This window comes from Thamnophis sirtalis, unplaced genomic scaffold (assembly GCF_051295495.1).
Source record: "Thamnophis sirtalis isolate CommonGarterSnake01/CBP01778 unplaced genomic scaffold, rThaSir2_p1.2 scaffold_2, whole genome shotgun sequence".
Classification (NCBI taxonomy): Eukaryota; Metazoa; Chordata; class Lepidosauria; order Squamata; family Natricidae; genus Thamnophis; species Thamnophis sirtalis.
In genome coordinates, this window is record NW_028261382.1 from 63,184,208 (window position 1) to 63,328,386 (window position 144,179).

A 144,179-nucleotide genomic window follows, 5' to 3' on the forward strand; every position below is an offset into this window, starting at 1 on the left:
AAGTGGCTCAACAAACCTGCAATCCTGAATAGTTGCCTCTGTAATGTTGAGACTGAATTAACTGAGTAGTAAAAGTGCTAAATATTTTTAGATCACAAAACAGCGTCTCACCTCTTTTGGGCATTGTCGGGTCCCATAGATCACTATCGGGATGTGGCCATTTTGGTGGGGAGGGGGCCTGGGTTCATTTTTTTTTTGCTTATAGCCTTTTTCCTGGTGCCTATCTATCCTGTACTTTGATTTACCCTCTTGGGAATGTAAGGGGGTTGGGGGAAGAGCCATCTGTTGTGTCTCAGTTCTGGAGCCCCCAGCAAGCGATGCCCAAGAACAACTTACTACCTTCTCAACCTGTGTCATGCCCCCATCCGGAGCCCGAATCTGCAGAGGAAGAGGAATCGGAAAAGGAGCCGTCAGAGATCAAGGGGGCACCTCTATTGGCTTTTGAGGAAACTGGAGGACAGGCTCTTCGGGATCAAAAAGGCTTGTAGACGGGGAGGAGCAGGACAGAGCTCAGGCGATGAGCAAGCACCACCCCCTCCTGATCCTAGAGCACAGAATGAAGAGAGAAGGCAGGAACAGCACAGACTGAGCTAGCTATGAGGGAGGAGAGTACCCCGACCCCCTTCATTGGGCACACCTGGGGACTGGGATGTAAGGAGATGCTGGTGGGAGGGCCTTGGTTACTGGTTTGCAAACCTTGCTTACTGGACAACTCACAGCCAGAGGCTCTTGAAAGTGCATGTGAGAGCTTTGCTCCAGGATTTGTAGTAAATGTGGGGACGTTTGGGGGCAGTTGGAGCAATAAAGGGGAGTTAGACCTGTTCTCTGGCTGTGTTGTTTCCGTGCCACGCACCGGGTCATCACAGTCTGGTTCTCAAAACAACCGCACCTGTGGATTGGCTTATTCAACACCGGACTGAGGGGAGGGTTTCTAACTGCTTTAACCTAATTGAGCTGTGTGGGAATCCTCAGATCCTGCTTCCTTTGTCTTGCTATCATTTCCTCCAATAAAAGGCTTTTTTTGAAATGCTAATTGTTTCAAGAGTTCTGCTTTCTTGAATGGGAGAGAACAGGCAGGTCTTTACAACCATGTTATGTGGGGAAATTCACTGGAGAAATGCTGATTACGTTTGGAAGAGTTGGTTAGGAAGGAAGGAAAGGACACCAAAGAACTGTTGTGGCCTATCGGAGTTGGCAGCAGATTCAGACAGTGAATCTGGGGAGGAACATGGGCCAGTCCTGGAGTCTGAGGGAGGCTCTGATGAGAGCTCTATGTCAGAGGTAGAGGAGGGCAGAGCCGTATACCAGTTATTAGCTGCCTTCAGAGTTAAACATCTGTGAGGCAGATGAACAGCTGCAGCCTGTTCCCAGTGTGTGCGTACACAGAATTGCCAGACAAAGGGAACAGCTAAAGAACAGGGGTTGACTTGGGAGTAAGGCCACAGATGGATGATGAATGGCCCCTCCCAGAGAAAATAAGAGGAGTGAAAGAGGAGTGGAGTTTGCAGGAGACAATTAGTTCGCTTAATTGGTTCATGACTCTCCGAGACTCCTTGCCAAGTTCTGCAGATATCAGCCTGGCAGCTCTCCAAGCCAGATCAGGTCTGTGACTGTAAATCCTCCATTGAAAGTCTTTGTTGGATGCGAATGAGCAGAAGTCACAGTCAATTAATAAAAGGGTTTTTTGTTGGGACAATGAGTTTGCTTCATGCTCTGGTGAAACCTAGGTCAGAACAAGAATATGGTGGCTGGACACCAACCATCAAAAGTGACACCGGCCAGAGCATAGAATAACTTAAAGTAGTAGTGCAAGAGCAGAAGATGTGGAGATAACTAGTCCATAGAATTGCCAAGAACTGGACATGACTGAATGGCCATCACCACCTTACCATCATGCCTGGAACTGACCACTGTTGCAGCATCCCAAACATAAGAACTTAGTGGAAATACTTGAATTTAATGGATAAATCAAACAAGGAACTAAATATTGGCAGTTTGTCTGCTGTGATGCCCCCCTTCTGTGCAGTTATCACTCTATAAGACTGAGCGGAATGTATTTGTGCTCCCCTCCCCTTTAAAAACAAAAACAACTCTCTGCATTTCGATCTCCGATAAACAAGGCGATCTTATTATCCGAAGCTGGGAAAATCTCTTCCCAAACAAGACTAAAGTGTCTTACTTTTTTCATAATGCAACCTGAGGCAATTACAAAGTCGCTCAAGTGCAATATTGGGGGTGGGGGGGGGGGGAAGCAAAGAAAGTCAGGGAACAAACAGAAAGTGTAGCTCGGTTCCCCCTCCCTTTAAATAGGGAACGCATTTCAGAGAAGGGGTGGGGGTGGGAAAGACAGGCCATTAACAGCATCTCCGAGCGCTTTGGAACAGTGATGCACTGCGTAGGGATAGAGGAGACAAAGGAATTTGCCCCTTGGGAAAAGAGTTTGAAAAAACACCCCTTAAAAGATCTCTCGAGATGGTTTTCTTCCAGACTTCTCATTACCAAACCAGGTAACATCATCAGTGCATTTGTCCCTTTCTCAACAAGATTTGTTGATTTTTTTGAAGGCAACACCCTACTTGAAAAGCTCCATCACTATTCCCGAATTTAGGATATTAATATTCAGGGTTACCAAATTTTCTTGATGATCCTTAAATATATCCATTTCATTTTGGCAATGATTTTAATAGTAAATTACATTAAAACCAAAGTAGCGTGGAGGATAACTTAATTTCTGCCTCCCGCTGCAGCGCAATTGTCCGACTTCTTGAGCAGTCAATTAAAAGATTGATAAAGGTTCCCCTTGCACATATGTGTTAGTCATTCCCGACTCTAGGGGGGCGGTGCTCATCTCCGTTTCAAAGCCAAAGAGCCAGCGCTGTGACTCAATGCCGAAGGCGCACGGAACACTGATGCCTTCCCACCAAAAGTGGTCCCTATTTTTCTACTTGCATTTTTACTTGCTTTTGAACTGCTAGGTTGGAAGAAACTGGGACAAGTAACGGGAGCTCACTCTATTACGGGCTAGGGATTCAAATCACCGAACTGCCGAGCTTTCGATCGACAAGCTCAGCATCTTAGACACTGAGCCACCATGTCCCTAAAAGACTGAAAAATGATCTCCGAAGAAAAAAAACAGGGTTGGATCTCCTTTATGGAGACCCTAAGACCACTTGAAAAATACCTGGATTGCAGCCTACATCTTACAATGGCCAATTTGCTAAGAAAATGACAATGGATGTAACGCTGAAATCACAAGGATTCATGCTGGCCTGAACGATGGGCAAGTTTTAAAGCAAAATGTTTGAGCCTTTTAACGGGAGGATTTCCTTGCCGTTCCTAAATACTTTTTAACCCCAAGGCCTCCAGATTTAAAAATAAATAAATAAATCTGGGAAGTCAAAAGGCTTTGTCACGCGCTATCTTATAAAACTCAATTGTTCCACCCCTTAAAAGCAGAAACAAATTTTCGTATTCGAAATTTTAATCTGGCTCTTGTTCAGAGCCGCCACTTAAAAACCCTCTTGATTCCTTTGGGTTTTTAAAAAAGGTATTGTGCTCCATTTGTACAAGCTATAATTATAGGAAATTGGCAAGATTCAGTGCATAATTGCGCTTTGCCAGTCGCCATTTATAAAGGCAAGGCAACATCTCTAAACTATTGAAACTCTCCTGATTTTCTGTTGGATGAAACGGTGCAATGCAGGATAGCAATTTTTGAATCAAGGTGCCTCAAATAGGTTTAAAAAAAAGTGTCCAAAATCTGGGATCCAAGACTCCTGTTGGATTGAAATTGGAAAGATCTTCAGGCCAGCTGCTTTGGCAAAATTGTACCCCCTGTAGAACCACCTTGCCACCCTGCATTATTCCACACCCATCTAACAATCATGTGATTGGGATCTCCGATGTGATTTCCCACCAGCAAAGTCAATGGGGAAGCCAGCAGAAAATCAAAACCCCTCCCTTGGGTCATTCGGTTTATCGGTTTAGGTAAGGAAGTATCTCTGAAATGATGACCCAGCAGACTGTGGCTTTTTCTAGTGTTCCCTCATTTTTAACACTGTGTTTGGGACCTGGACAAAGTTAAGCACGATTCACAGCAGTGGTTTTGTGTTTGGTAAAGTGATTGTAAAAATAATAATGTGTCAAGGAAAAATAGGTCAGTGAATTCATTTACTATTAAATTAAAGAGGCTCCACGCACTAAAACAAACTTGGAAACAGCTAGCATTAAATCACCCGTCCCCTCCCAATGCCTAAAGCTGGCTGAGATTTTATTATACTAATTTTATTCCTTTATGACTAATTTCAAAATGGATTACGCATCAACCCCTTCTTCCCAAGACTAATTTCACAAGGATTCCAGCTGTGGTGTTTCTAGATCCTCACACCAACAGCCCAGCCCCAATTCTGAAGCGGTGGATTTGGGATGGAGCGTCCCAGATAGTTCAAGAATTGCCCCTTGAAAATTTGGCAGAAAAATGCAAGTCTTCCACCCTTGCATTTTCAACAAGCATTGCTTCAAGAAGTGGATTATTATATCCACCAAGCTCCCAATATATGTTTAATTAAAAGTCCAAATAAATTGTTTGTGTGTGTGAGAGAGAGAGTTTGCCAACTCCATGGCTACAACATCCACCCACCCACCCACCTAAAAGCAAAATACCACTCACGTATCATCACAAAATCTCCAGAAATGTAAAGCCTACAAACTTGAAATTTGGCACATACGTTCCTCTTGGCTTCTAGGTACTCGCTAAGAAAGGATTTTTTGAAATGACCATCAGATCATTAGTATTTCTTATATTATTAACATGCTCTGATGCTAAGGAGTTAGACGTTCTACTCCCTCTCCCCATCTGAAAAGAATTCTGTTCCAACTGCCACTTGAGCATGAGCATGAACATGAGCATGGGCAGTGTATGACTCATCCTGCCTACGGGCTGGGAGTTTAGAAATTCTACCCCCCCTCCCCACCTGAAAAACGCTGATGCTAAGGAATTAGACTGAGGGAGAGAAGGGGATAAGATAGGAGAGGATCAATGGGGCCAGCCTGAGGGAGAGAAGAGAGGATTCTGTGGAGCAAGCCTGAGGGAGAGAAGGGGAGAGAGAGGCTTCTGTGGGGCAAGCCTGAAGGAGAGAAGGGGAGAGGAGATGATACAAGACTGAGGGAGAGAAGGGGAGAGGAGAGGCTGATCATAACTACTCATTAATTTTCAAGCAGTAAGTGTCAATTTATCAAGCGCATTTTATGATAAAGTCAAATAAATTGAGGTTTACCTTTACGGGCAGAACTCTGGATATCTGAAGGATCCCGAGTTCTTCTTCCAACAAGGTATTAAGAAGTCTTATTCCAAATCTTAGAATGGTTGTCACCAAGTAAATAACTAGCTTTTTTTCTGACTGGAGGCCATAAAACCCTGCAAGTCAGCTCCCAATTACAGCCTGGAGAATATTAGAAATCTGCTCCCTTCGACCCCTTTTGCATTATTCTCTCCAAGCAAAATCTATATAGCTCAATATGTGTCACTCCTTTGGCCTAATTACCCCCCCTCCTCCTTTTCCCGGTTGCTTTTTGTTAGCATTTCTTCGCTTTGTTCTGCTCAATTCAATTTATACACACTACCTTAGAGGACCCTGATTGAAAAGCGAGTATAAGGTCATCTCAAACAAAGAAAGGGAGAAAAAAAGAAAAGAAAAAGAAAACAATAACCAACCAACCTCCAGAAAGTCTTTAGCTAATAAAAAGGATTTCTCTGCATTTTTATTTGTGTAACACTCGCCGGAATGTCCTATTTACAAATATACAGGCACCTCTCGTCGTAAAATTCTTACTGAGAAACCAATCAGAACATAATTTACAAGGCTCCCTTCCCCGTGGGAGGAAGTTTTGCAACTCAACGGCATCGCAGGAAGACTCGTCTCCCCGCCACTAACAAGGACTTTCTGTTCCTCCTGGAGCTTCCATCCTTCCGTCTCAGGAGGCACTGGTTGAAATATTTTTAGAAGCTGCAAGCATCGCCCTCACCTTGGCCATAAGATCCTGCACACAAAGGAAGCATAGAAACTATGTCAGACAGCAACAATAACCAAACAAATTGTCTGCCCAAGGTTAGCCGAGGACCTCTTCCACGGCATGTATTTTTCTTACCACCCAAAAATTCCACCTCACCAAAGGAAGGGAATATCTGTAGCTCAGGGTTGAATTATGGGCCCTTCGGTGCTTTCCGAGCTCAGTGGTTTTCTTGCAGATGTTTCATTACCCAATTAGGTAACATCATCAGTGCTAGAAGGGAGTGGGGCAGAGGTGGGATTCAGCAGGTTCTGACCAGTTCTGAAGAACCGGTAGCGGAAATTTGGAGTAGTTTGGAGAACCGGTAAATACCTCAGGCTGGCCCCTGCCCCCATCTGTTCTCTGCCTCCCGAGTCCCAGCTGATCGGGAGGAAATGGGGATTTTGCAGTAACCTTCCCCTGCCACTCCCACAGAACCGATAGCAAAAAAAATTTGAATCACACCATTGGAGTGGGGTTTGCAGAGTGGTGGAGGAGGAGGACTGTGGGGTCCTTGGTGCTATCTCAGCTGGATTGTTTTCTTGCAGACGTTTCATTACCCAACTAGATAACATCATCAGTGCTAGAAGGGAGTGGGGTTTGCAGAGCGGAGAAGGAGGAAGAGGATTGTGGGATCCTTGGTGCTATCTGAGCTTGGTGGTTTTCTTGCAGGCGTTTCATTACCTAACTAGGCAACATCATCAATGCTAGAAGGGAGAGGGGTCTGCAGAGTGGAGGAGGAGGACTGTGAGGGCCTTGATGCTCTCTGAGCTGGGTTATATTCTTGCAAACATTTTGTTACCCAACTAGGTAACATCATCAGTGCTAGAACGGAGTGGGGTTTGCTCTCTGTTTGTACCTCAATATAATTTCTCCAATCAAGGAACTCAGTAAAAACAAACAAACAGCTTAATCAAGGAATTACTAAACACTCCCATCAACACTGATAGGGAGCAAACAACCCCACTCTCTTCTAGCACTGATGTTCCCTAGTTCAGTAATGAAACATCTGTAAGTAAAGATACCAAAGCACCAAGGACTCCACAAATCCATCTCCATGAACAAAATGTAAAATGGATATATAAGTACGTAGCTCCCAGTCTGCTTACAAATTCTGCCAAGGATAACCAGCAGGCAAAAAAAAGAAAGAAAAAGAGAGGAAGGGAACGTGTGAATGAGAGAGAGAGGGAGGGAGGGAGGGAGGGAGGGAGGGAGGGAGGGAGGGAGGGAGGGAGAGAGAGAGAGAGAGAGAGAGAGAGAGAGAGAGAGAGAGAGAGAGAGAGAGAGAGAGAGAGAGAGAGAGAGAGAGAGAGAGAGAGAGAATGGGAATGAGAATATTTTAGGTAAGCTAAGTTTGGTTAGCCGTCTCATTTAATTGCTTGGGATGGTTTGACATTTCTCAAAAGCAGTCTTTTTTTAGGGCTACTCCTGAAAAAGATCAGACCAGGGGCGAGCTGTGGCTTCAGAGACACTGCCCCAAAGGGGAACAACTTTGTCAGATCAGAACAATTCCATCAAATCTGCCAATGCACTTTCCAAAGCTGTCTGTCCTTAGGTTCTGCATTGCAGGGAGTCTACATCCTTGAATCTCTCACTGTGGCATCTTAAAAAATTGGGAATCAGAAGTGTGCGCTTTTTTTCCCTCCAGAAAGAAATAATTCTATACAGTTCTACAGAGGAATTATTCAGTCTGTCATTTTCACCCCCCATAACTGTCTGGTTTGGCTCTGCAACCCAACAAGACAGACACGGACTTCAATGGATGATTAGAACTGCAGAAAAAACAATGGCTACCAACCTGCCTTCCATTGAGGACGTACACTGCACGAGTCAAAAAATAGGGCTGTGAACATATCTACAGACCCCTCACATCCTGGACACAAATTGTTTCAACAGCTACCCTTCACAATGACGCTATAGGGCACTGCACACCAAGACAATTAGACACAAGGACAGTTTTTTCCCCCGAACGCCATCACTCTGCTAAACAAATAATTCCCTCACCACTGTCAAACTATTTACTAAGTCTACATTACTATTATTATTAATCTTTTCATCGTTCCTATCACCCATCTCCTCCCACTTATGACTGTATGACTGTAACCTTGTTGCTTGTATCCTTACGATTTATATTGTTTCTTAGTATGATTTGATTGCTTATTTGTACCCTATCACTGTCATTAAGTGTTGTACCTTATGATTCGTGACGAATGTATCTCTTCTTTTATGTACACTGAGAGAGTATGCATCAAAGACAAATTCCTTGTGTGTCCAATCACACTTGGCCAATAAAGAATTCTATTCTATTCTATTCTATTCTATATTATGATAGCAGAAGGCTGGTTATAATAAACACTGTAAACATTATTTATAAAAACATAAAAAGAGCAATGGCAGGAATTGAGTTATATCTAGTTTAGTGAAAAGAAGGACCAGGAGTGACATGATAGCAGTCTTCCAGTATCTCAGGGGCTGCAACAAAGAAGAAGGGGTCAAGCTATTCTCCAAAGCACCTGAAGGCAGGATAAGAAGCAATGGATGGAAACCAATCAAGGAGAGAAGCAACTTGGAACTAAGGAGAAATGTCTCGGCTAGTGAGAAAAATTAATCAGTGCAACATCTTCCCTCCAGAAATTATTGGGTGCTCCAACATTGGAAGTTTTTAAAAAGAAACAGGACAACCATTTGTCTGAAATAGTCTAGGGACTTCAGCTCAAGCAGGGGGTTTGGACTAGATGACCCCCCCCCCCCAAATGGCTCTATTATTCTGTAAATAACCGTGCAAAGCGGTTAACTAGCATTGTGTATCAAAATACAGTGTGATCACATCTCTACATTTTGCAGAGAAATGTGCTTTAAGCAAATTACATGATTTTTTTTTTTGCTTGTCTTTTTGCAACTAGAGGAAGCAAGAAATTTTGGCTCCCCAAATTCAAATGGCCAGTTTCAGTATGCAGGGAAACATTTCCTTGGCTACATCTGCACTGCAAAATGGCTGGCTTTAGTTCAGCCACGCTGGAAAATGTAGCTAACAGGAGGATATCCAAGATTTTAACTACGGCTGCCCCTAAAATGTATACAACGTTTTTCTAACACAGAAAAGTCTATCAGAACACGCCGTTTCTTGTGCCAGTTTTCTAAACAAGGAAGCAAACAAAAGTCTATTTTCTGCATTTTTTTTCCTCAATAGGGAGAAAGGAATCTTTTCACTGGTGATCATTTTCTAAGGTCTAAAGTTAAGACTTCCTTTACGAAGCTCGACTGCTGCTTTATATCTCTCCTTGTCAAAAGTAAGCAGCCACTTTGGACAAAAATCCCACATTTCCAATCGATTCATTCATCTGAGTATCAAAAATCCTCTTTCTTTCACCATTCTTGCTGCGGTCAGGATGTGTCAGATATATTGTCCCTTTATCATCAAGGGACGTGATGGCTCAGTGGCTAAGACGCTGAGCTTGTCGATCAGAAAGGTTGGCAGTTTGGCGGTTCGAATCCCTAGCGCCAGGTAACTGAGTGAGCTGCCGTTACTTGTCCCAGCTTCTGCCAACCTAGTAGTTCTAAAGCATGTAAAAATGCAGGTAGGAAAATAAGAGCCACCTTTGGTGGGAAGGTAACAGCGTTCCATGCGCCTTCAGCGTTGAGTCATGCCGGCCACATGACCATTGGACAGCGCTGACTCTTTGGCTTTGAGACGAGGATGAGAACTGCCCCCTACAGTCGGGAACGACTGGCACAATATTTTTGAGAGGAACCTTTACCTTTACCCTTTATCATAGCCATGTGATATAATGCCTAATAGAAATAATTCTGGCGAAGTTTATGATGTATGCGCAGCAGTGGAAGAGTGAAAACACCCCTTTTCAGAGGAGGAGATAATAAGGAAGATACTGGTCTGTGCAGAAACGGATAGACTAACGTTAAAAATAAAATGCAAAGGAGAGACAGAATATTATGACACATGGAACAGATTCTATCAATGGTTAGAAGCATGAGGTGGAGGTTGTAATATGAAAAAATTAGGTTAGGGGGACTTGGAAAGAGTTACTATATATGGATCGTTGTATTAGAATGAATAGGATGGTCAAAAATAACTGTACAACAGTAGCACTGTTTTAAATAGTATATATGTTATTTGTTTTCACGTTGGTTTTTATGGCAAGTCAAATGTCAGGACAATTGCACTATATTCAATATATTTATATGCAAACAATAAAAAATATATATTTTTAAAAAATCCTCTTTCTTTCAGAGATAAACATGCATTCTGTGATCACGCTTAGGAAAAATGATGCAAATTATTAAAATTCATCCGTTGCAATGCCTGGAAATTAACGTATTTAGAGAAATGCCAAAGCTCATTTAGAGGCAATCCTATCAAGTCAAATTAAATTTGCAATAAACCCAAGACAATGGGTGTTTTTGTTTTTTTTTAGGAAAGGGAAACCGAACAGGGTGATTGTTAAAATTATTGTTTTCTTGACCAGGTTGCGTGAAGGAAAACTGAACACAGGAGAAGGCGTTTTATATGCACCCTGCTTAGTGTGCTGAAGGAATAATAGGCCAATTTAAGCTATTTTCAACAAAGATGATTAGGGAGCTGGAGGCTAAAACATATGAAGAACAGTTGCGGGAGCTGGATATGTCTAGTTTAATGAAAAAAAGGACTAGGGGAGACATGGTAGCAGTGTTCCAATACCTCAGGGGCTGCCACAAAGAAGAGGGATTAAACTATTCTCCAAAGCACCAGAGGACAAAACAAGAAGCAATGGATGAAAACTAATCAAGGGGAGAAGCAACCTGGAATTAAGGAGAAACTTCCTGACAGTGAGAACAATTAATCAGTGGAAGAACCTGCCTCCAGAAGTTGTGAATGCTCCAACACTGGAAGTTTTAAAGAAGAGATTGGATAGCCATTTGTCTGAAGTGGTGTAAGGTTTCCTGCCTAAGCAGGGGGTTGGATTAGAAGACCTCCAAGGTCCCTTCCAACTCTGTTATTCTATTCTATTCCGTTCCATTTCTTATTCTATTCTATTCCTTATTCAATTCTATTCCATTCTAATCCTTTGACCAAACAAGAACACAACACCCCCGCAGCATTGTTATTATATCCAAATCTGTAAATGAACCTTATCACAGTTTTTCAGTGTCCTTGTTTTTCCACTGCTCTTACCTAACAGTGTTAAGATAATTAATCTTTAAAGCATTTGATAACTTTAATGAGGAAAAAAAATGTTACAAAAAAGACAGGGTGTTGTGGGCTTTGGAATGGATTAAATTAAAAGCACCAAAATGCCAAAGGAAAATGGCAAATGGACTTTCTTGTTTTTTTTTTTCTAGAACTCAAAAAGCTTCTTGGATGAGAAGCGAAACATTTTCAAGGGGAAAATAACCAAGGACGTCTCTTTGACTTTTGGAAAAAACAACTTTGAGACAACCATGACTGGGTGCTAGAGACTCTCCATAGATGATTGAACTAAGACTTTTTAAAAATATATATTGCAAGGACCCAAAGAAAAGAGATTTAAAGTTTCCCATTGTTGGGAACAGAAAAAAGTTTATGTCTGTAAAAAAACAGAAGAAAAATATGGATAAGGAACTGGTTTGGGGGCTGGGGCTAAACCCACTCATTCCTAACCATCTTTTAAATTTTTATGTATTCCTATCCTGCCTTTATTATTTTTACAATGATTTTTTCCAGTTCAGAAAATAACTCTATTTTTCAGTAAAATTTTGGTGTAAACCTAGCCGTGCTTCATTGAACAACAGCTTAGTGACGGAATTTCTGTTGTGGTTGTGAGTGGAGAGCTGCCTATTAAATCACAAACACTGGCACCAAAGGATAACAAAGACACTCCCTCCTCTCACAAAGCAGAGGTCCTATTTTAGGCATCTCCTTTGAATGTTCAAAACCCCGACACCTCACAAGATGCAAGGACTGCAGTAACTGTGAAGCCTTGTAAAATCCAGAACACACTTAGTTATACCTGAGTGATTTTACTCTGAACAGACGACACAATCGCAGAAGAGATCTGGCCCTCTTTTTCCAAAGGCACTCCCCTAAAAATTTGAGAAGAAAAGAAACAAATCAATTGACAGGTGATTGACCACATACCTGAATTACCGTATTTTTCAGAGTATGACGCACTCCCCCTCCCTTAAAAAAAAGGGTGAAAATTTGGGTATGTCTTATACACCGAATGTAGCCCTGCTCACCTGCCGGCCCCCATCCTTTGGCCTTTGCTTCCTTGCAGCAAACAGCAAACAGCCTGTTTCAGTTTCAGCTTTAGCATAAACAGCTGATTGTTGGCCTCCCGATGCTCAGCTGTTTCAGGCTGCAGAGATCGCCATTGCCTATTGCTGCCTCCGTGCACCCCATTTTCAGCCTCTGCATTCCATTTTTGGCTTCCGTGCGCCTCATTTTCCGTCCATTCTGATCCTGGGGTATGCAGAGGCCGAAAACGGGATGTGCAAAGGCGTAAAACAGGAGGCGGAGACTGAAAATGAAGCTCACAGAGATGGCAATAGGCTATGGCAATCCCTGTAGCCTGAAACAGCTGATAGTCAGGAGGCCTATCCAACCGACAATCAGCTACTTGTGCTAATCAGGCTGTACTGAAACTGAAACAGGCTGCTTGCCGTTTGCTGCAAGGAGGCAAATTGCTGGGAGGCAGAGGCAGATTATTTTTTCTTGTTTTCCTCCCCAAAAGCTAGATGCTTCTTATACTTTGGCCCGTCTTATGCTCTGAAAAATACGATAAGTCGAGCGATTGCAATTAAACATGAAAAACGATGGAGGGCAAGGACTGGAAGGAGGTTTCTTTTACTGCCTGCCTTTTTTCAGGAAATGAATGTGATCAGTCTGCCTTTTAAACAACTTGTAAGATCAGTGGGGGAAACAAAATATAATCAGAGGAATGTCTAGGTTGGACTCTGACACGAGGCATGGACCCTCCCCCCACTGCAAATTCTCATCAGTGGTGCATCCTTAGCTTACAGCTTCTCCACAAATATTCCCATATAATTAATAATTAAGATTAAGCTGCTCCTGCAACATTCACTGATGACCAGTTTTCTCACACAAAGCCATGCTGGGGGTGTTTTGGGCAGAGAAACAATTCCCTAGAACATCTCCCAAAATAAAGAAGGGGGAAGAAGAGGAGGAGGACAAGGAAGAGGAGAAGAAGAAAAAGGAGATGATAATAATAACAACAGCAGCAGCAGCAACAAGACGTTTCCCTTCTTTTGATCCCCAAAATAAGCACTTGGCCTTATTTTCAGGGTGGTCTTATTATTTTGGAGGTGCAGGAGACGGCGAGCATGGTCACCTCATGGCTGCTGCTGTGTTGCAATATTTTCAGGGAGGGCTTATTTTAGCGCATGCACTCAAGTCTGATTGGGCTTATTATCCGGGGAGGTCTTATTTGTGGGAAAACGGGGTAATAGTAATAATATTTTTTTTTAAAAAAACCCAATGTTCTGGGGTTCTCACCAGAGGTGGGATTCAGCAGGTTTTGACCAGTTCTGGAGAATTGGTAGTGGAAATTTTGAGTAGTTCAGAGAACCGGTAAATACCACCTCTGACTGGCCATGCCCCCATCTATTCTCTGCCTCCCGAGTCCCAGCTGATCAGGAGAAAATGGAGATTTTGCAGTATCCTTCCTCTGGAGCTGGGTGGAAATGGGGATTTTGCAGTAACCTTCCCCTGGAGAGGGGAGGGAATGGAGATTTTACAGTATCCTTCCCCTACCATGCCCACCAAGTCACGCCCACAGAACAGGTAGTACATTTTTTGAATCCCACCATTGGTTCTTACAGAAATGCAAGAGAATAAAATAAAAAAATGCAGCTCTGGGAGACGAGCCAGGCAAAGCTTCAAAGGGGAAAATCGGGATTCCACGGAGAGCCAGTCGAATCATTCTAGTCACACTGAACCTTCAAATTGATTCGAGATGTCAGAGGCCTTCAAATAACTTCAGAGAGATTGCAACGCAATCCAGAGATTGGACAATCTCAGTGCGGTTTTGTCATCTCAGACATGGCTGGGACTTTTTCCCCCAACTAGGGACAAAGATGGGTGGGTGGGTGGGAGAAACTGCCTAGGAGAGATTTCAGCTGCGCTGGGGGTTTGCATCTCACTCTGCTGATAGAACGTGCTTAGGCAGGGTTGCTAAGACCGAGAGAGAAATTCAGATTTACTCTGAAGCTCTTCTTCAATCTCATTTGCGCTTTCTGGCATGGTCTTTAACCACACAACCCAAATCTTTTCCTGATACCCTGGTAACTTTCTGGTTTGTTTTTTTAAAGGGAATATTTTAATAGTTTATCAATTCTTAACTCTGCAAGGTTAATTTCCTCCAAAGGATCTACCATCCTTACTGTTTTAATTCATTCTTCCGCCCCAAATGAAAAAAATGTTCCCTACTGAGACCTATGATTGAACCAAATTGGTGGAATTGGGATAAATCAAATTGGTGGAGAGGGGACCTTTTTGCTCCTGAAAATGTATCTTGCCACAGTCGAACCTCAAATTATATCTACAATCCAAAAAATTGGATTGGAGACAATACAGGCTGGTCAGAGGTAACAAAACAACTATCTATCCATCCATCTCTCTATCTACATTTCCCTATCTGTCTCTCTAATCTGGTTTAGTCTGTCTTATATAACTCCATCCATCCATCCATCCATCCATCCATCCATCCATCCATCCATCCACCCGCCTTACCTTTCTATCCATCCATGTGTAGCTATTTATATCCCATCTCCATCCATCCATCCGTCCATCCATCTAACCTTTCCATCCATTACATGTCTGTCCGTCCGTCCGTCCGTCCGTCCGTCCATCCATCCATCCATCTCCCTTCGTTTACCCCGCTCCCTTTTTCCCCACCTCTGCTAGGAGAAGCATCACACATAAAGTGTTGGTATTTCACTGGAGGTCAGCAGGGTTTCCTTTCCCTTTTCTGAACAGAAGAGTATATTCCTTGCACTTCAACCCCACAGGCCTAGCCCCTCCACAGAGCTGAGCAATCTACATAACCCTCTTCAACTCCTCTTCGATTCTTCACAAGATGATGTAGAAGGGCAAGTTCAAACAGGTAACCAGCTAAACTACCGCAGCGCGCCCCTTTTGTGATGCTGGAGCATTTACAATTCCAACACGCTCAGCACCTGCTCGCTGCGTCTCCCCTCTCCCCTATCCCCCAAGGTTTCAAGAAGAAAGGCAACCAGAGCTTGTATTTTATTTTATTGGGCAGAGAATCAGTAAGCATCCTCCCTGCCTCCCCCGGGGCATCCCCTGCTTTTACCATTATTTACTTTCCCAGTTTGGATTATTTATACACTCAGCTGGAATTGGGGGGGGGGGGGGGCTCTTGGGGGCTCATTACCCAGAACGCTCTTGGCTGGATCCTCGACTCTCCACGGGAGAGATGCTGGCCGAGTGACTGGAATTCTTATGGGCAGGTTGTTTTCCCGGTGAGACGGACGGCGAGTGGGACCTTGCTTTGGACTTGATGTGGGAGTGGGACCGCCGCTTCTTCTTTTCGTGCGGGCTTCTGAAAAAGGAAACAGGAACGCACAGAATGGCCCCGTTAGACTCAACCAGGGCTGTTGAACTTGATTTCCTTGAGGGTTGTGTTTGACCTCAGGGGGTGGCCATGGTGGACGTAACACGGGATCTGTGTCGGAGACACTTGTGGTAGCCAAGTCCTAAAGTAGGACTTCCCTGAGACCCTCCCTCACTCCCATTATAATCTCCTTCCTTCTCCTTTCTTCTTCCTTCCCCTCTTTCCTTATTTTTCCTTCCTTGCTCTCTTCCCATCTTCCCTTCTTTTTCTTTCTCTTCCCTCTTCCCCTTTCTCCTTTTCTTCTTTCTCCTTCCCTCTTCTTTCTTTCTTTTTCCTTCCCTTCTTTCCATCTTTTCCCTCCTTGCTCTCTTCTCATCTTCCCTTCTTTTTCTTTGTCTTTCTCCTTTCCCTCTTCATTCTCCTTTCTTCTTCTTTCCATCTTTTCCCTCCTTGCTCTCTTCTCATCTTCCCTTCTTTTTCTTTGTCTTTCTCCTTTCCCTTTTTCCTTCCCTCTTCATTCTTTCTTCTTCCTTCCCCTCTTTCCTTATTTTTCCCTCCTTGCTCTCTTCCCATCTTCCTCTTTCTCTTCCCTCTTTTCCTTCCTCCTTTTCCTTCCTTCCCCTTTCTTCTTCCTTCCCTTCTTTCCATCTTTTCACTCCTTCCTCTCTTCGCATTTTCCCTTCTTTCTCTTCCCTCTTCCCCTTTCTCCTTTTCCTTCCTTTTCTTCTTTCTCCTTTCTTCTTCCTCCCCTTCTTTCCATCTTTTCCCTCCTTGCTCTCTTCTCATCTTCCCTTCTTTTTCTGTCTTTCCTCTTTTCCTTTTTCCTTTCCCTTCCTTCCTTCCCTCTTCATTCTTTTTTCTTCCTTCTATTCTTTCCATCTTTTCCCTCCTTGCTCTCTTCTCATCTTTCCTTCTTTCTCTTTCTCTTCCTCCTTTCCTGTCCCTTCTTGCATGCTCAAATGCAAAAGGGGAAACGTTTCTCCTTTTGTTTAGTTTTTAGTTTGTTTTGATAGCCCTCTTCCAGTGAAAACGGAGCTCGGGGTGGAGGGTGGGGAAGAGGCGCAGACGGCCAAAATGGGGTGCAGGGTGAGCTCCATTTTTTCTGGCAGAGGCACCGTGGGGTGGTCCTTTGCTGTTCTAGGCTGGCCACGTGGGCAGGATCTAAGTATCCCGGCGGGCGGGAACCGGCCCCTGGGCCTTGAGTTTGACACCCCTGGTCTAAAACATGCAATCACAACAGACCCCACAGTCCTTCTCCTCTTCCTCCCCCATTCTCCTTCTAGCACTGATGATGTTACCTAGTTGGGTCATGAAATGTCTGCAAGAAAACCACCAAGCTCAGAGAGCACCGAGGACCCCACAATATTCCTCCTCCTTCCTTCTAGCACTGATGACGTTACCTAGTTTGGGTGATGAAATGTCTGCAAGGAAACCACCAGACTCAGAGAGCACAAAAGGACCCCATTGTACTTCTAATCTATCCTGAGAGCCTGCAGTCCAAGACGGATACTGTACAGCAAGCAACACACTCTTTCTTGCAGAGATAAATCTTTTTAAAGCTCAGCAATATGTAGCCGAGACTTAATGTACGCTGCAGGGGATCTGCAACATAAACAGCTTTCTTCCTTTCTTCCCAGCTTGTGTGAGGTTGCTTTGACCAGGTAGCACCACCAGCCAACGCCACTCAAAATTGCTGCTGTTAAAATGGAGATGTTTTACAGAAAAAGCTATCTCCTTACAGAAATGAAACAAGGGGATAAGCCTAAACACTTGGCATTCGGCTGAGCTGTTGAGATAACACCCAGCTTTGTGGCTGGAAACATTTTCTCCCAATCACAACAGTGTCCAATTCTGTTATCAACTGCAAACCTTGGTCCTTAATCTCCAAGTCTCTGCCTTGAGATACAAGGAGGGGAGAAAGTACATGCTGGCTGAAGAAGGAAGAGGGAAAAAAAGGATAATTTCAGTGGAAAGAGTAGGTGATGCTTCTTATCTGACTCAATCCATTCTTTTTTTCCCTCTAGCAAAGAATAGGCCTCTTAGTAGTTTGCACTGGAAAGGGCTTCACAGGTCCACCATGGACTGGTTGGTGTCCTTCAACTTCATACTGTAAGTTATGTTGGCAGAGCTATGGGCTCACATTGTAGCCTCAGCCTTCTATCCTTCCAAGCTTGGTAAAATGAGGACCCAGATTGTTGGGGGTAAGATGCTGACTATAAACTGCTTAGAGAGGGCTGTAAAGCACTGTGAAGCGGTATATAAGTCTAAGAGCTATTTCTCTCTCTCTCTCTCCCCCTCCCTCCCTCTCTCCATGTCTGTCTCTCTGTCTCTCATCCACCCACCCACCCACCCATTCATCCATCTATCCGAATTCAGTACTGTAGACTAATTCTGCCCACAAACTGCAATTCGATCTTGACCAGCTCAAGGTTGACTCAGCCTTCCCTCTTTCCGAGGTGAGTAAAAGGAGGACCCAGATTGTTGAGGGCAATGGGCTGTGTAAATCACCCAGTGACGGGTGTAATGCACTGTGACGTGGTATGTAAGTCTAAGTGCTCTTGCTATTCTCTGTCTTTCCTTGCACAGTGGTTAGAATGCAATATTGCAGGCTAATTCTGCCCACTGCCAGCAGTTTGATCCTGACCGGCTCAAGGTTGACTCAGCCTTTCATCCTCCTGAGATGGGTAAAAGGAGGACCCAGAGTGTTGGGGGAAATAGGCTGGCTCTGTAAACCACTCAGAGAGGGCTGTAAAGCACTGTGAAGCGGTATATATGTCTTAAGTGCTAAATGCTATTGCTATCCTCCTGTTCCTCTTTGGTCAAACAGTCCCTTTGAGATTTCAGCACCTTGATTGCTTGGACAGCTTCTTTGTTGTTGTTAGTTGCGAAGTGATGTCCGATCCATCGCAGCCCCATGGACAATGTTCCTCCAGGCCTTCGTGTCCTCTACCATCCTCTTGAGTCCATTTAAGCTTGTGCTGACTGCTTCGGTTACCCTAACCCTAACCCTATTGCTACAATTACACCACTTAAAAAAAAAATGAAGATGGGATACACATTGGGCAAACGAATAAGTAAAGAAGCCAATTCTAAGGAGGGCAAAGATTGAATGAGAAGAAAGAATGGCTCTGCTTCTAACCCCACACCAGGAGGGACATGAAGCGCTTCAGATCGATGCATGCACAGGAGGATGTGACTGCAGCATCTGTTGGGGTTATTGTGAAAAATTCATTAGTTTTCATTATAGGGAGGGAGGAAGGAGGGGAATTCAGCCCGGCTTAATTTACAGCAGGACCTCCTTGCCCTCTGCAGACAAAGGCGGCTCTGACTCGGCTGCACCGGAAGAGCCTTGGACCGAGTCTTGATAAATAGAGATCAGCCGATATATCATGATTGCTCAAATCTGACTCTTCTCACATCGGATACCCGAAGAACCGACGTGCTGTTAACGTCATCCTGTTTCAGAGTCGCATGCTCGGAATTTACAGGCTGGCAAAGAATATTTTGAGCTTGCAAGGTGTTCTGACCCAGCTCCCCAAACAGGACAAACCCTCTGCAGTTAAATCAAGGACTCCTTTATGAGGAGCGCCAGCAGCCCCGGCAAAAGGTTTCTCTCTCACCGCAGGCTAACAAGTCTGTCCGGCAGGGAGATGAATAGTTGTCTGCCACACCTATTCATCTCTGCCCCGCCTTTTATCCCCAGAGCTAGGGTGGGGCTTCACTAGCAGCAGTGGCTCTTCTGTCCCAAGGACTGGCCATAGATTTCCACTGTTCTCCTCTCCTCTGCCTTCTGCACGTCAGGCACTGGACCCAGCTCTCCCTCATCAGCCACCTCCAGGCCTGGGGGCTGTTGACTCTCCATCCGAGGGAGTTAAGGATAGCCCAGACTCTACCTCTGCCTGCCAGTGTCAGCTCCATTCCCTCTTCCCCCTCGGAGCTCTCAAGCTGCCCTGATGCTGACCCTGACTCCCACATCTCCTCCTCCTCTGATTCGGCTGCTGGAGGACCACAAGACAAGGATGGCTATTCTAAAGACACCGATGTTGAGTTGATTATCTACCTGAGACTGAAGGCTCTTCCTGGGGGCAGGCGTGGATTCCACTAGGGGCCAAATCAACGAGGGGAGAAATCTGGCCCTCTTAATTAATTAAGAACCCTCAATTCTTGGGCCACTGTACAGGTAGTCTTAAGGGGTGCATTTCCCTGGGTGGTACTTCAAATGCACATTGAAAAAAGGCAAACTGAGAACGAGACACACGCAAATAAAACCAGCACAAGCAGTCCTCGAATTACAACCTCAACCGAGCCCAACACTACCGTTGCTAAGCGAGACAGTTGTTGTGAATTTTGCCCCATGTTATGAGCTTTCTTGCCACCGTTGCAAAAGCGAATCCTTGCAAGGTGTTAAGTTAGGAACACGGCAGTAAAGTGGACTCCACTTTGCTCTCTAGGAGGTTGTAAAAAGGGGAACACATGACCCCAGGGCACTGCAACTGTCATAAGTACGAACCAGTGACCAAGTGTCTGAATTTTGATCATGGGAATGCTGCAACGGCCGTTAAGTGTGGAAAAACTAAGTCACTTTTTTTCCAGTGCTGTTGCAACTTTGAACGGTCACTAAATGAACTGTTCTAACCTGCAACTTTTAAGTTGGGGCTGAAGGACAGGAGTTAAGATCTCCAGCATGTATCTCACTACTCTTTTACAATGATGGATGTAAACGGGTATGCATTCCTCCGTAGAGAAGGTAGGACGTAAGGGAAGCATGCATCCACAGGGTAGCCCACAGAGCATATTTTAAAACCTTGGGCAATGGAGATGGACGGAACTTCCTTGTTCCATAATAAACATTACCCTCCTTGGGAAGCATCTTCCCTATCAGGGCCGTTTGCATTCCTCCTAACGGAAGCCTCCTAAATCAGAGAATAATTCGAGCCATAAAGATGCTGAAAGGCGCCCAGTCTCACTCCTGCTTCTTTCTATATATCACTCTCCTGGATTCGTGTCTCAGTCTGCCAGCATTGTCTCTTTTGCTTTCTGGCTGGTTTATATTTGCAATGATTAACAAAATTGGGATCCGTGCTCAGAAGCGTCTACTGAAAGGATGTCAAAACAACAACAACAATAATCATTACCATCCAAATAAATATCTCAGTTTTTATGCCCTTTGGAATCGGGGTCTCAATGCTGCAACCTAATTTCACTGCTCATCTGTAATGAAAAAGGGGTCAGCGAATCTCCTACAAAACCTACGCAAGGAAGATAATAGGGTTTTTTTTCCTAGTCCCTTTAGTAAAATTGATGGAGAAAGCATCCCGAAGAATGTCTGGCCTCCTTTAAAAAAAAAAAAAACCAAACAAAAAAACAACCCCAAACATGTCCTTGTTTAGTGAATGCCTCTTTTAGCGACCATTCACAGTGGTGACGTTGATGAAAAAATAACTTTGTCACTGACCCACCCACCTATGAGCTTTAAAAGTCTGTAAACCTGAAAGAAAGCTGAAGATGGTAAGGCGTGGTTTTACTTTGCGACTGGTTCACTTAATAGCCGTGCTGCTGGCCTCAACTGTGGCCGTTAAATGAGGACTAACTTATATTTTATAAGCAAATGGAGAAAGTGACGTGAAGAGCTGGACAAAAGCACGTAAACCAAGAAAGCCTCAGGATGCGCATTCTGGAGCAACACAGGTATGCTGCAAGCACAATAGTGTACCTGGAACGGGTGCGCCTTCTGCTGATGCCCGGGCTGTTGCTCACACGGTAGGCAGTCGGGACGCTCCTCTCTTCTCGATGCCTTTCAGGGGTGTGTGCCCGTCTTCTCGGCGATCTTGAGCGAGACCTGAGTGGGCGACGTAAGAAAATTAAGTTCAGCTTGGAAGGATTTTGAGTTTCTTGATAGGGACACGCCACCAGGATTATCAAAGAGGAGTACAAATTCCGGCAGATCCATATAAAAGGAGAAAATGTGGGTTTGTTACACTATGAATACATAAGGAAAGAAAGAATGAAAGAAAGAGGAAGAAAGGAAGGGGGAAAAAGAAAGAGAAAGACAGAAAGAAAGAAGAGGAAAGAAAAGAAAGGAAATAGAAAAGAAAGAAAAAATGAAAGAGAAGAAAAAAGAAATAGAGGAAGGAAGGGAATAAAAAGAAGAAAGAAAGAAGACAGAAAGAAAAGAAAAAAGAAAAGAAAGGAAGAAAAGAAAGAAAGACCACCAGATACGCAGCATGGGGGTGTGCTCCCTGAAGATGCCTTATCCACTCACTCCCCCCCCCCCCCGACTTACTGTTTTTAAAATCCCAAACAAAATAATTCAGCCTTTAAGTGCTTAAAAAGGCAGGACGCAGATTATTAAGTGCTCTCCAGATGCAAAACAAATCATACTGGAACTGATTTTAGCCAAGAGGGTCGATTTTATTTTGTGCGGCAAGCAGGACAACGTAAAGCTCCTCCTTTAGGATAGGAACTTGTCCCAGGGAGCTGACAAAAAACCCAAATTTGCTTGTGAAATGTTGGCCTCAGCCCAGCCTTCCAACCAAAAAGTGCTTAGAACTTGCCAGAGGGGAAGGAAAGCGAGTGAGTTTTTTTTGAAGCCGCTTAATATCAGAGAGCCTTAGCAGAGCTTCTGAATTAAATTGCTAAAAACCTTTTGTGGCCCGCCAGCGGCTAGAGGAGCTGGCGGCAGACTCAGATAGTGAGGAGGTTGGGGAGGAACGTGGGCCAGTCGTGGAGTCTGGGGAAGGCTCCGATGAGAGTTCTGTGTCGGAAGCAGAGATGGGGTCAGGGCCGTCTGTCAGTTATCAGCTGCCTTCGGAGTTGGAGATCAGTGGGGCAGAAGAACATCTGGAGCCTCTTCCCAGTGTGCGCATGCGCACAGTTGCCAGACAAAGGGAACAGCTAAGGAACAAGGGCCGACTCGGGAGTGAAGCCACAGGTGGACGGTGAATGGCCCCTCCCATAGGGAATAAAGAGGAGCAAAAGGGGAGGGGAGTTTGCAGGAGACCATTAGTTCAATTCATTAGGGTAAAGATCTATTCCTGACTTCTTGCCAAGTATTGTCTGCTACAGCCTGGCGTTTGGAAGATATCGGCCTGGCAGCTCTGTTTGCCGGGACTTTGCTGGAAAGGAATTCCCCTTTAATGTAAATAAAAGAGGTTTTATCGGGTGGAGGAGTCTGCTTCACAATCTTGGGAAGCCTAGGTCAAAACATTCCCATTCTTAAGGAGCAGCATCCGAAAGACTCTGATGAGAGAAAATAACTGGTTGCGAAGTCTTTATTTTTATTTCTCTCAACAAGGGGGAAAATACCCACACATTTTACAAATTAACACTACTGACTCTTTGAAAACAGAGACCATGAACATGCAAAGTTTGCTTATGCCAATCAAGTCCTCTTACACGCTAAACCCTTTAATGATGCCTTCCCTTGCTAATTACTACATACAGATCATTAGCTGGGTAAGCAGAGTAGGTGGATTAGCACGTAACCTCTTAGGAAACATACTCGGAAAAGTAATTGATGCCAAATGAAATTTAGCCTTTAAACAAAACACAGGCATGCAATTTGTCCAATCTACTTCATCTATCCAAAGCAGAACAAAGGACACAGAGATACATGATCTCCTAAAACTCATTTTTGGGGAGGATAGATAGATAGAGTGTGTGTGTGTGTGTGAGAGAGAGAGAGAGAGAGAGAGAGAGAGAGAGAGAGAGAGAGGGAGGGAGGGAGGGAGGGAGGGAGGGAGGGAGGGAGGGAGGGAGGGAGGGAGAGAGAGAGAGAGAGAGAGAGAGAGAGAGAGAGGGAGGGAGGGAGGGAGAGAGAGAATGAATGAATATGAATGAATTGGGACTTTCCAGGTTGAGGATCTCAGTGGTAAAATCTTTACTATAAAACCATTGGATCACTTGCTATCTAATTTTAATTTTACAGTTTACAGCCCTAGGAGCTGCTGATTCTGTTCTATAGAGGAATTGTTGAGTCTGTCATCTGCACCTCCATAACTCTGCAACCCAACAAGACAGACACAGACTTGAATAGAATAATTAGAACTGCAGAAAAAACAATGGCTACCAACCTGCCTTCCATTGAGGACCTGCACACTGCATGAGTCAAAAAGTGGGCTGTGAAAATACCTACAGACCCCTCGCATCCTGGATATAAATTGATTTAACATCTACCCTCAAAATGAGGCTATATGGCACTGCACACCAAAACAACTAGACACAAGGACACTTCCCCCCGAACGCCATCACTGTGCTAAACAATGAATTCCCCAAACACTGTCAAATTATCTACTAAGACTGCATTACTATTATTCTTCTCTTCCTTCCTTGTACCTATCTCTTTCCACTTATGACTATAACCATGTGCTTGTATCTTTTAAAATTGATATTGTTTTGTTTCCTAGTATGATTTAATTGCTTATTAGTAACCTATGGCTATCACTAAGTGCTGTATCTTAGGATTCTTGATTATTGTATTCTATTTATTTTTCTTTATGTACACTGAGAGCCTATGCACCAAAGACAAATTCCTTGTGTGCCCAATCACACTTGGACAATAAATAAGTGTATTCTATTCTATTCTATTCTATTCTATTCTATTCTACTCTAATTGTATTATTCCTCCTCCCTTCCAATCTGCAATGTTGGTTAAAAAAAGAGAAAAGAATACCTATTGACTCTGGTGCTGTTATTACGTTTCTTGGGTGTGACATACGTAGATGATGGTGGCAGGGTGAGGAGTTTAAGCGAAGCAGGGGCCAGAGGTTGAAGATTAGATTGGCAAGTTGGAAAAAAAACAAAACAGAAGGCAATAAGCAGACCACCTCCATGCTCCTGCAGAGAACATTAAAAACCCAGATGCCTCTATGTAATGGTTTGGAGCTGACCCGGCCTTGAAGGACATTTTACTCACATTACACCGTGAAATTATAAAAACCTTTCAATTAAAAGCATCTCAGAAGCCCTTCAAGATCGACTCTGCCCAGCTGCTAAAGTACTGCACTGCTGATCCTTTCTCGGGGTTGCCGTTTAACCCAGGATTCGAAGACCTCGCGGGAAATTTCATGAGATCGGGATCTGAACTCGGACGAGCAAAAGGTGACCTGAATGTACAAATGAGCTCAAACAGCTCTCCTATGAGCTATCGGGCGATGGGAAAGGTGAGACTAGAACGCTAATGAGGACGAAGAACTGGGTTAGGAGTTAATCGGTGTTTCTTCTTCTTCTTCTATTACAAAAGGAACAATAATTGGAATCTTACTGTTCTAGTGAAGAAATGTGTGAGTTTTAACACAGGAGTCCCCAACCTTTTCAGCTTGGTGGCCTGGCCTGGGGCGGTGTCTGTGTGTGTGGGAGGGGCACAGGTGCACACACAGATCTACTTGTGCAAGATGGATGCTTGCCCATCCCTCTTGCGCCCCAGTTTTGAACAGGCCACAGTCCGATAGTGGGCCTTGGCCCAGGGATTGGGAGACCCCTATTTTAACACACTGTTCTGACCGAGGCTTCCTAAGAGCCTGAAGCAAACTCCTTGTTCCAACAAAACCCCCTTTTATTAATTTGCTGTGAATTCTGCTCATTCACATCCAGCAAAGTCTTTCAATTTACAGTCACAGATCTTATCTGGCTTGGAGAGCTGCCAGCCCGATATATGCAGAACTTGGCAAAGAGTCTCGAAAGTCACGAACCAATGAAGCGAACGAATGGTCTCCTGCAAACTCCACTCCCCTATCGCTCCTCTTTTATTCCCTCTGGGAGGCTTCTTAGCCTAGAGCATCTTATAGAATGGACATTACTGCAGGGGGCTGATTTACAAATCAGACCAATGCTCAATTCCTCAGAAATCGGAAGAGACGCCTGGGAGAAGATCCTTCACCCTCTTGTTTTACCCAGCAGGCTACCTTCAATCCCAGCTCTACTTAGTGAAACCAAGAGTGTACAAATTCGGTCTCATTGGACTTTCCTGCCTGCCCTCTCTTCCTTCCCACAGCTTTGACCTGACAGCTCTTGGGTCAAGGAACTTTGCTTACCGGGGGAAGAAGTCATCAAAATAATCTAAATTGGTTTATGGGGAGGGAGCCTGGAGCTCGAAAAATTTGCAGTGGAGACGTTGAAGAGCTGTCAAACCCCCACAGTACACACCTGAAGCCATTTTCAGAGGTATGTTATCCTGTCAAAAGCCATTGAAAGTCTCTCTCTGTGCCGCTAAGCAGGAATTTCCCTTAGCCGAGGTCTTAACATCTCTCTTTCTAGCCCAGGGACGGAGAAGGGCTTGGAAGAGAAGTCCCTCTTCTCCGTCATTTGCATTGTCTCTTTCATCAGAAGATCTAAGCGTGGATTTTCTGCAGAGAAAGGGCATGTTTTCCCAGTGAAACAGCGCCTTCCCTTAAGACGGATTGTTAAAAACAAAGCAATGGTTTCCCTACTGTGTTTCCCTCTGTTAGGAGGCTAAGGGTGGCACGTACGAAGGTTGTCAGTTGTCTCTTCCAATCTAAATTTAAAAAAAAAAAAACTAATCCTCAGATTCAGTTAGGCGGAAACCTCTTTTATGTCTCCAAGGCTCTGCTTTGGGGGACTTGGGACGGTAATTGAAGAGACACGGGGTGAAAGAGCCATATGATTTTTAACAAGAACATGCAAGATTTGACATTTTTAAGGGGGGAGCTTCTTGTTGTTGTTAGTTGTGAAGTCTTGTCCGACCCATCACGACCCCATGGACCATGTTCCTCCAGGCCTTCCTGTCCTCTACCATCCCCCGGAGTCCACTGAAGCTCACACCGACTGCTTTGGAGACTCCATCCAGCCACCTCCTTCTCTGCCGTCGCTTTCTTCTTTTGGCCTCAATCATTCCCAGCATGAGGCTCTTCTCCAGGGAGTCTTTCCTTCTCATTAGGTGCCCAAAGTATTCCTCTTCAGGATCTGGCCTTCTAAAGAGCAGTCAGGGTTGATCTCCTCTAAGACTGATCAGTTGGATCACCTTGCAGTCCAAGGGACTCACAGGAGTCTTCTCCAGCACCAGAGGTCAAAGGCCTCCATTCTTTGGCGCTCAGCCTTCCTTATGGTCCAACTTTCACAGCCATCCATTGCAACTGGGAAAACCATCGCCTTGACTAGATACACTTTTGTTGGCAGGGTGATGTCTCCGCTTTTTAGGATGCTGTCTAGATTTGCCATGGCTTTCCTCCCCAGGAGCAAGCGTCTCTTAATTTCTTGGCTGCCGTTCCCATCTGCAGTGATCTTGGAGCCCAGGAAAATAAAATCTGTCACTACCTCCATTTCTTCCCCATCTATTTGCCAGCAACTGAGAGGGCCGGATGCCATGATCTTAATCTTCCTAATGTTGAGTTTCAAGCCAACTTTTGCACTCTCCTACTTCACTCGCCATCCAGAGGCTCATCTTCCAGCATCATATCTTTTTGCCTTTTGGATACTGTCCATGAGGATTTCATGGCAAAGATACTGGAGTGGGTTGCCATTTCCTTCTCCAGTGGATCATGTTTTGTCAGTCTTGGGTGGCCCTGCACGGCATACCTCATAGCTTCACTGAGCTACGCAAGCCCCTTCGCCACGATAAGGCAGTAATCCATGAAAGGGGTGGGTGGGCTAACTGTTAAAAAGAAATTTCCTATCCCCATCTCCTCAACTTAAAATGATGTGTTTAAGTGTATTTGCATTTTCCTAAAATACACATGCCAGCACATTGCCCTGCCTCTTCTCTGTGTGTTCTTTTTTAAAAAAAGAAAAATTCTCCAAAACTGTAGCTTTTGAAAAACCTTCATTACGGATTTTCTAAAGGCTGACAAGACCTCCTATCGTTTCAATCAACTTCTCCCCAACTTAAGAGAAATTAGAGCACTCTTGAAGGCAAATTTAGACATGATACCGAGAATTGCATTACTGTTGCTGGTGGAAAAATGGGATGTAAATGAAACAAAAGAGAAAAAAAAAGTAATATATTGTATATTTGGTAATGGCAGCTAGATTAGTGATGGCTAAATATTGGGGACAAAATTGGGATATTCAAAGAAATGAGTGGTATAATGAAATTTGGAGTATGGCAACGTTGATACATTTAACACTGGAAATTAAATTTAAAAAAGGGACGGCCAAAGCGAACAATTATAATGAAATATGGAGGGATTTTATAAAGTCGGTTTTGGTGGAAGGCAAAGGGAATAAACCTACTCAAGAATATATGTTGTTTTGGAGGGGATAAGGGCACAAATGGAATATATTGTATATTCCTTTGTTATTAAAGATGAAGAAATATAAGGGGGGGGGAGAAAGGGTCTTTGGGGGATGGGGGTGCACTGTAATATTAGTTTTATCTCCCTTTTTTCTTTTTTGTATTTAGATGTATATGTATATTATTTGCATTTAAACAAAAATAAAAATATTAAATTTAAAAAAACCCTTCTCCCCAACTTTATACCTTAATCTTGTATCCTAAAGAGGCGTGAAGCAGGCATGGGAACCATCTGACGCTCCCTGTCAAGCGACGCGGAGGCTTTGGCAACGCCATCTTTTTGCCCCTGGCAACTGACAAGAAGCTGTCTACACTCTTAATTGGCGTCAGCCAATCTGCCACTTATTGTTTTTCTTTGGGGGGGGGGGGAGGCGAAGCCCTGGCAGATGCACCAAAGAAAACGAAAGCGTTCCTCGTTCTGAACATGTTGCTTTTAGAAAGCGCATCGCGCGCCTTTAACGTGATAGCGGTTAAAAATAATCAGGCGGCAACGAAACCCGCAGGACACCGAAAAGTTTTCAAGCATTTCACGAGTTAGGAAGAAAACGCTCACCTGGAATGCCGGACGGTTCTGTACGCCGTGGGAAGCGAATGCTTTGCTTTCGAATGGGATCGCGATTTGGCTTTGGAGGAAGAGGAGGAGGAGTAGTATTTGGAAGGAGGGGTCTGGGACCGTGATCTGGATCGTTTCTTGTGTTTCTTCTTCTTCTTCTCTTTCTCTTCTTCTCTGGGGAGATCTCTGCATTTGCTGGTAGGCCTTTCGGGCACCTTGGCTTCTAGGACTGGTAACGTCCGGATGCCGGTCAACAGAGCGCAGGGGATATTACTGACTGTCTGAAAGGAAGGCAGTGAAGAGTTAGGGTTAGTGGGTTCCTAGGAATCTGGGGTTGCAAGTCACCTAAGGGAAACAGCAATAGCATTTAGACTTATATACCACTTTACAGAGCAGAGTCAGCCTCTTGCCCCCAACAATCTGGGTCCTCATTTTACTAACCTCGGAAGGATGGAAGGCTGAGCCAACCTTGAGCTGGTCAGGATTGAACTGCTGGCAGTGGGTAGAATTACTGCATTCTAACCATGGAAGAAAAGGGAGGGAGGGAAGAAGGAGGGAGGGAGGGAAGGAAGGAAGGCTGCAACAGTCATAAGTGTGAAAAATAGCAATAGAAATAGAACTTAGACATATACCACTTCGCAATGCTTTTACAGCCCTCCCTAAGCAGTTTACAGAGTCAGCCTCCTGCCCCCAACAATCTGGGTCTTCATTTTACCGACCTAGGAAGGATGGAAGGCTGAGTCAACATTGACCTGGTGAAAATTGAACTGAGAAATTGCAGGCAGCCCCCAGTTAGCAGAGGTAGCCTGCAGTAGTGCACTCTAACCACTGCACAACCATGGCTAAATCCTGGAAGACGAACATACGTCCTTGATCGATAAATTGCTTTCTGGCAAGCAAGCAATTTAAGTCTGGCCTCTGTAAAAAGAAAATATCCTCCCATACCTATTTTGAGAATTAGAAGTAATTAGCTACAGGTTATCAGTCTGGTGTTGTTGAGTGCTACGTGCTGGAAAATTCTCTTCTTGTTCTACCTTGCTTCTATTTCTTATCATATAGAATCACAGGGCTGGAAGGGATCTTGGAGGTTTTCTAGTCCAACCCCCTGCTCAACCAGGAGAGCATTCCAGACAATCTCTTCTTAAAGCTTCACAACCTTAATTCAGGAAGAAGCTCAAGTTCATTTCATGAACCGAAGAAGCTACGTGGATGAAAAGCAAAATGTCTTCAAGCAAAAACAAAGGAAGTCCAGTTGCCTTTTGAAAAAGCACCTTTGGGACAACCATGACCTTGAGGACTGAGAATCTCCATAGATTTCTAACTAACAAGAGATGTCTCCCCCACAAGACGTCTTTTTATTTGTAAGCTTCAGGCATAAGGCATTTTTTTGATGAACAGAATTGGAAGGGACCCTGCAGGTCATCTAGTTCAACCCCACCCACCCACCTCGCCCAAGCAGGAGACCCTACACCATTTCTGACAGATGGCAGTCCAGTCTCTTCTTGAAATTTAGAAATGAGCCGTCTTCCACAGAACACGTCCTGACTGGATGCAAAGAAACAATCTCTCTCTGATAGACAGCCTGTTTTTGATGAGACACCTTCTGCCACCCAGAAGGGACAGGCTGACTCTCTAATTTCACAAGCGTGGGATAAACATTCAGTAGGCAATTCCTTGGCCACCTAAAAAATTTCATATTCAGAGATGTCTAGACAATTTTTTTCCACGCTAACTGCAAAATTACAGTTTTGGGGAACAGCTTCGGATGGGCAAAATGCATAAAACTCCTGGGCAGGTTAAAATGCAATTACGATTTTGTTGGAAAGGACAGTGTGGGGGAGGTTGAAGAGGAAAAGCAGCATTTGTTTAAAAAAGTCTTTCCGAACTTTTATGGAAAGCAATATAGACTGAGAATATATCCCTGAAAAGGAACATAAAGCTGAATCACCGACTCGCCCAAGTAATCAGTATTTCTTACTGACTTCAGTCCGTAAATGTAAATTTATGGATTTAATTTAAATTTAATTACTCGAGTCCGTAATTTGAATATTCGTTATTTAAATTTCTGGCCGAAGCTTTCCAGGATTTTAAAGAAATCTTTCCTGGCATTATCTGGAAATGCCTAGCAGAGAAGATGGAACTATTATTAACGTATAATCCTTTCGGTCCATCTGCAAGCAGAAGATTCTTTGATGTTTGGTGAAACTAGGAAATACTATTTCACATCAGATCTAACTGCATCTATCTTGCTTTGGATCCAACCCCCCCTATATTTTTAGCCAAGGTCAGGCAGATGGCTAAATTAATGAAAAGAAAGACTAGGGGTGACAAGATAGCAGTCTTCCAATATCTGAGGGGCTGCCACAGAGAAGAGGGGATCAACCTATTTTCCAAAGCACCTGAAGGCAGGACAAGAAGCAACTTATGGAAACTAATCAAGGAGAGAAACAACTTAGAACTAAGGAGAAATTTCCTGGCAATTAATCAATGGAACAGTTTGAATCCAGATGTTGTGAATGCTCAAACACTGGAAGCTTTTAAGAGGTTGGATAACCATTTGTCTGAAGTGCTGTAGAGTTTCCTGCCTAGGCAGGAGGTTGGACTAGAAGACCTCCAAGGTCCCTTCCAACTCTGTTATTCTGTTCTGTTCTATTCTATTCTAAAGAAGAGAAGAACAACAAAGATGATTAGGGGACTGGAGGCTAAAACATACGAAAAGCAGTTGCAGGAACTGGGCATGGCTAGTCTAGTGAAGAGAAGGACTAGGGGTGACATGATACAGTATTCCAGTATTTGAGGGGCTGCCACAAAGAAGAGGGGGGTCAAGCAATTCTCCAAAGCACCTGAGGGCAGGACAAGAAGCAATGGATGGAAACTATTCAAGGAAAGAAGCAACCTAGAACTAAGGAAAAATTTCCTGACAATGAGAACAATTAATTAGTGGAACAGTTTGAATCCAGATGTTGTGAATGCTCCAACACTAGAAGTTTTTAAGAAGAGATTGAGAAACCATCTGTCTGAAATGGTGTAGGGTTTCCTGCCTGAGCAGGAGGCTGGTCTAGAAGACCTCCAGGGTCCCTTCCAACTCTGTTATTCTGTTATGTAACGAAGTTCCTGAAGCTAAACAACTGAACCGAAGACCACTGCTTAAGTTTGTACAGCATGCTTAATCTGAATGGTTAAATTACCACTTTTTCTTGATGCATTCAGGACACGGAATCTCAAACTCAACAGAAATAAATGGGTTTGCATAGCAAGCTCAAACATAAACATCCAAAACCAAACCACAACCAAGGCTAAAATTCACATTTGTGTGAGTGCAGCAACTCCATTTCCAACTGAGGTGGATAAGAGGACTGTGTGAGCACAACTGGTTGGCACCCAATCACCCTTGGCAACTGGGGACTGGTAGTCCTCGACTTATGACTATTTCTTTAACAACCAAAGTTATAATGGCACTGAAACTTACGTAACTTACAACAACTCCTCGCACTTATGATTATCCCAGAATCCCCAGTCATGAAATCTAAATGTTAGGATTCAAAATTGATCAAAATCCAGATGCTTGGCAATTGGCTCATATTTATGACCGTTGCAGCGTCCCGGGGTCTCGTGATCCCCTTTTGCGACTTTCGGATGAGCAAAAGTCAATGGGGAAGCCAGATTCACTTAACAGCCGTGTGACTAACTTTAACGGCTGTGGTGATCCGCTTAACAACGGTGGCAAGAAAGGCGGCATAAGATAGAGCAAGACACACCTAACAAATGTCTCTCTTAGCAACAGAAATGTTGGGCTCAATTGAGGCTATACGTCAAGGACCTTATTTGCGTTGGCTGCATTTTCGGTTTGTGCTTTTCAATGCTGCATTTAAAGCTCCAATCCAGGGAAAGGCACCTCTTTAAGGTAACAAGGAACGTGGTGGCTCAGTGGCTAAGATGCTGAGCTTGTCGATCAGAAAGGTCGGCAGTTCAAATCCCTAGCGCCACATAATGGAGTGAGCTCCCGTTACTTGTCCCAGCTTCTGCCAACCTAGCAGTTCGAAAGCACGTTAAAAATGCAAGTAGAAAAATAGGAACCACCTTTGGTGGGAAGGGAACAGCGTTCCGTGCACCTTCGGCGTTTAGTCATGCCGGCTACATGACCACGGAGACGTCTTTGGACAGAGCTGGCTCTTCGGCTTTGAAACAGAGATGAGCATCGCCCCCTAGAGTTAGGAACGACTAGCACATGTGTGCGAGGGAACCTTTACCTTAAGGTAACTTCTGCTGGGTCTGGAAATTCCTACCACTACTGACAGCAGGACGTCTGAGCCAGCATCCAATTTCTAGTTCTTTAACTGTGAGCTGGAAAGACTTCATCATTAGGCTGAAATCCCACCATCACCACACCTTCAGCCCTGCACGACCTCTGACCGGATGGATCAATAAGAGACGGTCTTCCTTGATGCTGGAAGTGCGGAGGGTAATTGTTGGATCCATCAAACGCTTCTAATTTTAGCTGCCTTTGCAGGGTTTATTTTAGAAGATCAGCATGTTCGTGAAAAATTTAAAAGCGCCTCTTTCGGGGGAAAAAAGAAAGAAAGAAGGGCCTACATGATGAAGGCACCTATGTTCACAGCAATGCGCTCAGGTAGGATGCTCACACGACCTGGTAACCTTGGTTTGATTCTGATTTGTTTTCGGGCTGTGATGCAAAGCCACCCTGTTGGGTTCGCTTGATGCTTTACACTTCGAACATCCTAGAGCCAGTCCCAAAGGTGCTTTTTTTCAGGTGGCAACTGGACTTTCTTGTTATTCTTTGAAGATGTTTCGCTTCTCATCCCAGAAGCTTCTTCAGCTCTGACAGGATAGTGGGGAATGGAAGGGTTTATACTCCTTGCAGACAGATGGGCATTTGCATCCTTTTAGAGGGATGTTGAAGCAACTTGGAGGTTTATCTCGGTCTTCGGGGTCACCTGAGTGGTGCAAATGGTTCCTGCAGTCTGCAATCTTTCCTCTGGAAATCCATTCCAGTCAGGTAACCCTGAGGACCTGGATGACTGAGAATCTCTACAGATAAACCTCCAAGCGACCTCAAAGGCCCTCTAAACGAATGCAAATGACCAGCTGTCTGCAAGGAGCGTAAATCCTTCCATTCCCCACCATCCACTCACAGCTGAAGAAGTTTCTTGGGTGAGAAGCGAAACGTCTTCAAAGAAAACCCCAAAAGTCCAGTTGCCTCTTGGGGAAAAAAAGCACCTTTGGGACAACCATGACCTGGAAGACTGAGAATCTCTACCATATTGTGGATGTTGTGTGAGAATCTCTACCATATTGAGGATGTTTGTTTGTTTCCTTTGGTGCTATTCTAGATTCCTGCCTGAGCAGAGGTTTGGACTAGAAGACCTCCAAGGTCCCTTCCAACCCTATTTTTCTATGTTCTATAATTATCTGCTGCCTGGACAAATCCTTGTGTTTTTGGTCCCTTTACCGTATCAAGAAAAAAATTCCTCTTCCCGAAAAGGAAGAAGAAATGAGCATGACAGTGGTCAGCCCAGAAGAGATATTGAAAATGCGAAAGGATAGAAGTCTGCACAATTTCGAAGCACGGATGAAGCGAGTCCTTTCAATGCATGAAAAGAACCAAAGGAGGGGAGGGGGGGTCGTGAGGAGGGGGAAAATGACCTTTTTTTCTTGAACAGCATTTTCTGAAGTTTCACAGCAGACTCTTGAGAAAGCTTTGCTTAGGATTAAAAAAAGAAAAGAAAATCAAAGCGGGTCCCCAGTGCTGAGACATCTGTCAAGGGAGCCGAAAAGAGCTCTAATTAAAACGCCAAAACGTTTGCTGAAGTGTAGAAGACAGAAATGCACAAGAGACACAGTCAGGGCAAAGAGAGGATAAGATGTGATTTTTTGGGGACGGGGCGGGGAGAGAATGATGGAAGGAAAGTTTATGTCCAACATTTGCAGAAATAAGTCACGGGGGCTCGAAACTGTCTGGTTATAAAACCAGTGTCAAAAATGTGCTTGTAAAGCACTCTCCCTCCCAACCCCCGATTTTGAAAACGCACAATTTTTTTGTTGTTCTGGCAAAGAGCTTCTTGATTTGATCTTCAGAGAAAGGTCCCGTTTTTAATATTGCCAGGCAATGCCCTGGACTAATCGAAACACTAATACTATTACTAAATTTCGCAATCGTAATCTGACTGACTACATACACCTATGTAATGGATATAAAATATAATCGCTGTAAGATCTGATTACTATATGGAAACGTTTATGCCAGAAATGTCGCACTATGTCCAATGTTTTTAATGTTTATCTAATAAAAAACTTTTTAAAAATTAAAAAAAGAAAAGAAATACGAATACTATTACTGAATTTGCAGAATATACACCAGTGGTGGGACTAATCTCTAGGGGGGATGAGTCTGCCTATCGAGATGAGGTGGACCGCTTGATTTCGTGGTGTGGAGACAATAACTTGGTCCTTAACACCAACAAGATCAAAGAGCTCATAGTGGACTACAGAAGGAATAGATCAGATATCCAGCCCTTGCTTATCAACGGAAACTGAGTGGAGCAAATGGCCAGTTTTAAGTTTCTGGGTGTTGTTGTCATAAAAGAGGAGCTGACCTGGGGCATCTCACATTGCAGCCCCGGTCAAAAGGGCCCAGCAGAGATTATACGACCTGAGACTTCTCAGGAAACAACAACTGAATGAAAAACCGCTGGTGACCTTCTACCGCTGCACCATAAAGAGTATTTTAACTCACTGCACCTGTGTCTGGTTTGCCAATTGCACTGGGGCAGATAGGACAGTGCTACAGAAGGTCAACATCCTTGCCTAGAGGACCATGGGTTGCCCTCTCCCCTCTTTGGAAGAGCTTTATAGCTCCCGCTGCCTTAAGAAAGTCCAAAATATCCTTAAAGATCCATCTCATCCTGGGCACCCTTTTTTTTCTGAACTATTACCATCTGGCAGCCGGTACAGGGCAATAAAGACAAGGCCCAATAGGCTGAAAAACAACTTCTACCCCAGGGCAGTAGCTATATTGAATTCTACTGCAGAGTGCAATATTAATGAAAATATCAAAGTTTTCAATTTCAATTATACAGCATGCGAAGGATGTGTGCTTGTGTTTTTATTTTTATAGTTATAATGTGCACTGAAGATGGCATTTAATTTCGCCGTATGGTGTGCAATGACAATAAAGTAAACTAAACTAAACTGAAAGGAGTAGGATTTGAGGAGTGGATTACTCTGAGCAATTAGAAGAATTAATGGGAGCGAATGCTGGTCACTCAGGGTTGAACTGTGGGGTCCTTGGTGCTCTCAGAGCTTGGTGGTTTTTTTGCAGATGTTTCATGACCCTACTAGATAACATCATCAGTGCTAGAAGGGAGTGCATTTTGCAGAGATGGGGGGAGGGGGGAGGAGAAGGACTGTAGGATTGTTGGCACTACCCGAACTTGATTGTTTTCTTGCAGACATTTCAAGACCATATTAGATAACAACATCAGTGCTAAAAGGGAGCGGGGTTTGCTCTCTGTTTATATACAACCGTTTGCCCTGTCAGTGTTGGAGGGAGAACTCTTGAGTAGACTATTGTTTAATGTTAGCTTGCTTGTCTAGTTGGCAGTTTCTCGACTGGGCTGCCCAGGGAAAAGCCACTTGTATATAAAGAACGGCCAAACACTGACAGGTTTCTAGACTAAGATAAACAAATGTAACTTAAATTTATTTGGGGCAGGGGAAAAAAAAAGGTTGATAAGAGTAATAAAAAAAAACCACCCTGCAGCCATCGCAAAATAAATAAATAAATAAAAACAAAGCCGTCGGAACGTGTTTGGGAAATAAAAGGCGTTTCAGGCGAGGAGTCCTTAAAATGTCAAAAAGCTGAAGCACAGAAATGTTTTTATCAGCCGTGTCGAGGGAATCAATACTTTGTTTGAAGGCAAGGCGGAATTCGGCAGTGCCATTCAAGCGCAAACAATGTCGCTTTCCTTCAAGAAGCATTTTAATCGCTGCAAAATCTGATAAGGCATGTTTTCCTCTCCTTGTCCCCCCCCCAAATAGATCGGTGATGGGCGTTTCTTGAGCACCCTTTGATGTGCCAAGTCTGGGGGGGAAAAAGCCGGGGCAGAGCAGGGAGAAGAGATGATCATCTGGACAAGGGAGAACGGAGTTGTTCTGACCTAGGCTTCTCCAGCAGCACGAAGCTGAGTCCTTGTCCTGATAAACCCCCTTTATTCAACTGACAGGGAATTCCTCTCCAGCAAAGTCCCGGCCCACAGTCTTTCAAGATATTTAAACAATTAACGACCTTTATCAGGCTTGGAGAGTGGCCAGGCTGATATCTTTCAGACACTGCAATTCTTGGGCAAGAATGCAGGAAGGAACTAATTGTCTCCTGCAAACTCCACTCCCCTTTGGCCTCTTTTATTTCCTCTGGGAGGGGCCATTCATCGTCCACCTGTGGCCTTATTCCCAAGTCAACCCCTGTTCTTTAGCTGTTTCCTTTGTCTGGCAGCTCTGCACATGCACACATTGGGAACAGGCTCCAGCTGTTCCTCTGCCTCACTGCTGTCTAGCTCTGTAGCCACCTGATCACTGCCAGACGGCCCTGGCCCTCTCCTTGTCTCCAATGCAGAGCCCTCATCAGAGCCTTCCCCAGACTCCAGGACTGGCCCATCTTCCTCCCCAACCTCCTCACTCTCCAACTATACTGCCAGCTCTGCTGGCTGGTCAAAACAGGAGCCTGAGTCTCTTTAGGTAGTCCTCAACTTACGACTGTGACTGAACCCGCAATTTCATTTGCTGAGTCACCAGAGTTGTTGTGAGAGTTGCTAACACCACCTTACCGAATTCAATTTGGTGACCTTTGGGACAACAGTTTGTTAAACGAATGCTGCCGTTTTGTTAAGTGAATCAATTGTTGTCTATGGGCCATGAGGTGGTTTTTTTTGGGGGGAGGGATTTTTTGGGGTGGAAAACGGAAGGAGATGCAGGTTTCTGGGGGGGGGGGGAAACACCTTGTAAAACTTCACGGGATTGCAGGACGGTTTAAGTGTGGACAGCAGATGTGGTATTCAGCTGGTTCGGCTGAAGCGGTAGTGGAAATTGCAGGTGGGCCTTCCCCGGCTCTATGCCGTCCTATTTAGGCATGTTTTTGAGGCCAGGCGCATATGCAGAAGGCACGTGTGCGACCAAAGCGCATGCGTGGAAGGTCGGTGCATGTGCAGAAATGGTGCGTGCACCTGTGAAGAAGTGGTAACAAAATGTGAAGCCTACCGCTGTTGGACAGGTGTGTTGGGTGTCCAATATCTGGCCTTCAACTTTGAAGTCACTAAGCAACCAGTCATAAGTCAAGGACTACCTTTACTTGGTCAACTGACCTCGCGTGGGGAGCCCAAAGAAACACACAGCTGTGAGGTCCTCAGATAACCTCCCTTTGTTGTTTTAAGCCTGGAGGACTTCAATTCTGGGAGTTGAAGTCCGCCAGGCTTAAAGTTGCCAAGACTGGAGACCCCTGCTTTAAACTAACTTTAATAGGGTCCAGCATCCTGGCCTCTTTTCCACTCCTACATTTTAAAGATTTTAATTCAATTCTCATGTGCTGTTTTTGTATTTTAACATTTTACTGGACCCGGCTAAGGATACTTCTCTGATGGAAATGGCCGGTTCAAAAATGTAAACAAATATCAACGCACACTCAGGGAATGAATCGTGTCAAACACATATACACACACACACACACACAAAACACGTTTAAAAGTGATGATGGACACAAACGTACAAAGCACACACATTACAAAGGGGAACGCGGGCCAAGCCGAAGATGCTTCAAAAGATATCGTCAAGAAAAAAAAAATATATTTTCTCCCTTGAGGAAAGAGGATCTGCCTCTAGCTGTCAGTCAAGATTTAGCCACAAAGATAAATGGAAAGTTATCTCAGGAAGGATAATGAAAAGCATAAACGAGGAATGGGATGAAATAAAAGCAAGGGGCGATTAGCTGGCCCATTCTGCAACCTGGAGCCCTCGGAGTTAATGCTTGCTAAAAGGAATTTGAGCCGCTCTTTTGAGCGTTTTATGTAATCAATTCTCTCCCTGTGAATGTCAATTATCCCTGGTTTATGAAGGAATGCAGGCATCCTTCCAACTTCTATTAGGTGCAGAAACCATTTGCCGGGGGTCGAGGTATTGACCACCTTGGTTGATATACAGCAAATGGAAACTGCAAAGTTAAACCCTGGGATGCAAAGCTGGATAAGTGCTTACTAACATTTATAAACCTGTAGCAAATCAGGGTTACGGTGACAGCCCAATTACCATATTAGAAAGCGCAGAGGAAGAAGGTGGACAGGTATGGAATCTGAAAGTTTCAAAGGCTATAAACTTCAAGAAAAGCCACACTTTGTAATGTCAGAGACTGTTCTGACCTCGGCTTCCTCAAAAAACACAAGGAAGAGTCCTGGTCCCCTTTTATTAAACGAATGTGAATTCCTCTCATTCACATTCAGCCAAGGGCTGGCAAACAGTCCTTCAAAGAAATATTTATGACCACAGACCTTATCTATCTAGGAAAGCTGTCATGTAAATGTTTTCCAAATAAGGTGCTGTGCAAGGAAAGGCTGGGCACAGAGTCTCTGAGATTCACGGACAGATCTTTACACTCCAAAAATGACTGACCGAATTGTTTCCTGCAAAAGCCCCCTCCCCTTTGCTCCTCTTTTATTTTCTATGGGAGGGGTCAATCACCTTCCACCTGTGGCTTTACTCCCAAGTCAGCCTTGATTTCTGAGTTGTTCTTTTCTTCTGGCAGCTCTGTGCATGTGCACACTAGGAACAGGCTCCAGCTGTTCCTATGCCTCACTGCTGCCTAGCTCTGTAGGCACCTGATCACTGGCGGACAGCCTTGGCCTCGTCTCTGCCTCCGACGCCCTCCTCTGAGATTTCCCCAGTCTCCAGGACTGGCCCATGTTCCTCTCCAATCTCATTACTGTCCGATTCTGCTGCCAGCTCTGCTGACCATGGGCGGCTACAAAAGAGCCTGTTTCAAAACCTTGATTCGAGAGGAGGGATCCCTTCCCGCCATATGGCCATTTTGCAAAATAGGTGTTTTGAAATGAGTCCCGCGTAACGAATTGAAACCAACATCATGAGGTGAGGGATAACAAAGGGATGATAAAATAAAGCCAACCGTTTCGGAGAATCTTTTGCGTATTTTCAAAAAAGAAAAAAAAGAAAGCCCCAGCACAATGGCAGTTTCTGATGTGGATTTCCACACATTAACTAGGTCTGCACAACATCTGGGGTTGGACTAGAAGACTGCTGAGGTCCCTTCCAGCCCTATGATTCCATGAATGCCTGTACCATTTCATGGTTCACACAACACGCTAGGCCCACCTGGTAAACTTGCAAGATTTATTTCTCTTGGTACATGCATATTTATTTATTTATTTTGTCATGTTTATGTTTATAGTAGAGGTAGAGAACCTGAGAGCTATATGCATTGTAATTTCATTTTAATGTATGCTGATTAGCGTACATTCAAAGTGACAATTAACTATTCTATCTATTCTGTTCTATTTTGTTCTATTCTTATTTCTACTCTACTCTATTATTTCCATTCCATTCTGTTCTGTTCCATTCTTATTTCTACTCTATTCTTATTTCTATTCTATTCTGTTCTGTTCTTATTTCTGTTCTGTTCTATTCTAATTTCTACTTTTACTCTACTTTCTATTCTATTCTCAAAATAAAAACTCCGTAATATATTTTAGATATGTGAATGTTGTCCCTTGAGCTATTCCCAAGCTACTACACATGATGAACATTTTTTTTTACAAACGTATTCCAAACCTATTGTTTTTAGGTTTTAAGGTATCTAGAAAATATTCCGGGAAGAGAAATCCATCATCAAAATACGAGGTTCTTCAGCCTCCTTAAAGCAACCTCCCTTATCTTGTTCTCCTTCCTCCCTGCCTCTTCTCATCAGAAGCTGTTATGTGGAGCAGACACCTACAGAAGATTGTCTCATCTCCCAAGAGCTTGAAGACGAGCGAGCGAGCGAGTCCAGGTCCACCTATCTTAGGACAGGACGAGGTTTCAAAGATTCCAACTTTCAAAGATTCCAATCTGATGCCATGCAGCTCACATGTCCTGCTCTACTTGAAATGTCCTTCTAAATAGCAACCGCTACCAATACTACCTATTGGCACCTCCCCCTCCCAAAAGAGGGTGAAAATGTGGGTGCATGTTATAGACCGAATGTAGCCCCACCCACCCACCGTCCCCCACCCTTTGGCCTCTGCCTCCCAGCAATTTACCTCCTTGCAGCAAACGGGGAAAATGGGGCTTGCAGAGGCTGCAATAGGCTATAGAAATCCTGCAGCTGATGATCGGGAGGCCCATGCTGAAATTGAAACCGAAAGTTGCTGTTTGCTCCATGAGGCAAACTGCTGGGAGGCAGATTTTTTTTTCTTGTGCTAATCAGGCTGTTTGCTGCCAGAATGTAAGTCAATAACTATAAATGCCTATAGAATGTTCAAATTATTAGACTTATTTTTTAAAGACTGCTTTATTATTGTTCCAGACAGCTTAACAAAATGAAGAAGCTTTTTAAAATAAATGCTTGATCTGAAGAGGCCTGGTGCTATTGTATCTTCTTTTAAATAGCATAGAATTATACTTCCAGAAAGTACATCAATTTTAACAGCATCTGTACGGCTGAAATGTAACACCACAAACAGTGTATATTGTCTGTCCTATTTGCTGTTTGCTGCAAGGAGGCAAATTGCTGGGAGGCAGAGGCAGATTTTTTCCCCTTGTTTCCTTCCCCAAAAGCTAGGTGCGTCTTATACTTTGGAGCATCTTATACTCTGAAAAATACGGTATTTTGCCATCTTTGCCAAAGAAGTGTGTCTTCTCCAGTTTCAGATCCAGACCCAACTCCAAAAAGAAGGTGAGTTAGGACTCTACACTGTCATAAATTCATCTAAATTGCCAACAAGGTGCATGCTCTAATTCTCAACGACATCAGACGCACCATGCATCATCTGGACAACCAACCGTAACAAAATAATCAAACTTGAAGATTGCTCCACTGGAAGAACAAGCTCTCAAAATACTTTTCAAATGAAGCGAAGGAAGGGCGGGATGGGTGATAGTTGACAGGGACCCTTGAAATTTGTTAGTGGGCTAATAATATACAATTGAATATGTCATTCACACCAACCGCCTTAAATTACAAGAATTGTTCCTTGGGAGCAATTAAAGATATTCATTGTCTCTTGAAATCTGCATTTCCATGTGCTTGTTAATAACAGCAAAGAGGGCTATTAAAAACACAAAAGCTATTAGAGGAGATTTAAAACAAAGAAGCCTCATTTACATACAATTCCAGTTATTTTTAGCAGAAGCATTGTATTTTTTCCCCCCTTGAAGCCTCCGATTCATGGAGAGTGTAGGAATCTCTCCCAAAAACCACCTGAAGGAACTTCATTTGTAGCTCGGAAGCTATCTCTGGATTGATAATTCACAAACCATCCACGGACTCACAGAATTAAGCTAAGAATTTTAATCTTTTTGGGGTTTAAGCACTTTACTCAAAAATACCTAAGGCACATTGTCTGTCTAGATAAAAAAAGCAAACTTATACACTCAGATGCTCTCGCTGCTATTCTGCGTACACAAAGTCTTAAGTTTAAGTCACTGGCCTCTGATTTATACTTCAATCCTTAAGCTGATGTACTTTCACGAGCTTACAAAGTACGTGATGGAAATTTTAATTGAATCGGATTTTCCATCCCAGGAAGGGGGAAAAAAAAAACCCTAGGTTTTAAGATATAGCTCTGTCTTCATTACTGGGAAACAGACGCTTGTAATATAGATCCTCCCAGCAGCCGTCACATTCTTGCTAAGATAATGTTTATTCTCCCCTGGTGATGGAGAATTTACGATCCTTCTACTGAGTTTGCTCAAGATGTCATTACCCAAAGATGTGTTGGAAGTTTTACACCACAAAAAAGACCTCTGCACCAAGAGCAGAACAACGGCCTCAAACATGAAAGAACAAGTAGAGGGAAAAAAAAAATCTAATAAAATCAGAAAAAGAGAAAGAACAAGATAATAAGGAAGCTCAGGGCTGGGAAAACAGTCCCTGAAATTGAGAACCAGAAAATGATGCATCTGAAATTACTGTACAGCGTACACGTATAATGATAGGATTCAGATATCAGGGTCAGGCCATCTTCTGCTTAAACACAAGATTGCTGAATAAACCACTGTCTGGGCTCACCCATTCGGTTAGCTCACTGATCCTCAAACTACGACCCGTGGGGCGGATATGGCCTGCCAATGCAAAGTATCTGGCACGCGGAGTGGTGGGATTCAGCCCCACCCCTCACCCCGCCTTATCTTCCATTGAGCATCAACTCCAGCTGCACTTCTGGTTAGTAATTTCACCAGTTGGGCTGCACTTCTCATCACACCGCTGCTGCCGAAGGTAAGGCCGAAGGGTGCTGGGGAGGACCAGCTGATTAATCTCACCAGTGCAGCCACATGGTCCATGGCTGGTGGGTGAGTAGGGGAGGGGCTGCTGCTGGCTTGAAAAGTAAGTGGTTTAAAAGTCTTTAAAAACGCTTTAAAAACAGCCTTTCAGGAATGTTTTTCACAGCCATATGATCCAGGGCTGGTGGGTGAGTAGCGGTGGGGCTGCTGATGGCTTGTAAAGTTAGTGCTTTAAAAGTCTTTAAAAACGCTTTAAAAGCAACCTTTCAGGATGTTTTTCACAGCCATATGATCCGGGGCTGGTGGGTGAGGGGCAAGTATTGGCCATGCCCACCCAATCACATGACCACATAGGCACGCCCACCCCGCTAGTCCTGGCCCCCTCAATGGTCTGAGGGACTGTGAATCAGCTCCCTGTTTAAAAAGTTTTAGGACCCCTGGGTTAGCTGGTTGCTACAAGATTTTCTGTTTGTGATCCTCAAGTTTTTGGTCAATGATCTAAGAAACTGTCAGAAGGCTGAAACTAATCTCATAGAATTAGATACTCAGCTCCAGCTTTGCAGCAGCAATTCAGACCCGATAACCCATCCAACAGTTTTATGGGAATCTTTGCCAAAGCTTGCAGAGCAATTAAGTTTAAAGACTTAAGAGAAGTGCCCCCCCCCACCCTTATCAACACAAAACACGCCTGCAGTTTAAAGCTTGTAGTTAAATTGAGTGTAATCAAAATCTACGGTAAATGATTGCTAAGCCGCCTTTCCAGATGGTATCCCAAGGGGAATGGTTGTGCCTTTCACACGATCTCGCTGTTTTACGTGTCAGGTGGAAAGCATTTCTCGTGCCTTTGGCTCAAGAAACCACAGGAAAGCAGTCCTAAGAATTTGCCATTAGGAACATTCGCAGAAAAAATATTCTGACAAACCAAATTTTCTCCCCCCAAGAGTGAATTTAATTATGGTTTCATCGGCTTGAAAAAGGAAGATGCAACGAAAAAGGAAGATGCCCAGAGATTAGATGATTGTTTTGGGATAGGAAACAAACCATGATCATCATGACACTCTTTCATGAAAACTAGAAATATCGGCTAATCTTTTGGAGGCATCTTAGCCCAATGTAAGTCATTCTTGGATTCCAACACTGAGGCTGCCTGGGGTTCATTGGAGTTGGGAGGCTAAAGCATCCATGGGAGCTTTCCATGGGAGAAGTTGCTTTAAGAGGAGTATCTTTTGGAAGTACGTTGGCCTTAATCTTAAGACATGTTGGCTTGGTGAAATTTAACTAGGGTCAGAAATATTCTATATCTCGTACTGGATCTGTAAACGTTCACTGGGCACATGATATAAAGCAGGATTTTGCCACCTCTGCAACTTTTAAGATGGGTGGACTTCAACCCAATTAGAACAATTAATCAGTGGAAGAACTTGCCTCCAGAAGTTGTGAATGCTCCAACATTGGAAGTTTTTAAGAAGATGTTGGATAACCATTTGTCTGAAGTGGTGTAGGGTTTCCTGCTAAGTAAGGGGTTGGACTAGAAGACCTCCAAGGTCCCTTCCAACTCTGTTATTCTATTCTATTCTATTCTCGACTTCAACCAGCCTGGTGTCTAGGGAATTGAAATCCACCCATCTTAAAAGTTGCTAAGGTTGAAAAACACCGATCTACGATAAGGAGAGAAGTACTTATTGTTCCACTTGGTTTGACATAAGCTGGGTGGACTTTAACTTCAGCTTGCTGGCTGGATAATTCTGGGAGTTGAAGTCCACCCATCATAAAGTTATCAAGGTGGAGAAACAGCAATCTAAGAGAAAGGAGAGGGGTACTTATTGCTCTATTTGGTTGGACTTGGTTTGACGCAAGATGGGTGGGCTTCAACTCCAAGTTGTTGGCCAGGGAATTCTGGGAGTTGAAGTACACCCATCTTAAAAGTTAACAAAGTTGAGAAACAGTGATCTAAGAGATCTAAAAGTACTTACTGCTCCACTTGGTTACAGTAGCTTGGAAACCAACTACCTCGCAGCTTTGACTAGGAGAATCTGTGCCTACCAGAGTCTCTCCCACATACTTCCGAAGCTTTCCCATTATAGGCACGGAGGAGTGGGCCCTTTGCAAAATGCCAACTTCTCTGCCAGCCTCCCAACTGCAGGCAGGGATGATTAAATAAATAGATCGGAAGAGCCAAAGTACCACCTGCTCCTTGGGGGTTTCGGCTATGACTGATCATCCCTTAGAGGGAGGGAAAAACATTCTTATTTTCTCAATACAGGCTATTTTTTTTTTTGTCCTAATGAGAATGCTTGGACAGCTGCTGCCAGCTCTTGGATGCCAAAGATCAAGCACAATACACTTTTGTTCCTTAGGAATTTAATTTGATTTTTTCTCTGCCCTGGTTTGGAGGCCCCCAAACTTGTTTTCAGGAGCTACGTTAGCGCTAGCAAGTCCCCAAAGTTTCTGGGGACAATTATTTTCAGAATCGTAGTTCTTAGGTTGCCCCTGGCAACACTACGTCCCCTCACAGCTTTTTAGGTTTTTTTTTTTTTTTACCTTTGCTTCAGACCCCCGATTCACCCATTTCTAAACAAGGAAGATGAAGAAAAGCCGCAATTAATAAAACAGAAGCTTCTATCGGTTCTAATGCACTGCCTCCACGGAATTAAGGGCGATGCAGTTATTAGCAAAGTGTGTTTCTTGCCTCTGGTTTTCCGAGCAGTTTTTTGTACATGCTGAGGGCTAGAAACACCCTCATACTTGTTCAAAAATAGTATCAGTCCCACCGTTGGCTTTGCTTTTAGCGTGCAATTTTAGCCTGAAATGCCTGACCTCAACTGGAAAAAAGATCTTAAGATCTCAAATCTTAAAAAAACTGCAGGACTGAAGAAGATGAGGAGAACTCGGAAGGATGTTTGCCACTATTTGCAATTAGCACAAATGTACTAAGTCTTAATGAGGGACTAAGTGGCTAAGATGCTGAGCTTGTCAATCAGAAAGGTTCGAATCCCTAGAGCCGCGTAACAGAGTGAGCTCCCATTACTTGTCCCAGCTTCTGCCAAACTAGCAGTTCGAAAGCACGTAAAAAATGCAAGTAGGAAAATAGGGACCCCCTTTGGTGGGAAGTGAACAGTGTTCCGTGCACCTTCAGCGTTGAGTCATGCTGGCCACATGACCACGGAGACGTCTTCGGACAGCGCTGGCTCTTCGGCTTTGAAACGGAGATGAGCACCGCCCCCTAGAGTCAGAAATGACTAGCACATATGTGTGAGGGGAACCTTTACCTTTATCAAGTCTTAAGTAAATCTTAATAACCCTGGAAGGGGAGGGAAATTCTTCATTTCATCTGGCATAAATGCATTTGTCTATGTGTCTATGGATTGATCCTAATATGCTCCATTATGGCAAGCGGTCACTTCAAAACGTGATAATTTTTGACATGTCTTGGTGTGCACTTCCCCCTACGCAATGCCGCCCCATGAAAAAAATATGTTATCTGGAGAGATAATTATACTCCGGTTCACAGATGTGTTTGGGAAATGCAAATAATGTACGCTTTTATTAGAAATGCAAATCTTAGCATTTTTTCCTCCTATAGTTTACCAAATACAAAAAACCTGCCCTTTAAACATGGATGATTTGCCTCATTTTGGAGGCATCAGGAAGAGTGGGACAGGTCCATTTATCACAATTCCTTATATTCCCCAAAGACCAACGTGTGGTTCATTTTAGACTATTTTTTCCCTTCCTTTCTTTAAAGAATACTTCTAATTCAATTTCAGTCAACACTAATGTTTTCAGCAGTACTGGTAGCTCTCCCCTTGCCCGTCTCAAAACAGCTTCTTGGCAATTTGGTTAGCCTTACCAGGTGGACCAGACGGGAAATACGGCCAGAGGAAGTAATTCTACTTTTGTGGAATAGAATTTACATGAATAGAATTTTACAAGTCTGAAAGTAAAAATTTCCCATTGTCTCCTTTACAGGCTGAGAAACTAGGGAGGGTCCCTTCTGAGTTTCTTTCTTCACCTATTATGCAGCTGTGGGGTGAGGGGCATGCCTTCTTTTATCTGACATTGCCTAAACACCTTATCTCTGTCCTGTTTCACAGTGTCTTTCTCATACACCATTGCAGCCATCCCCTTTAAAGGATAAGAAACTAGGGAGGGTCCCTTCTAAGCCTCTTTCTTCGCCCTTTATGCAGCTCTGGACTATGCTGTCTCTTATCTGACTCTTCCCTAAGCAGCATCTCTTCTCCCTGTCTCCCAAGGTCTTTCTCACATGCCATTACAGCCTCTCCTTTGCAGCCCAAGAAACTAGGGAGGATGCCTTCTCTTTCTCCACCGATTGTGCAGCTCAGGGCTACAATGCAGTTATCTGACCATTCCATAGGCAGCATCCCTTCCATCTCCTGAGGCCTTTCCTACACTACCATTATAGCCACCCCCTTTACAGCTTGAGAAACTAGGGAGGGTCCCTTCTGAGCATCTTTCTCCATCTTGTATGCAGCTCTGAGCTATGCAGTCTCTTATCTAACACTTCCCTTGGCAGCGTGAGCCGAGGTAATGCAATGATTAGAGAGCAGTACTGCAGGCTACTTCAGCTGACTGCTAGCTGCAGTTTGGCAGTTTGACTTCCCATCTCAGCCAGGTTTGAGTTGCATTGAGGTAAACGTTGTGTTGAACAACAAACAGAAGGGAAGTTGAACTTCATGCATCATTGCATCAAATTAACGGGATGCAAGTCATGAATTACACAGTTAGTTTGTAATTCATTTTCTTCACATTGTAAAGCTAATTAAGGACTGTATTTTTTTTCTGGTGAATTGCTCTAGCTTATGCTCACCCAAAGCATTAAACCGCTTAGAGAGGGCTGTAAAAGCACTATGAAGCAGTATATAAGTCTAAGTGCTATTGCTATTGCTATCTCTTTGTCCACTCTCTCAAGGTTTTCTCCACCTGCCATGACAAACTCCCACTGCGGTGTTAATCATGTCTCTTTTGCTCACCTCTAGGTTAAAGGCACTTTCCTCCATTTTTTCAACTTCCATGTCTGCCAGTGGATTCTTCAGATTCTGCAAAAAGAGGGCAGCTTTTCTCTTCCGTTCTGCTTGAAGCTGCTTCTCTTTCGATTCTTTGGAAGCCTGGGCTAGTTTTTCTCTGGCTGCAGCCGCCAATCGGTCTTCCAATTTCTGTTTTGCTGGTGGTGGTGGAGGAGGAAAAAGAGAAGAGACCGTCATTTAACTTAAGATGTTGGGAGATCCAACCGTTTCTTAACGCCAAGCTGCATGATCGTCTGAAAAATCAGGCAACTTAATAAAAAAACAAAACACCACCATCCAAAACTTACATGGCCTTTTAAATAGTGTTTGGAAGAACACCTTAAAAATGTGTAAGAGGCAGAACAAAAGTTTCTTTAAAAAAAAGAAAGAAAGAATGCGAAGTGCTGTGACTGCTCTAAAAACATCAAACAGCAGGGGTTTCCAAAGACGGCTTTTCATTAGCTAACAAAAGAACAAAGGACTAAGACAAAATAGCAAAGATGAAGCTGCCATAAATTCTGAGAAAAGGTTATCAGGGAGTGAGACAGAGACTAAACAGAGAACAAACCCCACTCCCTCCTAGCACCATGGAAGTTATCTAGTTGGGTAATGAAATGTTTGCAAGGAAACCACCAAGCTCAGAGAGCACTAAGGACCCTACAGACCTCCTCCGCTTCTTCTCCACTCTGAAAACCCCATCCCCTTCTAGCACTGATGATGTTACCTAGTTAGTGTTGTGGCCTGCTAGTTAGTGTTGTGGCAGCAGATTCCAACAGTGAGGAGGTTGGGGAGGAACATGGGCTGGTCCTGTAGTCTGACGAGGGCTCTGCGTCAGAGGCAAAGATGGGGCCAGGGCCGTCCGACAGTTATCAGCTGCCTTCAGAGTTGGAGATCAGTGGGGCAGAAGAACAGCTGGAGCCTGTTCCCAGTTTGCGCATGCGCAGAGCTGCCAGGAGAAGGGAACAGCTAAGGAACAAGGGCCGACTTGGGAGTAAAGCCACAGGTGGAAGGTGATTGGCCCCTCCCAGAGGAAATAAAAGAGGAGCAAAAGGGGAGGGGGCATTTGCAGGAGACTGTTAATTCGCTTAATTGGTTCCTGACTCTCCGAGACTCCTTGCCAAGTTTTGCAGACATAGCCTGGCAGCTCTCCAAGCCAGATAAGGTCTGTGACTGTAAATCCTTCCTTGAAAGTCTTTGCTGCATGCGAATGAGCAGAATTCACAGTCAGTTAATAAAAGGGGTTTTTGTCAGGAAAAGTAGTTGCTTCACGCTCTTGAAAAGCCTAGATAGAACATTTAGGTCATGAAACACCCACAGGTGTTTCCGAGCTCAGAGACCATTAAGAACCCTGAGCTACAAACATTCTTTTCTACTGGAGGCATCCAGATGTTAGGCATGACCAGGGACACATTCTGAAGGAGCAGCAGATCTCTTGAGATGGAGCTACGAATAGAACTACAGAAAGAACTCAAACAAGGCTGGGACAAGACTTTGAAAAAAGAGCGCCTCAATCAGGACAGAGCAAGCTGGAATGTGGGAGTAACCATTAGATCCTGGCTATTAAGAACTAAGGCAGAAAAAGGCAACAGAACTAAGGTTTTGTTGTGGCCCATCAGTGGCCAGCAGAGCTGGCTGCAGATTCGGACAGTGAGGAGGTTGGGGAGGAACATGGGCCAGTCCTGGAGTCTGGGGCTCTGATGAGGGCTCTGGGTCGGAGGCAGAGAGGCGGCCCGGGCTGTCTGACAGTTATCAGCTGCCTTTGGAGTTGGACATCAGTGGGGCAGAAGAACAGCTGGAGCCTATTCCCATTGTGCGCATGTGCAGAGCTGCTAGAAGAACAGCTCAGAAATCAGGGTCAACTTGGGAGTAAAGCCACAGGTGGAAGGTGAATGGCCCCTCCCAGAGGAAATAAAAGAGGAGCGAAAGGAGGGGGGGGGGCTTTTGCATGAAACAATTTGTTCATTTGTTCGTTTCAGGAGTGTGAAGATCTGTCTGTGAATCTCAGAGACTCTGTGCCCAGTCTTTCCTTGCACAGCACCTCATTTGGAAAATATTTACATGACAGCTTTCCAAGATAGATAAGGCCTGTGGTCATAAGTTCACCTTTGAAAGACTGTTTGCCAGCCTTTGCTAAATGTGAATGAGAGGCATTCACATTCGTTTAATAAAAGGGGTTTTGCCAGGACCAGGAATCTGCTTCGTGCTTTTTGGAGAAGCCTAAATCAGGACAGATTTAGGCTGGGTCCAGAGGTGTGCAACATGAGACCTAATCTATGGTCTCTCTTTTTCTGGCTCTCATGCAGAACTGTTCTCACCATCTCCTATTAAGCTAAAGATTGAGCTTAATTTATTTATTTTGCATCGCACAAATTCAAAGAACCCAACTCTGCCCTAATGCTGGATGAACAAAGCAGAAGGCAGGTAACCCAGCTACCTCCAAGGCCAAGCAGAGACTCAAGGTTAAAGGAAATTTAAGCATTATACAATACAGGGGAAGATTAATTGGGGCATAAATTGGAGAGGTGGAAAACAATACTTCTGAGAACTACTTTCTAAACTAAGTTAAACATTCTCGCTGATTGCCATCACGTGCGTCTTGCCTTGCTAATTATTTCTTATTCTAATTATTTCTTAGTTGTTGCAGCTCCCTGCCTCTTCTACGATGGGTACAATTACCATGGAAATGTTTTCTGCTTACGCAGACTTTTTCCGACGCTGTGCTAGAACCAAGCGATGGAGACAGAAGGGGGGTTAGCATGCAAGTCCCGTTAGCGGCACGCTCAACAGCTTTCTTTGTCGCTAGCTGTGCTAATTAAAGTAGCCTCTGTGTGTTTGTGCGTGCAACAATGGCAAGATGTGTGTTTAAGCCATGTCATGTTATGAATGCTTCTCTTAGCATGGGTTGCTGGGAAAAAGAGAAGAAGAAAAAAGACCATTGATTTTATCAGGCAATGGTGCCCTCCACGTTTTAAGTGTGGATGGACGGTGGATGAGGCTTCAATCACTCAAGAGTGCCTTGTGGAGGAGTGAATGCACGGTCCCGGTAAGGCCATTGCGACATTGTTGGCGCTGCCGTTTTTTTGAACAAAATGGGAGGAAAACATGCAGGGGAATAACTGCCAAGAACCAAACCAACACAGGACTTTGTGTTTCCAAAGCGGAGACCGACCGTTCAGATGTCTGCCCCTGGACACGACCTGCCTCTGAATCATTACTTGGTTGGAGCTATAAGTCACAATTAATTAAAGGGCTTCCTGCCATTTATAATCGCTGCCCTGCCCTGGTAAAATAAACTCTCCTGAATACACCCACACATGTAAAAGAGCTGTGGCTTAAATGAATTAAGGCTTCTTGTACAGTTTGTCAATGCACTTTTAAAAACCATTTCCTTATGTTTGCTTGCATACAATATTTTGACTCTATTAAACAGTTCTAGAGCCGTGGTGGCGCAATGGTTAGAAATGCAGTATTGCAGGCTAACTGCCCACTGCTAGCAGTTTGATTCTCACCAGCTCAAGGGCGATTCAGTCTTCCATCCATCCAAGGTTGGTAAAATGAGGAGCCAGATCGTTGGGGGCACGATACCGACTTTTCAAACCGCTTAGAGTGGGCTGTAAAGCACTGTGAAGCAGAGGTATTGCTCTTCCTGCCATCCCTCCCTTCCTAATTCAGTGATATGAATGCAGTATTGCAGGGTAATTCTGCCCACTGCTGGGAGTTCGATCCTGACCGTGTCAACGTTGACTCAGACTTCCATCCTTCCAAGGTCAATAAAATGAGGACCAGATAGTTGGGGCAATATGCGGACTCTGTAAACCGCTTAGAGAGGGCTGTAAAAACACTATGAAGTGGTATAAAAGTCTAAGGGCTATTGCTATGGCTTGACTTAGCCCCCGAGAGTCAGATGATTTCTCATAATGTGGGGTTATTCAAATGGTGTATTTGAACCCCTCTGGAAGCCACTTTAAATTTCATGTATTGTTTTTCTTAAATTCATATGCCGCCCATACTGTGGTTGGAGGCAACTCTGAGTGGCCTTGGCATGTGCAGCATTTATTAATAAGAATATTCTGTATAATTTAGGTCAGGGGTGTCAAACTCAAGGCCTGGGGCATGGATTCGGCCCGCGGGGTGCTTAGATCTGGCCAGCAGGGCTGCCCGGGAAACAGTGAAGGACTGGCCTGCAGTGATTCTGCCAACAAAAACGGAGCTTGGGAGAGTTACTTGCGGCCTTCCTGAGCTCCATTTTGGCTGGCAGAGGGTTGCAGGAGGCTGTCGGAGCTGAAAGCAGAGCTTGGAAGCCCGTTTTCACTTGGAGAGCGCTTGGCTCATCACCTGCACCGCCAACATGAGTGACGTCGAGCTGGCCTCACCCACCATGGCCACACCCTCCACGCCCCCACAGAGTCAAACACAAACCCGATCTGGCTCTTAATGAAATTGAGTTTGACACCCCTGATTTAGGGCATCCATTCACACTTCCTGGATTAATGATCTGGGTTTAAACAGAACCATTAAAAAAAATATAGTGAACTCTGTTATGTCTGGTTTCCCAGCAAGCTTCGCATTTCATTGGTATTTTACAAATGAAATGGGCTTTGGTGTCTTTAGTGCTGATGTACATCTGTGAGAGGATATTAAAAAGGGACTTTATCAAGATTTGTAAACAGTATTTTAAAATATTGTCTATTTTCCGAATATGAAAGGAGGAGAATGATTTCCCCTGAAATTCAGCCTGCCATGTCTTCCTTTTTTTTAACCTGCAGACATGGGATAAAGTACTGAGCAGTAATTCTCTGCCTCTGGAACCTGATACCCTCTCTCTGCCCTTTAAGACTTCTTGTAGGATATATCTATATATATAAAAGCAAAATGCCACTCACATGACATCACAAAATCTCCAGAATCGTAAAGCTTGCAAACTTGAAATTTGGCACTCATGTTTCTCTTGGCTTCTAGGTGCTTGCCAAGAAAGGATTTTTCGAAATGACTATCAGATCATTAGTATTTCTTATACAGTAATTAACATGCTCTGATGCTAAGGAGTTCTACTCCCCCTCCTCACCTGCAAAGAACTCTGTTCCAACTGCCAGTTGCCTTATATTAACACGCTCTGATGCTAAGGAGTTAAGAAATTCTACTCCCCCTCCTCACCTAAAAACAACTCTGTTCCAACTGCCAGTTGCCTCACATTCTGTTACCTCAGTTCAAACTGGCAGACGTTCCACTCCTTCACGCAGGAGCGGTCTGGGGCTCCTTACAGTATTAAACATCGGTACCTCACCAAAATGTCTACGTTTTCCACTTATGGAACTGGTTCCGGACTCAAGGCGGCGGGAACGATATTCCCTTATGTGTTTCAATCACCAACCACCACTGAGCCAACGGATTGAACAGGATTTCTCCTGCATTGCCTGATCACATAGTATTGCTGCAAAGCACAGGTATCCAGCTAGTATGTATGTATGTATGTATGTATGTATGTATGTATGTATGTATACATACATACAAACACATACACACATTGAAAAACAGGTAATTTTATTTGCAAATGACTTCACAATTTTTTTTAATTAGCAATCATATGTTTGCACTTTGTGGAGGAGTCTTTGCAGCAGCTCAAAGTCAACCCTATCACTGTGGCTGCTTCGTGAGACTTCCCTTATCAAATTACGCTGCTGCGTTTTATTGAATTAGACACACATAAATGCAGATTTAATTATCACCTGGCGCCATTCTTTCAGGAAAGGAAAAATGGAAAGGAGAGTAACGTTTCCTCTCCTCCTCTGCCTCATTTATTTTGTGTCTGATATATCAAATGTCAAGGACCATGAATGGCTCGGTTACTTTACTTGCAAGTACATTTCGTGTGTGATGGCTACCTTTGTATAAAATAAGCCAGCATTGCTGTTTTAAAGTGAATATTTCATACAGGTAATCCTCAACTTTAAAACCACAATGGAGCTCTGTTGCTAAATGAATTAGCTTTCAAACGGGGTGATATATAGCAATAGCACTTAGACTTATATACTGCTTCGCAGTGCTTTGCAGCCCTGTCTAAGTGGTTTACAGAGTTAGCCTCTTGTCCCCAACAATATAGATCCTCATTTTACCCACCTTGGAAGGATAGAAGGTTGAGTTAACCTTCAGCGGTGAGGATCAAATCGTTGGCAGTGGGCAGAATTAGCCTGCAATACTTCATTGTAACCAATATGCACAGGGAGGAAGGAAAGGAAGGAAGAACAACAACAACACTAGTAATAGCACTTAGACCACTGTTTCTCAACCTTGGCGACTTTAAGTCCTGTGGACTTCAACGCTGGCTGGGGAATTCTGGGAGTTGAAGTCCACAGGCCTTAAACTTACCAAAGTTGAGAAACACTGACTTAAGACTTATGTACCGCTTCACAGTGCGTTTACAACCCTCTCTAAGCAGTTTACAGACTCAGCCTCTTGCCCCCAACAATCTGGATCCTCATTTGGCCCACCTCAGAAGGATGGGTCAGCCTGGAGAGATTTGAACTGCCAAACTGCTGGCAGCCGGTGATCAACAGAAGTAGCCTGCAGTACTCACTCTAACCACTGTGCCACCACAGCTCTTATAAATCCCAGTCGGTCCAGACCGTACAATTCTTACCTTGCTTGGCTTCCAGCTCTTCCTGGGTCAGCTGGGGCTTTTTTTCTTCCGGGGCACTGCTGGAGGAGGCCAGGAGGGCGGCGCTGTTGGAGGTGCTACTGGCGTTCTCCTGGCCCTCTTTGCCTTCTTCCTCCTCCTCGTCACTATCGTCATCGAGCTTCACCCGGTTCTTCTCCAAGGGGAGCATATCGTTTTCTTTGGCCCGGATTGCAAAGCTGATGGGTGCAAATGACACTGTGGGAGAGGAAAGGATTATCTGTAAAGCAGTCACTGCAAAGTTGAAAACTGTTTGGTGGTTGAGGTGGCTGGCTAGGAAACAGGAGACGGTGAGTTCTTGTCCCAATCTTAGGAATGAAAGTTAGCGGGGTGACTTTAGGTCAATCGCCAGGCGACTGTGTATTCTAGTCCCATCTTAGCTGTGATCGCTGGCTGGGTAAATTTGGGTCAATCACTAGGAGATGGTGAGTTCTAGTCCCACCTTAGGAATGAAAGTTAGCGAGGTGACTTTAGGTCAATTGTCAGGCAACTGTGAATTCTAGTCCCATCTTAGCCATGATAGATGGCTGGGTAATTTTAGATCAATCAGGAAATGGTGAGTTTTAGTCCTGCCTTAGCCATAAAAGCTGTTTGAGTGACTTTGGGCCATTCCTTCTCTCTCAGCTCACGTCATCTCACAGGGTTGCTGTTGTGAAGGAGGAAACTTTGCCAGATATCTTTGCCAGCTTGAGTTATTTGTAAACAATAAAATAAAAGGCAAGATATAAATAAATAAATATTTTTACTGCAAGTTGCCAAGGTTTTTTTTATTGGGATAGGAGGTGAGATAGGAAGAACAGAAATACAAGGGTTGGCTCTGGAGCCGCATGTGGCTCTTTCATCCCTCTGCTGCGGCTCCCTGTTGCCAGTCAGCTCCACAACTGATAGGTTTTTTGGTTAGGACAGGTAGAGGAAAAAGGATGCTGCGCTAGGAGGAGACTCTATGGTGGGGGAACCGGACTTCCGATCGGCTCCAGAATTTAACTAGAGATGGGGGGGGGGCTTCCAGTTTGAGTGTTAAAGGTTGTTGACCCCTGGTTTCATAGAATAGAGGAGGATGCAGCCCCCAGCTTCGTTCGTGCTGCCCTTGGCTGAATTGCAATTCTCCTTTTTGAAAAAAAAAATCTGTTCAGACCAGGGTAGGATACAGAGGGAGAAAAATGAACCCAGAAAGCAAGTATCAGAAAGCAATCGGTTCCCTCCACCCATTTTTGCCTCGGCCTATTAATACTTTGCAACCATGTGTTTCCCCCAAAGAACCCCCCCCCCAAAATATGGTCCTTGAATGAAAGAAGGATGTTCCCTCTGCAAAAACAGAATTATGCTATGGAATCCCCTTCTGAGTGTATCACGCCTGGCCGCATCATTATTTGGACTAAAGCAGTAAGTTTTTCCCCAGGAGTTTTGGGATTCTTCAGACTAGTTATTTTCTATGGATTAAGGGTAAGCTCAGTTATCCATCCAAGACCTTTGGGTAATCAAAACAGCTTCCTTGACACGCACAAGGGAGGCCCCAGCAAGCTTAAAGGAACCTGTGCTTGCTAGTAGCCCGGAGGTGACGGGGGACGACACCTGGACATAATGGAGAAGAAAAGCAGAACTGCTCAATATAAATGGAAAATGGGGATTACAAGATGCAAAATTTGCAACCAGATACCTGGAAGGACCGTTTTGCATCAGAGCACGGGGTCCCTTGGTTGCAAAACAGAACCAGGCTGCAACCACTGGCTTAAAACGCCTCTCCTTTGCTACTGTGCTGAAGTCGCAAAGGTCCTTAACTTAACGACTGTCTCGCTTAGCAACAAAAATGTTGGGCTCAGTTGTGTTCGTAGGTCGAGGACTATTTTGCCCTGGTTGCAGGTCTTAAGAAAGATGAAATGCCAAGGAAATTAGACATGAATCCCATCGGGGAGAAAAAAAGAAAACCACACGTATATCGACAACAGTGCCAAGAAAGTTCCTCACCCATTTGCACCACTCAGGTGACCCTGAGGACATAGCTAAACCTCCAAGCGACCTCAAAGACCCTCTAAAACAGTGGGTCTCAACCTTCCTAATGTGGCGACCCTTTAATACAGTTCATGTTGTGGTGACCCACAACCATAAGATTATTTTATGTTTTCCATATTTTTTCAAAAATATGTGTTTTCCGATGGTCTTAGGCGACCCCTGTGAAAGGGTCGTTCGACCCCCAAAAGGGTCCCGACCCACAGGTTGAGAACCACTGCTCTCAAAGGATGTAAATGACCAGCTGTCTGCAAGGAGTATCAATCCTTCCACTCCCCATCATCCAGTCAGAGCTGAAAAAGCTTCTTGGATGAAAAGTGAGACGTTTTGAAAGACAAACCAAAAAGTCCAGCTGCTTCTTGGGGGAAAAAAAAGCATCTTTGGGACAATCTTGACCTGGAGGACTGAGAATCTCCATAGACATATTGTGCTGGAGCTTGGCACAGCACTCTGATATCTGTTTGTTTTTTGTGGTTCTCTCTAATTAGCTGTCACGTCGGGATAAAAATACACAAGAAAATATTGTGACCGTACATCCTGCTGTCTAATTTTTTCAAAAGATATCTCTTAAAAGAACGAGAGTGGGGGAGGATTAATATATATAAAAAACTGAAAGTATCTTTCCAAGCATGCTTTCCCCCCCCTGGAGATAAAGAGCGCAGTTGCTTTTGAAGGGACACAAAAATCTTTAGTAAATTGACTTTCTATTAAAGGGATGGAGTAAACCGTGTGGATGTATCTGCCCACTAAGTTGGAAATGCCCTTTATATGATTTGCAATTACTCATGAGAGCTGCTTTTCTACTTGCAGGGAGTTAACCCGGGTTTTTACCCCTGAATAATAACCACCCTCTGTTTGGGTAGTAGGGACATCATTTGGACCTGGATTAGGCTGCCAGTCTGTGGAAAAAAAATACAACTGGGACCCCTTCCTGACATAGCAATAGCAATAGCAGTAGACTTATATACCGCTTCACAGGCCTTTCAGGCCTCTCTAAGCGGTTTACAGAGAGTCAGCATATTGCCCCCAACAATCTGGGTCCTCATTTTACCCACCTCGGAAGGATGGAAGGCTGAGTCAACCCTGAGCCGGTGAGATTTGAACCGCTGACCTGCTGATCTAGCAGTAGCCTGCAGTGCTGCATTTAACCACTGCGCCACATTCGTTTCAACATCGTCAACCACTTCTCCAAAGCATCTGAGGGCAGGACAAGATGTAATGGGTGGAAAGTAATCAAAGAGAGATCCAACTAGAACTAAGGAGAAATTTCCCGACAGAACAATGAATGAGTAGAAACGGCTTGCCTCCAGATGTTATGGGTGCTGCAAGGCTTGAAGTTCGATTCTATGAGGTTTGATTCAGGCCTTATGATTCTATGGGACAGATAAGACAACTAGGTACACAGATGAAATAGGGAGATGAGATAGATAGATAAGATAGTAAGTAGGAAGGTAGGTAGGTAGGTGTCAGCCTCTGCTTCACTTGCTTGCTATTGCCTGCCATAGAAACAGGGAGGGTGGGGGCTTATGGTATTTGGAAAGGGAATCTTATGGTACTGGAGGAGTTATGTAGAAGGGAGTTTTGTTCTCACCATCTTCTGAACATGCTGATTGCTTGTGTTTGGACTTGATCAAGGCCAACCATCTCACATACCAACTTGATGAGGCTTTTTGAAGATGCACCCCACATGACGCCTTAGGAAGTTGCAGATTGGACATTGGGTTGGGGTAACTGGGGAGAGGGTGCGGGGTAATCATTTGATATATACATGTTCGTGCCTTTCTGGCCCAGATCTTGCTTTCCTTTTGCTGCTATCTTTTCATAACCAGTAAAAGTATTCTTAATTCCACAATGGAGTTGGGAATTTTCTTTATTGGTTATTGATGGAGGCACACCTGACAGTAGGTAGATAGAGATAGATGATAGATATATAGATAGATACAGTAGATCATATAGAGAGAAGTGCATAGAGCGATGGATGATGGATGGAAAGAGATGATAAGAGATAGATAGATAAGGTAGATAGTTAGATATGGATGGACAGATAGAAATAGCAGACACATAGGACTTCACAGTGCTTTACAGCCTTCTCAAATGATACACAGACAGACAAGCCTTCCTGAGGTTTTTAAGAAATTGGACAACCATTTGTGCAGAATGAAAAAGGGTCTCCTGCTTGAGCAGGGCGTTGGACCTCCAAGATCCCTTCCAAATCTGTTAGTCTGTATTGTTTCCAGGTCTTAGTGGGACGCTCAGTGGCTAAGATGCTGAGCTTGTTGATCAGAAAGGTTGGCAGTTCGGTGGTTCGAATCCCTAGTGCCACATAGTGGCTCTACTTGCCCCAGCTTCTGCCAACCTAGCAGTTCGAAAGCATGTAAAAATGCAAGTAGAAAAATAGGAACCACCTTTGGTGGGAAGGGAACAGCGTTCCGTGCGCCTTCGGCGTTGAGTCATGCAGGCCACATGACCATGGAGACGTCTTCGGACAGCGCTGGCTCTTCGGCTTTGAAACGGAGATGAGCAGCGCCCCCTAGAGTCGGGAATGACTAGCACTTATGTGCAAGGGGAACCTTTACCTTTACCTTCCAGGTCTTATTTTAGCCAATTCATCAGAATGCATTTAAATTAACAATGCATGGGATTACTTGCTTTTTTACTTCACGGCCTGTCTCATCATAATTCAACAGCACCTTTTAGAGGTGTGGGGTGGGAGTGGCTGGAGCCAGACTGAAGGTTTCTCGGGTTGCATAAATGTGACTTTGTCCTCTTAAAAGACAAGGCTTGATGGAGGTCTTACCTTTTATCAGTTTGCCATCATTGCTAATTTTGATGGCAGCTGCGTCCTTGGCATTATTTCCTTCAACCGCTGAATCGGCGTCTTCGGGACTCTGCTCAGCAGGAAACTGGGTCTCTCCAGGTGCCGCGCTGGGCGTGTCAGTAGAAACGTCCTCCGACAAAGAGGCGACCTGCTTTTAAAAGAGAGAGGGTGGTGGTAATCCACTATGTAGCACAATCTCAAAAGTGGAAGTTGCAGCGGAATAAATGTGAAGAAAGCCACCGAGGGACCCCTGCTTTCAATTGGGCAGCGCATCAACCCCACGCAGGGTTCTTAAGAATGTTTTAAACTGATGAAGGCTTAAAAATAGTAGGTATTACCCAACTTTGGAGCCAGGAGTTATTCCAAAAGTGGAAACCATATTGATAACTTGAATAATTTTACAAGACATGAATGGAGCATTCATCAGCAGCATATACAAGGAGTCATCGAGTTATGACTGCTTGTTTAATGAGCAAAGGTGTGAAAATCCCACCCAAGCGACTTATAATCAGTCCTCGCACTTACGACCATTGGTCATAGGTGCAAGGATCAGGCACCCCCATGGTCATGTGATCAAAATTGGGGCGATTGGTAACCCACATTTATGATGGTTGCAATACCTCAGGGTCACAAAAATGCAAGTCCTGACAAAGTGACTTATGATTGATTCTCGCACTTATGACCCTTGGTCATAGGTGCGAGGATCAGGCACCCTCATGGTCATGTGATCGAAATTTGAGCAATTGGTGACCCACATTTATGATGGTTGCAATATCTCAGGGTCACAAAAATGCAAATCGATAGGGGGGGGAGCCAAATTCACTTAATGACTGCAGCAAAGATTGGATGTGGCTTAGTGTCCCGGGGGGGGGGGGGTGTGTTCATAGAATTCCTCCTTTGCGACAAGCAAAATCAATGGGAGAAACCAAATTCACTTAACAGCCGTGTTACTTACTTAACACTGGCAGAGATTCACTTAGCAACTGCCAAAAGAAAGGTTGTAAAATGAGTCAAAAACTCACTTAACCAATGTCTGACTTAGCAACGTACATTTGGAGCTCAATTACGGTCGTGAGTCGAGGACTACCTGTCTATCTGGGGGCCCTTTACGATTCCATCAGAGCGATTCTGTTCTCAAAAGTAAAGTGGATTCTTTCTTGTGCCAGTGGAAAAAAAGGAGGAGATCTTAAAAGGTTATTATACATGGATTTTAATTAAAAGCCCGCGTGGCTCTCATTATCTGAACATATAGATGTATCAAAGCTGTCTGTACATCATAATGACCAGACTATTCTCAGGGTTACAATCCCAATTGCTGATAGCAGCAAATTGGCAGCGTGTGAAAAGGTATCATTACATCTCGGCTCGAAAAGATAAAGAAATATCATTTTTGCCTTTAATCAATGTTGTGATGGAAGGGAGGATTTTTGATGGGGAAGGAGCATCACCCGTTCGCTCAAAACCATCTGAAGTATGTACAGGTAGTCCTCGGCTTACTACTGCAAGGGAGACCCAGGATTCCTGTTGCTAAGCGAGACAGTGGTCAAGTGAGTTTTGCCCTGTGTTACCTTTCTTGCCACCGTTGTTAAGGGAGTCAGTGCAGTTGGTTAATGTTCTGACCCAGGCTCCCCTAGAAAGCATGAAGCAGAGTCTTGGTCCCGACAAAACCTCTTTTATTTACATGACTGTGGATTCCTTTCATTCACAGTCTGCCAGGCTTGGCAAACAGCCTTTCAGAGGAATGTTTATCCACACGAACCTTATCTCGCTTGGAGAGCTGCCAGATAGCTAGTTTCCAGATGCAGGGTAAGGCAACACTTGACAGAGTCTCTTATAGTCACAAACAGAACTTTCCACTCTTGAAACGACAAAAGGAATGAATTGTTTCCTGCAAAAGCCCCCTCCCCATTCGCTCCTCTTTTGTTTCCTCTGGGAGAGGCCAATCACCTCCAAGGTATGGCTCTTAAGTCGACCCTGCTTTCTTAGTTGTTCTTTTCTTCTGGCACACTGGGAACAGGCTTCACCTGTTCCTCTGCCTCACTGCTATCTAGCTCCCTCTCTGCCTCCGATGCAGAGCCCTCGTCTGAGCTTCCCTCAACCTCCAGGACCGGCCCCTGTGAACCAGTTGCCAAGCATCTGAATTTTGATTGTTTGGTGGTGGAGATGCTGCAAAGGTCATGACTGCAGAAAACGGTCATGCATCACATTTTTCAGTGAGGGTGTAACTTTGAACAGTCACTAAACAGGAACGATTGCAAGTTTGAGGACTATCTGTATTTTATCAGAAACAATAACTATCAAAAGTAGCTTTCCTTGACTACCAGCCCGTTTGATCAGAAGGCACCTTTCAGGAGACACTGAATACACCCAAACCTGCCTAAAATCAACTAATTCAACCATCAACACTAACACATCCAAGACAACCTTTGTGGTTCTCTTAAAGATGAGTCCCAAAAGGTACTTTTTCAAGAGGCAACTGGACTTTCTGGTTTTTTCTTTGAAGACGTTTCACTTTTCATCCAAGAAGCTTCTTCAGTGCTCCAACAACCCTCTAAAACAGGGGTCCCCAACCTTTCGGACCTCAGGGACCGCTAAATTTATAATTTTAAATTCTGTGGACCACTAGTACTATCTGCCTAATGACTGGATGGGTGGGCGTGGCTAGGTGAGCATGGCCAACTTGATGTCACTCACATTGAGGGGCGTCTCACCGGACTCTACTGGCCCCTCCCCTTCCAGCCACTCCTCGCCTGCCTGCCTGGACTCCTTAGGGCCCCAACAGGAAGCAGTTGCTGGAGCTAAGCAGCCACCAGGAGAAAGAGTTGGCAAAACAGCTCAGTTCAAACTGCATCTGACCGAGAAGGAGGTTCAGCAGAAGCACCTCACTGAGGACTACGAGCATGGGCTTTCCAAGCAGAGAGAAGACCTGCGGGAGTGCAAGGCCAGGTACCGGCAACTGGAGGCTCAGCGGGCTGGGATGGTCAGCCAGTTCCAGGCCAGGATGCAGTCCCACTGGAACGAGGCCCTCCAGCTCTTTGCCACCAGCGATACTTCCCTCCAGCCTTCGCCCAAAGCTGAATTTCGGAATTTCTGCCCCCCTCCGACCCACACAAAAAGACCCCGAAAGAGGAGACTCTCTGCAGCAACACAAGCGTTCATTGCACGTATCCATCCCAGGGGCCATGGTTTGAGGACCCCTGATTTAGTGCAATATAAAAAACGCAAATAATTTTTCTGCTGACCACCAAAATGTTCTCACGGACCACCAGTTGTTGACCGCTGTTCCAAAAGGATGCAGATGGCCAGCTGTCCTCAAGGAATACAAATCCTTCCATTCCCCGCCATCCAGCCGGAGCTGGAGAAACTTCTGGGATGAGAAACCTTGGGCCAAGGGACAGAGGCCAATCGTTTTCCATTTCAAGTTCTCGTTCAAATGTACGTTGACACTTCCCGATCGTTACAGCGACTCAGAGATTCATTTAAGGAGTCCTGCGCTATGAGCTTCATATTAGGACTGTACAAAGCCATTTTAAATGAAGAAATGGCTCGAGATATGCTTGGGAGTGGAGCGGTGGGGGAAGAGAATGAAGCCTTCAAGGAACAATCTGTGGGTCTAGCTTTGCTTATCTGCTGCCACTAATAGCAGCGATAGCGCTTAAGAGGGCTTGTGGCAGGAATTTCTATCCCCCTATGCTCAAAAAGAAGAAGAAGAAATGAATACATTACGCTGGCAGAGCTCGTCTGCCAAAGAGGAAGGGGGTGAATTTATTCAGGAAAGATCTGGCTGTGTTTTGCTTAATGAGGAAGAAAAGTAATTGCAAGAAAAAAAAAATTAATGATCAAATTGGAGGCTGCCTTAAGTGGACTTACAGGACTGTATCTATTTGCTGAGTGTATCAGTTTTTAGCTAATTTCACACGCTGCCTTCAAGCGTGGTTTAAGGTTCGTTTGCTGAACAAGTTATCACTGGACATCTTTACTCCTCAAATTAAACAAGATCACTATGATTTTGAACCATGGGCAGTCCTCAAGCTGCAAGTGGGACCGAAATTTCTGGTGCTAAGTCGCTGCAAATCACAAAGTGAGTCGTCACGTTTTTACCATGGTCGTGAAAGTGAGTCGGTAGTTGTTAAGCAAATCACCGGGTCATGTCACGAAGCCAATCTGGCTTCCTCAGCTGACTTTGTTGGGTCGAAAGTGGTGGGAAGGTTTGCAAGTTGTGAGCAAGTTGACTTTAAGACACCGAAAGCATCGTTAAATGCGAGCAGACTGCCTAAATTGCGACCATGCGATGGTTCAATGGTTGCAACTTCCAGGACGGACCGACGTCGTTTTAAACAAACGGACGTAAGCCGAGCATTACCCTGTGCAGTTTACCAACTACAGGAAATGCCACCTGCTCTGCTGACAGACAGCCACCAAGCTGTATTGTGGCTTAGGATAATGTGCACCAGCCAGAAAAGAGGGATGTGAAAATATGTACAGACCCCTCGCATCCTGGACACAAACTGTTTCAACCTCTTCCGTCAAGACGATGCTATAGAGCACTGAACGCCAAAACAACTGGACACAAGGATAGTCATCCCCACCCCCACCCCATCACTCTGGTAAACAACTAATCCCCACAACTACCGAGTAGGGCTGTATTACTATTATCCTTCTCATTTTTCCTATTACCTGTGTTTTTAATCTTCTAATGACTATAATTTTGTTGCTTGCATCTTACGATTTATATCGTTGTATTGAGTATCTTAGTATCATTTTATGTGGAGTGTTTATTTAGTATCCTGTTGACTATCAGTAAGGGTTGCAACTTATAGTTTCTGATGTGTTCTTGTGATTGTGATCATGATTTATCACCTGTTGCTTGCATGTACACTGAGAGCTTCTGTACCAGAGACAAATTCCTTGGGTGTCCAAACACACTTGGCCAACAAAGTATTGTATTGTTCTGTTCTGTTCTATTGTCTATTTTATTCTATTCTTTATTCTATTATTCCTTCTTTCCTCTTCCTCCCTGTTCTGTTCTGTTCTATTCCCTTCTATTCAACTTCTCATTCTCTATTCTATTCTTCACATTCTATTCTATTCTACTCTACCCTAATTTCTATTCTATTCTGTTCTATAGTCTTCTCTTCCTCTATTCTATTCTACCCTAATTTCTATTCTATTCTATTCTATTCCTATTCCCTATCCCTTCCATATCCTAAAACCAGAAGCTAATTATCAACATTTATCAGCTCTGTGGACTCGAATGGAATTTTAATTATTAAGCATTACACACCAACTTGAGTTTTTTTTTCTTTGGGAGAAACCCAGGTGTTAAAAATCATGGTCTCATGGTCTCCCTGTAAACATTATGGGATGTTTGATACAAATGTAATGTTTGTGTGTCTGTATGTGTGTGTGTCAGGGCTCCCTGTGTCCTTCTTTTGAAGAAAAAATAAAAACAAACAGTTCACATGCCTTTTTTTCCCCTGGAAAACACGCTGCACTGTTTGACGCCCCATTAAACCAAACGGCAAAAAAAAAAAAAAAAAACCTGTTTAAAATTGGAAGAGCACTCTGCTTCATTAGTGTCCCAGCTATTAATTTCAAAAGCACCCGTGTCCCCATTATGGCAAAAAAGGAGCGAAACAGACAGTTTCCTGGCAACCGCACGGTGTGTTTGCAATCTGTTCCATCAAACAACAATCAGAGAAAAAAAAACATAAAAAGCTAGAAGGCAAAGCAACAGGTCCCGCTTCCTGCAGTGACCTTAGTCGTATTGGTGGGTCTGTGCCACAAAGCTCCTGGAATTTGAAGGCAAAGACAAATTCGGGCTGCGAATGATATTCAGCGTTTAACTGGTATTTGGTAATGCTACCTAAACCAGGCAAATCCCAAAGGGAAGAAGATGAGTCTGAGTTTAACCCATTTCCCACCCTGCCCAAGGAAGATGAGGCGAGAGATATCCATGTCACCCATTGAGTAGAGAAGATGGACTGTGCCCAACCACACTGTCCCAGTTTAGAGGTGGCAATTACTCCTACCCACAGTTCAAGGGGCGGGGCATTAGAATTAACCAAGTTCAATAACGAATGCTGGTAATAATCACGGATAGAACTGACGGATCCCATCTGTTTATAGCAACCATTTTCGTGCAGGTATATAAAACAAGCTCTTTTTAAAAAAAAGTCTTTTAGGAGTATATACACACAGGCAAAACTGGTTGCCAGCCATTTTCAGGTAAGGAGCACATGTACACAGAGAGAGAGAGTCAAGGAGACAAAGTGTGTGTGTGACAGAGACAGAAGGAGAGAGGGAGGGAGGGAGGGAGGGAGAGCCAGAGAGAGAAGGAGAGAGGGAGACAGGAGAGAGAGAAGGAGAGGGAGGGAAACAGAAGGAGAGAGAGAGAGAGAGAGAAGAGAGATGGAGACAGGAGGGAGACAGAGAGGAGGAGAGGAAGGGAGACAAAAGGTGAGAGAGAGAGAGAGGAGAGGGAGACAGAAGGAGAGAGAGAGAGAGAAGAGGGTGGGAGACAGGAGAGAGACAAAGAGAGAGAAGGAGAGGGAGGGAAACAGAAGGTGAGAGAGAGGGGAGGAAAAAAGAGAGAAGAGGGAGAAGGAAAGAAAGAGGGGAGGGAGACAGAGAGAGGGGAGGGAGAGACAATATGTGTGAGATCACTGGTGCTCCCTGGGCTTGGTTGTTTTCTTGCAGACATTTCATCCATCATTCAACATCATCCTTCTAAGCATTGTCTATTCACTGCCGGATGAAGGTTCCTTCTGCCTGTTTCCAACACAAATGGCCCCGAGCTTATTTTGTGCCAACTGGGTCTGCCATACTTGATGTCTTTGAGCCACCTGTTCCGTATACTTAGAATATATGAAACATGTTTGATCTATTCAAAATGTATGAGATAATTTCAAGGTTATCTCAGTTATCCCCAAGATTTAACACCAGACCGACAACCAGGTTGTAAACACAGCCCACATAAGGAACCACCCAGAAGAAAAACACTTCCTTCAACAGTGACAGGGCAAGCCACTTTTGTATATCAATAGAGAGCAAACCCCATTCTCTTCTAGCACTGATGATGTTACCTAGTTGTGGAATGAAAAGTCTGCAAGAAAACAACCAAGCTCAGAGAGCACCAAGGGTGATAAAGCCCTCCTCCTCTCCATAAACCCCATGTCAGGTTTCCCCAAAATGCCCTAATTGATTCACGAGTCTCGGGCAAAACTTCAAAAGAAAATTAGTCATTTATTAGGAGCATTTATTTTGGCAAGATCTCTTCCAAGTCAGATCTTAGCCTCATTTAAATTATAGCTGAACTTTACCCCTGTTCCTCCCCTCCCCTCAGTCTGTGTCATAAATCACATTCCCCAATGAGGTGCAACCCTCCCAAGTCTGCTGCGGTAGCCGAAAGTATGTGTGGAATGCACTCCCCCCCCCTTTCCTCACTATGGCATCATTAGGAGTTGACATCCCACTCATGGGAAACTGGTCCCTCCCTCAAGGGCCCCAGTCATCCAATAAGACACTCTGCACTGGTTTGAAGTGGGGCGGGGGAGAGGCAAGAACAAGGCAACAAGGCAACATGTATCACTGTTACGTTACACTTTCATAAGCCTACCTTTGAGCTGTCACTGGCCTCTTTCTGAAGGAAGAACTGTTTCTTAAATTCGTAGTAGGCATTGTACTGATGCCAAGGCTGCAGAAATTCAAATCTGTTAAGGAGGAGACAAAACAGTAGACGGTTCTCAACTTACGACCACGCACCGGGCGGCTGCTCTTTTGGTTTCTGGCACACACACGCGTTCCCATTTTGGCACTTGGCGTTGAAAAGGTTCGTCAACACTGGCCTAGATTCTTCTTAAAAACATCTGGGGATGGAGTGCCCACCATTTCTGGAGGCAAGCTGTCCCACTGGTTAATTGTCCTCACTGTTAGGAAGTTTCTTCTCAACGTTTCGCTTAATGTCAGAAAGGTTGGGCTCAAATTCGTAAGTCGAGCGCTACCTGCATTCCCTCTCTGGGAGGGAGATGGATAATTTAAAAATGTGGTACAGGAGTCAATATGGGGAAAATACATGTGTGCACCGCCATCCCTCAACTCTAAGTCGTGGCCATAATTCATTATTTCCCCACCTAAGGAAGAAAAAGGCTATATAAGATTCTGAAAATAATAAATTACACCCCAAGGCCCAGAAGTTACATATGCCTGGAAGCCAAGCTTCCAGATTCTTTGGCAACAATGCTTTATCATTAACTTCCAGTAGTTTCCTTGAATTTTAATGTGAGGAACTACAATAGGTTACTATGTTTTTCGTTTCCCCCTGACAAGACCGTCAATAAGAGAACGTGGGGCGAAGCTACTCGCTCGGTTTTATCGTAAAATGGAATTAAGACCGAAGTCTCCCCCCTACTCACCTCGGATCATTCTTGGCACGAACGCTGGTCTCAAATTTAATCCCATTTCTCGCAACATACTCGGCTAGCTTGTCAATTACGGGCTGGATATCTGGAGGTGGAGGGATGACGGCAACCACTGGAGGAATTGAGCTGGGAAATGTCAAGAGTTGTAAGATTTACACAGGCAGAGAACACAAACCTATTAAAATGGGGGAAGCAACTCTTTTTTTAAGGCATCACCTGACGGGAGGGCTAAACAGGGAAAAGCCAGGTATTTCACCAGCAAGGGGGGGTGGGGGGTGGGACAAGGGAAATGCAGATCAAAGCGGTGCTCAAATTATTATTTTTTACTACTGGTTCTGTGGGCATGGCTTGGTGGGCGTGGCAAGGGAAGGGTACTGCAAAATCCCCATTCCCTCCCCACTTCTGGGGGAAGGATACTGCAAAATCCACGTTTCCACTCCACTCCAGGGGAAGGATATTGCAAAATCTCCATTCCTTCCCCACTTCTGGGGGAAGGATACTGCAAAATCCCCATTGCCTCCACACTCTGGGGCTAGCCAGAGGTGGTATTTGCCGGTTTTCCGAACTACCATATTTTTCAGACTATAAGGCGCACCATGATTTTGAACAGGTAAATAAATAAATAAATAAATAGTGTTTGCACTCTGCAGGCTTCCCAAACCCTCTGCACGTCACATTTTTTGCAAAAAAGAAAAGAAAAAAGGGGGCATGCAGAGCTTTGGGAGGCTTGTAGAGTGCTCCTGGGGGTGGGTGCAAAGATGCCCCATTTTTTGTTTGTTTATGTCCTCCCCAGCCCCCAGGAGTACTCTGGAAGCCTCCCAAACCCTCTGCATGTCCACTTTTACAAAGGGGGTGGGGTTTCGGGAGGCCAAAAATGCTGTATTCAGTGTATAAGAAGCACCCGGGTTTTCACTCTCTTTTGGGGGGGGGAGGTGCGTCTTATACTCCAAAAATACAATACTCAAAATTTCCACTACCAGTTCTCCAGAACCTGCTGAATCCCTAGATTAAAGGCCCAGGCAGGATTTTAAAAGTTTTTAAGACATCCAAGTGAGGTGAGGAGAGCGGAATGATTTGTTCCTGGCTCACAAAAAAATAAAATGAAATGAAATTCTGGGAAATCTGCAAGGATTTGAAGCAGAATGGCGAAACAAAAGAAGTGGTTGGCAGGATTTTTTATTTTTTTTAAAAAGAAGTTTTAGACATCTAGCGAAGGATGAGTGGATTTGAACGACTCATTCTGGCGGGCAAACATGCAATTCTGGAGAAACAGCATTTGTTTGAGGCAGGACGGCTCCCAGTCAGAGAAACAAAAAAAAAAGTGGTTTTAGGGTAATTTTGCATGCGCAGCTTCTGTCAGACAATAGGCGCTTATTGAAATTCTCTACGTATTCTGCAACGTTAAGACTCTGCTTTAATTGAATGCCATTCTTTCGGAACGGGTTCTTTTATGGGAAAGAAACCCACCCACACGCTATTACTTTCATTACGCGATATTCCAAAGCGATATTCATTTCAAATATTTATGTTGTGCAATTAAAGAGAGACGTTAGCGATACGATGAACCACATAAACTGTATCATTCGATTTTTATCTCCCACCTTTATTACTTGATAAGTAAACTCAAGGCAGCAAAGATAGGTAAGGAGTCTCCGATTTTCCTTACAACGACAACCCTGTGAGGTAGGTTGGGCTGGGAGTGAGAGAGGGACTGGCTTAAGAATCGCTTTCATGGCTAAGCCAGGACTAGAACTCCCAATCTCCTGGTGATGGGTCCAAAGTTACATGACCAGCTTTCATAGCTAAGACAGGACTAGAACTCACCATCTCCTGATCACTGGACCAAGTTACCCAGCTGGCTTTCATGCTTAAGGCAGGACTAGAACTCACTCTCTCCTGGTGATTGGCCCATAGTTACCCAGCCAGCTTTCACATGCCTAAGGCAGGACTAGAACTCTCTCTCTCCTGGTGATTGGCCCAAACTTACACAACTGGCTTTCATGGATAATGCAGGACTAGAATTCCCAATCTCCTGGCGATGGGTCCAACATCACCCAGTCATACCTAAGGAAAGTCTAGAACTCACCCTCTCCTGTTTTTTAGGCCAGTCCCTAACTACTAGACCAAATTGGCTCTCAAAAATGAGGGGGAAAAATGATGGAGAACCTGTCCTCATATGGGACACTAGTCCTGCTAAGGAAGTACTAGAACTCACTCTCTCCTGGTGATTGGCCCAAAGTTACACAACTGGCTTTCATGGGTAAGGCAGGACTAGAACTCACCATCTCCTGGTAACTGGACCAAGTTATTCAGCTGGCTTTCATGCTTAAGGCAGGACTAGAACTCACTCTCTCCTGGTGATTGGCCCATAGTTACCCAGCCAGCTTTCACATGCCTAAGGCAGGACTAGAACTCACCATCTCCTGATGGAGAACCTGTTCTCTTAGGGGATGCTAGAGCAAAATTAACATCAGCAGGCTTTGAGAGGGCCAACAGAATATCCTCTTCAGAATGCAAACTTGGGAAGACCCATCTGGAAGTGGGTGGTTCATTAAACAGAAATTAAATAGGCTTCTTGCACATTATAAGCCCGCATGGGGCTGGCAAGGGAGGAGAGCAATATTATTTTTAGTGAAAAGATTAATTGCTGACCAAGAAGGCCGTCAAAAAACAATGACAAAAAGCCCCCGAGGCTATCATCCATGAAACAAAACCAGACAAGGCAAAACATGCTGGCTCTTCTGCACTCTGTCTAAAGCTCTCTGACAATTTTAGGATGTAACGAGACACCCTTTTATTTGAGCTGCCTTTTTAATTATTAACATTTAATCACTTTGACATATGCAACTGTCCACTGTTTGGTAGCTGGGAAGCCTCCATGCCAAAGCCTGGTCTGGACAAAAAAAAACAAAAAACAGTCCAGCCACTCAGAATCGCTGGCGTTACATCAACATGCAGGACCCAGGTTCATATACCGTATTTTTTGGAGTATAAGACGCGCCAAGGTTTTGAAGAGGCAAATTAAAACAAGTTTTTGCACTCTGCAAACCTCCCAAAAACGGCCCCAGCTCTCTGAAAGCCTCCTATAAGCTATGCACGGCCATTTTGGTGAAGGGAGAAAAAGAGGGAGAGAAGGAGAGAGGAAGGCAGAGATGAATTGAAGAAGGCATAAAAGAGATATTAAAAGTCAGGAAGGAGGAAGGGAAAAAAGGAGAAGGGGAGGGAGGGAGGAAGTAAATGAGAAAAAGTGGGAGGGAAGAAGGAAAGAAGGGGTGAATGGAAGAAGGCATAAAAGACATTAAAAGAAGGGAAGGAGGGGGAAAAAGGAGAGGGGTAGGGAGGAAGCAAGCAAATGAGAAAAAGAGGGAGGGAGGAAGGGATGAATGAATGAATGGAAGAAGGCATAAAAGACATATTAAAAGAAGGGAAGGAGGGGGAAAAAGGAGAGGGGGAGGGAGGGAGGAAGCAAATGAAAAAAAGAGGGGGGAGGAAGAAGGGAAGGGATAAATGGAAGAAGGCATAAAAGAGATATTAAAAGAAGGGAAGGAGAGAGGGAGAAAAGGAGAAGGGGAGGGAGGAAGCAAATGAGAAAAAGTGGGAGGGAAGAATGAAATAAGGGATGAATGGAAGGAGGCATAAAAGACATTAAAAGAAGGGAAGGAGGGAAAAAAAGGAGAGGGGTAGGGAGGAAGCAAGCAAACAAGCAAATGAGAAAAAGAGGAAGGAAGGGATGAATGAATGAATGGAAGAAGGCATAAAAGACATATTAAAAGAAGGGAAGGAGGGAGGGGAAACAAGGAGAGGGGGAGGAAGCAAGCAAATGAAAAAAAGAGGGAGGAAGGAAGGGATGAATGGAAGAAGGCATAAAAGAGATTAAAATAAGGGAAGGAGGGAGGGAGAAAAAGATAGAGGGTGTAGCAGGAAGGGAAACTGATTTCTGATGCTTGTGAAGAAAACCTTATGTTGGAAAAAGAGCCAAGTACAGAACCTACTGCTATCAAGTCCGTATTATCTCAGCACCAATTCAATTGTTGAGTCTTACCAACAAGTTATTGTCCTTAGCTTGGGTTTACTTCCAGTTGGGGATTTCCCCTACCATCCTTAGAAAAAAGATGCTCTCTTACACGAGAAGCCTGTTAGTTGCACAAGACACTCAACAAAACTCCTCCTCTGCACAGCCCAGCCTAAAATGCCATACCTTGCTGAAGTGCTTGTGCCAGGTAATGCGCCACTCGTGTCTTCACTGGCTTCAGAAGAGGATGGCGGTGGCGTCGTGCCAGGAGGCGGAGGTGCTGTGATGGTGGCTACGCCGGTGGTGCTCGACACCGTCACCCCAGCTGGCAGGGCGCTGTAGTAAGTAGCCATGTCAATCCCCGGCGGCGGTGGGGCGAAGCAATACGTTCCATCGGGCAGCATGTAGTAGCTGTAGTACATGGCTGCCATTGTTGCTATACAGAATTAAAAACAAAAAGGGATGATCAGAATTTTGACTGGCGTGGAGAGAAAAAGGCCAACTCAAACAGTGGCATGGATCCTTGGTGCAGCTCTGCGGGCAGCTGCAACAGGACTGCCATAATGCTTTGGTTCAACTATGAAGCTTTCTACAATGTGGGATCCTTGGTGCTCTCTGAGCTTGGTTGTTTTCTTGCAGACGTTTCATAACCCAACTAGATAACATCATCAGTGCTAGAAGGGAGTGGGATTTGCAGGGGGGAGGAGATCTGTGGGGTCCTTGGTGCTCTCTGAGCTTGGTGGTTTTCTGGCAGATGTTTCATGACCCAAATAGGGAACATCATCCGTGCTGGAAAGGAGAGGGGTTTGGTCTGTTTAAGTATTGGTGAGAATGTTCTTGGTGGTTTATTGATTAGGTTGTTATTTACTGTTTGACTGTCTGGGGTGATACAGGTGGTCCTCGACTTATAACAGTTCATTTAGTGACTGCTCAAAGTTACAACAGCAGTGAAAAAAGTGACTTTAGGAGCAGTTTTCACAGTTAAGACCTTTGCAGCATCCCCCCATGACCATGGAATCCCATTTCAAACGCTTGGCAACTGTTTCATACTTATGACCATTGCTGTATCCCAAGGGTAGGTGATCCCTCTTTGCGACCTTGTGATGAGCAAAGACAATGAGGAAACCAACCAGATTCACTTAACTGAACTGTGGCGAAAAAGGTCACAAAATGAGGCAAAACTCACAACCTATGTCTCACTGAACAACAGAAATTCTGGGCTCAATTATGGTTATAAGTTGAGGACTACCCGTAGTTCTGGATTGGGGCATTGTTTATTGAATGATTTTGTCTAGACCGCAGTTCAACCCTGAGATACAAATATTCTCTTCTGTTGTTAAGGTAAAAATTCCCCTCGCACATATGTGCTAGTCGTTCCCAATTCTAGGGGGCGGTGCTCATCTCCGTTTCAAAGCTGAAGAGCCAGCACTGTCCAAAGACGTCTCCATGGTCATGGACATGACTCAATGCCAAAGGCACACGGAACGCAAACATGGTCCCTATTTTTCTATTTGCATTTTTACGTGCTTTCGAAATGCTAGTTTGGCAGAAGCTGGGACAAGTTACGGGAGCTCACTCCGTTACGTGGTGCTAGGTATTCGAACTGCTGACCTTTCTGATCCACAAGCTCAGCATCTTAGCCACTGAGCCATCACATCCCTCTTTTGTTGTTACTAATATGTTATTCCTTTCTCTGAATGAAAGAAAAGCAGATTTGCTGTGTGCTATGAAACTCAATGGATACAGTAGTTATCAGTAATACAATAGTAATAGAATACAATAGTAATATAAGGGTAAATAGTAATACAATAGTTATTCATTTACAGAATAGATCTGGGGGAATACAAGCAGTCCTCCATTTATGACCACAATCGAGCCCAAAATTTCTGTTGTTAAGTGAGACATTTGTTAAGTGAGCTTTGCTCCATTTTTACCACCCTTCCTGACAAAAGATGTTAAGCGAATCACTGCAGCTGATAAGTTAGAAACAGAGTTGTTAAGTGAATCTAGCTTCCCCGCTGACTTTGCAGGTCGCAAAAGGGGATCACAGGGCTTTGTGGGACACAGCAACGGTCATAAGTATGAGCCAGTTGCCAAGCTTCTGAATTTTGACCATACGATCATGGGGATGCTGCAAAGGTTGTAACTGTGGGGAAAAATGGTCATAAGTCACCATTTTTCGGTGCCACTATAATTTTGAACTGACATTAAGTTGAGGGCTACTATACACGCAGGAACGTCAAGGTGTAAATTTGCACAAAACTGGAAAGTGAAGAGATTCCTACAAACGAGTGTGTGATTAGGAAAGTATCAGAATGTACAGAAATGAATTGATTAAGACTGGCAATTAAAGAGAAAGAACAAATTGACTATCACACTATTTGGGAATCATTTTAGTGATGGTTAGAGAATAAATATAAGAATCAGCGGTAAAAGGAGTTGTGTAAAATACAGAAAATGTACCAGTAGTTAATATTATTAATAAAGTTAAATAAATCATGAAGAGGATTGTTATAGTATAAGACATTTAAGGTATTGGTATTAAGCTATGAATAGATTAAAAAATGAATAAGATTGTAAATTTTAATTGCTTGCACAAAATACTTGTACTTAGACGGCACACAGTTTAAAGGAAGATGGATTGTTTATATTAAAATAAAATAAAACTTTTTAAAAAGCGGAGAAATTTGAATGGAAGAGCTAAGATGTATAAATGGAAAGTAGAAATTTGGGGTCGTCTAGAATGCAGAGTCCACATCAAAAGAGAAATCTACAGCTAGGTGACAGGTGGACATTATGTTCCATTAAATGCTAATAAAGGTAGAATCGTATGATGAGTTTTTTGGGGGAAATGGTGCGATGTTATGAATATAATATGGCAATCCGGAAAGAAAATGCCATCTTTGGCCCTTCGTGAATGGGTAGGAATGAGATGAGAAGAGTATAAAAATGGTGATTGGGCTATTTGGATCCCGAGAGAGTATGATGATTATCCGCTTAGAAAATTGTGTGCTTGTTTTTCAAACATGCCCCTATTCCAATGTACACATGGCGAAGGAATGGATTACAAGCATGAAAGTATGGCTGATTTTTTATTGTTTAGGATGACTGGTTGACATTAGGGAACGATATGGGAGGTGAACAGAAGCTCTGAATGCTATACCTGTCATTTCCTGATAAGGCAGTCCTAGACGTACGACAGTTCATTTAGCGACCGTTTGAATTTACAACAGCACTGGGGGGAAAAGTGACTTATGGCCGTTTTTTACGAACTTTGCCGCATCTCCATGCTCATGCGATCAAAATTCAGATGCTGGGCAACTGGTTCATGCTTATGACCGTTGCAGTGTCCCAATGGTCACGTGATCTGCCTTTGCGACCAAGCCAAGCTCACTTAACAACCAGGTCTTATCAACTACAGAGATTCACTTAACAACTATGGCAAGAATGGTCGTAAAATGGGGCAAAAGTCACTTAACAAATGTCTCATTTAACAAGAGAAAATTTGGGCTCAATTGTGGTCATAAGTCGAGGACTACCTCTATTGCTAAGAGTTAATCTGGGGGGGGATTGATAAGGGGAGAAAGCAAAGAGGTGACAGAAACTAAAATGCAAATAAACCAACTGCAAAGAGAGAAAAATATATACCTTGTGCAAAAAAACCCAAAAACTACAGGTACTCCTCAACTTAGGACCAGAATGCCCCCCCAAATTAATTTTGCTAAGCGAGACATTTGTCAAGCGAGGTTTGCTTCATTTTACGACCTTTCTGGTCAGTTGTTAAGCGAATAATTGTAGTTGGTAAGTGAACCTGGTTTACCCATTGACTTTCCTCGTCAGAAAGTCGCAAAAGGAGACCGCATACAACCGTCATAAATGTGAGTCAGTTGCCAACTGCCTGAATTTTGATCAGATGACCACGGGGATGCTGCGATGGTCATAAGTGTGAAAAATGGCCTTAAGTGACTTTTATTCAGGCACGTTGTAACTTAGAACGATCACTAAACGAAGTGCTGTTCAGCCCCCTAATCCTAACGCCCGACGGGACGAATGGAAAAGGGGCATAAACACCCACAATGAAAAACGTTGCTTGCAAGATGCCAAAAACTAACTCCAAACAGCATTTTAAAATGTCCAAAAGGCTGCACGGACTCTCCCACACCCCTCAAAAAAAAGTGTGTGTGTTATGTAAGCTCCCCGTTGGGAGAGCGAGTACATTCAGAGAAGCATTGTGAGAGTTGTGTTGGAGAACGCATAAACCAGCATACAGAGACACTGCAGTTTAAATAGGCTTTTACCTTCGTGGAAATAGAGGTATCAGAGTCCATCAAGCAGTCCAAGTCATACACGGATAAGACAGTCAGTCATCAATGTCTTTCAGTTAAGGGATAATCCAAATAACATAGTCCAGTATCATATAATCAGTTCAGTACTCAAAGTTTGCTAGCAGTTGCAAAACTTACAATAGCTCACGGCACTTTCTAACAGCCAGCTTCCAAAACACTCAGATCAGATCAGCCCACCATCTAACAGAGAGCTAACAGTCATTCTGGCTCCCTCTTATGGCCGATTGAGGAAACAGCAACCAATCACATTTTACAGTATGATTTAAAGAAACAAGTATAGCATTGTTACATGATTTCTATATTGCCAACCCAACCGTTAGATTATATTCCTAACAGTGTGCTTCCCCCCCCCCCACAAAGGAAGTTTCAGAAAGTCGTGTAAATAGAAACTGCCCAATGGCTGGCCGCAGTGGTGGGTTCCGGATTCTGTTCCAATCCCGGCGTCACCCACATGGAGGTGTGTGGCGCACTCAGGCGTCGTACTTCCTTGCGATGCTTCCCCAAGCCTCCGTGACGCTCCAGCTGCTCGGTGGAGCATCGCACAGGCGATGTACGCGCCATGCTTGTGCACGGAAGCACCAAAGGCTTAAAGGACAGGTAAAGACCTCGGGTGGATGGGTGGGCCCTTCGGAGCCCCATACTGGAATGGTACCCGGTGCTCCGGGCAGGCTCCGATACGCCCGTACCGGGGCATACCGCCTGCAACTCACCACTGGCTGGGCGTGAATAAAATCTCTGCGGTTTGCAAACCGTTTCATTATTTTATCAATGCCATAACGTGCATTGCAGGAATGCCGATTTAAAACAGCTCAGCAGTTTACAGAATAATCACCATGCCTTCCGTGTTGTGTTGTCGGGAGTCTGCATAATTCATGCCTTTTTCAAAAGGCAGGGTGATAAATCACCAGCCTGTTTGGGCGGAGAGCGCTTTTTAATGCGTTATTTTATTAAATGCACAGGTATGAATCCTTCACTTCTGAAACGCCAGCTGACCAAGCTACTAATAAACGGAGTCGGGTTTAATTTTACAGACAGAATCCTAAAGGGTTATTGAAGCCATCTGCTCCAGCGCAGGACTCCAAATCGAAATGTATCCCAGGAGGCAGCTGCTTTAATTCTTAATTTTAGAGTTCTCTGTCAGCCTTCCTGCATTATTTAGAAAAAGCAGGATGGAGACATGTCTGAAAGTGACAGACAACAAGGCCCGGGACTGTAATTAATTATCATATTTCATTAATAAAACAGAGATGATGCTTCCTTGCAACGGCTCAACAAGAGAATAATTCTAGCCCGGTATTCTAAGCTTTAAAGGGAGAAATTCTGTGATAAGATGCATCTCTTAAGATGCACAACAGACCTTTAAATAAAAATAGATCTGGTATCTAACTGGGGGGGGGGGGGAGAGCACTGTAAAAACGAAGCTAGCAATGATAATAAGTCTGTACCTATTAAAAACAACAAGGCAAGCCATATACAAGCCCAGCTTATACCTAAATGAGCTTCACCAGTCTCTAAAAACAAGGAATTTTATAGAATTGGGGCCATGTTTTTCTATAATACTGTGTTTTCCCGAAAATAAGACAGGGTCGCATTTTCTTTTCACCCCCTGAAATAAGCGCTTGGCCTTATTTTCAGGGAGGTCTTATTATTTTTGAGGTGCAGGAGGCCTCTTAACCTCGGTCTGCAGCTCAGCTGATCCAGAGAGGGCCGGAAATTCTGTCTCTGTTTCTGGCACACTCTTGCCAGCCCTAGCGTCACTGGGCGGGCTGCTTTTTTTGCGGCCGCCACTAAGAGAAGAGGCGCGGTAGCTAGGGTTGGCAGGAGCGGCCTCTGTGACTCTGTTCCGAGTGGATGGCAGGGAAATGGCATGGACTGGCTGCGCATGCGATTAAATATGTTAGGGGAGGGCTTATTTTGGGGGTAGGGCTTACTTTAGTACATGCACTCAAAAGCACGATTGGGCTTATTATCCAGGGAGGTCTTATTTTCTGGAAAAGAGGATAGAGCATTACACTACCACTCTTCTGATGTGGCAGTGGTAAAAAAAAAAACCAAACAAACCACCACCCAGTATCTTAATATCAACTGCACTAAAATAAAAGATAGCCTGCAACTATGAGAAAGTTTCTTGCACCTTGAAACAAAGTGCTGGTTTTTTTTTTTTTTTGCAACTTGCAAATCTACAATAATACAATACAATACAATAAAATAGCAGAGTTGGAAGGGACCTTGGAGGTCTTCTAGTCCAACCCCCTGCTTGGCAGGAAACCTTATACCGTTTCAGACAAATAGTTATCCAACATCTTCTTAAAGACTTCCAGTGTTGGGGCATTCACAACTTCCAGAGGCAAACTGTTCCACTGATTAATTGTTCTCACTGTCAGGAAATTTCTCCTCAGTTCTAGGTTGCTTCTCTCCTTGATTAGTTTCCACCCATTGCTTCTTGTTCTACCCTCAGATGCTTTGGAGAATAGCTTGACTCCCTCTTCTTTGTGGCAACACCTGAGATATTGGAATTCTACTATCGTGTCTCCCCTAGTCCTTCTTTTCATTAAACTAGACATACCCAGTTCCTGCTTGGGAATGACTGTTTGAGAAAGAGATGGGACTATTTTTTTTTTTAATGCATGGGAGGGGGGGGGATCCTTGATCTATCACCATGATTGGGACCAGAATTTCCACTGCTAAGCAAGGCAGTTGTTAAATGAGCCGTGCCCCATTTTACAACCTTTTGGGCCACGCTTGTTGTGAATCACTGCAGGTCATTAAGTGAATCAGGCTGTTAAGCGAATCGGGTTTCCCCCACTGACTTTTGCCTGTTGGAAGCCAGCTGGGAAGGTCACAAATAGTGATCACGTGACCCTTGCCTAGATGCTGTGACCATCCTAAATACACGCTGATTGCCAAGTGCCGGAATTCTGTTCGCTTGACTGTGGGGATGCTACAACGGTCGTAAATGTGAGGACTGGTCTTAAGTCACTTTGTTTAGTGCTGTTGCAACTTCGAATGGGCACTAAATGAATGATTGCTAAGCTGGGGGCTGGCAGTACATCTTGGTTTTTTCTTAGGGGGGGGGGATAAATTTGCATTCCAACTCCCAGACAGAGTTGTCCAACCATCAGACAGATTAGTTCTTGACTTGCAACAGTTCATTCAGTGAACGTTCTGAGTTACAACAGCATGGGAAAAGTGACTTATGACCGTTTTCCTCACTTACCATTGCAGCATCCCCATGATCATCTCATCATAATTCAGACAGCTGGCAACTGACTCATATTTATGACGGTTGCAGTGCCCCTTTTGCGACCTTCTGACAAGCAAAGTCGATGGGGAAGCCAGATTTGCTTAATGTGTTATTAACTTAACAACTGAGGGATTCACTTAACGGCGGTGGCAAGAAAGAGTGTAAAACGGGGCAAAATTCACTTAACAAATGTCTTTAACACCTGGGTTACTCACTGAACAACTGCAGTGATTCCGTTAACAAATTTGGTGAGAAAAGTCATAAAATGGGGCAAAATCCCTTAACCAACATAAATTTGGGGGTCAATTGTGGCTGTAGGTTGAGGGCTACCTATATTTTGAGATCAGATGTTCAGATTAAGGTTCACTGAAGGTCAGAACACCCTGTCTTGAGATTCTTTTCGACACTCTCTTACAATTCAGTTCACATGGCCCACATAACTTTGCAGGAATAATGAACATTTCTTTCAGTGCCTAAAAAAAATAAATCCCCAAACTGTGTGTGCCTTTTTGTATGCTGTGGCTGGCTCCATTTCCAAAGGACTGACGCTATGCATTGTAGCGAGTGTGCATGAAACTACTTGGCAATTCTCACTTAGCTCAAAATGCGCTTTTATAATTTTATTCTCAACACTAACAATATTTACTTTGACACCTACGAGAACAATTCTAGCAGCTAATGTACTCGGCATTCAAAACTGCTGAAGCTTAAACTTAAAAGGAAGCAGAAGAAGAAGGGGGAAAAAATAACAACAGCACAGTAGTTATACACAGACAAAACTTTCTGTACATAAAATGGTCTGGATAAACTGCCGTCACACTGATGTCAAGATAATGCAGGTAGATTTTTTTTTTTAATGCTGTTTTTTTTAGAAAAACAAAAGATTTTAAACTGCGTTATGCTTAACTCTTCAAAGCTGCATGGCTAATCCTCTCACTTTCCTTAAACATTTCTAAGGATTTCAAACCCAGGAGGGAGCAGCGTTCGACCAATTACCAAGATTTCGCTTCAGCAACTTTGGCAAAGAAACAACGTGGCAGGACAGGCAGTCCTTGACTTCCAAACAGTTCATTTCACAAGCGCTCGAAGCTACGATGGCACTGAAAAAGGTGACTTAGGATGGTTTTTCACCCTGATGACCATAGCTAGCATCATAGCCACACGATCAAAATTTAGAAACTTGGCAACCGACTTGTAATTGATGATGGTTGGCATGTCTCAGGGATCAAGTGATCCCCTTTTGCGACCTTTTGACAAGCAAAGTCAATGGGGAAGCCAGATTCACTTACTGTTGTGGTCCACCAGTAGCCAGCAGAGCTGGTAGCAGAGTCGGACAGTGAGGAGGTTGGGGAGAAACATGGGCCACTCCTGGAGTCTGGGGAAGGCTCTGATAAGGCCTCTGTGTCGGAGGCAGAGAGGGGGCCAGGGCCGTCTGACAGTTATCAGCTGCCTTCGGAGCTAGACAGCAGTGAGGCAGAAGAACAACTGGAGCCTGTTTCCAATGTGTGTACGTGCAGAGCTGCCAGGAGAAGGGAACAATTAAGGAACAGGGATCGACTTGGGAGTAAAAGCACAAGTGGACATTGAATGGCCCCTCCCATAGGGAATAAAAGAGGAGCCAAAGGGGGGGGGGCTTTTGCAGGAAACAATTCGTTCATTCGTTTCAGGAGTGTGAAGATCTGTCTGTGAATCTCAGAGACTCTGTGCCAAGCCTTTCCTTGCACAGCACTGCATTTGGAAAATATTCCCATGGCAGCTTTCCAAGCTAGATAAGGTCTGTGGTCATAAATTCACCTTTGAAAGACTGTTTGCCAGGCCTTTGCTGAATGCGAATGGGAGGAATTCACATTCATTTAACAAAAGGGGTTTTGCCTCGTGCTTTTTGGGGAAGCCTGATTCAGAACACTTAACAACTGTGTTATTAACTTAACAACTGAGGGATTGTAGCAAGAAAGAGTGTAAAACGGGGCAAAATTCACTTAAATGTCTCGCGTAGCAACAGAACTTTCGGGCTCTCTTGTGGTCGTAAGCTGAGAACTAACTAACTTGGCATGGCCAGAACAATTCCCCCTACTTCAGATTTCTATTCTGACCAGCTTCAACTCTTGAGAGTCTCTGCAGGGATACTGGATCAGCTCCAGAAAGTTCTGCCCAAGTGCATTATTCATTATTCACTATTAATAGAAAGGATGGAGAAAAGCAAATGGTAAAGAGCAGCCACCAAGCGAAACGCTTTTTTCAATTCCTTTCATTTCTTTCAAGGCGGCCCCGACACCAAAATGCTCTCTGGGTGGTTGAAGAACAGAATTTAAAATTTAAGAACTAAAAAGAAAGACACAACCCGAAAAAGCTGAAGCAATACAAGACTGTGGTTTTACATCATGCCGATCGTAGTTCTTGGTTGATGGTTTGTATAGAGCTTAATAAGGATGGCTCAGGCTTTAAAATGATATATTTTCACAGTCGATTCATGATATACTGGAAAACCGATAACCTCTATGATATTTGTAAATATAACAGTATATATTTCTTTATCATGTGCCTTTATCTTTCCCTTTTGGTCCATTTCTTTACCCATTTAGATGCTGTTGTTTTTTAAAACGTCTAACAGAAACACACGCGTCAATAAAGAAACAAAACATAGCACTGGCAAAGTTGTTCTTGCTTGAACAATTCTACCTCTCAAATACTACATATTGCTCAGAATTTAAGTGTACGAGTCAATTTCATACTGACAAGCCTACATCTGTAAAGCTTTTGACACGTTTCCGAAAACAATTTTAAAACAACACCAAAAATGGTTGGCAGCATGGCGTTTTGGGGTGTTTTTTTTTTAAAATGTACGAGAAATACAAGATGAAACACAATTGGGCTTATAGATTTTTAGAGAGGAACAGCATGCTTGGGTTCTAACTTGCAAGCGGAATCACAAATCCAACACAAGTGGTTATGAACATATATATATATTTTTAAAAAAACTCAAAGCAGTCTGGCATTTTGAGTCTCAATTGCTGACTGCTGGCTTCCTGCAATATGGCAGTTCAAATCCCACCAGGATCAAGGTTGATTCAGCTTTCCGTCCTTCCGAGGTGGGTAAAATGAGGACCCAGATTGTTGGGGGCAAGAGGCTGTCTCTGTAAACCGCTTAGAGAGGGCTGGAAAGCACTGTGAAGCGGTATATAAGTCTTTATTGCTATTGTTCCCCCCCCTCTGTTTCTCTTTTTCTCTTGCTCTTTCCATGTCTGTCTCTCTGTCTACTCTGTCTATCATCCATCCATCCTCATCATCTTCTTTTAATGACCCCATAATCCCTTGGGGGGGGGGGGCGTAGAGTCTGGGCAACTGAATGGAGTTAGCCGAAGGATTACTGACAGGATGCCCTTCCTGTTGCCAATGGAGTTTTGTTCAACAGATATATTCCCGCTGTGCCCAGAGAGAGAAATAACTGCCTCTGCCTAGAATTGAACTCACGACCTCCTGATTGTGAGGCAAAAGCCCCACCTCTAGGCCACTGCACTACATCCATCTGTCCTTCCGTCCCTCCATCCATCCATCTCTTTCCATCAATCCATCCATCTGTATTTTTCCATCCATCCATCCATCCGTATCTTTCCATCCATCCATCCGTATCTTTCCATCCATCCATCCATCTGTATCTTTCCATCCATCCAAGAATGGAGCTAGCAGAGGGATTACTGGCTGGATGCCCTTCCTGTCTTCAATGCAGAGTTTTATTCAGCAGATATATTCTCATTGTGCCCAGCAAGAGAAATATCTGCCTCTACTTAGGATCGAACTCACAGCCTCCTGATTGAGGCAAGAACTGCACCTCTAGGCCACTGCACCACATCTGTCCATCCATTCGAATTCAGTATTGCAGACTAATTCTGTCCACAGCCTGCAGTTCAATTCTAACTGGCTGGAGGTTGATTCATCCTTTCATCCTTCTGAAGTCAGTAAAATGAGGACCCAGATTGTTGAGGGCAATAGGCTGACACTGTAAACCGCTTAGAGAGGGCTGCAAAGCACTGTGAAGCGGTCTATAAGTCTTCATTGCTATTGCTATCTGGTGTGCATCTGGGCAAGAGAACTTCAGGCAACTTTGCTGTCTGAAAAACGGACCTGCTGCTGAAAAATGCAGCATCCCAAAATCTGTTTATGGTGCTGCCTTCAATGTCAACTGGGGTCTACAATAGCATTTTACAGGCCTGGGCATGTTAACACTAGAGCTGTGGGAACAATGAAATAAAATATACAGGTCATCAGCATTCCACAAGTGCTGAGTTCTCTCTGAGCATTTGATTGACGGGGAGAGCAGTTCGGATTCAGGCCAGCAGAGAAGGCAAAAAAAGAGCTCAAAGGAAAAAAAAAGGAGAAATTGGGTGTTCTGGGAATAACAAGAACTTTTGAATTTTTTAATAGTGAAACAAGACTTAGAAGGATTCCTGCAAGCCTATGATCTTTATAGACACCTTGAAAGTTGAACATTAGTGTCAGTAGGGTGTAATTAAAGGTAAAGGTTCCCCTTGCACATGTGTTAGTCGTTCCTGACTCTAGGGGACAGTGTTCATCTGCGTTTCAAAGCCGAAGAGCCAGCGCTGTCCGAAGACGTCTCCGGGGTCATGTGGCCAGCATGACTCAATGCCGAAGTCGCACGGAATGCTGTTCCCTTCCCACCAAAGGTGGTCCCTATTTTTCTACTTGCATTTATGTGCTTTCGAACTGCTAGGCTGGCAGAAGCTGGGACAAGTCAAGGGAGCTCACTCTGTTACGCAGGGCTAGGGATTTGAACTGCCAACCTTTTTGATCGACAAGCTCAGCGTCTTAGCCACTGGGCCACCGCATCCCTCTAGGGTGTAATTAGTGAAGTTATTAGACTGACAACTGGGTAGACCATGGATTGATCTTCAGCTGTGGGACCTCCTGTGGTAACTTGAACTCAATCCCATTCTCTTCACCTAAGACCTAGTGTGCCCTAGTAAGTAAGATGATGGAACCAGAGTAGGAACACCTATGTTGATGTCTACTCTAAGCCATACAAGCTCACTGGATGAGTCGGGTTCAGTCACACTTTTCAGCCAAACTCTGACAAGAGACCAAATAAGAAACCAGGGTCAACAAAAAGATTGGACAACCATTTGTCTGGGATGGTATAAGGAGTCTGGGCAAGGAATTAGACTAGAAGACTTCCAAGGTCCCTTCCAACCTTATGATTCCAAATTCTTCTTAAAGTCCCTTAAAGTACATTGAAAGGACTATATTATATCATATATTAAAGTCTATTGAAGTGCTAACAAATGGAGAATGACCAAGTCTGCAGTGCTTGGTGGATCAAGTTCCATAGCTCATGACAAAGTCATCTGGCAGAGGAGCACCAAGTCTGAGATGGAGAATCTCTGCCTTCAAGCTCAGTTTCTAGAGAAGAGACCACTGCCTGCTATGGCAGACGATATCAACATAGCAATAGCAATAGCAGTTAGACTTATATACCGCTTCATAGGGCTTTCAGCCCTCTCTAAGCGGTTTACAGAGTCAGCATATCGCCCCCACAATCTGGATCCTCATTTCACCCACCTCGGAAGGATGGAAGGCTGAGTCAACCTTGAGCCGGTGAGATTAGAACTGCTGAACTGCAGATAACAGTCAGCTGGAGTGGCCTGCAGTACTGCACCCTAACCACTAGGCCACCTCGGCTCTTCACATTTATCCCATTTGTCTATGGAGATTTTCAACCAGGTCATGGTTGTCCCCAAAGTGCTTTTTTTGTTTTCAAAGGGCAAATGTTTAGATTAACAGAGTTGGAAGGAACCTTGTAGGTCATCTAGTCCAAACTCCTGCCCAAGCAGGAGACCCTACACCATTTCTGACAGATGCCAGTCCAGTCTCTTCTTGCAAGCCTCCAGTGATGAAGTTCCTACAACTTCAGAAGGCAACTTCTGTTCTATTGGTTGATTGTTCTCCCTGTCAGGAAATTTCTCCTTATTTCTAGGTTGAATCTCTCCTTGGTCAGTTTCCATCCATTGTTCTTGTCTGGCCTTCAGGTGCTTTGGAAATAGGTTGAGCCCCTCCTCTCTGTGGCAGTCCCTCAAATATTGGAAGACTGCTCTCCTGTCTCCCCTGGTCCTTCTCTTCACTAGACTAGCCATGCCCAGTTTCTGCAACCGTCCATGGTATGTTTTAGTCTCCAATCCCATTATCCTGGTTGCTCTTCTCTGCACTCTTTCTAGAGTCTCAACATCTTTTTTATAGTGTGTACATCACTTGATTGTATCCTTCTGTCAATGCAATTTAGAAATGGACTTTCTAAAAAAAAAAAAGAGGACTATTTCATTTATTAAATTTATGTGCTACCCCTCTCATTGACAATTTGATCCTTGAGGAACGAGCATTTGAAATCACATAAGACAGCTTCCTACAAAAAAGAATTGTATAGCCACTCCAGATATCCCTGCTTGGATGTTCTCCCACTAAACAAAATTCAGAACGTTTGAAAATAATCACCCAGACAAAGATGACATCTCAAGTCTATGGGCAAGGCACTTCCCTCTCAATCCCAAGATTGTGATAGGGAAAACATCTTTTGTAAAGATCGTAAATGCCACTTCTATTTTATTATGGGGTTTTAAGTTATGGTAATTTTTCTGCAGCACTCTTAAGCAATTCTCTCTCCTTTTTTTGCAAGACCTCATTTTCTTATTAAGAAGACTATTTGGTGATTAGCATCACGCCCTTTGCTCAGCTGGCCTTTAACTCATTTTAATATTTAATGTGCAATAAATGACTCACTTTACAAATTCATTCAGTGTTGCAGAACAGATAAAACTAACAATGACAACCGAGATAAATGTCCTTTTGAGAAAGTTATTCAAACCCCCGCCTTTTACCATAGTGCTACTTATTTGCAGAAAGAAAAATGAAGTGCTAATAAACAAAAGAAAATAAAAAATATGTTTTCAAAAGGATAAGCCTTTAGAAATTCATCAATAAATGTTTTACTCTCAAAACATGAATCATTATATACCGATTGTTTAAAATTCTTTCTGAGCTGTCAAAAGATAATAATCTAGATGCTAGGAATCCAATTATAAGATACCTCTGTATACAATGAAGATTTTTTTCCCTTATCCAAATCATTTAATCAGATCAACTATATTTGGATATTCAAGAGTTTAATTTGCTTGAGCAAAACTTTGTCTGGAATGCAAAACGTGAACTTTCCTTCTGAGGGAGGAAGGCATCTCCAATGCAGCTAATTTCATGCAGAAAAATGAATGATTGGGCTGTAAAAGCATGAAAATTAAGGCACTCCTTCAAACAAACTATTTATCCAAGACGAGACAATGTTTACAATACGTTAATTAAGAAAAGTTTTCACTGCTAGAAGCACAAGAACGAATTAAGGGATGGATGCCAACTTGAGGGGAAAAAACGAGTTGGTTCTCTCCATCATCTGCATTTAGCCAAGACTGATTTTTTGCTTCACATTGCGAAGTGGTAGCTTGATACTCAACTGCTTTCAAACTCATAGAATTTGGTACTCAACTGATTTTGACATGAAGATTTTGACCCGGTACTCAAAGCAGAAGCTAGAACTTGTTGGTGTCAGCTGCCTTGCGACTCAATTTTTTTTGTGGGGAAAAACTGTTCGATGCTTATAGTTTTTGGAACTCATCACGTCACCCAGAACCCCGGAGTTACCGAGGTACCACTTTGAACTATTATTTTAAAAACACATTCATGAGCTTTGTAGGTTACCAGTTTGAAAACTGAGAAGCAATACAAGAGAAATTGCCATGGAGCTACAAACTCTTGTTGAGCCTGTCCACCTCATCACATATATAAATCAAATTCTTTATGATCAGAGATCAGTAATAAAAACAACCCAATAAAAAAAAACCTAACCTACGTGAAACGAACAGCCATTTCGGGAAGTCTGAAACTGCAGCATAGAAGGCACTGTGCTCGTAATTCCTAGTCCTTTATTTATTTTTTTATAGCAATAGCAATAGCAGTAGACTTATATACCGCTTCATAGGCCTTTCAGGCCTCTCTAAGCGGTTTACAGAGAGTCAGCATATTGCCCCCAACAATCTGGGTCCTCATTTTACCCACCTCGGAAGGATGGAAGGCTGAGTCAACCCTGAGCCGGTGAGATTTGAACCGCTGACCTGCTGATCTAGCAGTAGCCTGCAGTGCTGCATTTAACCACTGCGCCACCTTGGCTCTTTTTTTTAACTTGGTCATAAGAAAAATAGGCTACAGGGAAAGTTAGGCCCTCACTGGCCAGGTATGTAATGTTCTATAGCAGTGATGGCTAACTGACGGACCGAGTGCCCAAAGCGTGTGTGTGTGCAAATGCGCCCGTACCCAAACCCCCAAAATGCAATGCAGGTGGCCCCCACACATGACCCGTCCCCCCCCACATACACAGCCCCCCGCATGTGCCCCATCCCCCCCCCCCCGCATGCACGAGACCCAATGACTAACCGGCTGGAAGGAGGCACGCAGTGCTGAACTGGGGCGACAGCTCGCGTGCCCGCAGAGAGGGCATTGCGTGCCACCTGTGGGTCTATAGCATTCCTTGTAATAGAAATGAGCAACACTGATTTTCTCACTGAGACCAGCCGTATTTTTTTTAACTATTTGTGGCATGCTGCTAAGAGTCTGCCATTCTGCATCATCCTATCTTTGGTCTTCTAACTATAAATTAGTAACCTCCTTTTTAAAGGAAGAACGGTGCTGTATTTCTGAAACGAATGAAGCAGCTATGATTCCCCCCCCCTCTTTTTTTTCTTTTCCCCTACAGGGGAGAAATATAGCTAAATTAACATTTTCCCACTGTTGCGAGACGTGTGTGTTTTGATGACAGGTCTGTGGCTTCTCTCTTCCGTTCAATCTCTTTGAGGCATTGTCGCCGGGAAGCAACGCCAGGAAAAATAATAATAAAAGTTTTAACTCAAACGGAAGGTTAAATGCTAGGTTCCACACCAAGAACAAGCTAGCTCCAGATAAGTGCAGCCTAGATGATTTCTGGTTTTAAAATCGGAACGATTGCGGTTCCATGGATATTATGTTGAGAAAGCAAGAATCTAAATTCTGTAACAGTCCCCATTCCTCTGATGCTAACACAGACTAATAGGAAGTTGTCGCATCTCACGTACAGAGAGGAGAAGTATGAAAAATATTACTAACTATACCCTCTGATGCTCAATTTGTGTAGACTAATGCATGGCATGCGCCTTCAGAAATGAAACCATCTTCATTAATTTGATTCTCTGCTCTTTGTGGAGTTTAGGATATCAATATTGCACAATCCATCTCCTCTCGTCTAATAAAACGGGCAGCAGGATGATGGGAAAAAGAACCAAAAATACATCATCGGGTGCAACTATTGCTACTCGAGAATGACAGGTCATTTTTCCTGCCGCAGGACTATCAACTCTGAATTCACAGCTTCGTTGTTCAACCCAAGCTGCCTGGTGGGGGAAGAAAAACCAGGCAGGTTGCAGAGAGGCTGTGTTAAACAGCATCTTCTCAAGCCGCAAAGATATGGTCTTTGACTATGGGGTGGGGGTGGGGAATCCTAATCAAGAAAACGTCACTTTTTAGGGCAGGGGTCCCCAACCCCCAGGGCTGTGACCTGGTACTCGGCCATGGGCCCGTTGGGAATTGGACTGTGCAAGAGGCAACAAAACTCCATTTGTGCAAGCAGTGGGCGTGTGCCTTGGTCCGTGAAGCTCCATTTGTGCAAGTGCACCCATTGTATGGTGGGAAACCACCCCCTCTTCGCCCACCTACCCCCACTGATCTGCAGAGCCAGAAAGGTTGGGGACCCGTTTTACAGCATACAGATTTAACCCAGAGGTCAGATGCCATGCATTAACAGAGGGATTCAATCAAGGGAGGAGCTAATACCACTCTATAAAGAGCAGAAGTAGCCTGCAGTACTGCACTCCAACCACTGCACCACCATAATGCCTCACTTAACAACAGAAACGTTGGGCTCCCCTGTAGCCGTAAGCTGAGGGCTACCTGTAGCCATCACTGTTCTCTCTTCCAGTCCATTTTACACAGCCGCTTTCTGGCTTAATTCTCTTATCAACAGGAATGTACTTACAATCGGAAGAATATTCCATTTGGGATGATGGAGCAGCTGTCCCTTCGCCCGCCTGAGCTGCACTGGCGTTTTCGGCCTGAGCTTTGCGAACAAGGGCTGCCAATGGGTGATCGGGATCCACCACCTTCAGCGGCTACAAGAGGCAAAGACAAGGGACATCACGGGGGCTGAACTCCCTCACCCTGACTGCCCAACGTCAAACGATCATCTCTGTGGCTCAGAAAAGCTTCACAAATTCTTCAATCCCATTGGATAGGATGACTCAAACAGCTTGCTAGAGATCACCATCATCATTTAATGACTCCATAATCCCTTGTGGGGGTGGAGTCTGGGCAACTAAATGGAGCTGAGCATTTACTGACCAGATGCCCTTCTTGTCGCCAATGCGGAGTTTTGTTCAGCAGATATATCCTCATTGTGTCCAGAGAGAGAAATATCTTCCTCTACCTAGGATCGAACTCACAGCCTCCTGATTGTGAGGTGAGAGCTCCACCTCTAGTCCAACCCACCACTCCAAACGGCTTGCTGGAGATAGGATTTATTAATTATTTATCTGCGAACTGAACCCGGAAGAGGCCATTTTCTTGGTTCATCATTGCCTTACAGTTACAGGAAGGGGGAGGAAAGTTGGAATGCCTTACTAAACACAGGTTGTAGGAACCAAGGTCATCTCCCAGGTCATGGAGGAGGGAGAAGAGTGCCTGACGAGTTTGCCAATTAACCTAATTGGCCAATGTGACCAATGACACTTGGGGGAAGGGATTATTGCTTGTTTTAACTATACTGAACCTGTGGGAATGATTGAGAGTTGGTTTTACACGAAGCGTGTCGATATGATGTACCCAATAAACAAGTTATTTGAGGAAGCAAGTGGCCTCGTAGTTCTGATTTGCCTCATTAGTCGGGACCTTGACAACCTAAGTATAATCTTTATTGTCATTGTACTTAAATACAACGAAATTGGTTGTATCTGATTTATATCTCGCCTTATTTTTGTAAACCTTTATCAGGCTTGGAGAGTGGCCAGGCCGATATCTTTCAGATGCCGCAATACTTGGCAAGAATGCAGGAATGAATAATTGTCTCCTGCAAATTCCATTCCCCTTTCGCTCCTCTTTTATTTCCTATGGGAGGGGCCATTCACCGTCCACCTGTGGCCTTACTCCCAAATCGACCCCTGTTGTTTAGCTGTTCCCTTCATCTGGCAACTCTGCACATGCGCACACTGGGAACAGGCTCCAGCTGTTTGTCTGCCTCACTGATGTCTGACTCCGAAGGCAGCACATAACTACCAGATGGCCCTGGCCCCATCTCTGCCTCCAATGCAGAGCCCTCGTCCGAAACCTTCCCCAGACTCCAGGACTGGCCTATGTTCCTCCCCAACCTCCTCACTGTCCGAATCTGCTGGCCGCCAGTGGGCCACAACACTGGTGATTGGCCCAAAGTCATCTAACTGGTGGGACTCAAAGTCACCTAACTGGTGGGACTCAAGAGTGCCCTGGTTTCTAGGCCAGCATCTTAGCCACAGCACGAAACTGGCTCTCTATCCTAGTACTACTTGAGAGGGACAAGGCTTTCAATAGAAAGAAAAAATAGAAGAGCATGCTCTTTGGAATAGTTAATTTTTATCATGCTTTTGCCCATCAAAAACCGGTGGGGAAAATGTTGAATTCTCTCTTCGCTGAAAGAAACTGTTGAGATCAGAGAAGTGGCTTCTAAAACCTTATTGTAGAAAACAGCCGCCACCTAAATATAGATGAAGGAAGGGAAACCTCAAAGGTTTTTGCTAGCAGACAAGAGGAAAATAACTTCACTTCATACGGTATGCTAACCTAGAAGGGCATTATCTACCATTAGTAACCTGGAGTAGGGTCTGGCAAAGCAAAGGGGGAGGGGGGGGAGGAATGATTGTATATAGAAACTTACAAACTTGACACCACAATTAAAACCAGACTGGAAGTCTTCCCCTTAAAAGAATAGCAAGCGGCAGCATTACCTTCATCAGCTCTTCTAGCCTGCTCCGTTTCTTAGACGCGAAAAGGCTGGGATGCAGATAATTGCCTTCGTTGTCGTCGTCGTCATCGTCATCATCTTCATCGCCATCTTCCATTGCATCTGTCGAGTGAAGAATGGAAAGGATGGGACTTTTTTTAAAAAAAAAACAGTGGTATTCCAGAGAGCTACACTGTTTTGATAGCCACAGTGGGAGAATCATGAATGGAAGGAGTGAGTGGAAAGCCCGAAGCCAAGTGAAAACCATCTGGGCACCATTCAAGAACACTGCAGAGGCCGCCGTGTTGGCCAGCTGTTGTTCAAAACCTGCCGGGGTGATTGACAACATGACATTCAGAACGCTGCAAATGATGCTGCCTTGAAGGCACCGATGCTTCTTGGGCGAGCTCAGCCCTGCACAGCATCCGTTTTCCATTGCAATATGAGTAATCTCTGACTGAGAATAACTCACTTATATTTATTCATTTCGTCATGTTTACTAATAGCAGTAGCAACAGCACTTAGACCTATATACCGCTTCATAGTGCTTTTACAGCCCTCTCTAAGCGGTTTACAGTTAGCATATTGCCCCCTTAAGTTTACTGGTATTTATTTATTTTGTCATGTTTTGTCATGTTCGTGTCATGTGTATTGAAGGTGGTGACTCTTTGAGCTGTATGCAATGAAATTTCATTTTAATGTATGCCGATTAGTGTAGTCAAAGTGACAATAGTTATTATTCTATTCTATATTTCTATTCTATTCTACTTTTCTTCTCCTTCTATTCTATTCTTCTCTCCTCCTCCCTATTCTATTGTATTTCATTCTATTCTATTCCATATTTCTATTCTATTCTGTTCCATTCCATTTCTTTCTCCTCATTCTATTCTATTCCATATTTCTATTCCATTCTACTTTTCTTCTCCTTCTATTCTTCTCTCCTCCTCCTCCCTATTCTACTGTATTTCATTCAATTCTATTCCATATTTCTATTTTATTCTATTCTGTTCCATTCCATTCCTTTCTCCTCATTCTATTCTATTCCATATTTCTATTTTATTCTATTCTGTTCCATTCCATTCCTTTCTTCTCATTCAATTCTATTCCATATTTCTATTTTATTCTATTCTGTTCCATTCCATTCCTTTCTCCTCATTCTGTTCTATTCCATATTTCTATTCTATTTTATTTCATTCTATTCTATTCCATATTTCTACTCTACTCTATTCTGTCCATTCCATTCCTTTCTCATCATTCTATTCTATTCTTCTCTCCTCCTCCCTATTCTATTTTATTTCATTCTATTCTATTCCATATTTCTATTCTACTCTATTCTGTCCATTCCATTCCTTTCTCATCATTCTATTCTATTCTTCTCTCCTCCTCCTCCCTATTCTATTTTATTTCATTCTATTCTATTCCATATTTCTACTCTACTCTATTCTGTTCCATTCCATTCTCCTCCTCATTCTATTCTATTCCATATTTCTATTCTATTCTATTCTATTCTAAGCCGTTGGCAGCTACGTGGCTGCATTTTATGATAGCTTTGCAGAAAACTGGCACTTTTACTATTTTGGGGCAAACTGTGCCCATAGCAATTCAACGGTTTGCTTTACAACCGCTGACAAAGGGGAAAAAAATCAGTCTGGCCACATGACTAACCCACGTTACAGCCCTGATAGTGAGGCTCCAGGATGGTCGTTATGTCGAGGACTGCCTTTTAACAGCAACATTTCCTGCCTGGAACATTTTAAGCCGAATGTTTTCTCAAAGCTACTGGTTACTTTTACAGAAGAGCCCTGTCAAAAGGAGTAAAACCATCTAAAAAATGCAAACATAAAGCTTCATATTTTTTTTTATATGGATTTAAAAAAGAACTCAGCTAAACGCTGCCAAAATTTGGGTTATGCCTAGGGAGGCCATCATTTGAAGCGTTTAAACTTCTAATCCTCTCTATAGCCTTTTTTTTGGGGGGGGGGGGAGAACAGCTTAAAACATCTGCAGCAGATATTACCGAAGAGCTTCCTCAGCTGTCAAGACGCAGAAGTGATTTAGACAGGAGCGCACAAGCTTACAGGCTTCCTCCTGCCTGACACCGTGTTTCAGAAAAGAAAGAGCCCCCCCCCCCAAAAAAAAATCACTTACTTTTTTTCTCCTCTTTTTTCTTCTCTGAAGAAGCAGCGTAGCGCCCTTCCTTCATGGCTTTCTGAATAAATTTGTAGTAAGGATTGAGGTAGTGATCAAACCGCAGGAAATCAAATTGGGAGTTCCGAGCCTGTTTGGCTTTCAGCATAATCTCAAACTGGACTCCCTGCTTGCAGACGAAATTCGCTGTCCGTTCGATGATGGCGTGCATTTTGGCAGTGGGAGGCTATGGGGGGGATAAAACAATACTAGGTTCATCTTAATGAAAAGGACTAGGGGTGACATGATAGCGGTGTTCCGATATCTCAGGGGCTGCCACAGAGAAAACGGGTCAACCTATTCTTCAAAGCATCTGAAGGCAGGACAAGAAGCAATGTGTGGAAGCTAATCAAGGAGAGAAGCAACCTGGAACCAAGGAGAAATTTCCTGACAGTTAGAACAATTAATCAATGGAGCTAAATTTTCTCCCCCAGAATGAGTTTAATTATGGTTTTGTTGTCTTGAAAAAGGAAGATGCCCAGAGATTAGATGATTTTGGGATAGGAAACAAACCATGATCATCATGACACTCTTTCATGAAAACTAGAAATATCGGCTAATCTTTTGGAGGCATCTTAGCCCAATGTAAGTCATTCTTGGATTCCAACACTGAGGCTGCCTGGGGTTGCTTGGAGTTGGGCGGCTAAAGCATCCATGGGAGCTTTCCATGGGAGAAGTTGCTTTAAGAGGAGTATCTTTTGGAAGTACGTTGGCCTTAATCTTAAGACATGTTGGCTTGGTGAAATTTAACTAGGGTCAGAAATGTTCTATATCTCGTATTGGATCTGTAAACGTTCACTAGGCACATGATATAAAGCAGGGTTTCTCCACCTCTGCAACTTTTAAGATGGGTGGACTTCAACCCAATTAGAACAATTAATCAGTGGAAGAACTTGCCTCCAGAAGTTGTGAATGCTCCAACATTGGAGGTTTTTAAGATGTTGGATAACCATTTATCTGAAGTGGCGTAGGGTTTCCTGCCTAAGTAGGGGGTTAGACTAGAAGACCTCCAAGGTCCCTCCCAACTGTGTTATTCTATTCTATTCTTAACAGATGCAGTTTTTCTTTCTGTTTGGGCCTCCCTTTCCCTCTTTTGTTTTCCACACGTGGCAAATGATCTTAAACCCTGGCAGCCAAACACCTGCTCTTTCCTGAGCTTTGCCACTCCAAAAGAGAAAATCAAAAGTGAATCTTTATATTCCCTTGTTGCAATTACACAGGGCAATGCAGAGATTTTACACAACAAATAGGTAAAGACAAAGATGGTGTGTGTGTGTGTGCTTGTAATTTTACGACTTATGATATCAAAACAAAGCACGGCTTGGCTGTATAAGAGCAGAAAGCCATCAAATCATCTTCCATCTGGCCTGGAATTGCAACAATAAAAGTGGGAAATCATTTCTTGTGAATTGTGGCCATCCAATAAGCAGCAGGCTATAGAGATGAACTCTGAAAAAAAGCTCCTAGATCTCATGATTGCAAAGCAAAGGGGGGGGGGAGAGAATGTGGCTATTAGAACGGTGAAATGCTGAGAAAAAAAGGCCAATTTTCTTGCTCCCCCCCCCCCAAGCTTTTGACCACAAATCGTCCACATTACAGTTTCATTCTTTTTCAAGATGGGTGCAATTGTAAACACCTGAGGCATTAACCGACAACTGGGGTTCCTCAACCGTTTTAAGGATCTTGAAACCACAGACTTTCCATTGTTGTCAAAAGGAAAGGTTGGGGCAATAAATATACCAAAGAGTACGAATCTTTTATAGCAAGCATTTACCAACAAGAAACGTTATTTAAAGAAAATACACGGAGTCCTTGACCCTAATAGAACAGAATAACAGAGTTGGAAGGGACGTTGGAGGTCTTCTAGTCCAACCTCAAATCATGGTTATCTACCCAAGATGACCTATATATAAACTTCTAATAAGATCAGAATTGTTTGCTGTGATGGCACAGTGGTCAGAATGCAGTGTTGCAGGCTAACTCTGCCGACTGCCAGCAGTTCAATCCTGACCAGCTCAAGGTTGACTGAGCCTTCCATCCTTCCGAGGTGGGTAAAATGAGGACCCAGATTGTTGGGGGCAAGAGGCTGACTCTGTAAACTGCTTAAAGAGGTCTGTGAAGTATATGTCTAAGTGCTATTGCCATTGTCTGTCCTTCCTTCCTTCCTTCCTTCTTTCTTTCCTTCCTTCCTTCCTTCCTTCCTTCCTTGGTCCGCAGTGGTCAGAGTGCAGTACTGCAGGATATTTCTGCTGACTGCCTGAAATTTGGCAGTTCAAATCCCACCAGGCTCAAGGTTGACTCAGCCTTCCGTCCTTCCGAGGTGGGTAAAATGAGGACCCAGATTGTTGGGGGTAAGAGGCTGACTCTTTAAAACCACTTAGAGGGGGTGGTAAAGCACTGTGAAGTGATCTATAAGTAAGTGTTATCTCCCTCCCTTCCTTCCTTCCTTCCTTCCTGTTTGATTCTGACTGACTCAAGGTTGACTCAGCCTTCCATCCTTCCAATATGGGTAAAATGAGGACCCAGATTGTTGCGGGCAAGAGGCTGACTCTGTAAAGCCACTTAGAGGGGGCTTACAATAGTTTAGTGACTGTTCAGTGACCAGAGCAGTGAAAAAAACTGACTTAGGATGGTTCTTCACATTTAGGAGCATTGCAGCATCCCCAGTCATGTGATCAAAATTCAGACACTTGGCAACGGATTCATATTTATGACGGTCGCAGTGTCCCAGGGTCCCATGATTCCCCCTTCGGCGACCTTCTGACAAGCAAAGTCAATGGGGAAGCCAGATTCACTTAACAGACGTGCTACTAACTTAACAACAGCAGAGATTCACTTAGCATCTGTGGCAAGACTTGCTTAACAACCGCCTTGCTTAGCAACATAAATGTTGGGCTCAATTACGGTTGTAAGTAGAGGACTATCTGTATTGGAGGGTTTTTTTAATCAATTTTTTTTACAGTTAAATCACCTGAGAAATATTGTAATGCGTAAGTCTTTTAGAGGAATAACCTGGGAGCGGTTTATTTTGCACTCCCCACTGTCAGTTTTGTTTCCCTTAACTGCATGAAAAGGTTCTTTAAAAAGTACCATTTATTAAATTTATACCGCTTTTTAAAAAGCAGGGCAACATGCTATCCTTTTTACAGTTGTTTTCTGTCAACCTCCAAGTTAGATAGGCTTGGTCAAGGGAAGTTGACTTGTCCAAAGTGTTCTGACCTAGGCTTCACTGAGCAAACTCTTTGTCCTGACAAAAACCCCTTTCATTAATTCACTGTGAATTCTACTCATTCACATCCAGCAAAGTCTTTCAAGGGAGGATTTACAGTCACAGACCTTATCTGGCTTGGAGAGCTGACAGGCGGATGTCTGCAAAACTTGGCAAGGGGTCTCAAAGAGTCACAAACCAATTAGCAAACTAATTGTCTACTGCAAACTCTCCTCCCCTTTCGCTCCTCTTTTATTTCCTCTGGGAGGGGCCATTCATCGTCCACCTGTGGCCTTACTCCCAAGTTGACCCCTGTTCTTTAGCTCTTCCCTTCATCTGGTAATTCTGCGCATGCGCACACTGGGAACAGGCTCCAGCTGTTCGTCTGCCTCACTGATGTCTGACTCTGAAGGCAGCTGATAACTGTCAGACGGCTCTGGCCCCCTCTGCCTCCGACACAGAGCCCTCATCAGAGCCTTCCCCAGCCTCCAGGACTGGCCCATCTTCCTCCCCAACCTCCTCACTGTCCAAATCTGCTGCCAGCTCCGTTGACCGCTGGTGGGTCACAACACTAAGTCATCTAAGGTGCTTCCATAACTGAAAGCAGATTAAACCTGTCCTAACCAGCCTGACACTTGTCTGCTGCATCAAGCCAGCCGTTTTAAAGGCAGTTGCTAAAATTAGGTGGCAAAACGAACCCACTTCATCCTGTGATTTACACAGTGGGACACAAATTCTGCAACAGTTTTATAGATTTCTTATGCGAGGCTCCAATCATGCAGTTAATTTCAAAGGCAACCAGGGAACAATATCATTAAAAAAAAAAGAACATGGAGCCACCCACCCATTCAAATTTATGTCTCCCTTTTCAAATACCTGAAGCTGATCTAAGATAGACCCCTGCTTTTGTAACAAGACTAAGGGGAAAACACTGGTGCTATAGCTACGGGAAATGGCAATTAGAGTTATATACCGCTTCACAGTGCTTTATAGCCCTCTCTAAGTGGTTTACAGAGTCAGCCTCTTGCCCCCAACAATCTGGGTCCTCATTTTACCCACCTTGGAAGGAAGGGAAACTGAGTCAACCTTGAGCTGGTCAGGATTGAACTGCTGACAATGGGCAGAATTAGCCTGCAATGCTTCACTCTAACCAGTGCACACCATGGATGGATGGATGGATGGATGGATGGATGGATGGAAGAAAGGAAGGAAGGAAGGAAGGAAGGAAGGAGTCAACCCTGAAGCTGGTCTGGCCAAAGTTATCTTGGAGCTTCAGTGCTGCCACACTAGAGCTGAGGGATAGGGAGGGGGGATTAGAGATAGCTGGGGTTATGTAGTCAAAATACATTCTCTTAGGAACCAAGGACGTTCTCACACCTGGCCGGAGGAAGGAGTGATGTCACCAGACCAGCGGTTGCTGCTTTGATTGGGCCATGTGACTGATTGTTTGGGATTGGGGGGGGGGGCTTTCTCTTTTAATTAGGTGAAAACTAAGGGACCCTTCAGAGTCGGTTTTCACCAGATATGTGTCAATATGACATTTCCAATGAAAGCTATTCTTTGAGGAATCTACTTGCTTCGGAGTATTTTTCTTGCAATGGATTTATTACTTGGAACCCTGACAGGAGGGAGGGAGGGAGGGAGGGAGGGAAGGAAGGAAGGAAGGAAGGAAGGACAATAGCCTTTAGATTTATATAATGCTTCACAGTGGTATTTAAAGCCCTCTCTAAGCGGTTGACAGTCAGCTTCTTGCCCCCAATAATCCGGGTCCTCATTTTACCCACCTTGGAAGGATGGAAAGATGAGTCAACCTCGAGCTGATCAGGATTGAACTGCTGGCAGTTGGCAGTTAGATTTAGATTTTAGATTTTATTTGTGATTTATAGGCCGCCCTTTTCCCTGAGAGGACTCAGGGCGGCTTACAATTCATGGGAGGGGGAGTGCAAGACAAAACATAAGACAATACGTGAATAAGAAAAAATAAAGCAATAAAACACAACTTTCATTCAACATTTGGGTGGGGGCGAATTAAAATCTTATCCCCAGGCCTGACGGGATAGCCAGATCTTAAGTTAGCCTGCAACACTGCATTCTAACCACTGTGCCATCACAGCAAACTATTCTGATGTTATTAGAAGTTTACATACAGGTCATCTTGGGTAGATAACTATGATTTGTTAATAAAGAAGTCTTTTTAAAAAAAGAATCTCTATAAACATGGGTGTGTTGCAATAGTAAGGAAATGAAATCCACACACCAGGAAAAAAAAAAACATCACAGAGAAGGGCTACAGAAGGTTCCCACCCCCCTCCCCTGGACATCATAAAGAATTTTTGAGATCTAAGGAGTTCTGTGCCCTCCTCGTAGAATTTAACCTTCTTTCAGAACTTCAAACTACCAAGTTGCTTTGCCCGTATCAAAGGACTTTCATGTTCGCACAGGGCCTGAAATTGCAAAATGCTAAGTCACAGGAGGAAGACCGCTATCTGTATTTGATATGGTTTTATAATCGTAAAAGGGATCACGTCCTATGCAAATACATCTTTTATTTCTTTCTAAATTATTCCGCAGATGGTGGATTGGAAAGCTGCTAGAACAACACAGCTAAAATGCAATAACTAGGCAAATGTTGTGCTACCTCTCCAAAATCAGGAGAAACTATAGGTGATTTAGATAATAAAATATGAGTTACAACAGAATGATTCAAGGAGGAAGAGCCAGACGGGGAAAATAATTCCAGGGCTGTAAATCTTACCGAGAAACTTCAGACAACTAAAATATGGCGGGATTTTTTTTTCCTTCACCAAAGCATTATTATTGCAATTCTTTGGAGTAGGCCAACTATTCTTTTACAATATCAATAGTATCCAACACAGTGCTAAATGTTGAGAAGCTCACTCTGGAATCTCTGCCTAGAAGAGATTTACTCTTGGTTTACTCCCAGGTAACTATAATAGGGTTACCTTGACTTACAACAGTTCTTGTAGTGATCATTTCAAGTTACAACAGCACTGAAAAGGGGGACTTCTGACCATTTTTCACACTTCTGATCATTGCACCATCCCCATGGTTACGCATTCAAAATTCAGACGATTGGCAACTGACTCGTATTTATGATGGCTGCAGTATCCCAGGGTTGTGAGATCCCATTTTGCGACCTTCTGACAAGCAAAATCAAAGGGGAAACCAGAGTGACTCAAAAACCGTGGGATTAACTTAATAAGGGCAGTGATTCACTTAACAACTGTGGCAAGGAGTGTCTTAAAAGGGGGGCAAAACTCACGTAACAAATATCTCGCTTAGCAACAGAAAATGCTGGCCTCAGTTGTGCTCGTAAGTCGAGAACTATCTATACAGCCTAAATCTGCCAATCTCAATTAATGCAACAGCCCCGTGATGGTGAACCTATGGCATGCGTGCCAGAGGTGCCATGCAGAGCCCTCTCTGTGGGCACGTGTGCCATTGCCAGCTGCTCTTCACAGGCACCGGAGCACTGGAAAATGGCCTGAAAACAGCCCCAAAAATGGCCAAAGAACACCCCAGTTTGGTGCTTTTTTCAGGTCGTTTTTGGCCCGAAAATGGCCCCAAAACAGCCTGAAAATGTCCCCCCCAAACAGCCCAAAAACAGCCTGAAAACAGCCCCCAAAACAGCCTGAAAAAGCCCAAAAATAACAGCCTGAAAATGGCCCCAAAACAGCCCCCCAAAACAGCCTGAAAAAGCCCAAAAATAACAGCCTGAAAATGGCCCCAAAACAGCCTGAAAACAGCCCAAAAATTGCCTGAAAACGGCCCAAAAATTGCCTGAGAAACAGTCAAAACACAGGCATGCATGTACCGGCCAGCTGGTCTTTGGGTTTCCCGTGCTCCAGCACATGCACGGACATGCATGTTTCGGTTTGGGCAGATAAGATATTCGGGGTGCTTTCAGAATTCGGGGTGAATTTCCGAAGAGGCAGATTTACTTGTTGCATTATTCAAAATTACAGAAAGGAAGATGCTGTAGATACTCCATGGCACTGATCTGTATTAAAAACATACTCACCAGTTCCACATCGGAAGGTACATTCAATCCCAAAGGGGCGATAAATGGCTCTTCGTTTTCTTCCGTGCTTTCTGCCTTGGTTACAGCCACTATAAATTAGAAGAGGATACATTGTCATGCAAAGACCTCTCTTGTATAAATGGAACACAAACAAAACATCCATTAAGTTTCCCTTCTTGGTGGTTTATTTCTTTTTTCATCTGCATATTTCCAGGCTGCGTTTACAATGCCAATTTTGTTTCATTACCTCTGTTTATTAGGTTACGCCTGCCTCTGCTGAGGAACACAAACATGTTTTCGCTAACCTGATGGTGTAACTATCGCTTAGGAGACCAAGATGTATGATGGGATTGAGCCTTAATGCGCCCCGGCAAAGTTGATGCCTGTTCTGACCGAGGCTTCCCATGAGCCATTCACATCCGGCAAAGTCTTTCAAGGGAGGATTTACAGTCACAGACCTTATCTGGCTTGGGGAGCTGCCAGGCCAATATCTGCAAAACTTGGCAAGGAGGCCTCGGAGAGTCACAAACCAATTAAGCGAACTGATGGTCTCCTGCACACTCCACTCCCCTTTCATTCCTCTTTTATTTCCTCTGGGAGGGGCCATTCAACGCCCACCTGTGGCCTTTCTCCCAAGTCAATCCCTGTTTTTTAGCTGTTCCCTTTGTCTGGCCACTCTGTGCATGCACACACTGGGAACAGGCTCCAGGTGTTCTTCTGCCCCACTGATGTCTGACTCTGAAGGCAGCTGATATCTGGCATATGGCCCTGGACCCCGCTCTGCCTCCGATGCAGAGCCCTCATCAGAGCCTTCCCCAAACTCCAGGACTGGCCCATCTTCCCCCTCAACCTCCTCACTGTCCGAATCTGCTGCCAGCTCCGCTGGCCACTGGCAGGCCACAATGCCATAGATGTTCCACCTGAGTGACATACCAGGGGACATTGCTTGAACAACCAAGAACCAATTAAAAGAAGAGTCTTTGAAGAGTGTACACCAGAGATTCAGAAGAGCCATTGGAAGGATACAGGCAGCAGGGAGAAATCCATCTCAGTTATAACGTTCAGACAGCAGACTTTTCCTTTCTCACTGTCAAGAAGATAAATCTTTGATGCATGTATTTTCACAACCAGCAGCTGGTTTTCGAGATAATCTGCACTGCTTTGCTAGATTAATTCACAGGCGTAACTAGGGAGCTGACTGGGATAACAACATTTCATTCATTAATGTCTTTTCTCTGATACCTGTGTGGCTTGTTTTTACAAATCAGTAAGTAAAACTCAGCCACTTAAAGTGGCCCAAACTCTTCAGTTTTTTTTTAGGTTGGCAGCATTCTCTTTCCCATCCAAAAGTTATCCCAAACCCTGGGAAAGTGGCTGAAATCACACTGCCTAAATTGGTCCATTCTGTACAGAATTCAGATGGGGGAAGCTTAGGGTAGGCCTAATTCTTGTTTTATAGACTAGAATACAATGAAAGTTGGAAGGGACCTTAGAGGTCTTCTAGTTCAACCCCCTGCTCAAGCAGGAAGCCCTGTACCATTTCAGACAAATGGCTGTCCAGTCTCTTCTTAAAAATTTCCAGTGTTGGGGCATTCATAACTTCTGGAGGCAAGTTGTTCCACTGATTGATTATTCTCGCTGTCTAAGGAAATTTTTCCTTAGGTCTAGGTTGCTTTTCTCCTTGTTTAGTTTCCACCCTTTGCTTCTTGTCCTGCCTTCAGATGCTTTGGAGAATAGCTTGACTCCCTCTTCTTTGTGGCAGCCCCTCAAATATTGGAAGACTTCTATCATGGTCCTTCTTTTCATCAGACTAGACCTACCCTGGTCCTTCTTTTCATCAGACTAGACCTACCCAATTCCTGCAACTGTTCTTCCTATGTTTTAGCCTCCAGTCCCCTAATCGTCTTGGTTGATCTTCTCTGTGCTCTTTCTTGTGTCTCAACATCTTTTTTACGTCATGGTGACCCAAACATCTGGATATACAAGTAGCCCTCAATTTATAAAAGTTCCTTTAGTGACCATTCAAAATTACAATGGCACTTAGCAACAGAAATGTTGGGCTCAACTGTGGTCATAAGTCGAGGACTCCCTGTAGTAACTCTATAAATTAACTCATTAATTCAGAGTGGTACCCTGCATCCTCTTGATATAGTAGCCCATCACTAGATGAACTCCCATTAGCCTTTAATTCAATAATCTTCCTGTGTTCAGATTTTTAAACAACCCCATGCAAGAACTGGGATCTGAAGAAAATATGCAAAGCCACATCCGAACTCAACTTCTATCTCCTCCAGTTTCTCCAGAGCGGGCGGACACAGCATCAAAAGGACTAACGGGAAGATTAAGATGGATCTGCTTAACAACTAACAGAGATATTCTGCCCTCGCTTAATACCAGACAAAGCAGATACGACTTTCTGATCTATCCCCAGAATCAATGGAGCTGTAAATTCTTCTCTACAAATCCCCAGTGCTTAATTATTAATGGCACACAGACACACACACACACACACAATTTAATCTGGGAGAGCAATCTCAGAATTGTAATTCAATTACGGGGAAGAGAAGAGAAGCCTCAGATTCAACACAAGCAGTGTGTGCATGTGTATATGCTTGTGCACAGGGGATATGTGGGTCAAATTCACTTCTCCCATACAAAGCAAGTCCTAATGGCTCTCTACAATTGCGCTGTATGGTTCCTACTAATGCCTATGGCAAACAAATGGGCTCAAATGCAACCATAATTTGTCAGTTGCACGGGAAGTAGGATTCCATACAGTGCTGCCTTTTCCTTACCTCACAGTTAGCAGGGACTACAAACTATACAGCAGACAAACCGATACTGTCTTATTCCCCCGCCCCTTTATTTTTAAACAATTCCTGCAATGCTGTTTTTCTACTTCCACTGTCAGTGGGAGAGAGAGAAAAAACAAACAAACATGTTTTCAGAGACACTCATAGACAGCTAAGCTGACTACAGGGGAGTTGTTTTAATGATCTGACCCAAGAACATTTGTTTCTTTTTGGCGGCATCAAAAAAACGGCAAGCTTCACCATTACAAGTTCTTAAAAGCATTAACTACCGTATTTATCGGCGTATAACACGCACTGGCGTATAACACGCATTCCCCATTTTAACACAAAAATTTGAGTAAAAATTTTTTTCATTAAAAATAAATGACTTGGAAGCTCGGAACTTAATGTTGGATTAAAATTTATAACATTAGAACATGAATTACTTCCCCACCCTCTTCTGTCACATCATTTTCCCCCCTCTGATCCCCCTGTACCACCTAATCCCCCCCCCAGATCCACCTGTACAACCTAATCCCCCTGTACCACATAGTCCTGATACCACCTGTACCATATAACCCCACCCCCCATATCACATACTCTTTCCCCCTGCGCCACATAACAAGCCCCCCACACATAAACCCCTATTTCTATATGTTTTTGTTTTCACCACAGTACCTGGCCTGTGTCGCTAGCAGACTCAGGTTACTCTTTAATTGCGCTGACGAGTAACGTCCTCAGCGTAACGTCAGGGACGTCACTCGTCAGAAGTACGGTGGCCTCGGAGGGTCCTGAGGAGCAGCCTTTAAAACAGCAGCGCGGGCGGCTGCGGACTCACAGCTGATTGGGAGAATGCCGGCACGTACACTTGGGACCAGAGAGCAGGCGGGCGGGAAGGTAAGCACCCACAATGATGGAGAAAAAATACAGGCAGCGGGCGGCTCTCTGGCCGCTGCGAGCCGCTGCTGCTATGATGGGGTTAAATCAGGCAGCGGGCGGCTTTCCAGCCGCCGCTTGTTCAATGATGGGGTTAAAGCGAACAGCAGGTGGCTGGAGAGCTGCCGCCACTGCTGCAAGGTAGGGGTTATATCAGGCAGGGTAGCTGGAGAGCCGCCGACGCTGCCATGAAATGGATGCTGCACTTCTATGAGTATCATGGGCGCCGGTGAATCAGCTGGAGCAGGCAGTTTGGGACCCGGCGTATAACACGCAGTATCGGCGTATAACACGCAGGCAGGGTTTAAGCTTGCAATTTTAGTTTTAAAACTGCGTGTTATACGCCGATAAATACGGTATGTAATAGCTACTCTTCTACCCGTTCTCCCTACACTCAATCTGGATGGATCTGGGCCACTCGAACTGCCGGAGGAAATGGATCATCATTAAACTTTAATTTAGCGAGAATCTAGGGGGAAAAAAAGGATAACATAACACTTGTAATCAAACATGACAGTCTCGGATATTCCTTATGGTATGACTGCATAAGCAACTGGTGGCGTGTTTTATTTATTTTTTGCCAACCGTATTGTTCCTATTACACTGCACAGAAAAGCAATGAGCAACTTCAGCTACTAGGTGAGCAAAAATGAATTGAAAATTTGACTTTGCCATGATGCAACCTACATCCTATAAGGCAGGGATCCCCAAACCGTGGGCCGCGGCCCACTAACAACTGGGCCATGTGAGTGGCAGGCTGGCACACAGCCTGATTCACGCAAGCAGGCACTGGCAGCAGGCACTGGCGCTGGCAGCCCCACTCACATTCGTTGCAAGCACTGATGCCCACAGCCCGACTCCCACAAGAAATGGGTGCTGGCTCTCACAGCCCTCCTCTTGAGTGGTGGGTACTGGGCACTCGCAGCCCCACAGCTCACAGCAACCAAGTTGTGCACACCCATCTCTGCACCTGCCCCTTGCACAAAATCATCCCCACCCCCACCCCCAAGCCAGGCCACAAACCTGGAAAGGTTGAGCAACTGCTATAAGGCAACTTAGAACTGCAGAAAAAACAATTACTACCAACTTGCCTTCCGTTGAGGACCTGTACATTGCACGAGTCAAAAAGAGGGCTGTGAAAATATCTAAAGACCCTTCGCAACCTGGACATAAATTGTTTCAACTCCTACCCTCAAAACGACGCTATATGGCACTGCACACCAGAACAACTAGACACAAGGAGAGTTTTAATGCCATCACTCTGCTAAACAAAAAATTCCCTCAACACTGTCAAACTATTTACTAAGTCTGCATTACTATTACTATTAATCTTCTCATCGTTCCTATCACCCATCTCTTCCCACTTATGACTGCCAGACTGTAACTTTGTTGCTTGCATCCTTACGATTTAAATTGTTTCCTAGTATGATTTGATTGCTTATTTGTGCCATGTGACTATGATTAAGTGTTATACCTTATGATTCTTGATGAATATAACTTTTATGTTCACTGAGAGCATCTGCACCAAAGACAAATTCCTTGTGTGTCCAATCACACTTGGCCAATAAAGAATTCTATTCTATTCTCTCCTATCCTCTCTTCCCTCTCTCTTCCATTTTATTCTATTCTATTCTATTCTATTCTATTCTAATGTCTCAAACAAGAAAGTTTTGAAGCAATGAGTAAGACTATTTCAAGAAAAAGAACTGATGACAATGAGGGAGGTTTCACTTTTTTTGTTGGTTTTAAAAGGATCGAGTAAGCTAATACGCTTGTTTGTATTACTCACTTTCATGCCAGTTGCAAGCGACTTAAATATACAAAAACTCTTTCAGCCTCTAAAAGCTACTACATTTTATACTTGAAAGCCAGTTTGGTCTAGTACAGTGCTTCTCAACCTTGGCAACTTGAAGCGAATGCTGGCTGGGGAATTCTGGGTGTTGAAGTCTGGACATCTTCAAGTTGCCAAGGTTGAGAAACACTGGCATAGTAGTTTAAGGCACTAAATCAGAAACCTGGAAATCACGTTGTAGTTCCACTTTAGGCATGAAAAGTGGCTGGGTGACTTTGGGCCAATCACCAGGAGACAGTGAGTTCTAGTCCCTCCTTAGGCATGAAAGCTGAAGAGACATTTATTTCATGTGCAGGGGTCCCCAAACTGAGGAATTCAATGCCTTTCATCAACAGAACTACAAAATCCCAGCCCAAGAGATATAAAGATTTTTTCCCCAAGAGATATAAAGAAAGCGATTTTCCCCACAGAAGTTTCCTTACCTTTGGCCTTGAACGGCTGCTCTTCTTCCTCAGTGGGTTCTGAGGGATCGTAATAATCACTACTGTAAGTAAATCCCACTGCATTATAGGACCCATCTTCGGCCAAAGCTTCGCTCAGCCTCTTATATTCTTCCTCTTGAAGAAAAAAGCAACAGGCAATTAGAAAAGGGTGGAATTATTTGAATACAGCTAACTTTCTTTTTTCTTTTAAAAAGAACACGTAATTCGCCCTAACATTCACACACAAACGTTACAGCAAACTGACCCAAGAGGGTCATGTATGAACATTGATATTTCCGCCCATACACAAAAAAATATATGAAGCTTTCTTTTGTCTTCTTTTTTGGGGGTAGGGATGATCTTGGTTTATATATTTTTTTTAAATTCCCCTGTGGAGACAAGCGTGTATGTCTACTCAAAACATAGAAGAAAGGAGGGGGGGAAAAAGAGACATGAACTTTTTTGATGATACAATACTGTTAAAGAAGGACAGTTAAAAGAGTGCGCTCAATGCTCAGCCTGCCCTCAAAACGTGGGGGCAGCAATTCGGGGTGGCTCTACATATAAACTATCCTGAGGTCCTCAGATACGCAAAGACGCTCGTTTTTTCGAATCCACTGGATTACTGTCAAAATAATATCAGAAAGAGTGAGTATATAACGAGTTGGAAACAACTATATATATATATATATATATATTTATATATATATTCTTTTTAAAAGTTACACAAGACTTTTTTTTCAAAGGAGAAAAAAAAGCAATTTATTTATTTTTTCAATTTCAAAACATGTGCTATTCTCAGGAAATTGTCCTAGATTTTTATACCTTGCCTTGCCTCTTCCTCAAGCAAGTCCGTACGTAAGGCTAAATACCTCTCTTCGTCACAGAGAGCTTCGATTCGGGCTTCCTCTTCGGACAATTGGTAATCTCTGTTCCAGGTGGAATATTCGGCGTCGTACTCGGAAAGGTCGTGCAAGTGGCCACGCCCATCGTATCTGCAACAGGAAGAGGAGGGTCAGCCAAGGGACTTCGGGCTCAGCTTCCTGCCAAATCTATCGATACTTACCACCTATAAAAGAACCATCTACTGAATTAAATGAGGGAACCCATTAATCTGACTCAACGCTCCTGACCCACTTCCGTTAACAAGCGCAAAAAAACAAGCCCCTTTGGGAGTTACTGATTATAATTAAAAGCGGACTATCTAAAAAGAGGAAACAGCTGCTATGCGTCCTTACCGTTTGTGGTTCAACCACTTAATGACCCTGGCCAACATATGTAACAGCTATGTAACAAGAGGGAATTTATTTATTTATTTTCCTGCAAAGGCAAATTACTTACATTTACACAAACCCAAGTACATAAATACCTATCCGTAAGAACCAAACGGTGGGCAATTCCTCGCGTCTTTCTGCTAGTCTTGCATTCTCAGAAGAAATCTTCACCAAAGAAACCTGGATCCATTGGAGGTAAAATCATGGCTAGGCACGGCCCCTAGCTATGCGGCTGAGGAAAGAAGTCCTGGGTTATGTGATAGAGAGACACACATACATAGGAACAGCAACATTGGTGCAATTTAAGGAGGTTCTTGGCAGGAAACACTCGCTGATCCCCTGAACTACATATCCATCATTTTACGTTGGGGTGTTTCTTTCATTTGGTCACTTTTTTAAAAAAAATTGTCTGCGTTTGTAAGCCACTTAAGTATTTCTTTGAGCTGATAATGTTTAAATTTTTTTTTGCATAATCTGTGGATTAGGCTGAGACTTAAACTATTTTCTTTGTGGCTGGGAAAATATGAGCAGAAGGGAGCAACCGAGTCCATTCCACAAGAGATACGTGGAATATGAAGTTTGGTTAAAAGGCTTGTTAGATGAAAACTAATGTAAGTGGGAGACTTTATTTTTTAAAAAGAAAGAGACTTGTGAATAAAAAGGCAACTTTCTTCTAAGATGTAATCGTCTCAATGCCATTATTGCTTCCTCAAAAACAAACAATTCCAGAGAGAGCAAGGTAAAAAAAAAAAAACTGCTCTGAAAGATCATCAATCAATAATTTAGAGCCAGTTTTCTATAATGACTAAATCTATCAAACCTCCTTAATTTACAAATGTAAAATAATAAAAGATCATGAGCATATGCATAGCTTGCTCCTACCATTTTTACAGTTTTCAGCTAACTTGCCCTATCAGAAACTGTGAAAGAGCATTGGCTGATACTTGCTATTGCTTTGACTGATGATGACCATGAAGCTGGATTATCAAACCCATGTTTAATTTACATTTTAATTTGATTCTGGGAAGTCACAAAATATCGCCACATAGCCTCATACAAAACATAGGCCATGGCGTTACCAACAGTAAGTTTTTGTTCTGAATGTTTAAAGAAAATCCATTTTTAAGGTTTCACCAAAAATCGTCGTTAATGAGTTTTTTATCGTTCCCGGTAGGGCTTGATTTGGGAATTGGGACCTTACAAAGATTGTGTAAAGCAAAAATAAAAATGGAAGAAGCAAGCTCTTACAATATGCCACACACTCTTTTCAAACCAAAGCCTTCAGACTCTCTTTGCTTTACACTAGGGGAATTGTGCTAACAACAATGCCATTTCAATCCCTTTGGCTATCCATTTTTTCACTAAAATGCCAATAGAAACGCTTTGATCTTCCAAAACAATGAGATTACCACCAGACAAAGAATCCACCTGTCAGTTTTAGCTTTAAATAGCAGGAGTCCCCAAGCGTAACAGCATTACAGGAACCATTATCTAAATTCTGTACCATTTTGTGGTAATAAAACGAGTTTCCATGAAGCTACAAATACTATTAAACTAAACAGCTGGAACATCTATCTACAAATCAATGAAAACCAAGGTTTTTTTGCCAGAAGCCGTACAAGTGTAGCCAATACATGGAACAACTTCCATCACGCTAAAAGTGGCATCACTGCCCTGAAGTGAATTAGAATAGTTGGAATTCGGAAACCAAGGTTCTACTTTGTCAAACGTGAAATCCCCTGGAGGATTTTAAGAGTCAAGTCAAAAAACCTCAGATTAACCTTCTCTACAGCACTATTACAAAGATTGCTATTATGCTGCTCCGAAGAGGGGGGGGGGGGGAAACCCGCAACAAAACAAAGATTCATCAATGAATTGTAAAAGGGAAGGATGAGAATGCAAGAATTCAACCTGTACAGGCCATTAACTTTACATCACTTATTGGAAACTCAGGGAGAAAAAAAAATAGCCTGGGCCAAAAAGTCATACTGCATAACAGATCATGGGGTTAACTTTACCGCCCTAGAGCGTACATTTTTGCAGAGATGCAAATAGTTTTTCTTTCATTTGTAACAGGAGTCATTAAAGACTTTGGTTTGAAAAGAGGGTACTGCAAGCCCAGTGTATATAGGATCCACTCCTTCAAGGTGGAGGGAATGTAAACAACACAGCAATCCTCTGCCAAGGAGGAAGAGAACATTGGGGAGGTGAGGAAGGGACATCTAGATTTATCTAGATCAGGTAAAGCCCGGAGGCAAAGCTTTCTAGATTTATCTAGATTAGATAAATCGTGGAGCTTTCCAGATTTCCAAAGCTGGCTTTGCTGGAATCTAAACTTACAAAGTTTGTAGTCTTTTTTCTTTAAAGATGTGCTGTGCCTTGACTAACTCAGCAAGCAGAATTCAAAGGAAGCTCTTAATCTTTATATATATATAAATAACTCCTATATCTATTATAGGAGCCATAATCACACCCAACTTCAGAGGAGTAGCGATACTGGTCTCTTCCATCAAAAACCAAGCCAGCATCACTTTGAAGGTAGGTAGATTTCATGGTCTAAAGCCATTCAGTCGAATACGTGAAGGATTTATTTTAATTGGCGGCTTCAGTATTAAAACCACACTTTATTTGATAAAATAATTGTTGTTCTTTTGAAAGCTGCTTTTACCAAATCAAACTTTCTACATGTGCACCCCAAAAAAACAGCAGCCTTTTTGGGGAGACATCTCTATCCATGCATCTGTCATAAACAAACTATCATAGGTAATTAATCCAATACATAATTTCTGAAAGCTACTCAGAAGCTATATTTGCAGATTTTTTTAAAAAAATGTTGAAATGTGACTTAGCACTTCCACTAATAAGCTTTTTAAAGGTTACACTACATTATATTTATGCCCTGGTATTACAATCCAGTGATGGCAAGATTTTTTATTCACCAAGAACTTAACAGTAAGTTGAAGAACAGTTTTTTTGACAGCTCGAATTATATAATTGGATTTACACAAAAACAAATACTGTCCAATATTATGTGGTAACAACAACCTAATACACACAACTTTTTTTTAAACTGGTAATCTTGGGAATTCCTTCTACAATAGACTAACAGCTAAATGGAAGCAACAAAATTCAAATTTTATTTTATTTTATTGGATTTCCAATTCTATTGGAATTATGGAGCCTTGGCAGCTGTCTCCAACCTGGACAGATGGGCCAATGGGAGTCCAGCATGTACAGATCACCAGGAAGGCAGAAAAGGATGATGGGAGTCGTAATTCAGCACATCACAGATATTTTAATATGCTACCTATAGATTACGAGATTCATAACTCTGTACAACAAAATGGAAGTATTTAGGGTAGGGTATGCAGAAGCAGCTAGGGATACTGGATGGGGATTGTAGTCCAACATATCCCAAAACCATGAACGGCAGGGATGGGAGATGTAGTCCAGCCTGTGTGAAAACAGCCAGGGATGCTGGATGGGGATGGGAGTTGCAGTCCAGCCTATCTGAAACAGACAGGGAAGACAGATGGGGATGGGATTTGTGGTCCAGGCTGTCTGAAATCAAAGATGGGGATGGGAGTTGTAGTCCAGCCTGTCTGAAACCAGACAGGGGAGACAGATGGGGATGAGAATTGTAGTCCAGGCTGTCTAAAATCAAAGATGGGGATGCGAATTATAGTCCAGCTTGTCCAAAATCAGACAGAGAAGACAGATGGGGATGGGAGCTGTAGTCCAGCCTGTCTGAAATGAGACAGGGAAGACAGATGGGGATGGGAGTTGTAGTCCAGCCTGCCTGAAATCAGACAGATGGGGATGGGAGTTGTAGTCCAGCCTGCCTGAAATCAGACGGGGACGCTGGACAAAGATGGGGAACTATAGCCCCGCCCTCCTCGTAGAAGGCAGGGATAAGCCTTTCCTCGCCTGGGCCCTGCTCTCCCGCGTCCTGCTTGGCAGAGGATCCCCGGCAGACCCCCCCCCCCCCACTTTCCACCCTCCCCAGAGAGCCACCAGGAGGGCGAGAGGACCGTCAGAAGGAGGAGAAGGAGAAGCACAACAACGAGAGCAACGATAGTCGGGCGGGGGGGTTGCTGTGCACCGACCTATCGATCATGATGGAGGCCTCGCCCATCCAGGGGATCAGGTGGCGGCCTTGCTCCTGCTGCAGCGCCTTCTCGTCGTCGCGGAACAGCTTGCAGGCGTAGCCGAAGACCAGCAGCTCCACGCGGCCACCGACCACCGCCCCGCCGCTGCCTCCACTGCCGCCTTCGCCGCCGCTCGGGCCGCCGGGCGAAGCCGCCGCTACCGCCGCCGCTGACGGGAGCGCTCCCGCGGTCCGCCCAGCTGGCGCCGCCGAGGCCTCCGTCCCGCTCGGCCGCCCGGCGTACATGGCCATTAGGAGTCGCCGCTCGAAAACCGGAGAAAGAGAAGGAAAAGGCCGCCTCGGCGTCGCCTCACCGCCGCCCCGCGCAGGGCAGCGGCGGCCGCGGCTTTCCTGACACCGCCATCAGCCGCGAGAAAATGGCGGACGGCGACTTCCGGCCCGAGGACGGGAACGACCGGAAGTGTTTCCCGCCGCCTTAGCAGATTCGAAACGACCTTCTCGGCCGATTCGTCACGCGCTGAGGCGATTTGACAGTGCGGGGGGGAGAAAAAAAAATCGAACCGGGCGTTTTGAAGAAAGGCAAAGCGAAAAGATTATGGGGTTCCGTGGATGCGGATTCGTTGAAGGTTTAAAAAAGGAGGCTGCTGGAAGTGGCGGCGAAAGTGCGACCCAGAATGGAAAGTCCGGAGAGGAGCAGGGGAAAGAAAAGGAGGCGCGGTTTCAATGAAGAGAGGGGGGGAGGAGGTGTGTCAAAAGTCTCTCTTGGTTGTAATCAAAGTTGCAGATTACGTTCTTATCTTCTTATATTGTTCTAAAAAGACTCGACTTCCAAGTCTTTTTAGCACAATATAAGAAGATGACAACATAATCCTTCTCTTTCTCCCCTTCCTTTACTCTAGATTTTGTTCCCTTCCATTTTTTCCTCCCCAATTTTCCCACTATTTTCAGGATCAGAGCTGGAAGGGACCCTTGAGGTCTTCTAATCCAACCCTTTCATTGATGTAGCTTAAGGACTTCGTTGGCAGCTTTAAAAAGGCAGCTGCAGCACACTGGTGGTTTAGCACATTTTTTTTTCAATCAAAATAGAGCTGAAAGGGACTTTTCAATTTAGAACCTACAATAACAGAGTTGGAATGGACCTTGGAGGTCTTCTAGTCCAACCCTCTGCTTAAGCAGGAAACCCTACACCACTTCAGACAAATGGTTATCCAACATCTTTTTAAAGACTTCCAGTGTTGGGGCATTTGGAGGTCTTCTAGTCCAGCGGTCACCAACTGGTAGTCCGTGGACCACTGGTGGTCCACGAGAAAATTTTGGTGATCCACAGATAAATTATTTGTATTTTTTATATTGTACTAAATACGATTTCTGTTTTTTTTTAAATTCATATTAGTGGTCTGCGGGATTTAAAATTATGACGTCTGAAAGGTTGGCAACCCCTGTTCTAATCTGCGCCCCCTACTCAAGCAGTAGATCCTATACCATTTCAGAAAAATGACTTTTCAGTCTCTTCTTCAAAACCTCCAGGGATGAAGCTTCTGGTGGCAAATTGTTCCACAGGTTAATTATCCTCAATGTTAGGAAGTTTCTCCTTAATTCCAGGTTACTTCTCTTCTTGATTTCATCCATTGTTTCTTGTCTTGCCTTCTGGTGCTTTGGAAAATAAATGGACCCCCTTTCTCTAAATATATATATTTGTATTTCATATCCTGATAATAAAAGTTTTTAAAACAGAAAAGTGTTGCAGATTGTGTTTATAGTGTTATTATATTTATGGCAGCAGTGATTGATGGCTTTATGGGCTTCTGTAGTAATAAGCAACAGTACTGCTGTGTTAGTTCCCAAGTGAAGCTGTTAAAATTTTGCATTTCAGGAAGAAGTTCAACCAATGAAGATTTTGTCTATGGAGATTCTTGGTCATCCAGGCCAGGGTTGTCCGAAAATTGCTTTTTTTTTCAACAGGCAACTGGACTTTCTTGTTTTTCTTTGAAGACATTTTGCTTCTCATCTAAGAAGCTTCTCAGTTCTGACTGGATAGTGGGAAATGGAAGGATTTATATCATTTGCAGGCAGCTGATCATTTGCATCCTTTTAGAAAGTTGTTGAGGCTACCTGGAGGTTTTTCTGTGTTCTTATGGTCACCTGAGTAGTGCAAATAGGTGTGGAGCAACAGTGGTCAACAGTGAAGGGACACAGGGCAGAAAATATCCTGAAGCCAAGAAGGCTCCACATCCATTTGCATCACTCAGGTGACCCCAAGGGCGCAGATAAACCTCCAAGTGGCCTCAATGACTCAAAGAATGCAAATGACCAGCTGTCTGCAAGGAGTATAAATCCTTCCATTCCCCACCATTCAGTCAGAGCTGAAGAAGCTTCTTGGATGAGAAGTAAAATGTCTTTAAAAAAAAAACAAAGTCCAGTTGCTTCTTGAAAAAAAGCATCTTTGGGACAATGAAGCCTTTCCTGTTTGGAAAAGGGGGAGAAGGGAAATGCCTACATTCACTTAATGACCTCATTGTTCATTTAACATCTACCATGATTTGCTTGGCAAAAAAGGTCATTAAACTAGTGGCAATTCACTTAACACCCTCCATGCCTAGCAATGGAATTTCTTCCAAATGTGGTCATAAGCTGAGGACTACTGTAACAATATGCCCTTCCCACTCACGCCTTCATTATTAAGGTGCTGTTCTTGCTTTAAAGCAATGATTCTCAATCCCAGGGACTTTTAAGACCTGTAGACTACAAGTCCCAGAATTCCCCAGCCATGTGTACTTCTAAGTCCCAGAATTCCTGGTTATACTTGATGTCACCCAGTCTGTGACACGTTGACAAATAATTGCAAAACTAATTTACTTTGAATGAGTTATTTATGCCCTGAATCTGGTAAATTCTGAGGTATTCTGGAATCAATCCTATTCTAGTCCTATCAATCATCTATATATATAAAAGGCAAATACCACTCACTCACCACGAAATCTCCAGAACCGTAAAGCCTACAAGCTTGAAATTAGATATGTATGTTTCTCTTGTCTTCTAGGTGCTAGCTAAGAAAGATTTTTTGAAATGATCATCAGAACATTAGTATTTTATACAGTAATTAACATGCTCTGATGTTAAGGAGTTCTACTCCCCCTCCCCACCTGAAAAGAACTCTATTCCTACTGCCAGTTGCCTTATATTAACATGATCTGATGCTAAGGAGTTAGACATTCTACTCCTCCTCCCCACCTGAAAAGAACTCTGTTCCGACTGCCAGTTGCCTTACATTCTGTTACCTCAGTTCAAACTGGTAGATGTTCCACTCCTTCTCTCAGGAGCAATCTGGGGCGCCTTACAATACTATACCTCACCAAAATGTCTATGCCTTCCATCTATGGACTCAAGGCGATATTCCCTTATTGCCTTTCAGTCACCCACCACCATTCAGCCAATGGATTGTGAACCTAATTTCTCCTGTATAGCCCAATCACATAGTTTTGTCATGAACCACGGGGATCCAGCTTGTGTGTGTGTGTGTGTGTGTGTGTGTGTGTGTGTGTGTGTGTGTGTAGGTAGGTAGCTAGGTAGGTAGGTAGGTAGGTATGTTTGTTTATGGAACAAACTAACGAATATTAGATGGATATAAAATCCCTTCCTTGCATTCAGTGGACTGGCCTCGCACTTAAAAGCTGTTTCTTGATTGAACAATTGTAGGTTTAGGCAATTTGCAAATATTGGCACTCAAACTCTGCATCTTATGCCACTTTGCATTTTCAAAGCCTGCCAAAGCACAATGTTGACTTAGGAATAAATTTCCATTTAGCCTTGTATGCTTCTTTTGTGCCTTTTGTGTCCTCCACTGAATTGTTTTCCCACCTGCTTTGGAGGTGGGGGGGGGGAAGGAAAGAGGAAAAGGCTGTTTTGGGGAAGAGTGGGAGAGCAGGATAAATTCTACTCCATCGCTTGGGTAATAGGAGGAAGTTGAAACAAATAGAATAGGTTGAAGCACTGCAGCTTTATCTCGCCTTGGGGAGGCCACCCTTGAAATATTGCGTCCCCCTCTGATCCCCACAATACAAAAAAGATGTTGAGACTCTAGAAAGAGTGCAGAGAAGAGCAACCGAGAGGATGAGGTTACTGGAGGCTAAGAAGATAACCATTTGTCTGAAGAGGTGTAGGGTTTCCTGCCTAAGCAGGGGGTTGGATTAGAAGACCTCCAAAGTCCCTTCCAATTCTGTTATTCTATTCTATTCTATTCTATTCTATTCTATTCTATTCTAACATTCACAACAACACTGCAATGCTGGACTAGGGGCAATTATCATGTCCCCTCCAATCCTTCTCTTCATGGGGCTAGGTATACCTACTTCCCTTAGCTATTCAGTGTACAATGAATAGGGTAGGGTAGGGTAGGGTTGGGTAGGATAGAATAGAATAGAATAGAATAGAAAAGAAAAGAATAGAATAGAATAGAATAGAATAGAATAGAATTCTTTATTGGCCAAGTGTGATTGGACACACAAGGAATTTGTCTTTGGTGCAAATGCTCAGTATACATAAAGAAAAATAAAATAAAATACGTTCATTAAGAATCATAAGACTCATAATCACTTAGTGATAGTTGTAGGTTACTAATAAGCAATCAAATTGTACCTGGAAACAAATAAAACAATATCAATTGTTGTAAAGATACAAGCAACATGGTTATAGTTATAAGTGGGAAGAGATAGGTACTAGGAAGGATGGGAAGAATAATAGTATACAGTCTTAGTAGATAATTTGACAGTGTTGTGGGAATTATTTGTTTAGCAGAGTGATGGCATTCAGGGAAAAACTGTCCTTGTGTCTAGTTGTTCTGGTGTGCAGTGCCCTATAATGTCTCATAGGAGTTGAAACAATTTATGTCCAGGATGTGAGGGGTCTGTAGATATTTTCACAGCCCTCTTTTTGATTCGTGCAGTGTGCACTGTACACTGCATGAGTCAATGGAAGGCAGGTTGCTAGTAATTGTTTTTTTCTGCAGTTCTGATTCTCCTCTGAAGTCTGTGTCTCTCTTGTTGGGTTGCAGAGCCAACCAGACCGTTATGGAGGTGCAGATGGCAGACTCAATAATTCCTCTTTAGAACAGAATCAGCAGCAACAAAAAGAAGATTTGGGGTCTGGACTCTGGAGGCTAAAACATATGAAGAATAGTTGCAGGAATTGGGTAATGTCTAGCTTAATGAAAAGAAGGACTATGGATGACATGTTAGCAGTCTTCTAGTATTTGAAGGGCTATCACAGAGAAGAAGAAGCTGATGCATTCTCCAAAGCATGAGAGGACAAGAAAGTAATAGAGGGAACCTTATCAATGCATGATCCAACCCAGAACAAAGGAGAAATTTCCTGACAATGAGAACAATCCAGCAATGCCTCCAGAAGTTGTGGCTGCTCCATCACTGGAGACTTTTAAGAAGAGACTGGACAGCTCCATCCAACTTTTTTTTTAAAGAAGAGACTGGACAGCCATTTGTCTGAAATGGTATAGGGTTTCCTGCTTGAACAGGGATTGGACTAGAAGGCCTCCAAGGTCCCTTCCAGCCCTGTTATTGTATGTTGTTTCAAGATCAAGGAAGAAGATTTGCGGAATAATGTGAATACGGAGGTGCTCTCTCTTTGTGTATTTGAGATTTTCCAAACTCTTTTTTTTTCATTTCCCTTTTCAATCACGTCTTCTCTTCCTCCCATAGCCATTGGCCTGTGAACTATTTCAAACAGGAGGACAATGAAATTCACCAGCACGACTCCAGAGTGTCACATGTGTTGATCAAACAACCGCTAGGAAATGAAATTTGTTTGAGCTACCTCTGAACTACCCCCCTCCTGGGGTTGTTGAATTGTATTCTCTGCATTCTCCTTAGGGTCTTAGAAAGAAGCAACGTGCAAAAAACCATGGTTTAAATATTGTACTAAACCGTTTTCTTTTTGAGCAAGCAGAATGAAAACCACAAGTTAAATCTTATATATATATATATATTTATCTTATATAAAAGGGAAAGAGTGTGCTCCCTCCCATATTTGGGCATGCCAAATATGAAATGCCGAATGGCCAACTAATTAAATGCAATGAAAATGAAGCCTACAAATACTTAGGCATTCTGCAGTTGGATAATATCAAGCATGGAGAAGTAAAAACTATTGTCAGGCGAGAGTACACCAACAGAGTTAGGAAAATTTTGAAATCTAAATTGAATGGTGGAAATACAATCAAGGCCATAAATACCTGGGCAATACCAGTTATAAGATACACAGCTGGTATAGTTAACTGGACACAAGCTGATTTGGACATTTTGGACCGAAAAACTAGGAAACTAATGACAATGCACTACAGTTTACATCCACGTGGTGATACTAATAGATTGTACCTGCCCCAAAAATCAGGTGGCGGAGGATTATTACAAGTGAAGCAAACAGTTGAAGAAGAAAAACATGCACTGGCTGATTATTTAAAAGAAAGTCAAGAACATCTATTAATCGAAGTAAAGAACAAAAATCTACTGAAGGCCCAACAGACGCAACAAGAATACAGAAAAGATGTCATAAAATCGGTTCCACCACAAAACCGCGGACGACAAAATCGCGGTCGACGAAAGCGCGTATGTGACGTCATCACAGCGCGACGAAAAAGATCGAAAATTGTACAAATAAAGCGAAAACCGTACCCTAACCCCCCCAAACCTAATCCTAACCCTAACCCTAAACCTAACCCTCAACCTAACCCTCAACCTAACCCTTAACCTAACCCTAAACCTAACCCTAAACCTAACCCTTAACCTAACGAAAAACCTAACGCTAACCCTTAACCTAACGCTAAACGTAACGCTAACGCTCTAAACCTAACCCTAACCCTTAACCTAACCCTAACCCTAACCCTTAACCTAACCCTTACCTTTATGTGAATCGGCTTGCTGTAATTTAATTTTTATTTCAATTTTTCGATCTTTTTCGTCGCGTTGTGATGACGTCACATATGCGATTTCGTCGACCGCGCTTTTGTGGGATGCGGTTTTGACAGGTCACGATAAAATCAAGAATGGAGAGTTGGCAGAACAAAGCACTGCATGGCCAATTTCTGGAAAAAATAAAAGATAAAGTGGACAGTGAACAAACTTGGTTATGGTTAACAACAGGTACATTAAAGAAAGAAACAGAGACACTAATCCTGGCTGCGCAAGAACAAGCTATCCTCACAAATCAAATGCCATTAAGGCCAAAATCGAAAAATCCTCTGATGATGCCAAATGCAGACTTTGCAAAGAAGCTGTTGAAACTGTTGATCACATACTCAGCTGCTGTAAAAAAATCACGCAGACTGATTATAAATTGCGGCACAATTCAGTAGCACAAGTGATCCATTGGAATTTGTGCAAAAATTATAATATTAAAACAGCAACAAACTGGTGGGAACATCAGCCTGAAAAAGTCACCGAAAATCAGATGGTCAAGATCTTGTGGGATTTCCGTATACAAACGGACAAAATGCTTGCACATAATACACCAGACACCACACTGGTTGAGAAAAATAAGGTCACAATCATAGACATCGCAATACCAGGTGATAGCAGGGTCGCCGAGAAGGAACATGAAAAAATCGCAAGATACCAGGACTTAAAAATCGAAATTCAACGACTATGGCACAAACCAGCAGTGATAATTCCAGTGGTAATTGGCACACTGGGTGCTATTCCAAAAGCAGTGGAATTACATTTAAAACAGTTAAAAATTGACAAAATCACCATCAGTCAAATGCAAAAAGCCGCACTACTTGGATCTGCACGCATATTACGAAAATACGTTACGACGTCCTAGGCCCCTGGGTGGGGCCCGACTAGTAACCAATGCCAAATCCGGCGAAACAACTGGCCGCTGTGATACAATTGTATAATAATAATAATACCTTGAGAAGGACTTGAAAGTGGATCAAGATGCCAAATACAGTCTCAGCACTCGGCTGACTGTGCAATTAACCAAAATAGCTGTTACCTATTGGGCCATCTCTGAATACTATAAAATATAGAACAATAAAAGGCAGTGTGCTACAAAATAGAATAAAAGGCACAATTAAAAGAAAACGCAAGTCATATTTCTGTGTCACCCCAGCAATTTACCCCAATCAGATGTGATAACCACTTATGTAGTTCTCAGTTGACTCTTTTGTTCAGACAAAGGCCATATTATATGTAATTTTGAGGTTCTGATCGCACATGTTAAATTCGGTGCTAGAAAAACCTTTAATTGTCCAAGAGCCCTGCCGTATTCCTGGAGGTTAATGGCCGTTGGGAATAGAATCACCATTTATAGTAGTGGCCAGTAGTGGTTTGATGGCTCATAACACCATTTTTGGGGAGTAGTACCATTTATATATATATAAATGGAAAGATCATTTAATCAAGAATGTAATGCAATAACGTTTATGAAGGATTTGCTATTAGAAAAAGCAGTTATAAAGAAGAAAAGTGAAACAAGATATAGAAAAATTATCACCATAGAAAAAAACGAGATGTAGAAAAATTATCACCATGTCAGTTAATACTTAGTTGGCTAACCTTTAGCATGAATTATGGCCTTACAACATCTTCCCATGGAGTGAAGCAAGTCTTTTAATTCTGTAGCTGTTATAATGTGAAACCAAGATTGAATGATAGCTTCTATTAACTGCTGGCTATATTGTGCTATAACCTTTCATAGAATACAGATAATTAAACAAATTTTGTTGCATTACATTCTTGTTTAAATTATCTTTCCATTGATATATAATTTTATGGTACTACTCCCAAAATAAGGGGTTTTATTAACCATCAAACTGCAGAAATACACTTTCCCCAAAAAATTTCCACAATTTTGGTCACTACTGTATCTAATCTCTCAAGTTTTCTCTTTGATTCTCTAAGTTTTAATTTTCTCTCTCTCCACCCCACAGTGACTAAGAAGATAGAGAGGGGTCAGCTAAACTCATTAGGAAGAAACACAAAGCTTTTCAGATGTTGTTTATTAATTAATCATATTTATAAGGCCGCCCGTCTCACGCAATGCAGCTTTGGGCATCTTACAAAACAACAACACAAACAATTTTTAACGCATACTGATGTGCTTTCTGTTAGGCGTTGTCCTCAATTTGACCTAACATGTTGCTCTTCATTTATTCATTCATTCGTTCATTCAATCTGAAAATCTATGGAGGCTGTTCATCTTAATCAAATAATTCCAGGTGGTTAACAAGACATACAAACAGAAAGCAAACATATTGAAAGAACAATAAAAAGACCACCGGTTAATGACAATACTGCCTGCATTTGTAAAGTAAAGGCAAAGGTTCCCCTCGCACATATGTGTTAGTCGTTCCCAACTCTAGGGTGCTCATCTTTATTTCAAAGCTGAAGAGCCAGCGCTGTCTGAAGACATCTCCATGGTTATGTGCCCGGCATGACTCAATGCCAAAGACGCACGGAACACTGTTACCTTCCCACCAAAGGTATTCCCACTATTTTCCCACCAAAGGTATTCCCAGTATTTTTCTACTTGCATTTTTTACGTGCTTTCGAACTACTAGGTTGGCAGAAGCTGGGATAAGTAATGGGAGCTCACTCCTTACGCAGCACTAGGGATTCTAACTGCCGACCTTTCTGATCGACAAGCTCAGCGTCTTAGCCCCTGAGCCACCTTACCATTTGCAAGGGCTTGCAAATAAAAGTGTACGAAGTTTGTAGAAAAGAAAAATATAAAGATTGCTATCGAGTTTGTACTGAATTTGTTGACAATATTTTCTTTTCTGCGAGTTTCTTTTGTCTGACAATGAATGATAGCACCAAAGACACTGTTTCTGTATAAATAAAAGCGTAAAACACTTGTTTCATAATTATATTATACCCTACTCTCTGTTTGAGTTTGTCTTTCAGCTCCCTTAGGACCGCAGTTGCTATGGAAACATTTGAACTCCGTGTCAGTCTCCTCCCTTTGCCCATTTGAGAGTGAGAATGTTGGCTTCCGGTAAGCAGGCAAAGGGTTTTATGAAGTCCACCAAGTTGAAACCCAAACTCTTTTTCCTGTGTGCACCAATTCTGTATGTGTGTGTTCACAACAATCATATTTTGTCTTGCCTGTTCTTTGCATACCCTGAAAGGCCATTAATCAGAAGAAGCCTTCATCTTATAAAAGGAGCCAACCCCAAAACAACAAAAGTAAAAATAAAAATGCAATGCCTCTAGAAGTTATGGGTCTTCCATCACCGGTGGTTTTTAAGAAGAGATCGGACAACCTTTGGTCTAAAGAGTATAGCAGTTCTTCAAGTCTATGGATATTTTCAGTCCTCCAGGTCACGGTTGTCCCAAAAGTGTTTTTTTCAGCAGGCAACTGGACTTTCATTTTTAATTTTGAAGACGTTTCGCTTCTCATCCAAGAAGCTTCTTCAGCTCTGACTGGATGGTGAGGAATGGAAGGATTTATATTCCTTGCAGACAGCTGGTAATTTGCATCCTTTTAGAGGGTCATTGAGGCCACCTGGAGGTTTATCTGTGTCCTCAGGGTCACCTGAGTGGTGCAAATGGTTCCTGTAGTCTGCAATTTTCCTCTGGAAATCCCTTCCTACTCCAACACCATTCAAAGGGTCTTCATCCCAAATTGCATGGCTAAACGTCTGTAGAGATTCTCAGCTATCCAGGTCATGGTTGTCCCAAAGGTGCTTTTTTCAGGAGGCAAATGGACTTTCTTGGTTTTTTTTTTCTTCTGAAGATGTTTTGCTTCTCATTTAAGAAGCTTCTTCAGCTGTCATTGGATGGTGGGAATGGAAGGATTGATACTCCTTGCAGACAGCTGGTCATTTGCATCCTTTTAGAGGGTCATTGAGGCCACTTGGAGGTTTATCTGTGTCCTCAGGGTCACCTGGGTGCAAATGGTTCCTGTAGTCTGCAATTTTTTCCCTCTGGAAATATAGGATTTCTTGCTTGTGCAGGGGGTTGGACTAGATGACCTCCAAGGTCCCTTCCAACTGTGGTAAAGGTAGTCCTCAACTTATGGCCACAATAATGCACAACATTTCTGTTGCTAAGTGAGACGCTTGTTAAGCGACTTTTGCCCCATTGTATGACCATGGCATTTTCTTGCCACAGCTGTTAAGTGAATCACTGCAAGTTGATAAGTTGGGAGCCCGGTTGTTAAGTCAATCTAGCTTCTCCATCAACTTTGCTTGTCAGAAGGTTGCAAAGGGGGGAATCACATAACCTCGGGACCATCATAAATATGTATCAGTGGCCAAGGATCCAAATTTCGATCACATGATCATGGGGATCCTGCAAAGGTCATAACTGCGAAAAACGGTCATGAGAGTCACATTTTTCAGCATTGCTGTAACAGTGAATGTGTTCTGACTGAGGCTTCCCAAGAGCCTGAAGGAAACTCCTGGCCCCGATAAAAAACCCTTTTATTAATTGACTGTGAATTCTGCTCATTCACATCCAGCAAAGTCTTTCCAGGGAGGATTTACAGTCACAGACCTTATCTGGCTTGGAGAGCTGCCAGGCCCATATCTGTAGAACTTGGCAAGGAGCCTCAGAGAGTCACGAACCAATGAAGTGAACTAATTGTCTCCTGCATTCTCCTTTTGCTCCTCTTTTATTTCCTCTGGGAGGGGCCATTCATCATCCACCTGTGGCCTTCCTCCCAAGTCGACGCCTGTTCCTTAGCTGTTCCCTTCATCTGGCAACTCTGTGCATGCGCTCACTGGGAACAGGCTCCAGCTGTTCTTCTGCCTCCCTGATGTCTGACTCTGAAGGCAGCTGATAACTTTCAGACTGTCTTGGCCCCCTCTCTGCCTCCGACACAGACCAGACGAATGAGGCCACTTGAAGATGCACCCCACACAACACCTTTGGGAGTTGCAGATTGGATGTTGGGTTGGGGTTAACTGGGGGGAGGCTCTTGGGCAAACATTTGATATGTACACTTTTGCGCTTTTTTGCTTCAGATCTTGCTTCGCTTTAGCTGTTTTCATTTCATGTCCAGTAAAAGTACCTTTATATCTACTCAAATGGAGTTGGGTTTTTTTTTCTTGGAAAACTGAATGAGGCACGCCTGACATGGTCTTTGTGGGCACTGGAAAATGGCCAAAAACCAGGCTGTTTTGGGGGTTTGGGGGCCCTTTTTGGCCTGTTTTTAGCCTGTTTTTGGGCTGTTTTCAGGTTATTTTTCAGGACATTTTGGCCCCAAAAAACAGCTTGAAAATGGTCCAAAACGGCCTGAAAACAGCCTGAAAAATGGCAGTGGAAGTTTGTAATCAGAGTTTCCCTTTTCCTAGAAGATGGTTCTGCCACTTGATCTGCCATTGGGGCATAGAGCCCTCTTCCGCCTTCAAAACCATTGACTTGTAACCCTGGAAAGGGGCCCTTACGAGGTGCTGGCAGCCAGGCCACCTGGACCAAGGTTTTTTAAGGAGGTGTTACTCCTCCATCCTCCATCATGAACATGTACATGAAGTAAGGAAATAAATACAAATAAATGGGGACATTAGGATGGGACGATAGGCACGCTGGTGTGGTTATATACACCCCCTTTATGGATCTCTTAGGAATGGGGTGAGGTCCATGGTGTGGGGGGCTTGATGATGTAACAATGGAGTCTGGTAGAGCATTCCAGGCATCGACCATTCTGTTGCTGAAGTCATATTTTCTGCAATTGAGTTTGGAGTGGTTTGGAGTGGTTTGCTTTGAGCTTGTATCAATTGTTTTCCCATGTATTATTGAGGTTGAAGCTGAAGAAGTTGTTGACAGCTAAGATGTTGTAGCAGAGAATTTTGTGTACTGTGCTTAGATCATGCTGCAGGCGTTGCAGTTCCAGATTGTCCAAGCTGAAAATTTTGAGCGTAAGGGATTCTGTTGTGAGCAGAGGAGTGGGGGACTCTTCTCGTGAAATACCTCTGGACCCACTCAATGGTAGTAATGGCCGATATACAGTGTGGATTCCAGGCTGTATTCGAGAATTGGTCTGGCAAAGGGTTTGTATGCCCTAGTTAGCAATACAGTGTTCCCGGAGAAGATTGAGAGGACTCAATTTTTCTCTAGTGTTGCAGGTGATCCTGAGTTCAATCTTAAACTGGTATTTTGGGGAGATGCACAGTAGCAAGGGATATCCAGCCTGCCTTCTTTATGTCTCGAAAGACCTGAGGACATTTTGGAGAGGGAGATGTCAGCCGTGGGTTTCGCCCCAAAAGGAAAACTTCCCAGCCAACCTGGTAGAAGCCCCAGATTATCCAATCTTGTGTAGCCTATGTCAGGTCTTGCATTGATAAATCATATTTTTGGGGGGGGGGGGGTGTTAAAGGAAGAGGGTAGAAGATTCAGTTTGCAAAGCCGATCAATCTGAAAAAAAAAACAAATGTCCTCATTAGAGCAGCAGCTGGTGTTATGATTTTGTTTGTGTTCTTTTTAAAAACAACAACAACCCTTGATTCTTGAATGGTCTTATGCTGTATGAGAAAGGAGGTACGCCGAACAGGAAAGCAGGAGAGATTAGATGGTATCTATTGGGAGCTAGAACCATTAGGCCTGCAAAAGACCAGGAATGTAATTCATCTTTACACATATTGAAAATTGCTGTATTTCTAGTTAAACTACCTTTCCCTGGAAAGTTGCATGAACATGTATGAAGCATTGTATAAATACTTTTAATTATATTCCTTCCTTCTTCGTTCTTTCCTTTCTTCCTTCCTTCCTCACTCACTCCCTTCCTTCCCTTCCTTTCTTTCCTTCCTTTCCTTTCTTTCCTTCTTTTCCTTCTTTCCTTCTCTTCCTTTCTTCCTCCCTCCCAGCTTCTTTCTTTCTTTTGTTCCTTCCTTCCTTCTTTTCCTTCCTTCCTTTTCTTCCTCCCATCGTCCCTCCTTCGTTCCTTCGTTCCTTCCTTCCTTCCTTCCTTCCTTCCTTTTTTCTCTCCTCTTCCCTTTTTCCTCCATCCCTTTTTCTTTCTTCATCCTTTTCCTCTTCCTCTCTCTCTCTCTCCCTCCCTCCCTCTCTCTCTCTCTGCCATGATGTTTAATCGCCTAAACTTCTAACCTGACTCAAACACATGAGTGTTTTATGACACATGAAATAATAATGGAAAGGGACCCACTCCGCTCCTTTAGGGTCTGGCAAAATGACAATTACAAAACAGACAGGAATTATATTATTTGGTCAGTTAATTAGTTAGTTGAGTAATGGCTTGGCGCTGAAGTCTCGGGAGAGTTATATCGGGGGCCATAGCGTATGCCACGGATTCACTCTCCTTAATGAATGGAAGGAAATTTGTTTTATTGTGCAGGAGCTGTTATTCTTAATGGATCAGAGAGACAGGCTAGAAATATGCTATTGCCAGGGTAGGATTGATTCTGAACAGCTGGCAATGCCAAGGGTCTGGGAGAAGATTTAATTTGGAATCACGTTAGAAATGCGCCCTTGTAGCTTTTAACCATATTAGCGAATGTATGGCTTACATCTTGATGAGCAAAGCTATGAATGTATGCAATCAGATCAACGTCAAACTACCGTAAACTCAAACATATTAGAGATGTGAACTGAATAGTAAACCAGTGATTATTGATAAGAGTGACTTAGATTTCTCTCTTTCCCTCCCAAAACAGAACAAACAGTAAACCCTCGACTTACAACAGTTCAGTTACTGACCGTTCTGTTGTGGCCCGCCAGTGGCCAATGGAGCTGGCAGCAGATTCGGACAGTGAGGAGGTTGGGGAGGAAGATGAGCCAGTCCTGGAGTCCGGGGAAGGCTCTGATGAGGGCTCTGCATCAGAGACAGAGAGGGAGCCAGGGCCATATGCCAGTTATCAGCTGCCTTCAGAGTCAGACATCAGTGAGCCAGACAAACAGCTGGAGCCTGTTCCCAGTATGTGCATGCGCAGAGTTGTCAGATGAAGGGAACAGCTGAAGAACAGGGAGTAAGGCCATAGGTAGACGGTGAATGGCCCCTCCCAGAGGAAATAAAAGAGGAGCGAAAGGGGAGTGGAGTTTGCAGGAGACAATTAGTTTGCTTCATTGGTTCGTGACTCTCTGAGGCTCCTTGCCAGGTTCTGCAGATATCGGCCTGGCAGCTCTCCAAGCCAGATAAGGTCTGTGACTGTAAATCCTCCCTTGAAAGACTTTGCTGGATGTGAATGAGCAGAATTCATAGTCAATTAATCAAAGGGTTTTTTGTCGGGACCAGGTGTTTGCTTCATGTTCTTGGGAAGCCTTGGTCAGAACACATTCAATGTTACAGCAATGCTGAAAAATGTGACTCTCGTGAGAGTTACAACCTTTGCAGGATCCCCATGATCATGTGATCGAAATTTGGATCCTTGGCCACTGGTACATATTTATGATGGTCCCGAGGTTAGGTGATTCCCCTTTTGCAACCTTCTGACAAGCAAAGTTGATGGAGAAGCCAGAGTGACTTAACAACTGGGCTCCCAACTTATTAACTGCAGTGATTCACTTAACAGCCATGGCAAGAAATGTCGTAAAGTGGGGCAAAAGTCGCTTAACAGAACTTGTCTTCTTAACACTGCAAAACAAAAGATGAAGTGTCTTATTTAACCCACTCTAGGGAAACGTTTAATTAAACATGGTCGGGTCTACACACATTTCTCAGAACAGCTGAAGTACCTGCGTGAGCTATTGCCTATCACCCAGTATATAATTCCCCCTCCGATTTTTTCACAATAGAGATTCGGGTTGATGTCAGGGTTCCAAATAGCATCCAAAAGGAAATCAGAGTCCAAGGCAAAGTATTGCTCAAAGTTCCAATTTATGAAGAGAGCCACGTTGGCACATCTGGGAAACCCTGAATCTGAAGGCTTCCCGGTTTCCCCCACCCAGTTGAAAGTTCAAGATCTTGTTCCCACACCCACAAGTCCATCACATGGTCCAATCTTCCACTGCCATGCTGGCAGTGCCACCCATCCAGTTCCAGTCAGGTGCAAAGATGCAAAGATAAAGGATGACCTTGGCTTTCTAGAAAGACTTTTGTTATGGTTACATATAATCTAACTCTGTACAATCCTCCCTCCCATTTTCCCACAATAGAAAATGCATAGTAGAATAATAGAAAATGTGGCAGGCCAAAAATTCAAAAGAAATACCCAGCTGCCATGTATTTACAATTAGACTCCCCTGTTTTGACTTAAGCAGAAGGGGAGATGAGCAGAGGGTGGGTGGGTTCCATAAATGCTTTGGTTTCCCGAACAACTGCGGGGTTGGGGGGAGAAACAGACTTTGTGTCCCCTTCCTTGTTACTTAGGAATGGGTGAATCCAGCGACATGCGGTACAATCTCTTCTTCTGCAGTGGCACGCAAAAACCTTCTGACATGTGAAAATTGTGGGCAGGCGGTCGCATTAAGTTTTAATAAGTTTCTCCAAGAGCAGAAGAGAAAGAGATTCGTCTAAGGGAAACAAAAATCTTATTTTCGCTTTATTAAAATCGAATGAACTCACGGTAGGGTCTAATACGTGACCTTAGTCTTCTCGCTTCCCACACCCCTCTGTAGAAAAGCAATAAAGATATATGACATTGAGTGATCTGTGGCCTTCATGCCCCCCCTCCCCCAATAAACTTAGATATTCTATGGTGAGCATCATAATTTTATGACAAAGGTCCTTTAGCAAGGAAGACTTTCTCATTAAGGTAAAGGTTCTCCTCGCACATACGTACTAATCGTTCCTGACTCTAGGGGGTGGTACTTGTCTCTGTTTCAAAGCCGAGGAGCCAGCGCTGTCCGAAGATGTCTCCGTGGTCATGTGGCCGGCATGATTAAATGCCGAAGGCGCACGGAACACTGTTACCTTCCCACCAAAGGTGGTTCCTATTTTTCTACTTGCATTTTCTACTTGCTTTCGAACTGCTAGGTTGGCAGAAGCTGGGACAAGTCACGGGAGCTCACTCCATTACACAGCGCTAGGGATTCAAACAGCCGAACTGCCAACCTTTCTCATCGACAAGCTCAGCGTCTTAGCCACTGAGCTTCCCTCCTTCCTCATTCAATTTTCTCATTGGTTTATTGCAAATATATATTGCATATATGTTCTGATCCCCTTCTTCGCTTGTTCACAAATGACAGTCAGACAGAACTTCAAAGGAAATATCTTTATCAGTCCTGGCTCAAGCTGGCTGCGAGCCCAAAAATAAACATAGATAAAGTCTCTGGCAAAAAGTTACACAGCAAAAGCAAAAACAAAAAGCTCTTACAGCAAACCAGGTTTACAGAAAGCAAATCACTTATCCAAGTGCCTCTTTGAATCAGGTTTACAGAAAGCAAATCACTTATCCAAGTGCCTCTTTGAATCAGGTTTACAGAAAGCAAATCACTTATCCAAGTGCCTCTTTGAATCTCGAAACGATGAACCACACACGACAAACGACGTTGACTTCTGCCATGAAGGCGTGGCACCATCCGTCTTTTATCTGCAGAAGACGACCCTAACGAGCAACAGCTGCTCATTATTCCTACATCCCGACGCAACTCTCAGCAAGCTTCTGCTGAGTCACAACACACACACACACACATATATATATATTGACTTGATGCAAACTCCAGACAACAGATGCTTCTATTTGAACTCAATATGTGGCATAATTCGCCCTGGGTGTTGATTTGGGTGGGTTATGCACCAAGACCCATGTGTTTTTTGTCCTTCTTCATCCAACTTTGTCTAAAACCTACAGACAGGCCTCGACTTACAACAGTTTGCTTAGTGACCATTCAAAGTTACAAAGTCACTGAAAAAAGTGACTGAGGACCGGAGTTTCACATTTACGACCATTGCAGCATCCCCATAGTCACATGATCAAAATTCAAAATATCTTGGGACTGGACTCATATTTATGACGGTTCCAATGTCCCGGGGTCACCCCCTTTTGTGACCTTCTGACAAGCAGAGTCAACGGGGGACACTGGATTCACTTAATGACCGTGTTACTAACTTAACAACGGGGGTGGTTCACTTAGCAACTGCGGCAAGAAAGGTCGTGAAATGAGCCCATATCTCACTTAACCAATGTCTGACTTAGCAACGGACATTTGGAGCTCAATTATGGTCGTAAGTCGAGGACTACCTGTCTATCTGGGGGCCCTTTACGATTTCATCACAGCGGTTCTGTTCTCAAGAGTAAAGTGGATTCCTTCTTGTGCCAGTGGAAAAAAAGGAGATCTTAAAAGGTTATTGTACATGGATTTTAATTAAAAGCCTGCATTACCTATACATACATACATACATACATACATACATACATACATACATACATACATACATACATATCAAAGCTGTCTATACAATTCACTTAACAACTCTTTTGCTTAGCATCAGAAAATTTTGGACTCAGTTGTGGCCATACGTTGAGGACTACTTCTACTTGGTTATGTATGATAGTTTAGGGCAGTGTTTTTCAACCTTTTTTGTGCAAAGGCACACTTTTTTCATGAAAAAAATCACGAGGCACACCACCATTAGAAAATGTTAAAAATTTTTAACTCTGTGCCTATATTGACTATATATAAAGTAATTTTCCCACGGCACACCTTATACTATGTCATGGCACACTAGTGTGCCGTGGCACAGTGGTTGAAAAACACTGGTTTAGGGTAGTGTTTTTCAACCTTTTTTGTGCAAAGGCACACTTTTTTCATGAAAAAAATCACGAGGCACACCACCATTAGAAAATGTTAAAAATTTTTAACTCTGTGCCTATATTGACTATATATAAAGTAATTTTCCCACGGCACACCTTATACTATGTCATGGCACACTAGTGTGCCGTGGCACAGTGGTTGAAAAACACTGGTTTAGGGTAGTGTTTTTCAACCTTTTTTGTGCAAAGGCACACTTTTTTCATGAAAAAAATCACGAGGCACACCACCATTAGAAAATTTTAAATTTTTTTAACTCTGTGCCTATATTGACTATATATAAAGTAATTCTCCCACGGCACACCTTACACTATGTCACGGCACACTAGTGTGCCACAGCACAGTGGTTGAAAAACACTGGTTTAGGGTATCCTAGGCCTTAAATCAAGACATATCTGCCTGGCCCTCTTACCCTGTTTTCCCCAAAATAAGACCCTACTGGAAAATAAGCCCATACATGATTTTTCAGGATGCTCATGATATAAGCCCTACCCAAAAAGTAAGGCCCAGTTAAGATTGTCATATAAGGGATGTGGTAGCTCAATGGCTAAGATGCTGAGCTTGTTGATCAGAAGGCCGGTGGTTCGGCAATTTGAATTCCTAGCGCTGCGTAACGGAGTGAGCTCCCGTGACTTGTCCCAGCTTCTGCCAACCTAGCAGTTCGAAAGCAGGTAAAAATGCAAGTAGAAAAGTAGGAACCACCTTTGGTGGGAAGGTAACAGCGTTCCGTGCACCTTCGGTTTTTAGTCATGCCAGCCACATGACCATGGAGATGTCTTCGGACAGCGCTGGCTCTTTGGCTTTGAAACAGAGATGAGCACCGCCCCCTAGAGTTAGGAATGACTAGCACATATGTGCAAGGGGAACCTTTACCTTTACCTTAAGATTGTCAATGAGACAGATGCATTTAGTGCCTAACTAGAAAATAAACCCCAGTGCATCTTTTGGAGCAAGAATTAATGTAAGACCCAGTCTTATTTTTGGGGAAACACGGTAGTTGTATTGTCTGGTGGATCAATCTGTAGGAAAGAAAAGATTGTCGCTTTAAGCAGAAATATTGGTTTCATTCATCCCTTGGAGATTTCATCACCATCTCTTGGAGGGAAAAATAAAAGGAAAACTAATTTCGCTGATGCTGCCTCTTTTTTGTCTCCTCTTACCCTGATCTTTGATTGATGTTCTGTCCCTTAATATCTTTTGACCCAGTTACCACCCCCTGGTTGACATTTTCTCATCTCTGCTTTCAAAGGCTACATTTTTTAATCTCCTGGGCTCATTCTTCAGCCGACGTGAAACAGCAAAGCGCTGCTCCTTTGAATAGCTCAATACAATTTTTCAACATCCGAAGTTATATCTTTCACTGCCCTGTCTTGAGTTATCTAGTGTCCCATGAGGATACAGCTGCTCCAGCTTGAAGGATCGCTGGGCAAACTCTCTTCAATCATCTTCTTTTAAGGAACCCATAATCTCTTGTGCAGTGGAGTCTAGGCAATTGAATGGAGCTGAGTGTTTACTGGCCAGATGCTCTTCCTGTCGCCAGGGCGGAGTTTCGTTCAGCAGATATATTCTCATTGTGCCCAGAGAGAGAAATATCTGCCTCTACCTAGGATCGAGCTTACAGCCTTCTGATTGTGAGGCGAGAGCTCCACCTCTAGGCCACCACACCACTCTGAGTAAACTCTCTTCAATGGGACTGCTATATATGTCAAAGGTGCACAGAACCTTGTTACCTTCCTGCCAAAGTGGGTACCTATTTATCTACTCGCATTTGCATGCTTCCAAATTGCTAGATGGGCAGGAGCTGAAGCAAGTAACGGGAGCTTACCCTGTCATGCAATGCAGCCCCAGCAGCTGGAATTACCCATCATACTGCCAGTAGGGACAAAATGTCAGGCGTCCCCCCCCATCAATAACCAAGAAAGAAAACTCCCAACTCCATTGTTTGTGGAATTAAAGATACTTTTACTGGTTGTGAAAAGATAGCAGCGAAAGGAAAGCAAGATCTGAGCCAGAAAGACGCAAACAAGCATATATCAAATGTTTACCCAGCACCCTCTCCCCAGTTACCCCAACCCAATGTCCAATCTGCAAATCCCTAAGGCGTCATGTGGGGTGCATCTTCAAAAAGCCTCATCAAGTTGGTATGTGAGACGGTTGGCCTTGATCAAGTCCAAACACAAGCAATCAGCATGTGCAGAAGATGGTGAGAACAAAACTCCCTTCTACATAACTCCTCCAGTACCATAAGATTCCCTTTCCAAATACCATAAGCCCCCACCCTCCCTGTTTCTATGGCAGGCAATAGCAAGCAAGCGAAGCAGGGGCTGACACAAGCAGTTAAAGACACTGAGCTTGTCAGCTGGAGACCTGAGGTTCGAGACCCGAGTTCTGCACAACAGGGAGAGCTCCTGTTTCTTGCTCTAGCTCCTGCTTATCCAGCAGTTCGAAAGCATGCACATGTGAGTAGATAAATAGGTACCACTTCGGTGGGAAGATAACAGCGTTCCATGCATCTTTGGCATATAGCCATGCTGGACACATGACCACAGAAATTATCTTAAGACAACTCTGGCTTCCTGGTCCAAGAAACGGAGATGAGCACTGTGCTCTAAAATCAAACTGGACAGGGGAAACTTTCACCTTTACTATTTCTAGCACAGCCGCACTTTAATTGCATTGTGGAAATCAGAAAGGAGTCTAAATCCAACCATTGAGAGCTTGCCAAAATTGATAGAGAAAAAAAAAGAGAGATCCAGGTCATTGGCATCCATCAGTCTCAAAAGACTATGGCATCATGTTCTGGGAAGAGGTCAAAGCTGGAGTGTCCTCTCCAGAGCACGAGGCCTGGGTAGATTAATATGGAGGATAGACTGTTACCCAAGCAGCAGATCCCCCTCTCCATGTTTGATAGTCCAATGGAACGGCAGAGCCGATAGGATTGGTTCTAGCTGTGTCGCAGGAGTTACCAGAACGTGGTTGTACACAGTCACGAACTGCTTCTGGGACTCCGGCTCCGGATTTTGCCTCGAGGTTGACTTCTGAAGCCTTTCCCAGTAGTGGATGTAGCCACAAGCAGTGGAGGTTTATGATCAAAGTTTCCCTTCTCCTAGAAGATGGCTGTGCTGCTTTATCTGCCATTGGGGCGTAGAGCCCTCTTCCACCTTCCAAACCGTTGGCCGTCTTCTCCTGTAACCCTGGAAAGGGGCCCTTACAAGGTGCTCCCAGCTGGGCCAGCTGGACCAAGGCTTTTTAAGGAGGTGTTACTCCTCCATCACTCACCCTTTGTCTTGGCTTGTGACAGGCAGCGCCTGGCTTCCTAAACATTGAGCCCAGGATGGCAGGTTTCAGGTGAACTAATCTCAGGTGAACTAAGATCAAGAAATTGTGTGTGTGTGTGTGGGGGGGGAATTCAGTTCTGGTATTGAAGTCCTTAAAAGCTGCACAAAGATTGTGAATGTTTCCAAGCTTACAAGACGTAATGAATTATAATTTCCCAAAAAGCTTCACGGTAGTCTGGATTATTTTGAAGGGCTAATGTCTGGTGTCTTCAGAGATATAAACCCCAGGAGTGTTGAAACTTGACAGCTTTAAGACTTGTGGACTTCAACTCCCAGAATTCCTCCTCCAGTCATGTTGGCTCAGGAACTCTGGCACTGAAGTGTGCAAGTCTTAAAGCTGTCAAGTTACAAGGCCCTCGCACCCCTAACCCTTTAGAAAAAAAACCCCATGGGTGTTCAGGTTGCATCCATGGGCGGCTCACATGTGTAGGGACCATGCACGCATTGCATTTAAGGGGTTCGGGCTCGTGCACACGGACACTTGGGGTACTCGGTCCAGAAAAGATTAGCCATCACTGTTCTAGAGATGAGCCATTCCACTGATTGATTGTTCTCACTGTCAGGAAATTCCTCCTTAGTTCCAGGTTGCTTCTCTCCTTGATTAGTTTCCACCAGTTGCTTCTTGTCCTGCCTTCAGGAGCTTTGGGAAATAGGTTGACCCCTTTTTCTGTTGGCTTGGTAGGATCAGAACTATGGAAACGAGGACTTCTATTTTGCTTCTGAGATACAGTATATACCTAAAGAAAAAGCAATATATTTTATTCACGCCTGCAATTACCTGGGAAATATGGAGGGAGGTTTGGAGGGGGAAAAAAAGAGAATGTTGTTTTATCTCATCTATCATCATGAAACATGGTTTGGTGTTTATTTTCTTTTTTGACTCCAAAACTCTCATTAAGCCAAAGTTAATACTCTGCAAGCCTAGAATTTACAGCATGGGGAAAAAAGCCCCTCATTATTCCAACTATAATTTGCCACGCCAGGTAATTAGGAAGAAAACTGCAGGGCTGTCTCTGAGTCAAACGTTGTCCTGCGACAGCACCAAAGGATGCTGGAGAACATCAAGAGGAAATACTAGATTTTCACAGAGCTGGGTTTTTTTTTTTTTCATATGGGAGATGTCAGGTGCAAAGGATCAGGGCCAGGGATGAAATTCCTCAGGATCTGGAGAACCGGTAGCGGAAAGTTTTAGTAGTTCAGAGAATTGACAAATACTACCTCTGCCTGGCTCCAGAGGGGAGAGGGAATGGGGATTTTATAGTATCCTTCCCCTGGAGTGGGAAGGGAATGGAGATTTTGCAGTATCCTTCCCCTGGAGTGGGGAGGGAAATGAGATTTTGCAGTATCCTTTTCCTGCCATGCCCACCAAGCCACGCCCACAGAACTGGTAGTAAAAAAAAATGAATTTCACCACTGATCAGGGCCATATCTTAAGATGCAGTTTAGAAGATGCCTCTATCCAACTAACTCTAGTCAACTAAAGTTCAATACTAAATTGACACCAGAGAAGGGTCAATGGAATTCAAGAGTTTCTGGGCTTCCACTGTTTGTGGCAATGTAATGACTCTAGGCTGCTGATTTACTTCACTCCGCCTGCTATGCTGTTCTCTAACAGGAGAGCTTTGTATTTTATTCGTGTATCCCTTTTCCTTCTACCTCCCCACCAACCTTGCCCATTAAGAGCCTAAGCCAAAGCAAGAATTTGCACTAATTTTATAACCTCTGGCCGGATAATGTATTGGAGACAGCATTTACTGACGTTTTGGTGCAATTGCCTCAAAGAGAGACTTCAAGATCTCCATTCAATGATTGCAGAGGGAATCTGAAGTGCCTCTTCAGATATTTAAGTTTTGGAAGCCATCTCTTTTTTATTGAAGTGTTCACTTAATTCAAGAGGGATCACACACTCTGTCTGCCTGTAGCAGGAATGAGGCTGGAATCCAAAAAATGCTTTATTGTGAAGTGGTTCTCCACTCTAAAACAGCTGGAAAATTATCACTATTGGGTCAGCTAACAATTAGGAACTTTTTGAGATGAGAGTCGGAGCATATGGTCTAGCAAAAGGGATGGGGTAGCTCAGCAGCTAAGACGCTGAGCTTGTCGATTAGAAAGATCGGCAGTTTGGCGGTTCAAATCCCAAATGCCACATAACGGAGTGAGCTCCTATGACTTGTCCCAGCTTCTGCCAGCCTAGCAGTTCGAAAGCATGCAAAAAATGCAAGTAGAAAAATAGGGACCACCGTTGGTGGGAAGGGAACAGCGTTCCGTGCGCCTTCAGTGTTGAGTCATGCCGGCCACATGACCACGGAGACATCTTCGGACAGCGCTGGCTCTTTGGCTTTGAAACGGAGATGGGCACCGCCCCCTAGAGTCGGGAACGACTAGCACATATGTGCGAGGGAACCTTTACCTTTTACATGGTCTAGCAATATCTCTCTCTTCCTCCCTCCCTCCCTCCCTCTCTCTTCAGAAAAAAAATTGCCCATACGAGAGAAAAATCAAAGGACACACTTCTCTCAGATTCGTGAATCTGCCATTCTATTACTGTAACTTGCTCTACATGGGCTGCCCTTGAAGAGTGTTCGAAGACTTCATTTAGTCCAGAACGCAGCCGCGCTAGCGATTGTGGGTGCACCCAGGTACACCCACGTCACACCTATCCTCCGCGAGCTGCACTGGCTACCCATTAGTCTCTGGATCCGCTTCAAGGTGCTGGTCGTTACCTATAAAGCCCTACATGGCATCGGACCTGGGTACCTGAGAGACCGCCTCCTGCCGATTACCTCCCATAGACCGATTAGATCTCTCAGGTTAGGTCTCCTCCGGATTCCATCCGCCAGCCAATGTCGGCTGGCGACTCCCTGGGAGAGCCTTGTCTGTTGCAGCTCCAGCCCACTGGAATGACCTCCCCGTGGAGATCTGGACCCTTACTACCTTCCTGGCCTTCTGCAAAGACACCAAGTCCTGGCTGCTCCAGCAGGCCGGGGGCTTGTGAAACATCCAGCCCCACGGAAACTGTGAATGTTGCGTTTTTTAAAGTTTTGTCTTTGTCTATTTATTCCCCCCTTCCCTTGTCTATTGTGAGCTGCCCAGAGTCCTTCGGGAGTGGGCGGCATACAAGACAAATAAATAAATAAATAAATAAATAAATAAATAAATAAATAAATAAATAAATAAATAAATAAATAAATAAATAAATAAATAAATAAATAAATAAATAAATTCTTCAGGGGAAGGAGTGGCCCTCTTTACATTTATACTTTAGTGCTTTATACTTTATTATACTTTATTGCTTTCTCCCTATGTATCCTGTATCCTATTGATTTATAACCTTTAGCCTGGTGCTTAAGCTCTAGCATTTTTTCATCTTTTGGGGCATGTAAAGGGAGGGAGGGCCATGTGAGTTGCATCGCTCGAAAGCCAGCAGTGGATGACTCTGAGAAAGTTCCCTTATCAGCCACTTCTCAGAGTGGCTGGTACAAATAACACCTTCAAACCTGTGTAATTACTGATTGTACAGTTATAGAGACTAACCTGATTTTGCATTTAATAACCACAGCAAGACTGCTGGTGGCGCAATACTGGAAGAAGGAAGATTTGCCTACTATTCAAGAATGGACATTGAAAGTAACAAACCTAGCAGAGATGGCTAAAATATCAGCATATCTCAAGGACCATTCAAATGAGAGATATAAACTGGAGTGGAGAAGATGGATTGATTATACTCAAAATAAATATGGGACTAAGAAATTCCAGATACCTTATGACTGAAGAAACAAGGAATGATATAATCTGTTTAGAGCTAGCCTGGCAAAGAGGAGTTAAAGCTCAAATGAAAGATGATACTAACTTTTTTTTAAAGTTTATCTTAGAATATCTTTGTTAAAGATTTATACCCCGTATAAATCTGGGAAGCGGGGGGGGGGTTGGGTGGAGAGAGTAGAGGGAGGGAGGTAAACATTTGTAAAAGTTTTTTTTTTCCAAAATTTTCAATAAAAAAACCCTGCAGATTGGCTGAATCCATACTGTACTATTGGGAGGGGTTTCTAATTCCTTATGGCCTGAGAGCCCTCAGAGCCTGCTTTGATCTTGCCCTTTTATTCCTTCTATTCAATAAAAGGTTCCTTTTGAAATGCTAAGTTTCGAGAGCCTTTACTTTCTTGAATGGGGAGGAGAGGCTGGGCCTTACATTGTGATGTTTAGGTAATGAGTGGCATGGTAGGGTCCTTTTACTGAGTTAAGAATAAACCACTCAGTCATGAAGCGTCACAACATGCATTCAGTCTTCAGTCTCAAGGCTGATAGACAAAAGCTTTTTAAGCATCTCTCAACTGAAAACCCAGAAAGATTCCAGAAACAGCATGAACTATTGTATATTTTAACATGAAATTAATGTTAATTTTAAGAGAAATTTCAGAGTGCATTCTTGCCAAATATCAGATTAACAGAATTGGAAGGGAACTTGTAGGTCATGTAGTCCACCCACCCCAAGAAGGAGACCCTACATCATTTCTGACAAAGGACAATCCAATTTTTTCTTGAAAGCCTCCAGTGATGAAGCTCCCACAACATCTGAAGCTGTTCCATGGGTTGATTGTCCTCACTGTCAGAAAATTTCTCCTTATTTCCAGGTTGAATCTCTCCTTGTTCAGTTTCCACCCATTATTCCTTGTCTGATCTTCAGGTGCCTTGGAGAATAGCTTGACCCCCTCCACTCTGTGCAGCCAATATTGGAAGAGTGCTATCCTGTCTCCCCTGGTCCTTCTTTTCACTAGACTAACCACGCCCAGTTCCTGCAACTGTCCATCATATGTTTTAGCCTCCAATCTCCTCATCATCTTGGTTGCTCTTCTCTGCACTCTTTCTAGAGCCTCAATCTCTTTTTTATAGTGTGATGACCAAAACTGGATGCAGTACTCTAGGTGTGGTTTCCTCAAACATCCTTAAATTCTTCCAAAGTTAAAATACTTGCCTCCCATTCTGCATTAGTGGGTCTCTTCTCAATTATAATCTTAAACTCTTTCTGGTTGCCTCTAGTGTCCAGCTTTCAAAGTCTCCTCTTATCATGTTTTTCTTCTAATCCACAACACTTTCCCATGGGAAGATTTCTTACACTTAGAATCAAAACCTTCATATATTTTTAATAGGGTTTTAAACAACCCACTGGAAGGATTCTTATAATTAGTTTCAACGTCTTATTTCCAATTCATCTGCCCCCCTTCATCCATTTTGAAACTTTCCAAAATTAATGTTCTAATTATCCTTTTGCTGTTTGTTTCAGAATACTTTTTAAAAAAAACCTTTAAACTTGCATGAAATTTAGTTTGCTAAGGATTGAAAGAGAATCATCCATGAGATTGACATTTTGAAGGTTCTTAATTCCAAAAAGGATTTAACAAGCCATTACTCAGTTTAAAGGCTTGGTCAAACCTAACTTTGACTTGGCTGGCAGTGGTCTAAAACATAAGAGATTATTTATTTGGAGCATTTATGGGCTATCCATTGTCCTTCCCTTTATAAGGGGAGGAATTTCAAGGCACCAAGCCATTCATCAGCTCCTCATTTTAAAGAATAACTTTTACAGAGTTGGAAGGGACCTTGGAGGTCTTCTAGTCCAACCCCCTTCTCAGGCAGGAAGCCATGTACCATTTCAGACAAATGATTATCCAAACACTTCTTTAAACAAACTCCAGTGTTAGAGCATTTGTGGAGTCGTGGTGGTGCAGGGTATAGAATGCAGTATGGCCGGCTACTTCTGCTGACTGCTGGCTGTCTGCAATTTGGCAAATTGAATCTCACCAGGCTCAAGATTGTCTCAGCCTTCCATCCTTCCGAGGTGGGCAAAATGAAGACCCAGATTGTTGGGGGGCGGGCAGGAGGCTGAGTCTGTAAACCACTTAGAGAGGGCTGTAAAACATTGTGAAGCGGTATATAAGTCTAAGGGCTACTGCTATTGCTATTGACAACTTCTGAAGGGAAGCCATTCCACTGATTGATTGTTCTTGCTGTCAGGAAATTTCTTCTTAGTTCTAGGTTGGGTCTCTCCTTGATTAGTTTCCATCCATTGCTTTTTGCCCTGCCTTCAGGTGCTTTGGAGAACAGGTAGATGCCCTCTTCTTTGTGGCAGCTCTTCAAATACTGGAAGACTGCTATTATATCTCCTCTAGTCTTTTTAATTAAACTAGACATACCCAATTTCTGCAACCATTCTTTGTATGTTTTAGAATAGAATAGAGTAACAGAGTTGGAAGGGACCTTGTAGGTCTTTTAGTCCAACCCCTTGCTTAGGCAGGAAATCTTACATCACTTCAGACAAACGGTTATCTAATCTCTTCTTAAAAACTTCCAGTGTTGGAGCATTCACAACTTCTGGAGGCAAGTTCTTCCACTGATTAATAGTTCTAACTGTCAGGAAATTTCTTCTTATTTTAAAGGTTGCTTCTCTCCTTGATTAGTTTCCACCCATTGTTTCTTGTTCTACACTCAAGTGCCTAGGAGAATAGTTTGACTCCCTCTTCTTTGTGGCAACCCCTGAGATATTGGAACATTGCTATCATGTCTCCCCTAGTCATTCTTTTCATTAAACTAGACATACCCAGTTATTGATTAATGTATTTTATTCTCCTTATGTACACTGAGAGCATCTGCACCAGAGACAAATTCCTTGTGTGTCCAATCTCACTTAATAATATAATAGAATAACAGAGTTGGAAGGGACTTTGGAGGTCTTCTAGTCCAACCCCCTGCTTAGGCAGGAAACCCTACACCACTTCAGACAAATGGTTATCCAACATCTTAAAAACTTCCAGTGTTGGAGCATTCACACTTCTGGAGGCAAATTGTTCTACTGATTAATTGTTCTAACTGTCAGGAAATTTCTCCTTAGTTCTAAGTTGCTTCTCTCCTTGATTAGTTTCCACCCATTGCTTCTTGTTCTACCCTTAGGTGCTTTGGAGAATAGCTTGTCTCCCTCTTCTTTGGGGCAGCCCCTCAGATATCAGAACACTGTTATCATGTCTCTTCTAGTCCTTCTTTTCATTAAACTAGACATACCCAGTTCCTATTTTAACCTCCTAATCCTCTTTGTTGCTCTTCTCTGCACTCTTTCCAGAATCTCAACACCTTTTTTTTAATATCATGGCAACTAAAATTAGATGCAGTATTCCAAGTGTGCTCTTACAAAAGTATTATAAAGTGGTATTAACACTTTACATTTCTGCTACAGTCTCCAGTTTTGCAAAAAACCAAAGCCATCCTCACAGTTTGCCATTGCTTCCCTGGAAGTGAACCGTGCCAATATTAGGATAAACACATCCATGTTATGTCCCCAGTTTCCAGAGAAGTGTGTGCTGACTCGCAATCTCTTTTGCCTCAGAGAGCAGGGCTCTCAGCGGAGGAAGCTCATTTGCGAATTTGTTCCACCTCCAAAGGCCAAGGCTGATGACTCACGTTCAAATACAAACTGACAGGAGCAAAAATATGAACTGATGAATTGGAGATGCCACACGGAGCCACAAGGATGAGCCTCAATTACGGTTACAAATATTTTAGTTATTACAGCGCATTAGCCATGCAGAGGCAGGAGCGCCCCTCCCAAACACCAATTAGTGATTTTAAAATGATGGAGGGCTTTTTCTTTTTTAAAAAAAGGCTGAATAGCAAATGACAACGTTTTGGGTGTGCATTTGGTAGATATTTTTTTGTTTGCTCCTCACACCTTTTGCATCTTGGTTCTTTGCAGTACATTTGGGTCTCCTTCAAGGAGAGGTGGCAGGGGTGGGTTCTGCCCAGCTTTACTGCTGGTTAACTAACATGCGCATGCACAGTTCCATTAAAATTGTTCTGCACATGTACAGAACTAAAAAACAAAATGGCGGCAACAGCAATGAGGGAATCGGTTCAGGGGCCTGGCAGGGCTGGGTCACTGCCGGTTCCAGCGACACAGGCTACCATACCACTACCGGTTCGGGCGAACTGGGCCGAACTGGTAGGAACCCATCACTGGATCAGAGGTATTAGACTTGTGGTCTGTGGGCCGGATGCATCATGTGCTGGCCCCGCCCCCACCCGGTTTAGCGAAGGGGAAAATGTCCTGATACGTCATGTGACGCGCCGTGACACCGCGAGTTTGACACCCCTGATTTAGATAAAAGAATTCTACAGATAACATGGACCACAGGAGTTACCGTATTTTTCGTAGTATAAGACGCACCAAGGTTTTGAAGAGGCAAATTTAAAAAAAACCTGTCAGACGGCCCTGGTCTCCTCTCTGCCTCCGATGCAGAGCCCTCATCAGAGCCTTCCCCAGACTCCAGGACTGGCCCATGTTCCTCCCCAACCTCCTCTCTGTCCGAATCTGATGCCAGATCCTCTGGCTGCTGGCAGGCCACAACACTGGATTCATAGACTATGCAATGCCTTTTTGTGTGATTGGCATTCATAGTTCACCCTGATGCATCAATCTTGCCAGCGCAGTTCATAAGCCATTGTTTGGGGTTTTTTGTTTCATGCAAAAGCTCGCACCTTGAGGTTTAGTTGAGAAGCTGTGGGGATACAAAACCCCGTTTTTAGGAATGCAGCTAATTTCTTCTAATAAAGGAGAAATCCACGAGCTTTCACCTTCTCCTTGGTCCTTTTATGGATGCTGTCCAGGGTCCTGAAATTTCATCCAAGCATGCTTCATTGTTGACTTCTTTTTGCCTTTCCTTCTTTGAATTTTACAAGGGATGCAGTGGCTAAGTGGCTAAGACACTGAGCTTGTTGGTCCGAAAGATTGGCAGTTTGGCAGTTCAAATCCCTAGTGCCGCATAATGGAGTGAGCTCCTGTTACCTGTCCCAGCTTCTGCCAACCATCATTTTGAAAGTATGTAAAAATGCAAGTAGAAAAATAGGAACCACTTTGATGGGAAGGTAACAGCATTCCGTGCACCTTCAGCATTGAGTCATGCTGGCCACATGACCACAGAGATGTCTTCGGACAGCACTGGCTCTTCGGCTTTGAAATGGAGATGAGCACCGCCCCCTAGAGTCGGGAACAACTAGCACATATGTGTGAGGGGACCACTTACCTCTCTGAACTTTGGTAGATTAGGATGAAGGTAGCATGCGTAGAAGCAAAAAACAAGATGGCAGTGCCTATGGCACTGATGGAACTGGTTCAGGGGCATGGCCAGCCGAGTTACTACCTACTCGGCTGTTCTGGTCCCAACTGGTAGGAACCCACCTCTGGCATGGAGACTCCTGGGAGGGGCAGGGCTGTGTGAGAGGGGCTGTGTGGAGTGGGCAGGGCCAACCAGGAGTGGGATTTGGGGGTTTGATGAAGCACACAGAATCTTCGCTAGAATCCGTGCGAGCCTCCAGCAGCCCACCCTGGCTCCTGCACAGTCCTTACTTGCGTTACAAGTAATTCTTGGCCTCAGAGCAAAATTGCACTTCATCAGCTCAAAGACATGAGGTAATCTGAAAAACAAAGAAAGAGTCTTTATGGCCTTCAGAATTTCTAGAGCGGATTTAGATTAACCATTAACCTTTCTCAGCCTGGCAACTTCCAGATGTTCAAGTTTTAATACATAGGATTCTCCTCAGCGACCCCACAGTTGGAAGGCCCCTCCAGATAAATTCAGAAAAAATTGTCCATCTAATATTGTTTTACATCAGCTGTTATTCTGGAGATGCAAGTCAACTCTCATTGTTTCTCAGCAGATGTAGCTGTTGGAAAATTACTATCACCTGGGGAAAATGGAAAGCGACCTCTTTCCTATAAACTAATATTTAAAAAAAAACTGGTGTCAG

At 43.7% G+C, this 144,179-nt stretch overlaps 1 protein-coding gene across 5 annotated transcripts; it reads right to left on the reverse strand.

Moving 5' to 3' along the window:
• Positions 1-5,729: 5,729 nt before the first annotated feature.
• On the reverse strand, positions 5,730-112,811 carry SFSWAP (splicing factor SWAP). 5 transcript variants are annotated; one of them, XM_087705793.1, is made up of 18 exons: positions 112,386-112,811; positions 107,831-108,000; positions 107,006-107,140; positions 101,004-101,092; positions 93,715-93,940; positions 91,571-91,689; positions 89,575-89,707; positions 72,054-72,303; positions 67,850-67,981; positions 67,054-67,147; positions 59,415-59,583; positions 54,575-54,808; positions 47,905-48,095; positions 28,418-28,698; positions 21,331-21,456; positions 15,438-15,605; positions 12,033-12,105; positions 5,730-6,039 (listed from the first exon to the last, which is right to left on the reverse strand). In XM_087705793.1, the coding sequence occupies exons 1-18, from the start codon at positions 112,676-112,678 to the stop codon at positions 5,974-5,976; spliced, it is 2,949 nt and encodes a 982-aa protein (XP_087561919.1). In that variant the 5' UTR covers positions 112,679-112,811; the 3' UTR covers positions 5,730-5,973. The 5 variants fall into 5 exon arrangements, with proteins under 5 accessions (XP_087561919.1, XP_087561918.1, XP_087561922.1 ...); XM_087705792.1 differs by having other exon boundaries at positions 59,415-59,586; XM_087705796.1 differs by having other exon boundaries at positions 59,415-59,586; positions 107,878-108,000; positions 112,386-112,527.
• Positions 112,812-144,179: the final 31,368 nt, after the last annotated feature.

Bases quoted from the DNA above. Each gene is read 5' to 3' on its own strand.
- SFSWAP (XM_087705792.1), bottom strand. From the start codon at position 112,678: ATGGCCATGTACGCCGGGCGGCCGAGCGGGACGGAGGCCTCGGCGGCG. The intron at 67,982-72,053 runs GTATGGCATTTT...GACATTTCCCAG, and splicing joins GGCACAAGCACTTCAGCAAG to CTCAATTCCTCCAGTGGTTG. The intron at 21,457-28,417 runs GTGAGCGTTTTC...TCGCCCACTCAG, and splicing joins AGAACCGTCCGGCATTCCAG to GTCTCGCTCAAGATCGCCGA.